At 39.4% G+C, this 144,179-nt stretch overlaps 1 long non-coding RNA gene across 1 annotated transcript; it reads left to right on the top strand.

Moving 5' to 3' along the window:
* The first annotated feature begins 9,637 nt into the window (after positions 1 to 9,637).
* LOC136048441 (uncharacterized) lies at positions 9,638 to 114,498 on the top strand. The gene is made up of 4 exons (XR_010622176.1): positions 9,638 to 9,693; positions 35,139 to 35,303; positions 80,556 to 80,618; positions 113,785 to 114,498. It is a non-coding gene; the product is annotated as an uncharacterized LOC136048441 (long non-coding RNA).
* The last annotated feature ends 29,681 nt before the right edge of the window (positions 114,499 to 144,179 follow it).

Consider the following 144,179-nt stretch of genomic DNA (forward strand, 5'->3'; position numbering starts at 1 on the left):
TTTTGAAAATCTCTGGAGTTTCGAATGATTATACTATATAAAACATTGTAGTAACTCCTATGAAGTGCAAGTGAAATGCTTTTCTATCACCTGAGTGTTTAGAAAGCCCAGCTGTATAGAATTGGCATGCAACTCTCTTTAGTGCAAACAGGAAAGCTCAGATGAGATCAGGCCCTAGGCAGCACAAAGTCCTGGTCTGCCTGAAGTTTGTAACTTTGAAACTGCCTTTCACTTCTGTTGACTGATAGTGTCTGTACCACAGGCTCGTATTAGGGAAAGTAGAAGCCAAAATTACAATAAAACTGGTGGAAAAAAAAGACCAAACAAATAGAAAACAATTTTTTCCATATTTTGGTAATTAGAACATTTTGCGAACAGCGTTTTCTGTTCTTTCTTTGGAATTTTTGCATGAGGAAAGATCTGTGGGATGAAAATTAGCTGAAGATTCCTGGTCATTGGAGGGAAGTAGTCTAGCAATAGGTAAATGAGGCTTTTAACTGTGAGGAACAGATGTTACAGTGTCTATTTGTCACCTGAGGTTTAATTATGTTAACAGTAAATACATCCATAATATAGCTCTGGAAACTGAGATTTCATCTGCAAGAATCCACCTCAGACAAAAGAGGTACAATATCGTCTATTCTATTGAAAAGTACACAGGTGCCCAGAATCAATCTTCTGTTCCCTTTCTTGGTCACACTGAAGCTGACAGAAAAATCCAGACTGAAAAACACGTGTGCAGATCACCTATGCAAGTAATAGGTCCCAAGGTCCTATTGCAGTATGCAAGTCCCAAAGTCAGGTGAACATGCAGACAGACGTGTTTTAGGGAACTTTTTTCTTTCTTCAACCTTTTCAGGCCTAAGGTAAAGTGAATAACTCATGAAACCCATAATCTGTGGGGACAAGTTATTGTTGCTGTCAATACAGCAGATGCATGTAGAAAAGATCTTTCAACACTTCACGTAACTGGATGCAGTAGTTCAGGGCATTAACATATAAATAGGGGAAAGCCAAGGACTTCAGAGGAGAAAATAAATTATTAACTTCCTATCCATCAACAGTGGTTTCAAAAAATCTGAGAGACTGTTTAAAATCTGGCAGTTTTTAAGATCTTATGGGACCTTATGGGATGAATCATTTAAAGAAGTTCCACTTGAGGAAGTAACTCTTAAAACTTTACTTACCGTGAAGTAGTTGCTTAAATGCATATCATCTCTTTCCTTTGCATGTAATTATTATAGCTAATTATCAAGGAGAGAATGGCTGACAATGTACCCGCTGTTCTTTTTTTCTTTTCTTTTTTTAAGAGTATCTGCACCAGGTAACACAATTATTTATCTTTTAAAAAATTATTTGGTAACAATGGAATATGTATCACCTACAGCCTTCCACCTACCTTTTGTCCCTTTCTTTTCCTTCAACCTTTTGTGCATGTTGTTACTGCATTTTTGAGGAAAAATGAAAGTGTTTTAACTCTTCCATGTCCGTCCGTTCTGTTAGACAAGTATCAGTGATTTCTTCTGTCTTTTAATCTATAATCTTTACTCTTTAATCTCAACTTGGAGTCTATTTTTAGTCAGGTATAGTCCTCTGGAGGACAGGGATAGAGAAGACATGCAAAATATGTATTAGGGTTAATCAATAAATCTCTTGCTTGTGGCAGAAGTATAGTCTCCTTTCTAACTCATGGAGAAACACACAAGCACATGCTTTTACAGTACAAATAGTAATAACAAAAATAAATAATGAGGTCCTGGAAGAAAAACACTCTTAACTATATGGTCTTAGTATTCAGAGCTTGTCCAAAGACTTGAAGTCAATTGACTGTAGCTGCAGTGTTGGTTTTTAATTAGTGGGGTTTTTTTTGTACACTCCAAAAGGGTGCTGGGTGAACTTAGAGCAACATCATGTCCCTTGTCTTTCCAAAAATCCACTTAGCATGAAGCTACATTTCTCATCTCTTGTCTTGTCAATGCAATCTGAAAAAGTTCTGAACATCTCTTTTAACTCGGGCTGCTCTCCTGACTGATCAACTCTACTTGCCCTCTGTAAAGGTAAATGTAGATTAACGGAATAGCTGGAATCCAATTTTTAACTTCTTCAATATTTCAAGTAGATTTACTATCTTCCAACCCATTCATTTGTCACTTTAATAAGTACCTGAAAAGTTAATTCATTAACAGGAATAGCCTGAAAAATTCAGCTTTTTCATTTATTAGCCAGAGAGCAATTGTAATTCAGGTAGCAATAAAGGACTGGTGAAGAAAGAGTAAATGCTTGAATGGCACAGTAAATGTTATTGAACTCATTTCATCTATGGGCTTTAAAATAATTAATCTTGCATTGTTAATAGCTGGAGAGGACTGATCAAGTTTTGTGTTCTTTGGACATTTCAACATAAGGCTATTTATGGCTTCTCAGTGTGGAAGGGCAACACAAGGTTAGAGTTAGAAAAGATTGTGAGTGAAACTAAAATTAATAGATCATTTTTGATGTATTGAAAAAATATTACTTTTCTCATTGCTATATGTTTCTTAGTTTTCTTTCTTTTTTTTTTTTTAAGGAAAAATGAAATTTGTGTGAGAGAATCTCTTCTCTGTTTTTGCTTAGAGAAAGCACACAAAAAACAGAAGAGTGATTGTTTACTTTTTCTATTTTTCAAGCTGCAAAAATTAAAGGCATGTTGAATTGTATCACAAGAGAATGCATGGGAAGGAGAGGGAGGAGAAAAAGACCCGCATGCTATGCTGCAGACTTGGGGCAGAATGACTGGAAAGCTGACTAGCAGAGAAGTTCTTGGTGTGTTGGTTGATAGCCAGCTGAACAAGAGCCAGCAGCATGCCCAGGTGGATAAGAAAGCCAATGGGTCTTGGCTTGTATCAGAAATAGTGTGGCTGGCATAACTAGTGAACTGATTATCACTCTATTCTCAGCTCTGGTGAGGCTGAACCTCGAGTGCTGTGTTTGGTTTTGGGCCCTTCCCTATGAGAAGGACATTGTTCTTTAGTTGCTCAAACATGACCAAAGCAAGCAAGCTGGTGAAGGGACCAGATTTCATAATCCAGGCAAGCATCTAACTTTCACCAAGGACTTCTTGGTGTCTGTTTTGATGTAGGTATTTCCTGCTCACAGCAATTTTATGCCTCTATCCTTGCTGCTACTGAAGTGGCAGCACATTCTGTGTTTGGAGGTAATTAACCTTTGTCTTCTTCAGTTTCCTCACCCACAAAACAATGGAGAGTGTATCCTGCCAAAAATAGTTTCAAACCTTGTTCAGCCTGTCATACCACCAATAAAATGTTGTGTAGATACTACCGAATACACCCCATGATGGTGTGATTTGCTGACAATGAAATGAGAAACGAGGCTGCTTCTGTAGTCCTCTGCATTTTTTTTTTACTGCAGTTGTGGACTAAAATTAGCACTTGGAAATGCTTCCTATTTATTTTATTCAAGGAGTCCATTATACTGAGCACTAGGAAATGCTAATGTTAGAGTTATGGGAGGATTTGCTCATTAAAAAACTGCTCTCCAATGAATGAAATATCTGTGCATTAGCAATTACTTTTTTTAGATGCCAAATGCAACCAAAAAAGCCACTATTGAGAAATATTGCTTGTGTGGAGAAAAAAAGAAAACTCCATCTGATTTATAAAGAGACCAGTAATGGTATCTGCCATCTGAGAACCAACAAGAAATTGTATTTTGTGTGCAGGTTAAATATGCGCATTTAGTTTGACTGAGCTTTAATTATTATTTTTGGAGATGAATATACTACTGCAAAAGGCATCAGACTCTCAACTGGAATTTGGCACTAAGAGCAGGAATTTTCAGTTAAAAAAATGGCTTTTTTTTCCTGTAGTCACAAAGTTATCTCGATTTTACCCTTCTAATTTATATCATGCCTCAAGAATTTCATTGATTCTTACTTTGGCATTACTTTTAATAGGAAGCCCTGGATTCATTGTGCCTAGGTGGAGTACAGAAATGAACATCCAAGAAACAGTAAATTTTCAGTGATGCCTTTGGCTAAACAGAAGCTCCAGGTGGAACACATTTTTGCCTCCCCCCTCCTCCTCCAGCATTTGTGATTATACATACATGCACACTCCACACAGACAAAAATCTTACTTTTTGAGCGTACACAAAGACCGGGCGTATGCAGAAGTTGACACATCTAGTAAAAAGAAATGTCACTAAAAATCACTAGAGTCACTTCTGAAGTTTAGCAAATATCAGAAGTGTCACCATAAGCTGAAAGCAATAGCCAGAAGATGTTGGGTGAATCTGTAAGCGATATGTACATGTGAGACAAATATTGCTGTTGTTCAAACACCTGAAAACATATCCTCATGCACATCTGCATATGCCCACATACGTGCTCATAAATGTTAGGCTTCCAAGACAACAGCGTGTATTAAAGTGAAGGGTGTTGTAGTGCTGTTGGGCTTCCTAATAGTAATGTCAGCCCTTACTGTCATATTCAGTTGAGTTCAGATATTTACCTGAGAATCTCAGATTTTATTAAAAAAAAAAAAAAAAGATTGCTTTTCTTTGTGGGTGCAAAAAAAGGCTGAAATTGTTTCTTCCAGATTTAACTAAGAGAAGCATATCAAATAAGCTTAATTTTGTGTGTGTGTGTGTGTATGTTTCTCAATTGGCTTGTTTTAAGCATGTCACATCTTGAGATCATAATGTCTTCTGTTTGGAAAAACAAAGGTAAACGGTGCTGAAATACTTTGTAATGGCATTTCTTCAGCTTGCTTTATCATGCTAGCATTTGTACAGAAACCTTGTTCGGCAGAGGACCACAAGTCTCTTGGTGGGCCCAAGCAAGCTGTTGAATTGTATGAGCACTTTGCAGAAACAATTTGTTTTCTGATAACTTCTTCAATGAGAAACATGAAAATTTCACTGTGGAGCACTATTGGAAGGGTGCTCTCATATAGAAGAAATACTACTTTGCCACTTTGTGCCACGCAGAAGTGATCCCTGATTCAGTCATTTCAGTGTTGAGTTAGTTTCCCTCCTTGAGCTGTCAGTTAAATGAGAGGATTAGTGATAGGACAAGGGGGGGGGGGGGAGGGGGGTGGCTTTAAACCGTAAGAGGGGAGATATAGGTTATATGTGAGAAAGAAATTTTTTTAGTAAGAGGGTGGTGAGGTGCTGGAACAGGTTGCATGGAGAGGCTGTGGATGCCCCATCTCTGGAGGCACTCAAAACCAGGTTAGTTGGCACTCTGGGTAGCTTGATCAAGAGGCTGGCAACCCTGCCCATTGGCACTGGGGTTGGAACTAGATGATCTTTAAGGTCCCTTCCAACCTATGCCATTCTATGATTCAAGACCCAGTGCTATGGGATTGCATGGGGCATATGGCTTTTGTTTTGCTACTTCTGTTTCCCGCTCTCCTAAGGTAGTATACGGGAGCAACAAGCAAGCATAGGTGAGAAGGCCACTGATCCGTCAGGGAATACACGAGTTTCAACGTCACATTAAATGAATAGCTTACACGATAATAGGGAAACAATGAGATGGGCAGTATGGATTTTGAATTGAACATTTGATTGATTTTCTAATGTTTAGTTAGAGAAACTAGAAGCAGTTTTAAGTAACATAAAGTTCTGTGAAGCAATTGCCATGTTATAGATACTTCAGGAAAAAAAAAGAAACTGAAATGTATTTTGGATAATACAGTTGATATAAAATGTTAAATGATCAATACTGTGTAAAAATTTACATTTCAATACAATTACCATACTGCATATTGAATCAATAGCTTCTTATATAAATAATGGGATAGCTCATTGCTAAAATATGCTATCTGTAATGCCTATTAGACTGTCAGAGTTGGGCTTAATAACATGTGAAGGCTAGTTAAACATTCTATGTACTGTAAAATTCTCAGAGATTTAGTTTATGTGAGTTATCAGCAGGAATACAGTCTCAGCAGTGATGTCTCCCAGGGAAATGACAAATAGGACAGGAGTGGGTTTACCTTTCTCAGCTGAGTAGCTGCTTCCAGCACAGAGATGGTGCTCACCCAGGTTGAAGTGAGACATGTCAGTCCTAGACAGATTCATTTTCCTCTGGAATTTGAGGGAAAGAATAAAGACCTGAGGATGTTGTAACTCTTGTGCAAAAACACATTCATTTTTTGGATGCCAAAGTGTCAGGTATGAAAGGGTAAATGATAGTTACATGCTGAAGTTTGAAAATCCATTAATTTTGAAACATTTCTGTTTTCCTACCTCCCTTACTTCTTTTCCTGCTTGATATTTTCTACTTTGCTTGCATTAAAAGGCTATGTATGTTCATAAGGGTTCATCTGCTTCAGCTATTTATGCCTGTAACTGAAGTCACAATATTGTATTTTTGACATCATAATTATTTCCACCACAACCAACTGCAGTTTTATAAATTGACTTCAAGTAGCGATATAAGCAGCAGCAGCAGATGAGTCCTTAAGAAACTATGATTCTGTCCTTGAAAATATGGAATGAGGATGAACTGCAGAACAAACAATTTGTAAGCAGAATTGTTGGGAAAAGAAGTTTTCCCTTTTGTTTTCTACACTGCTAAGCATCCAGACTACCTCACTATAAGTCAGAGATGGACTCTTAGTTCTTGTCTAGTAAGACTGATCTGGATATACAACCCATATTTGAAATTCACGCTTCCCTAAAACCTATAATAACCACTACGAATGAATTGTGAAAACCTTTCTTTCTGTCAGACTTGACAGTTTGAGAGGTGCCTGGGCTGCACCTGTCCTTAAGTCACCGAAAAGCTTCCAACAACCAGTCATTAATGATTCTGCAAGATGCCTGAGAGGGATGCTTCAACATTTTACTAGAGTATACATCTCAGCAATGAGATGTGGTAGGAAGGCAGGCTTTTCCATGATAGTCTTGGGTTGTGGTATGAAAAAGCAAGGTTGAGTGACTTTAATAGCCTTGGAAATGTAATATGCACTTAAAGATATTCTGTCTAGGTTGAGGAACTGCTATTATGGAATGCAACTTACAAATAAAATCAGAGAGAAGATTTACTTTGCATTCCAAAATTTAGACTGGTAAAAATGCACTCTCCTTCAGCTTATGCTACAATGGAACTGGGTTAATCAGTAGGAAAGCCAGTGATGATGGATTTTATCTTGGTGTAAATGTAAGATGAGAATGTCCTCAATTAAAATAGGGACAGGAACCAGCTAAATACGATTCCTTTGTGCATCATGAGCAGCTTAGCTTGCTTATTAATAACACAGTCAAAATACAGCTGGAAAAGTGAACATTTCAAGTTTTTCAAGATAGTTAGCAGTAGGCAGATGAACAATGGCTAGATATAAAATCCAGTGCATCAGTATGATACACTTGCAAAGAACAGATGCTCTCACCACCAGACCAGAGCATTTTCATATCATAACTTTTGAGACAGTTTAAGCAACAGTTGCATATCCTTCAGGTTCCTCCAGACCTGGAAGCTTGACAGAAATTACTTGTGAACCTACTTGGGAAAGCCAGAAGAATTAAACTCAGTCAGTCTGTCAGGCTGCAAAGATGAGCTCCAGTGTCTGAGCAGTGCTTTGTCAGCAACTAAACCAATGAACACTTGACCTAGGGAGCTGCACACAACCTGTGCCTGGATGCAGGCATATGTCTTGCACTTCCTGTGCTGGACTTTCCTACTAGATTCAGACCAGACTAAGATCATGAGCATAAAGATGTGTGAAAGAGCTATTTCTGGATCCCAGAGCCCACCAGAGAAGGTGAACATATAAAGTCCCTAAATATCAAGTGGAAGGGGTCCGCTACCTTGCAATACAGTCTGTTAGAAAATTCCCAGGCAGAAAAAAATTCTCTCTCACTTCCAGATGCGATGGTCGTATGTTTCCATGGAAACTTGTTCTCTCCTGATGTCTCCAGTGGCAGCTATGCACACACGGGAGGCATCACTGGCAAAAAAAAAAAAAAAAAAAAAGCCCACCAAAGACATGCTCACAGCCCAATCTGGGATTTCTGTGGAAGGAGAGTTGATTTTATTTTATTTTTAATTTATTTTAAAACTTTTTTTTTGTGGTGAATGGTGTTTGACAGGGGAAAAGAGCAGCTTTGCAGCCTGAAACATTTCCAGTTGCTAACTGCTTTCCAGACTATTTTCACAACGCATTAGAGTCCCAGTCTTGGTTCTTAGCCCAGACGAAACAAATGTAGTGGATGACAGTGATAAGGGAGCAGTGAATGGGTAAACAAAATGATCATCTGCCCAAGGTACAGTTTAAGAATTTTTTCTATCATCTGATATTTTTATTATCTTTGAAAAGACCTTTTCTTTTCCTTCTCGCTCTCTGAATTCATCAGTTGGGTTTGGGGTCTTCATTGACCTTCCAGAACAGAAAGTCAGAGGAGAGAAACGTGGCACACATAAAAAGTGAGAAGGGATTTTAGTATGTTTTGGCCCCCCAAAAAATCAGGCATAATCAACGGAACTGGGAAATGCAGATGAATCAACTAAAACTGAAAATAAACTGTCCTCTATTATTCGCAAAATTCAACAAGAGCAAAAAATATGTACCCTTTAGGTAAATACCAACAAATCTATCTGCACCTGAGTAAGTACAAAAGAGAAATAAGTTTCTGGGGTAAGATCTAGCACTAATGCAGTTCCCACTGCCTTTGCTGCATGCAGGATTCGGGTAGAATAGATTCCTTCCAAGGTCATTTACGATGAAAGACAATTGCTGATTTATTCCATTCTCGAGTTTCCAAATGAATAAACTAAATCGCATCTCAGATTTGTTTCGGATCACTTTTGGCTTAACAGTTCTTCACAGCTACAACTTCATTTTCTACATCTTACTTGCTAAAGGAGAGGTGCTATTGTCCAGGCTGTCAAACATAGATTTCTTTAGGTTTTCATTTAACATCACCAATTATCAGCATCATTTTCCTGGCTACAGTGAAAAGTTAATCTGACAGGAATTTTCTTGCTTTGTATTATTTTGCTCTGAGCTCCCTCTCTGAATATGTATCTGTGATGGTGGTGAAAACAGCTTCTGCATGAGATACAGGAATCATACTTTGAATATTGAGGATTAAAGCTTTTATATAGGCCTTCTGTATAAGAAAGAGATCCAAATTTCAGATATGGTTGTAGGAGTCTGTATTTTAAATTTGAGTTTGTGCTTTTGCTCAGAATACTAATTGTGCATATCGAAATAAGCACAAGTTGAGCCATAACATTTCAATTTGAATATACTGTTAAATATTCCAACCGAGCAGAGTACTAAGATGTGTGTACTTAAGGCAAAAGACTTGTAGTGTGAGAGTGGACTGCTTTGCCCTTCATGAAATGATGTGGCTGAATTACATAGTAACGAGCAACAGCAAGTGGTAAAATCTGGTATCTTGGCTGGGTGTCTTCCCTCCCTCCTTCCATGCAAGCTGTTACAAAAGATGGAAAATAGGAATAACTTGTGTGTCTAGAGAAGATGTCTACTAAGTTCAGTTTGTATCAGACAAAATTCCTGTACGTTTATCATATTCTGTTGATCACAGATGCTTTTATTTCTTCAGATATACAATTTCTGAAGACTTCTGTATAATTAAATCCACCCAAAAACTTCTTGAAATGAGTGGAGGGCTTTATGTTGGTGCCAGTGATCTGGGTGAGAAGATGTGAATTCAACTACTGTAAGTCACAGACTTTACCCATTTAATGAAGTTTTCAGTTTTAGTAATGAGTTCTGTCCTTTTCCTGCACGACATGTATTTTCCTCAAGAAAACCATTTGTTGTAAAGATGTACTAGAACTCATGGATCTGTGAGCCAGATACTGTACTGTCTTAATGGGTTCCAGAACAACTTGTTGACTGAGGAAAGGTTCCTATTTCCATCCAAGCTCTAGGATCTAGGCTGTCTGTGCTGTGCCAAGTTGACTGACAGTGTGAGAAGCTCTTTTGATAGCAGGGACAACCATTCTAGTTCAGACTTACTTGAATCATTATGGGACATGATTCAGCTCTACATATTCAAACTTTTTATACTTTGTGTTCAGAAATGGTAAAAGGCTGTGTTTCTTATCTACTCTGTGATGATTTTTTCATGTGAATTTCAGTTTAACATAATTGATGCACTGACCACTGAGGTATTTCTGGAATTAATTAATTGATTTATTTTTTTCTGATGACTGTGGTGTTCACGATCAAGGAACTAACAGGTCTCTTCCTCTCAAACTCTGTGCTTATTCTAAAATTAGAGAGGAAAACAAGCTGTCCTGTAGTTATGAAATCTAAACCAGTTTCTTTTCACAGAATGAATCAATCATCAGCCTAGCTCATTTGAATAAATAAGCTGTGGTACTTCAGCAAACTTTGGTTCCTGTGTTTAGCAAGGACCTTTTGATGATTTGACCTTAAAACTTATGTCAGCAAATATATGTATTACAGCTTTAAAAATTATTTTGGTGAAACAAGACTTTCTATTAAAAAAAATCTTTTTTTTTAACCTATGGCTACATAAAAACTTTTTTTTTGAGGCAACACGTATTTTCCTACTGCTTTCACATGGGGTGTTTCCACTGCCCAGCCTCTGGGGAAAGTTGTCTGATAAGCTGTATAAGCATTGTAGGACCTAACATAACAGAGGTCCCCTCCTGAAATAGTTATGGAAAATGTGAGTTCTCCTAGCCTGAATGCAACACAAAGACAACACAACATCCACTGTCTAGGAAGATCAGGACACAGACTGTGTAAACCCCAGAGAGAGTTCAGTAAGACATATGAGATGAGTGTGTTTACAAAAGGAACTCTGGTGCATTGTCACATCTGGCATCAGAAGCAAGTACATCCTGGTAGGAAGGACAGTTCTCCAGCCTACAAGGGTAAGGTTTACTTGCCCTTTCCAATACATTAAAAAATGTGAGCTGAAGGCGCTGTTCCTGGTCATATCAATATAGCATCCGTGAATGACAGCATACATGAAAGATAATGACAACATATCCCATTGAAATACTGTGTGACAGCCTACATGAAATGCAACAGGGAGACAATTTGTCCATTAATGTTACTGGTTACTCGTTTCTTCCCTCAGAGAAATGCAAGTCGTATCGCAAGGAAAACATAATCCATTTAATGAAGAAAGCCAGTGCTCATATCCCTAGGCAGCACAAGCGCTTCTGAGTGCAGAAATCCATAATGGTGGGCTCAGCAGTAGTGAGATGAAAGATCCATTGCCAACTCCCTGGTGCCCTTTCATATTTCTTATTTCTTGTACCACTCATCTACAACGCTGTTCTGGATGCAGTTTAATTGTGTTTACTTTATTGAATGGCTTTGAAAAGCTAAACAGATAATGTCACCTTTGCAGCTTAGTGAGGAGTTCTGCACAGAAAGTAAAACTTGAAATTTGCTTTTCATTTGTATTGCAGTGTTTATTCCAGCCCTGCTACTCCTGTTCTTCCTACCACAGACTTGCTTGATTTTGTTGTGTGTGGAAATACCTTCAAAAGCTCATGTAAAGCAAATGGTCTTTGCTTGATGACCTGATTGTAAAGAAAGTGCAGTGCTCTCCACAAAGCTTTTCCTTTCTGTGGGGGGTGCATTGGGCGGGGTTCAGCCTTCCAGTAGTTGGAAAGGGCCTGCAGAGAAGCTGGAGAGGGACTCTTATCAGGGAGCATAGTGCCTAGGACAAGGGGGAATGGCTTTAAACTAAAAGAGGAGAGATTTAGGTTAGATGTGAGGTGGAAATTCTTTACTCATTGGTTGGGGAGGCACTGGCACAGGCTGCCCAGAGCAGCTGTGGATGCCCCATCCCTGGAGGTGCCCAAGGGTAGGTTGCATGGGGCTCTGGGCGGCCTGTGCTGGTGGGGGGCAATCCTGCCCATGGCAGGGACTGGGGCTAGATGGGCTTAAAAGTCCCTTCCATCCTAAGCCATTCTCTGATTCTATATGTTAAATTTCACTACACATCCATGCAATCTTGGCATGTGCCTGTTTGTCCTAGATTTCAAACATTCCTACTATAGCCGGGCGGCTAGATATTTGAAAAGTCCAGGTCGGTGCACTACAAGGATCATAGGAGGATTAATATTAAAGCTGTGTAGTCTTCCATGGTAAATCTTTACTGTGCATTGTGCTTTGGTAGAGTCAGGAAGTGGCAACATTCATGCTTTGCACGCTTCTCTGTTGCACAAATAAATCCATCAGACACCTGGGGAGTCTGACTCTTTCTTTGTTTATTCACTCATGGGAAAATTGACAAGCAGATCAAACAAAGGGCTGTATGAACTTGTTCTGCTAATGCTGAGACAAGGTACTCAAATAACAATTGTGTTATGCCTTCCTTTTATTTTTCTGAAAGTATTTGGGAAAGAAGAGAAAAACAAGTTTGCAGAATTGGTGATAGATACAGGGACAGGCAAAATTGCAAGGGTAAGGTTTATTTTGGCAAAAATAGAAGAGCTAGACCAGGGGAAGAAGGTAGATTTTTTTCCCCCTTAATAATATAGAAATCTGTTGAAGCAAAATAAATGCTTGAGAATTTGAAAAAATAAAATAGAATTAAAAAATATATATACTGAACCCAAATAATTTTTAGTACATTCTTTCATGTTTTGCACTTATTTCTAAATTCTGTAATTAATGTAGCTTCTGTCATTTTGATTTTTTTCAAATTATCAAATGTTACACACCTTTGGACAACTGGACAATTGAAACCTTTGCAACTATATGCCAGGTAGATACTGAAATACATGAAGAGACCAACAGAGGCATATGGGCATAAAAAATCCTTCAAGTGGAAGTTTGAACTGAAAAAGGGAATTTTGAGAAAGGGGACATCAATGAAGGAAGATCAGAGAGGGTCTTTTAAAAAGAGTATAGAGAAAGGAGAGGAAAGTAGCTGCTGAGGCCCACATAGGAAAAGGCTGTTTGCAAAGACTCACAGGTGAGGTACTAGGTGGTAGCTGCTCTGTTGGTTAGAGTTAAGTGCTGGTGATCTGACACAAGACAGGGAAGGAAATGGACATGGCTGTATGCTTCTCCAGTGCTGACAGAATTATGTCTAAACGTATTGTTTGTCTGCTTCTGTTTGAGCATTCTAAACCATGCTTTTGTATACCCAGATTAGTCCAGTTCTCTAGGGTGAAAATTGTATAAGAAGAAGAGCCTGTTCACATTCAAGGAAATGTCTGTAGTTTCCTAGGGTCTTAAGGAACTGGAACTTAAGTCATCTACAGCCATCAAGCTTGATCTTTATCATCTCAGTAGATCTGCAACAGAGCATTTCAACATGTGTAAGTTTATCAAAGAGGACCCTTTCTGCAGAAGCTCTATATTAAACTCTCATTTTGCCTGGAATGGTATTGGTGCTCTGCCATTTTATCCAAGCTGCATAGGAGATGAATACTTACTAGTTCCATTTTAATGAAACAGAAGTAAGAACTAAACGTGATGGGCCATTATTCCTGTAAGAGTTTAGTTTTTTAAAGAGACATCATTGTGGTTAATATCATTATGTCAGGTTGAAACTAGGTCAAGTTTTGCCAGTGAATGTCTGGTGTTGGCCCACTGTGACTCAGTGAAACTCTACATTCTTTTTCTTGCACATTCTGAGGGGAAAGCTACATGAAATTGCTGGCTTCTCTGAATCCTAAGCTGTTGTTCTGTGAGGTTTGGTAAAGTGATTTGCCTGAAAAGATAGCCTGAGTAAACATGCAAGGCAGGTGAACAACCTATTTCTTTGAAAGACCTATTTTCAGTAGAAGCATCAATGCTGTGGAGGGATGAAGGTGCTGTGCTGCTGGACCAGGTGGCTCTTGGGTAAACAGCACTTTTGTAAGTCACTTTTATCATTGTATGGTGAAATAGTACACTCAGTTCTTGGTTTACAGCATGTTTTTCTCTTTCCTCTGCTTGCGGCTCCACTTCAGGGCTATTTGAGCCTGACAGCTGGTTTTGTTTTGTTTTGTTTTTTATTTCACTTTTTTTTTTTCCTCCCTGTGAAATTCTAACATACTGGTTTCAAAGAAAGGCATCTGTTACCTTCAGCATATATCTGGAGAGAAACGAAGTGACTGCTATTCTGTGCCTTTGGAATAGTTTTCCTTTAGTTTATCTGCCACTTTTATGAGTCTGGATAAAGGCTTTCTACATCACAGCTGCTCATGAGCTTTCTGTTTCTTCTGCTGGGAGATTAATTGAAATAAAATAAAATCAGCCTGACTGCAGAGTAACATATACCACAGAATTACGAGCTGCAGTGTCATGCAATGCCTGATGGCTTGCGATATCGCATCTCATTGTGAAAGTACTTAACTGGGAAGATGCGGAAATGATGGCAGGGCTGCACAAAGTAAGGTCATTAAAACATTTTTGTTTTATCAAAATAGGTTAACATGCTGGCAATGGCTAGATTTTCTTTAAGCTGCAAGGGGAAAAGAACATGGAGAAAGAAACAGGAAAAAAACAACTGTGGCGTTTCATGTTTTGATTGTTTTCTTAAGTGCCAATGTTTTCTCAGATAGAAACTTAAAAATTTACTGTACAGTTTTCCACATAGAAACGTTTTATTTGAAATATTTGTTACTTAGATACAGTGAATTGGTAGCTGTTCTCCTTGGTTTACCTATCTAATCACCTGTTGGGGCTTATGGCTCTGAACATACATTATTTTGTGGCAATTTGTACAGCACCTTGTGCAATAGTCTGTTCGCTATGCCTGAAATTCCTGAATGTGACTGCAAAATAAGAGTATAATTGTTAATGCTGTTCGTGGGAGATGTATGGAGTGTAAAACCTATATTCTTGGAGGCATTCAAGGGCCAGGTTGGATGGGATCATGGTAACCCTGCTCATGGCAGGAGGTTGGAACTGGGTGAACATTAGATCCCCTTCAATCTAAGCCATTCTGTGATTATTCCTTTCTGACTCTTCTCTATTCAGCCTTTTTGCTGTTTCCCTCCTCCAGTCTCCTACAGCCCCCCATCCTTACCCCAGTTCAGGATTTACCATTTCTCTTCATTCTCTTTCCCCATAATTTCAGGCACTGAATGAATTCCTGCCCCCTCCTCTGCTGCTTGGGGGAAGCCTGCAAGGAAAGTCTGCACTTAAATAGCATGGCTGTGGGTCTTGGTTTACAGTATGTTTCTGTCTTTGGGATCTTAGACACAACTCCCAAATCCTAGCTTGTGTACAGTGGAATGAGACATCTTTATGAGTTAGTCCAATCTCATGCATTTCACATCTGAGTGATTCAAGTGAAGTATCTTAATTTGATTTAGCACTGTGAGCAAACACCAGAGCAGAGAGGAGCAATCTATATTTTTCAACTGTTTTTTGTGGTAAATGGAAAAGGAAGTACTGCTCTGTCCTGCTACGAGTCTTCCCCTAGGTCTAAATTTCCTTCAGTCTTCTATTTACATCCAGGAAAGCTTTATGTTCTCCTCAGCTGATCCTCAGCCCTATTCACATTGATAATTCTGTCCTCCAGTAAAAAAATTTCTAGAAAAAATTACCTATCAAATTTCATTTTATCTTTTTGTAGCTTAATTCCTTCTTTTTGGAAGACCCTACTGTTTGAGGATAGAGGGAGCTCAGAAACAGTATGAAATCACAACCAGATTGGTGGGTAAAAATCTAAACAGGCAGCAAGCTTTTTGGACTCTAGGTGAGAGAGATGTTCCTTTCTGCTGTAAAGTTAAAAGTAGTTCTAGATTTCCAGGGAAGGAGTCCATTTTATTTAATTTTCATGATTTAATTTTTTACTACTGTTGGATAGAGAAGAAAAATAAGTCTAACCTTGCTAGAATTATTATTTCTTCTAGTGATTATTTTTTTTTTATATTGAAATGACTTACAACAAGCTTTTGTTATTTTCAGGTCAAATGTTCAGATCTAAGATAACTGTGAATAATTTCCAGATCAAGTACTAATCTGCTGTGACTAGTACAGGCAGCCTTGAACTTAGCATCATGGTATAAATAAGCAAACATTTTGTTAAAGATGAGACAGTTTATGATGATACCTGTTTTCCCAAAATGGAGCCACCTGAGCTTTTCTAATAGCTGGTGACATCCATTAGCAGTTCTCTCTGAAATTGAAAACATTTTCCATCTGTTCGTGCACACTCATTACAAAGAATTTAAGAGCCTATGAGATCACAAAGGCACATATTTGCAAATTACTAAATATCAAAATGAGTTATTGAAGAAGCAAGGATGACTTTGTAATAGATAGCTAAACCTTCAACTTCTTCCTTCCTCAGTCACTGAGGACATCCCATTAGTTGAAACTTATTTGGCCTGTGCCCCTCCAGATTGTGTCGTTTTGTAACTGGTTCCCTGCATCCTCAAGGAAGGTCAGAGCCTGCTCTTCAAGCCTGCTGGGTCATGCTTTTCTAACACTGAACAGAGATCAGCCTCACTCTTTGGCAGAAAACATCACTGAGGCTAAGTGATTCAGTAACTTCAGTGATGGTGGAGCATTTTTTAAGATAGTGAGATCAGCAAGTTATACATTAATAAGAATTTTAAAACTCCCTAAATTTTGTGAATGGTGGGCTTGCCCTCTTCTGTGCCTGAAGTGATCTCTAACCAGGGAGCCTGGATTGGCTCTTCCTACAGAAAATCACATTGGGTATGAACATTTCTCATAATTTCTTCTTGTCCCTTCCTGACAAATGATGGGAGGTTGATGAAAGCCTGACAAGGCTCCTAACTGCTTATGAATTCAGTTATTTCAATTTGAAAGATTCTCTTAGCATTAACCATAAAGCAAAGAGCCATATTAGTGTCATTTGCGTTGTCACTGGAGGTGTCCAAGGTCAGGTTGGATGAGGCCCAGAGCAATCTGATATGGTGCTTGATCTGGAGGCTGGCAGACCTGCTTGCAGGCAGAGGCTGGAACTAGGTGATCTTTGCTGTCCATTCCAGCCCAACCCATTCTGTGATTCTATGATTATGGTTTGCTTCTTGGGTGTTTCCATGAAGTCTTGTATCCCAATTTTTTATATAGTGTGCACCCACCTATCCTGCCATCGTCTGTTGCTCAGTGATCTCTGAGATGAAGAATGGCAGATATGTAGCAATCCTTAGAACAGAACAGGAAAACTTGGCCCCTTAAATCCAGCAGGTAGATGGGTTATCAAGTGCCCAGATTTGCTTTCATTACTTGCTCAAAATTCTCACTGAGGTCTTCTCTGTTGCAACAATGTTGAAAGTTATCCCATACCTGTTCTCTTTGGACTAAGCAATGGATCTACACCTTTACTAACTTCAGTTTCTCACCTCCTTTTTCCCCCTTTTTTAGTGGGGAAGAGAAAGAAAAATGTAGGAAGATAAGGGGAGTTTTTTGTCCTTTCTGCTTCCCAGCTGAAACAGCAGACGCTGCTGTCACTAAGTTATTAGGAGCCATACAGTCTTAGTTTGATAAGATTAATTTGCAAGTTGCTTATTCCTCCTGATTCACAGTTTGTTTCTCTGATGCATTAAAGCAAATTTTCGTGAGGTTTCCATTGCATAACTGTGTTCACAAACGACCTATCCAGGGAAAAGCAGTGACAACAGGAGTTGTGGCACAGAGCAGCACTGACTAATCAGAAAATCACTGCAGCTTTCTTTCATATCCTATTTTATACATCCTTTCAGCATCCTCTTTCGTACATTCTTTGGAATGTTTTCCCTTGTTCCGCTTGATGTTAAGAAGGTGTCCATGTTTTGGCTGGGATGGAGTTAATTTTCTTCCCAGTAGCTGATACAGTCATAGACTATATTTTGGATTTAGGATCAGAAGGTCGATAATGCACTGATGTTTTAATTGATTCAGAGCAGTGCTTATGCTAAGTCAGTGATCTTTGTGAGAATGAGATTCTCCAACATCTGGGCAAGACAAGGGAGATTTTATTTTGTGTTAGAAAATAGCTGGAGGTACTGTATTTGGTGGGGTTTGCTTTGGGAGAGAAGAAGTTTAACATGATGAGACTATAACAGATTCTCTATTTAGGGGCTCATTACAGCAGAGAGTTAAAGTAAGAGGAATGAAAAGAAAAGGAAATGGTTATTTGAATTTAGAAGAAAGACTGCCACTAAGGGACAGCAAGAGAAGGTATAATCCTTCTGTTTTACCTTATGACTCTTGTTTCAAGCCATTTCCCTCAAGCTTTTTTCCTTCAAAAGAGGCATTGGCAAAATGTAGATTGAACTGCTTACATTTATCCAGCTGCTAGAAGCTGGTTTTAAAGGGGCTTCTTGTCCTTGCTAATGAGTTTAGAGACTGATTTCCATTCTGAAAGAATGTGCTAACAACATGAAAACTGGGCTCTTCCTGAATGATCTGTGGGTGTTGATTAGTTATCAGGCATCCTTAAAATCAGAAATAGTGCTGCAAAGCAGCGGGATGTCTGGTGTAGCTATTTATCATCTTATAAACAGACACTTTGTTGCAGTTTGTGGAGGGGGAAGAGATAACTGTTCTGTAATGTCTGAGGCAGCCTTGAGAGAGAGGAAGACAAAGCTGTGCAATGTGCTGATTTTGCAAGGACTAGCATTATGGTGATGCTAACAAATGGGTGGCTCATGCTCAAAGTGCCTACTCAAGCACATTTCCTGTTGTTCCCATCAGGCATGTAGCAGCAGGAACGATGGAATAAGGCACCTCACCTTTCTCATCCTACACAGTCAGTGCTGTTGAACAGAGCACCTACATATTTCAAATGCTCCTGGAAGGGAACAGCAGCCTCTGCCTTGACCTACACTTGTACTAAGTAGCACGCGTCACTTGCAGAACTCACAAATAGACCTTGGATCATATTCCCATCTACTGATCCAACCTGAAAAATCCCATAATGATTGGCTACATTTACTGATGGAACTGAAGGTGCAGTTGTGCTGTTGATAAAACGTGTCATTATTTCTGTCCTGCCCAGAGGAAAATAGAGAGCTTGGATTCTTTCTCATATCTTCCTGCTCTGGGCCTCTAGGTGCTTTGCTTTTGTCTCCCTCTCTGATCCTCTCCTTGTCTTCCACAGTGGCCTATCTGAACATACATTTGGTTGATCAGAGATGGGGTAATAGCTGTACTTTTACAGAGGCTGGGGCCTTTCTTCCTTGGTGCAAATCCCAAATTTAAGAGATCCTCAACTCAGTTGACTTTTTGCCTAAAGCACCTCCTCTATTTCAAACAGTGTAGTTTAATCCTCTTCAAAAGTGGTGTGTTACATCAACATCAGATAAAGAGACAAAAGAATCTTTGATAGGTCCTAGCCTGTTTCCCTACATTTCTCAACATGTTTCAGTGGGGGCCTTCACCAGTGTGAGGCATAAGGAGCAGCAAAGCATGGCATGGAGCTTCTGCAAGTGTTGTCCTTGGCTTGAGCTTTATGGTCCACTGCTTGATCTGAAGTTAGTGGGGCAAAAAGGAGATATGGTAGAGACCTGATGTTCATGGCTAGGTGGGTGAAGAAGATGATGATGTCTGGGTATGCTGAAGAGTCCAAGAAAAGAACAATGGGAAGGAGGAGAAGGTAGAAGATAAATGGTTTTGTACAAATTCTGGGAACCCTTTCCTAGTCCATCTGACTAGGTAGGCCTCTCATATTTAAATAATGAGAATAATGATTATGTCACAAAATTATCTTTGGCAGAGGTGGGAGAAGCAATGCTTGTAATTCCTGCTTGCTTTCAGCAAATCACTCTTGGCAGCTCCACACCACAGGCACAATTGGCTATGAAATCAGTAACCATTTACTCGTGTACAACTGATATAACTGAAACAGAGCCATCAAGTACAGATCAATCATACCTACTGCCACAGCAGCCAGAAAACTTTCTCTTTGCCAGCGTCACTGATGAGGTATAAAACTGACGCTGACAAAGGAGAAAAAAAAATCAGCTTACTTGCCACATAATCACTACCTTCAACAACTTAATTCATTTCACAGTAGGAGAAGACTCCTTTCTGTAGATTCACTGCCTGGCTGAATGAGGCATCTTATTCAGTGCTGAAAATCTCTGTAACTCACATACTCATACAAGGTCATTGTTGTATCATGGGTGATGTTATAAAACCATTGAATCATTCAGTTCAGAAGGGACTTGCAGGAGTAATATCAGCTGTACTTCGACCTCTCAGGTCGTTATGGGCTGCATGCAGTTAAAAGTCTGGAATGAGTGTTATGGTAGTACTTAGGCTTGAAGATTCAGGCAAGTCAACCCAGACTTTGATTGGAAGCTTTAGATTTTGCTGTACTCTATTTCACTTTCTCATACAGTCTTACACAGCCCATGTCATCTTTTTTCTGGTCTGTTTGGTTCACAAACTGAGTGGGAAATGAGTTGCATAGCTGTATGCTGAGCTTCCTTTTAAAGTCTGTAACCTGGTGAGTTACCAATGTGCCAAAAGGGAAATTTTGTCCCATTTAGCAAACTTAGGCAAGGCAGACTGTTGACAGTAATGCTAATTACCATGGTCTAAGTACTTCTTAAAAGACAAGATGAGCAAGGCAAGGTCTGACTTTGGCAGCAGATGGTGTATTTGTAGTAAAGGAAGGGAACCGTGTCTCCCAAGGAGAGACAGGTGAGAACATAAGGAGAAAAGCGCATGTATTTTTTTGTACAGTAAGATATGCATGAAAGAAAATAGAGTTTGAAGTGTGAACTGCAGGCACGTGAGATTAAGGCGTGATCTTTTTTAAAGACCCATCATGTCCCAGTGATGTTAACAAAATCGCTACGTGCTGTTGTGCCAGGAAAATGGATAGGCATGTAGGTCCTGACAATGGTCAGAAGGAAGGGAGAGATTGAGAATATCCTGTATGAATATTTCTAACAGATCCTGTCTTTGCTGAGGCCGAAGCCTCAGTTTTACAGCTGTTTGCCACTGTTGACGTTTCTTCTTTAAAAGCATCCATGTTTTGCAGTTCAAACCTGGGCAGATCTGGTTTCCCCGTACCTTCAGGGAAACCGTTCATTTTGCAAGGTTTTTTATGTAAAGGAAAAAAAAAGAAAAACTTGTCAGCTATTTTTGGGCAAATCATGTTTTGAATTTGGTGTAGCCACCACCAAATCATGTTGATTTCAGGTTTATGCTCAACAGTTACCACATTTTAAGTAAATGTCTTCATTATCTGCATGTTTAATGAGGTCTTAGCCTTTAAGCAGGTTTGCTATTGAATTGTTTTCTTGCATAGAAATACTGGAACTGTGCATCACCTTTCCTTAGAAATACCTCTGCAGTTCCTGTGGCTCCTGCCAGCTGTAAAAATAGATAACAACTCCTGAGCTGTCTGTTACATTAGTGAAAACTATGCTTATCTGTGATGAGGCAAAATGTTGTTATGCTGCATGAACAGGCTTCCTTCTACATAAAATTAACTTGTCTTAAAGGCAATGTAAAAAGCCCTGACAGAATCAGAAAGATCTGGGTGGAAGAATTAATGGAGGGTTGTAGTCTGTAGAGCTCAATTGGGCTTTGCCTTGGCAAGTGCTGAGGATATCGGTGTCTTTGGATTTCATTGTCAAGTGGTATTCATTTTGGGATTACCATACTACAGCTGAATTACAAACAAGCAAATGCACAGCAGGGCAGCCATTAATTGGAAGAGAAAACAGAGTCTGAATGAACCCTATTTTGCTCCAAATTAAGTCAAAGCTTTGAAATTCTACTTGCAGTTCACCAAAGCTTTCACCACCTCCTTTGTGACCAGTATTGGAACTGTCCCTTCATTGTCATGAAAGTACAGGAAGGACAGACAGAGCAAGAGAAAGGACTCTTAGTCCATTACTAGAGTGAGAACCTTATGGATCCTGACAAGTTCATTAGCCACAAGACTAAATTCAGAGCTGAAAAACTGCATTGCAGTGAAGGATATAAGTTATTTATCTTAATATATATATTTAAAATGAGTTAGGATGCTTATTTAGGAGTTAATTAGTTATGTAATATTACAGTCCTAAGCAGGAACTACAGTCAAGCATCATGACAGCATGGTGTTAGGATATAAAACAGACAAGGAGGCATTTTCAGACTCATGGAGAACTTTTAAGTATTCCATTTGGGTTGACTTTACATCCTTGTTTTCTGTCCTGCCTTTGCAAGCCATGCTCCCCAAACCCTAGCACCCAGCAAAACCTGCTGCAGAAAGGGAATCGCATCTTGAATCTTGTCTGCATAACATGCAGAGGCCTTTGTGTGGAGACAAAACACTCGATCCAAGTAGTATAATTCATTTCTGCCACTGTGTTTCTGAAATCCTAAGATTAACTGATGAGTTTTGTTTACGTTATGTTAAAATAAGAGCAGAAAGTTGACTGAGCTTTATATAGTTATGTAATTATGTATTTGTTAGGAATTGTCTGTTAGAGATGTACTTTTTTCCTTTCCAAATGTTAATTTCTCTTGAGCAATCCATTCTGCTGTTGCAATGGCACATTAAAAAAACCAAAAACTGTTAAATGCTAAGCAAGTCCAATAACTTAGCTGCTTGCATGCATTTCTTTATCTAGCATTTGTATTTGCACAGTAAATTTGGCTTCTGCCTAGGAGACAAAATGAACAGTAAATGCATAATTGATTACATTGGGCCTAACATAACCTTAAAAATCAAGATATGAACTCTGAATTGTCAAGGAAAATGGACTTTACAAAGCCTAAAGTCAGCTGGAGTCCTAAAATTTGTCTTAGTTCAATCTATGCTGAATCTATGAGGCTTAAATACTTTCTGCATATGCTTAAAATTCATTGTGTTAGGTTGAATTTGATGAATTAATTTTGCATAGTTATTCTTAGTTGTCCAGTGAGTACAGCTTTTCCTCATTTCCTACTTAAGGCACCCAAATCTATTCCCCCTCTAACGCTTTTTCAATATGAAGCAAGGAATTGATGGTGATGGTGTTGCCATGCCATCTTTTTTATGTCATGTTAGTCTTCTGAAACATGGCAATTCATATCCTAAAGAAAAAAGAAAAGACCTTCTGCTGTTTTTTAGATTTGGCACCCATTTCTTAATTGTCCTTCCTATTACACAATCAGAGCTCATTTGCCACAACTGCAAATTAATTTCATTATTAACAGTGTCTGCCAATTCCTTTTTTCCGTAGTACTACCAATAACATAATTTCTTTTATCTGAGTTTCAGCAACGATTTTTATTGAATTATATATTAAATTATTACTGATTTTAAGTTGTTACTTGCACCTTACAATGAGAATTGTTGCCAAGATCATATTAAATCCATTGAGTTAATAAGAACAAGTAGTAGTTCCCTTTTGAGCTTACAGATTAGGAGCGCTGAAAATGAATGCTCATAGTCATAATCATTTCATAGTAATTTCTAATTCAACTGTTCAACTAACAGGGAAAGTGAAGAGTAAAATGAATTTGGTTTTGTAGCTGGAATCAGCCAATCGCAGAAGGAGATTCATTCATACATTACATACAGAAAATTGTTACAAAAGACCAGTATATGAAAAAATCTGTAGTGAGTCTGGCTTAGATGTTGAGGCTTAATGTCAGCGGGGTTGGGGGGAAACGAGGGAAATGACTGATGATGGGTAAGAGAAAGGAAACTGGTTGTAGAGGTTCTGTTTGGACTTTGTCTTTTCTGTCCCAACACTTTTCAGCCCATGGTTTCCTTTCCTTCTACTGCCAGTCCGTTTTCCCAGCTGTTCTCAATACCATTTCTCCTTACATTTCTCACCAGCCTCTTGTCCCAGAGTCATTCAGAGCACAGGAAAGATGGGATGCCAAGTTCAAATCCCAGGATACTGCCTTGTGTTCACTAAAACCTGATGGCACACACAGTTGGAGCCTTAGAAAGCACTGTAGGGAAACTGGACTTTTGCATTGCTCCTACTTTCCTCCTTGGACCTGCTTTTATCCACTAGTGGAATAAGTATAGTGTGGAAGATAGACTTTGAGGATGATACGTTCATGCTTCTGTTCTTAAGTCTTGTGCCTGCCCACTCTGCCAGATCAATAAGTAACAGCCATCCCAGTGGATGTCCTGCTTTGTCCCAGGGACTTTGTTGTATGTAACAAGTTTGCTCCCTATATGCTTGGAGGATTTTGTCTTCCTTTTCTCTTTTAAAACTGAGAAATCTCTGTTATATATATATATGTCCTGCCGCTAATCAGAGTCCACCCTCCAAAATTACACAGCATCAGACTGACCCAGAAATGGGGACTAAACTGCACTTGTACATCTGCTATCCAATCATACGCAGGATTCATCAAACTGCAGACTGCATTTGGCTTCTGTGGGCATTTCTTTCTTGCAAAACTAGTCAGTTTGAAAGAAAACATATAACGATTTTCATGAATAATTAGAAAATTTCATTTGAATTATAAAAAGTTTTAACCGTGTTGATGTTTTAATGAAACGCTGTTTTGAAGTGGAAGAATATCAGGCTGAAATGTTCTTGTTAGCCTGACAGTTTTGTTATGGTTTAATGTTTTGCTATATGGAGTTAATTTCATTCGCTTTAAATTAATTAATATGCAGTAGGGGTCTTATATGAAGACATGATATGCTAGAGTTTTTTTCCACTAAAAAAGCAGTGAATGTATGCAGAGAATCTCAGGTACAATTGTGGCATTCAGCAGATGTGTGAGATATTGATGACTGGTGGCTTTTGACAACAGAATGAAATGACAAGCAGCTGCAGTCCTACTGATCTCTGCAATGTTAGCACAAGAATAGCACGAGCACAAACAATGGGATTCATGAGATGTTACTAAAAACAATTAAGTATATGCATAGGTTAAACATAAGTATTATTTTTAAAAAAATTGCCAGGAGCAGAAGACACATTCAATTAACAACAGTGATTGTGATTAAAAATCTGTATTTTGAGGAGAGGGAGAAACATTCTGATTTATTTGGAGCATGCTATGGCCAGCTCTGTCTGAAAGTGATGGAAAATAAATTACAAATAATTTCTTTTAGATAGACAAGCACTATAAAACCATAGGTGCATATTATTGTTCTTGCAAAGCCGTTTGTTCAGAAGCCTGTGCAGTCATACAGACTGCATGGGGATGCACTTGAGCAAGACAAGCTCCAGCCTAGGTAAATAGGGGGTAGTTATGTTCTAAGAAATAGAATAGTTATCAGACAGGAGTTCCCACTGCTGAGTGCCACCAGCAAGCCAACAGACCTGTTGTACCAGGGAGGCAGTTAGCTGTTCCTCTGGGTCTCAATATGTGCTATGATATTGGCACACAACAGTATCATCTCCTATGGAACAGAGGTAGTGGGACTTTTTTTTGTTGGTGGTGTTTTTTTAATATCACTCTGAAGTATCTTATGGCATGTACCACCATTCTGCCTAGATGATTGGAGGCAGAGAATTGGCTTGTCCCTCTGCATCACTAGTGGTTTTGTGACTCTGGCCCTGGGTCAGCTGTTGCATTGTAGCCCAGCCTAGACAGGATTAGCACCATTTGGAGTGAGGTGTTTTAAGATTTTCCACAATTGTCTTTCAGAATTTCCTGCGTTGCCTTTGTATAACCAGTTATAATTAAAGTTTTCAATAGCAAAATTATGTTACATTCAGAAAAAATGCCTTTGATGATGAGTTGTGTTCATCACAGTACGTTAGGTGATAGTACTGAGGAGGAGAAAAAAGGAAACAAGATATTTATGCTTTGAACAAAGCTGTATTCCTTACAATTTATGGACTTCACTGACCTTCTGAAAACAGTTAAAAATCAGTTGTTTGTGTCACGCTGAGTATCTACAGCCAATATGTTTTTAACGGCATTACAAACAGCGAAGAACTGTTTAAATGATGTATTTGATTTAGGCTAGCTTGCAGTGGTAACTAGCTAGCTTGGGAATAATGAAATGAGGCATGTTTCAAGTAAATATTTCACTGAAACCAACAGAAGAGTGTAAAAGATATGCAGTATCTGACCGGCAGATAGTAAGAAATAAATGTTTCATCCTTTTACAAAGGAGAAATTATGAATTGAATAAGACATTTTAATGTTGAAACAAATGTATAATTTATGAAAAAAAAAAATTGATTTCAGTGATTCAGGGATTCTACCTGTGATTTCCATTTTATTGTCACTATCCTGCCTAGAACTTGCTGAAATCCTTGCCTGGTTTTCAAGTCTTGGTTAACATAGGCTAATTCAAGTGATATCTCACATTCAAATCACATTTTCCAAGCAAAGTAAAATTCCTGTGATTGCAGTCTCTATTCTTAACTCTGGAAATCTTCAGGAACTTGTAATTATAGAATAGACAACTTAATTTTTTCACACCAGCTTTGACTCCCCTAGGGTTGGAAATGCTACTGGCAGAAGCATTCTTGAACAAAATGCTATAGAACTCAGTGCTGGAGGATGCATGTACACAAACAGCAGACTGAACTCAGTATGCTGTGGATGCCAAATTTGCAAATGAAGTGAGGGAGGCAGTTGAACATATACTTCAAAGAAATCTGTTGTGGTTATTTAAGATACTGCTGCTCACTCAGGAATTCCCTGAGCTGCACATCACTAGCAGCTGGGAATGTATGACTAAGGAAGTACTACTATGTTATTTGCCATATTTTTCCACTGAGCATTCACACCAGTATGCTACTGGGGGCATAATCTGGCTCTAGGTGACTCAGTGTAGTCACATCAATGGAATCCAGACAGCTATGGGGTTGAGATACACATTCTATGAATATACAGAATGGGTAGCTGTGTTATTTATGATATTCTGGTGCTCGCATGTCAAAGCTAAGCAGACTTATTCTAATGGGTTCTAAAGGAACATTCACCCAGAATGGATCCGAAATTCAACAAGTCTGGAAAAGGTGGGATTGAAGTTAGGACAGTAATTCAACCTTTATGGTATTCTTTGTTCTACGTACCACCATACTAATTATATATAATACGTACAACACCCAAGCCTTAGACCTAGACCCTACACCCTCAGCCCTAGACCCAGTGGAAATGTAGGAACTCCAGCTGGGCCCACAAGGGTTGCTTGGATGAACAATTACGTATTAAAACGCATTGCTTCCAGCAGCTGCAACAGAGTAAGAAGCAAGGTTCTGTACTAAGCACTGATGTTATTCAAATCACAATTGTAATGGAAAATCTCCTTTGCCTTGGATGAGGAGAAGATTAAATAACATAGATGGGAGAACCAACATCAATCTGTTGTTTTACATGCTCTCTTCTAGTACCAGTAGCTCATTGTCATACTTGTGCTAGGGTATACTGCAGGGACAGCTGAAAACTGGTTAGAGCAGATAATGCCTGTTGCATTGTTTGGATATGAGTCCTAGCAGACTCCTTCCACTCTACATGCCACGTTTATCTGTTTGAAAACAGCTTTCATGGGAATGAGCTGATATTAGTGTTGAATCAATTTTTTTTTGATGTGGAGTAAAATTCTTTGACACGCTACTTATGACATAAAAATGAAGAAAAAAAACCACAAAACAAAACGGGAAAACAGTGGTTCAGAAAAATTCCAGCTGCTTGAATTGCTTGTGAGAAAAGCCAAGCTATGTTCACGTGATATCTTCTAATTCTCTCTGATGATTAGGAAACTTTTGGTGAATTGGGTATTTGCGTATTCAACCATAGCCTGGTTTGCATGTGCCTATCTCAGTAATACTCTTAACCTGGACTTAAGTGGAGGAAAGACAGGAGATTCTCCATGTATTTGTAACATAGCAGCATTCACACTGCTCTGAATTAAATGAAATTTTGAAGAGCATAAGCAACATTCCCTGAAGCCAGTGTGGGTAGGAATTGTTGAATGTTTTTCTGAGTTAGGTCAGTTAGCTAGATACTTTAACACAGCTTTAGGATTCCAGTTTAAATTGAATTTAAGGTTTAATTTTCTTGAAATTAAAAGCTCATGTGTGAATGTGGTTCTTTTGAGAATAATGACATTTTCAGGAGAAGGTGCACGTTAAATGATGTCAAAATCACATCTAAGAAGGGCATATTCTTTTGAATATGCATGGATATGTAGAAATTCAGTGCCTTTATGTAAAGTAGTTCCCTTCAGCTTGTTTTTCAGTCAGTGGAGTGCAAGTCAATACAACCAGTGGAGCTGAGGTCTGGATTTCTCCCATCTTACAGGGGAAGCCGTTCAGAGAAGTCACAATTTATTCCTTGCTCCCTTGGTAACTAGCTCAGGTACACAAGCCCACACTGGACTCCTGCAGTCAACAGACATTTCCTGCTACTGCTGTCTGTGTTTGCATGTTTCTGTGCTTTTTGTGTCAGTAGAGCATCTTGAGGCATAGCCTCAGATGTTGTTATTCATATTCAGGAAGCATGGCCACCAGAGATCACTGCAAAACCACGCTCCCCAATGAATTGATCTTCTTTTATGCAGTTCACCAAAGAGAATTGAAGAAGAGAAGGATTTGATGTGTTTTGTTTGCAATTGAGGCCATAGAGGGAGAGAAAATGTTACCTATTTGCTTATTTTAGATTGCTAAAAGCCATTACATCTGTATTGAATGTACAGTGTATTAATAATGCATTCTGTGAGCGTTACCTGCCCTTTTACATCCCCTCCTACAGCTTAGGAACAGAAGCACTTCTACTAACAGTTACAAATCAATCTATTGGGTTTGTTCAGCCCTTTAGTATTAGTGGCTTGACCTTACTACATCTCCTAACATCATTTCCATCTACTCTCTTCCTATCACTTTGATATGTCTATTTAGCCTATGGTGTATCTTGTCTTCCTTGAGTCATAAATGTTTCCCTTTGAGTCAGAAGTGGAAGGTATCTTGGTGTTCCATCTTATAAAGCGTAGCTGTGACACTGCTATTAAAGAATGGACTGTAGTAAATTTTCTGCCTGAGTTTTTTGGGTGGAATATATATCTATTTTTCCTATATCCATCCAAATATCCGTTGTTAGAAGGGCACAGCATATAAATATTTGACTTATAGTCAATCCATCTATAGCACTGAAGTTGAAATTCTGTTCCTGGAGTACTTTATGTCATAGAGGATCTAAATCATTTGAATTCTATACTGCAGTATACGAAAGCATGGTGAGATGAAAACAAGCTATTCAGAACTTAAAATTGAAATTTTATGTGAATGTACAAGGGAAGGCTGAAAATGTTTTAAAAGGGACATGAGACTGCTGGTGAATTCAGCCTGTGTGCTGTTTCACCATTCTAGGACTGACTTCCCTTCTACTCCATTGCCACCTCTTTGCTTATCTCATCCTTTCTTAAGAATATCAAGGACATTGAAATTAAAACTACATTATTCCTACCTTAAAGACAAGTTGAAGTGAAATACGCACTCTTTGTAACTAATTTTGAATGTATGAAGTTAGCATACATTTTAGCATAAGCTTAGCTGAGTGTTACTAGGATATCTTCAGTCTGATTGATACCTACTTAATGTTGTCAAAAAAAAAAAAAAAGCTTTCAGGGCTTCTGCGAGATTTTATAATTTCTTTGTGGTAAATTGTGTCATTTATTATTGGACAAAAAATATTTTCAGTACTTTGTGTTTATGGTTTTTTTTTCTTTTGTTTTCTCTTTTTCCAGTATAATGAAGATGTAACAAGGCCTTGTGTGATTGACACTTTTTCCTACATGATCACTGATTATAATGTCTATGATGAAAACACTGATGGAAATAACAATACAAATATCTGAATGGTATTGTCATCACAGAGAAATAAATGGGTACCCAGGGACAAAGTTAAAACTGCTGAGCTATCTCATTCTTATGTCTGTGTTTGGGCTTATCCAAAGCAGAATGAAGTCATGCAATAAACTCCCTTGGGTTTAAGTAGTTTTCAAACAAAACTGTTAATATCCATGTTAGGTAATGCCAAGGTTTAGAGCTATTAGAATAACAAGACAAAGTGTGCACTTACAGTTTCTATAATATTCTTACTCTGTGGATTGCTCTGCATGTTACAATACTAATTTTCAGCATCTTGCTGGGAAAATTACTGTTACCTCTATCTCCCTAGTGAGGAGTATGCTGAAACGTGTTCAGGGCTGACTTGGAATAGCCAAGGTCCCACCATGGAATGGGGGAAAACTGAAGCATGGAATGGGAGAGGCTGGGTGAATAGTAGTAGGCAGAAAAAAAAAAGCCATAAAAATTTTCAGCGAATGCAAAGCTGTCACAAAGTATTTTATTGTGCACTGAGCTTAAATGCTGTAGAGATGAACAATGGGAAAAAATACAACCTTCTCCTTTATTTTGACAAATAAGAACAGCATGAAGGGTGGTTCAGCAATAAGAAAATGTCCTCAAATATTTTTATAATCAATCTACGTACCTAATCCAGATTTAATTTGAAGGAAACAACTATTAAATGAAAAACAGCCATATATGACCTTTCTAATCAAGTTTTGTTCCGTTGTTTGGACAACAATTTGTCAGCTGGGCCAGTACAATCTTCTTAAAAAATCTTATTTTACAGTGATCAGAGAGTATAATTTGGACTGATATTGTATTGCTCAAATATCTACTTTCACAATTCTTTTTTATTTTCTGAAGTATTGATAAAGACAACCTAAAATCAGGCTCCTAAATTCACAGTCACTTGAGTGACCTGATTATCAAACTTCTTTCCCATGCTACTGATGATTTATCTTTGTGGGAAATTTGGGTATGCTGATTATGAGGGAGGGAGGAGCAGCAGGAGAGGGGACAGCAAGCAATTAGAATTACTAATGTGGCTATTTAATGGGTTTGTTTTATCATGGCAATGCGAGAGCCTTTTTAAATTTAAAGCTGCGTTTTAGTTTCTGTTGCAAATTCAACATTATTTTTTGTTTTTAGTAGATAAAGTGTTGATAACACTGGGAATTAGATTTTAATCAAGAAAAGCTCACTCGTAGGTACTAAATCTTGACTAATGCACCAATCCAAGTAAGCATCAAAGCATGTAATTTTATCCCTGCTTGACGGTGTACATAAAGTCATGCTTACTTTTAAGAATGTAAAGTCCCATTGGCTGTTTAATTAAGCATGTGTATAGGTACTCTGTATGTATAGATGGTGCAGAAGAATCCAGTATATGGATTCAGTGGTAAATAAAATGAAGCCAAGAATGAAAAACAGTAAAATTAACAGTTATTCCTTCCCATTTGCCTCTTAATTGGCACATAGTTCTGAGAGCATGGCATGATTTATCCAGGAGGATATGTATTGATTCCTTCTGTGTCCAAGATGCTGTACAGGCACCAAACAAGAATAATCTTACCCCAAGCAGTTTGCAGTCTATTTCTATTTGACACTGCAGTGTCTGCCACTGTGCTTGTCACAAAGTAGCTGAATATACGAATGAGATGCCCACGTGCTGGGAGCACAGTGAGTGTCCTGCCTCTCTAGTGAAGGTGGGAGTATGTTTGTGCAGTTCATTTTAAGTAGTCACACATCTTTCTTATGTAAGGAGAGGCCTGTGGTACAGACAGCCCTTGAAGGCTGGTGTTTGCAAAATGGAGACATGGTGCTAATACCACGAGGGCTTCATTTTAATCCTGGTGAAATCAGTGAGGGTCTTTCTTTGACTCCTTATTTTGCTTTTTAAGGCTTTTGTTGATCAGAAGTTGCAGGGGAGCCAAAATCATGGTGCAATCCTAAAGGCATTTCAGAGTATTGCTGCATGCACGTTTGCTGGTTGAAATAGATGGCTTTTTAATATAACAAGCAGAGAAGTATTCTCCCAAAAAGGAGAACTAGGAATAAAAAAGAGTATTATGTATGTTAATTGGCATGAGAGAAAGCGTCTTAGAGGCTTGTCTTTGTTGCACTTCAGTATTTTTGTTAATGATACATGGTTTTGCAACAGAAGCTGAATTTAAATGCCAGGCTGTATTCTTAGCATTGCTAAAAACTCAAACATGAAGCTGAACTCACAAACAGTGTCTTACAAAGCTGATTAAAAAAATTTACGTGAAATTGCTAAGTACTGCCCAAATTAACAGAAATCAGAGTTCATTACATGGCATTAGGAGCCAATTTATTGCAATCATTCTGCCTGCTGTTAGAGAGAACCATATGCCAACTTCAGGAATAACAAGCTTTCTAAATCAGGGTCATCTCTGTCATATTTGCATATGAAATACATTAATTGATCTCCTGTGCATATTGAAATTAAATCCACACGTTTTTACTGCTGAATATTCACTCAGAATTTTTTTGTGTGAAGGGCAGTATTGGCTAGAGAGGAATGTGATGCTTTAGAAAAATACTTACTCCAAACTATGCTAAATTCCTAAGCAATTTCACTTGTTCTGCTTGACTAACTGAGGCCTTAGTCATCTTTAGGCTCACAAAGGAGGTAGACATGTGGTTAAATGTGTCAGGGAGGTCATAGACTGTGTTATTAGCCGTGTCTTGTTCTGGTGGTCTTCCAAAAGACGAGCTATAAAAGGAGACTGCAGCTGTGTGAGCTAATGGGCAATCAGGACAGTGTTTAGAAAAGTTGGTCCTTCCATAAAAGTGTCCTCCTTCATGGAAAAAGGAAAAGAAATATTATTCAGTTACACAGAGAAAGAGTGACAGCACCATGCCTTTCAACTGCAGCTCCCAGGAGCTCCGGTGCAAATTTAAACAGTTTGTTAATCAGTAGTAATTATTTTGATATTTCATTTTTTTTTCCTAGAACTCCCATATTTTCTGTGGATGAATAAAAGGAAGAAAGTTCTTGTTCCATTTAAGGAAGAAATTATGAAAATATAGAAATTAATACCATTCCTGTCCTCCAAGTGATTTTAACTGATTCTGGACAAAGGCAGGGGGAGCCTGGTGTGAGAGCAGAAGCTCCTTCTCAGCCCTGGCAAGACCATGGGAGAGAATATAAGGATGTGAACAAATGTGGTTTAAAAGTCTTTACAATTCGATCATGGAGCTAGTGTTAGCTGACTTTCTGGCTCAGAACCTGCCAATATATGGGAGGAAGAGATGAAAGGTGTTGAGAAGAGCAGGGAAGTGATGAAAATAGCCAAATTCAACACTGGAATTGGGAGCTATGGGAAACCTGATATGGGCAGAGAGGGTGAAAAAGTGCCTGAAAGAACCAGGGAAAGGGATGCCTGAAGAGAGAGTGAAAGCAAGTGGAGAGGAGCTGAGAGGCATAAAGGAGGGCAGCTACCCCCATTGTTTCCCTTGTCTGGTAATGCTGGTCGTTTAAACACAAAGAATGTCTTCCCCTCTCTCCTTACCCCTTGAAATGGAAAAGGTTGCTCACTAGCTGGTTTATGGAATAGTCCTTATGGACTTCTCAGTTGGTTGAGGTTCCTCCTGTCATGTTGCAGGGGATGTTTCTCCATTTGCCACATAGACAAGCATGATTCCTACAAGCTAGCAAGAATGGTTTGAAAATGTAGAACTAATCTGTATTACTTTATTCTGTCCTGCTACTGTGAGGGCAAATCTTCTGAAGCACGTTCTCTGGGGTATATAATTCTGGAATAAGCCAGCCCCAGCCTGTGCCAACAAGTCGCATGGCTTTCTATGCATTCTTCACCAAGTGAAACATTTCTGTTTAGTGTCTGTGAATTTTCAGTAACTGTCACCCTTAACAAGAAGGCCACAAACAAAAGATGAACAAAAAGCGAAGACCTTGAACAAATGCCAGCATGACTGATGGTGGTTCAGAAAAGCCACAACATTTTCTCAATTAGTGTGCAAATGATTGCTGTCCTTAGGACGGACTAACAGCTGTTGTGCTTACCTAGACAGAGGGTAACTTCTCTGTAACAGTGTGAGTTATTAAAATCTTTGGAGATGATAATATCAGGAGTGGCACACAATGCCACAGCATTTATTATCCACCTACTCTGTTCTTGTCAGTGCAGAGAATGTGAACGCTCTCTGTGCAGGAAACTGCATAGGCTGAAGCAAGAATTTGAGAGCTGGGAGATATTAACTTCAGAAAATGCACTGATACCAGATCCACTTAAGCAAGTGGACAAGGAAAGAGAGTCAGTACTTGCAATGGTATTGTTCTGTACTTCTTTTCAGTGAATTTATGTAGAGGTACCAAACTCAGTACTTCATAGGCACCAGCCATCCCAAGCAGCAAGTGGTGTATTAGAGGTGACAGAGGCCAATGAATTGCTATTCCTGCTGGGGGGCTGAATCTAAGAGCAGGGCTGCAAATAATCTCCTCCATTCAGTCAGAATATAGGTCTGAGCTTGTCCTTTCTTTTTCTATCCTTTTTCATGTCTGTAAGGGTACAGCTATCAGTAAAGCAGTGATGTTGTTCCCTGCAATTTCCAGCTGTCCCCCAAAGGTGCTGGCCAGCAGGGCTCCTGTAGAACATTTTCTCTTCCAGACAAAGGAAAAGCTAATAAACTCAATGTGCTTTCAATTTGCCTTTATTCTTGCTTAGACCGTATTACTATCCATCCTTGATATATGCACGTTGTCCGCATAAATACCAAAAATCAAGGCACGTTTCAAATAAGTCAATATCAGTTCTCATGTTGGTTTGATAATCTGAGGCTACTATTGCCAGAGGACCAGATAATTTCAGAATGCTGCATCAGTCTCTGTTCTGTAGGGGAAAAAAGAAAAACAAAAGCCAAAAATACGGGAGGTGTGAGACAGTCTTAGAGCAAATGTCAGGGCACTTCCAAGGGCATGTTGCTCTCCTAGGAGCACCAAGCAGGCTGTTTGGGAAGGGGTGCTTCGGTATATCTAAAAGGAGCTGTATTACCTCTGGTAGCAAAACTATCAATGGACATTGTGGATTTACTATGCTGAGTTTTAAAAGACGAATGACAAAATCTTGGACAGAAGCTGATTTTAATATTTACTGGCATATTACATAACCTAGAGAGAGATTTGCTTTTCCTTGCTTTTACCTGCTAGATGGATGTGATGAGTAGTCATTTTCCACCCTTTTTCATGTCCTCTACTGGCTTGGTTTCACAGTTTTCTGTCCCTTGCTCAGTGTATAAAATGCAGAACTGAGTACTTACTATACAAGTACAAGCTCTGTGCTTCTTGTATCCAACCCTGGATTTATGCCAGGAAAAAGCCTCAAAGCTTGGGTTCCTCTTTCTGTAAGTTTTTTTCTTCTGTTCAGTTTCAGGCTATAGCAAGTGTAATCTGCCTGGAAAAGTTATTAAGATAAAGTGTGAAGTCTTCACTGTATTCCTTTTCTTGTTTCCCCAGCAGCTGTGTATGACCCTGCCTAATAATGTTGCTACATGCTTGATGCAGAGAGCACTAAATAAAGAGCTGACATGACATGACGCAACAGTGACCAGATGGGCTCAGACCAGAGGTCTAGCGTAGTATCTTACGTCCAACATCAGTCATAAGTAGATACCTGAGGGAAGAGTAAGTAATGGGAAATGTTTCTCTTCTCTTTCTCTCGGAGAACTTGGAAAATGAAATAATCCCCAAGCTTTTATACTGTCATTAATGCGTTGGAAAGCTGTTTGGTGTCCTGCTACTGATGTGATTTGGAAAAATCCCTCACAGTCCTTCAAAATTCTGAACCTATCATCTGAATAATTTGCAGTTTCTCTCCATTTAATATAATCTGAAAACATAAGTACTGTTGTCTCTGTCTCATTAACAATGAAAATGGTTAATAAATAAAACCCAGGGGTAGAGCCTTCTGATGTCTTATAAAGTCCAAAAGCAAAAGATTGAAAGATTTGTACCCTCAAAGTGATTTCAATCTCAAAGTGATTTTTCAGTGACTTCTATACCTGCCTTACAATATTTATATGTAGAGCATATTTCTTCAGCTTGCTTATGAGAATGTCATATGGGACAGAACTAAAAGCTCTACAGAAGTCTAAATAATTCATCTCTTCTACCTTCCTCCTTATTCATGAGGCTGGTTACCTTGTCAAAGAAGAAATTTACTTTACACCATTAAGAAGGCAAAGAAGCAACAGTACCTAGTAAAATCTCGTTACCCTCTTTATAAATTTAGTATATGCATACAGCTAGATAGGTGTGCATCCTATCAACCATATTCAGTTCCCTGATGTTTTTTAGTGTATATAAAGGAAAAGGTGTTCTTTATAAAATAGAAATTTCTGTCTCAAGTTTTGCTTGATGTTTTGATTTCTAAAACAATATCTGTAGTTATTTGAGCAAGTGCAGCAAGTTATTTTTTTTATGATTTCAGAGATTTATTCTGCTTGTGTGGTACCTGTCAAACATCTTCTGTGGCTACGCATAGTGTGTCTTATAAAATTGCATTATTTTAACAAATAATATTAATCTAGCATTGGAACTTGCCCTAAGGTGAGGAATAAAATGAAACCATTGCTGTTTGATGTAGCACACAGTGCAAAGCCCTTCACTAAGTTAAAACTAAATCTGTCTTTGATGTCTTCTTATGCTGTTTGGAGTACTAAACAGACATGTTTGCTTTTAACTGAGAAACAGTTCCTGCAGTTCAATATTTAATGCCCTGTGTGATTCTAGAAAGCACACAAAAATGATTTCTTTATTCTTTAAGCTGTAAATATATATAATATATATCTAGAAATCACTTTGGGGCACTAGTGGTTACATACCAACAAGGGAATGAAAGCAATTTTTTTGATTTGTGTAGCTCCTTGGTCTTCATAGAATAAGGCCAAAATTTGATCAATTTTTTAAATGCTTTGAAAAATAGTGTACTGAGCAAGACAACTATTATGTTTTATAGCTTATTCCACTGGCAGACATTTTAGGAGGGGGCTGAAATGAGTCAGGCACAGTTTACCAGCTCTGCATGGGTCCTTGGGGAGATAATGGAGATATGAACTTTCAGCAGTTCTGTTCACTACTGTACGGTTGACCATGATTGTCCATTTTATAGCAACTCCAACAAGGGGAGTGAGAAGAGCACTTCTTCAGTTCTTAGCAGTAGTGTCTGCCTTCAAAGCAGTTTTGTCAGTGTGTTTTTGCCATGCCCTCGGGCATAGATAGGGGCTGAAGCTGAATGAGATCAGGGTTCAAAGTCATGAAGACTTCCGTTTGGTATCTAGGTATCTCTTCTTCAATGACTAGTGCCTTTGTGTGTAAATAGCTCTTGACTCTTGATACAGTATGCGTAGATCATGAAGACAGTAAGGAAAACACTGTAGTAAAGGACAAGAGTAAATAATCAATTTCTTGCTATGTCAAACTTCCACAGAGAACCAGGGAAAAGCTACTTTGTATATGCTTGTAATGCCTTTATTATTTGGGATGAATAAGCAGTTCACTTTTCACTTGGACATGAGGAGACCGATGCCCTAGGGCTATCATTCTACCGGTGATAGAGACCTTGTACTGAGTAATAGCTGAAAGGATATTACATATTTGAAAGAACAGAGATGATGTCTTTCCCTCAGACTTTGAAGTGTTTGGTTTACACAGTTATAAGACGAAGGGACTGTATCTCTGTCAGCTATGCTTCAAAGCTGAAGTTTCACCTAACACCTGTATTCTCCTCTTTAAACATACGTTACAACAAGAAGCATGGTGATAGATTTGTTGTTGAGTGTATTTTGCTTAAAGTTATTCAAGATATTCCAAATACTATATAAAGTATTATGCTGCATGTTTGCAGCTTTCTGGTGACTGAGAAATAGTAATGCCTATTTGCCAAGCTCTGAAAAAAATTACAATAGATCTTAAAAAAAGACATGTAATAGCAAAGAGTTATGCTAGGATATGTTGAGAGCATAATACACATGCATAATATTACCTTCAGGTCTCTCTGTGGTGCTGCACATTCAGGGCAATCATAAAGTACCTTATGTATGGGATGAGTGTTAGCTGTGCTTGGAAGCATTGCAAATTACTAGGTTTATTCTCTTGAATCATTCTAGAAAATAGTTTTGATATTTGCAGTCAATGCTCTTCAGCCTATACACTGCCAACTTTACCTCCCAGAAGTGGTATATCACCTATTAAGCAATCAACTGGAAAATGCCAAGGCAGACTGTGATGAGGGTAGAATAGGCATTTTAATAGGGTAGAGCATGAACAAATGGAAAGCCTGCCTTGTGGAACTGTTCACTCTATTGTTGAGATGTTTGCAGAGTTGCACTCTGAACACGTTATTCTGATGATTTGGTTAGTAATAGCCCAAATTCCACATATATGTGGTGCCAGCATTTGTAGCCCATCAGCACTGGAAAATCTACTGCTTCTGGATGGATTTTCCTGTGCTTTGGGAGCAGGAAGAGATGTCAACAGAACTGAGCCAGCCTAAGGAGCTCTGAGCTAAGATTTGGTGCAGATTGTGTCTTCTTGTAGATGAGAGCACATCATGGCTCATAGGGAACGTTGATGTTCCTCTGGATGACAGCAAGGCCTGGTGGTGTCTGGAGTTCACTGTGCTATAAAACAACTCTTCATAGTTCTGTACATATACCCTGATTGTGCTTGCAAGCCCTTTGGACCTGAAGCAGAGAGGGAATATGTCCTTCCAGCAGAAAGTCAGTTTCCATCCATTACACAACTTGGACAACAAGGCACCTGAACCTTTGAGATTGAGATACAGCAAGTGACAGCTTTCAGATGTGAGTGATTAATTCGTTCTGATCTCCTGACTGTAAAATAGAAAGGAATGGATGAAATTTCTGGGAGGCACAAAGTTCAGTTTCGGATCATTATATCATAACATAGTGACTGCTACTCGTCTGAACTTCAACCTTGTTTTACCTTGCTTCCCTCCTGCATGACTGAAGTCTTGCAACAGAGCTCCCACTCTAAGGCATGCAGGAATTACTGGTGAGATATGGCTGTTCCTATAATATGGAACAAATGATGAAAAGCTACGAGGGAGGCTAATTTCAAGCATCTGTGCTTGGCAAGGAAAAAATATTTCAGAGTAAGTAAGCACTAGGTATCTGTAGAAATCACAATTACAATGGTTTGCCACCTGTTCTGCAGTAGTGGAGCACTTGATGCTTCATCTATGGACAAACAGGGCCAGGGACAGTCAGGGCAATGAATCCTGCAGCAGTGCACTGCAGTGGCTGTGCTGCCCTCATCCTGGAGACCAAAAGCTTACAGTTCTCTTGCTGTATTGATCTGTGTGAGAGAGAATGCTGAAGTTCTTCAAAATTCACTGATCTTATGTTTGAGTGTAGGAGAGTGGGCTCCTTCCCATAAAAGAGGAGAGAGAACTGGCTTCATCAGTCATGGATAAGACTCAACAGGTTATTCGCCTCTGTCTTCACTGGTGTTCAGGTTTCCTGTGCCTCTCATATCCCTGAAACTCCAGGTGGGGGTCAGGAGAGCAAAATCCCTCCCTGTGAGAGCCAAGCAAGTCTGAGAGTGCTTCATGTGGCTGAATGTGTACAAGTCTATGGGGCTGGACAACATGCATCCCAGAGTCCTAAGGGAGTTGGCAGGTGTAATTACTGAGCTGCTTTCCATCACATTTGTAGTCAGGGCTGTAAGGCAGAATCCCCTCTGACTGGAAAAATGGAAATATCACTCCCATTTTTTAGAAGGGGAAAAGGAAAACCTGTGAAACTATAGGCCAGTGAGTCTCACCTCTGTGCCTGGGGAAATCATGGAGCAGATCCTCCTGGAAGAGATGTTAAAGCACAGGGGAGACAAGGAGGTCATCCAAGACAGTTAGCATGGCTTTACCAAGGGTAGATCTTGCCTGGCCAATCTAGAGTCCTTCCAGGGTTGAGTGGCAGCATTGGTGAACAGCTGGAGCGCAACTGATACCATCTTTTTGGACTTATGCAAGGCCCCTACACGTGGTACTGCTCAGTTCACTGAAATACAGCGTGCATTGTCCTCCACAGACTCATGCAATCATGGTGAATGACTCTAATAGGAGGTTTTCTTATTCTAGCCTGTGTAAATTATAAGCATTTCAGGAACAGAGCTGCGTCTTTCTGCACACACCAATCAAAGATAGTTCCTGCTTCAACTGGAGTTATTTGAGGTTCGAGCAACCTCATCTTGCTGCTTTAGTGAACCTCTGAATCGTTCTAAGACTAGTTTTTTAATTGCTAATAGTGTTTTGAACTTTTTTTTAATCAATGTATGAAACAAAAACAAGTCATTTACCTTAATGAATGAAAGTTGAGTAGGGAAGGGAGAGATCTGCATGACTGGTGGAAAAAAATGGATTTCTTCTAGCTGCCCAGCAGTATAGTAATTGGTCTCTGAGATATAGCTGTAAGTGCCACATAATAGCTGTCAGTGTCATGTGTAGGCAGATGGTCTCAATGTTTTGGAGTGGAAATAACACTAAATTTTAACAAGTGACAAAAGGATTGGCACGGTGTGAACAGAGCACCACAACGCTTGGCTGGCAACCAGAGCAGCACTGTTGTGCTGTCCTAACTACAAGATGTCCATGGCTGTTTCCTGCATCTGGAAAGACGCTGATTCCTCTTGAAAAGAAAACTGAGAGATGAAATCAGTAGCAGAGAGATCTATGAAATGGATGTATCTTTCTACCGTAGTCTTTTAGCTGCCTGGGATTGTTAGATTTTCATTGCTGGCTTTTTGTTTGTTTGTTTGTTTGTTTACTTGTTAGTTTTTTCTTTTTTATTTCCATTATTTCTTTTATTTATTATTTAATGTTGTAGAACCAACTTGGAGGAAAAGATTTTGTTCTGAAGAGTGCTGGTGCTTTGTAGGGTTTTCTCAAGGTATCAAAAGTAGAAAAATAAATCTTATTAATTCATTAGCTCCTATAGGAACTTCGAGTTTGATATTAGGAAGTATTTCTTCTCAGAAAGAATAATGAGAAATAGGCTGCCCAGGGAGGTGGTGGAGTCACCGTTCCTGGAGGTGTTTAAGGAAAGGGTAAATGTAGTAATTAGGGATGATATTTAGTGGACAATATTGGTGGTAGGAGGATGGTTGAACATGATGATCTTTTCCAGCCTTAATGATTCCATCATTCTATATAGCTACCTCAGAAAGTGCTGCTCTTTGCCTTCAGCTGGAAAAGTAGTTTGGCCAGCAGTATGACTTGGGTTACTGCATCCACACCATTCCTTTTCATATCCTGCCATCCTGCCCACTCCTGTTACCTTCCTTCAAGAGAAATGTATTGGGAGAAGGGTGGAAGTTCTTCTGTACTTAGAAAGCTGTCATTAGCTAACACAAAGTCAGTGTGCTGCTGGAGCTGGGTTTCTGGAATGTCAGATGTGTTGGGTATCTTTAGGTTCCTGATACCACTGAGTTTTCATGCTGGTGCTTTGTCAGTGCTGTACTGCACTCTAGTGCTTACTGCTACCATAGCTACTGCATACCACGTTTTCTCTTGGTGCAAGAGGATAAGAGGCTTCAAGCCTTCAGTCCTCGTGGCTTGAGTTCTGAACTCATTATTCTTTACATCTGTATATGGCAGTCATTGGAAAAACCTGCTCGTGAAGCCTTCAAGTTCATGCATTATATGGAGAGGAATTCTTTTTAGCAATAACTGGGAAGTCCAGTGTATGAATAGAAAAGTGCCACTGAGACATTCTTGTTCTGTACTGTACAAACGTTTCAAGTCTGTGTCTTTACAGCAAGTAGTGTAAATCTACCACAGCTAGAGAGACTGCTTGTGCTTTCCCCCACTGTATATGAGAAAATAGCATAGCCACCAGCTTTTCAAGGACTAGTAGATATTGAAATAAATTACATAGCAGGAGGGGTAGGTATTTTTTAATAGGAAGAGCTCAAAAGTGAAAGTAAAAGGAGACAAATTTCCCTATAGATGCAGGTAGTAATGCGAATCATGGAATCACTTCTGATGCTCAGTAGGATTCTTTACCTCTAATTTAGAGCCCACCTAATTACATCAGCAGGGAAGTTCAGTCTTTTGTTGAGATAAAATTTCTTCCAAAGAAAATATTCCTTTTGGCCTGGGAGAAAAACTTTACTCCATCCCACATTCCCACATGCTCCCATGAGTGGAGAAGGAGAAGACAAAGAAAGTAGAAGAAATAAAATGTTGCTGCTTTTGTGTGAGTAGATAAAAACTCTGATTGTGTCCTTAAGTGAGTGATTCAGGAAAAGAATTAAATTCAGACTACCTCAGACTGCTTGCTTAGATAGATGTGCCTCTCAGTCACAAGTGATGGCTCCCTTCAGTGTTGCTCCCAAGGCTGTTTATTTAGCTATTTAGTTTTTATCTGATATTGATCTTGTCCTTAATCCAGGTTGTGATCTCCCCAGGAGGAGCAGTCTATCCTTGCTTCTCACACACCTATATGTGAGAAGACACACTAATCTTAAATGCTTAGATACTGCTTTTCCCTTGATGAGATCATGAAAACTGTCTTGCACACCCACAGAGTTTAGAGATGTATTTTATTGCAGCTTTTGACAACCTACCAAACAACTTGGTGATTCTTCAGTTGGGACGCCATTCCATGACACAGAGGTTAGATTGAATGAGAGCTTTCTGCCAATTTTATCTTAATTCCTTTTGCCCAATTCCTATTTTAAGCTTTGAGGGGCACCCTAGTTATAATAAGACCTGACCAAACATTGTTTACAAAACAAAATAGCATGTCTGGATGCCTTTATCCTTAGATAAATTTGTTCACTTGTAATACCAAACATTTAACACTTATTTGGGGTTAATAGATTTTTTAAAATAGACAATAATTTACAACACAAGCCAAGTAGAATTAATAAGGAGGCCTTAAATAATAAATTAGATCTGTGAAATTGTTTTGTTAACATTCCTACAACATGAATAAACAAAACTGGTATGAATAATTTGGAATCAGAATGGGTCTGCATTCATGGAATTCTAATTATAAGACTAACAGAAAGAAATATTCCCTTCCTATTTTTAAATATATAAATCTTTGGAAAGCAAATTGCTTAAGATGCTTATTTGTGTTAGTGTTTCCTATTGCCAAAACAGTTTTGAACAAACATATTCTGATTACCACCTGATTTCCAGGACTGAAGTAGGTAGTCATGAAAGAAAAGCTGTAACTTGTGTCCAGTTTCGCTGTGCTTTCTGTATGAGTTGTGTGTATATTTGAACGGAGTTAGCAGCGCTTGACTTTCTGGTCCCAAACCTCCAGCACATAATGCAAAGTTGCTCTAGGTCTCACCACAGTCCCAGGCTAAAATGAAGTATATGCTGTGCAGGTTTCTGTATGCTTTGCTGCAGTACAGTCTCTGTGGCTCATTCAGCACTTAGGTGCATTTCTAGTGCTTGCTCATGTCATTAAGCATTTAGATAACTATGGATTGGCAAAGAAACATGGAGAGTTAGCATGGTGGTGTTGTGATGACCATAAAGACCAAAGAATGTGAGCAAGATAAAGTTTGACACAAAGGCAGACGTCTTCAGAGAAGGAAACACAATCATAAATTTTGTGAGCCAAATAAAAGTTGAAAATTGTTAAACTCAGGTTACTATGCGAGACAAAAGAAGACCAAGGAAAAGGTGGTGGCAGTACCACAGTTAACTTTCTCCAACATATCCCTGAGACCTTACCAAAGGTTTCACCCAGCCTGGCTGCACCTTCTTAGAGAACAGATTTGGGTGAACTCAGTGTGCGCTGCCAGATAGCCAAATTGTGTCTATACTGCACAAAAGTAGGACATGACTAATGATGGCATAGAAGCTGAAAAAGGTTGGTTGTCAGAGCTCTCAGAGAAGAAAAATCTTCCATCCTTCCAATCATGAGTCTTGGTTATCTTTGTTTAACCTGAAGCAAATTTCATTGAGAGACAAAAGCTTTGCGAAGTACACATCAGCAGATAATTTAACATCTCATTTGTATGTTTTTCATACCTCACTTGTTAAAGTGACAGGGACTTGGCACATCCATGATCTAACATTTCAAAATGTGGAAACCGCTCAGTGGTTAGATTAGTGAGTGATATTAGAGGAACATTGTAAAACACATCAATTAAACTAAATTACATTTCACAGAATCTGTTTCAGTATTCCTGATTTGATTCTGAATTAGAATCTGTTCTTCCATTAGAAAAAAATTGGCAAATAGATTGTCCGCTAGGTAAATTTTGTATAAAATTTAATTAAAGATGACAGCACCCAAGTAATAGTAGCTCATGATTCACAATCTTAATGAATAATCAGTTTGTGTTCTGCCTTTGTTCTGTCTGCCTTCTGTAACAAAGATGCTGTATTTCCCTTCCACGTAAGAGAGCTGTGGCTGTAATCTGATAAAATATGATCTTCTGCACCCTTTTGAAAATGTCAGGAAGAGGAGCTCACAGCAGGACAAGGGAAGCCATTGATTTTGAAATTCAGTTCTTTTGTATCCAAATGTTGGCATATGAAATTTGAAGGACTGAAAGCAGCTTGATGGAATCAGAGCAAGCACTCTTCTAGCTTAGCATCCAGCCTAATCACTGTGGCCAAGAAAGTCCTTGTTTACCCCATGTTTTCTTCAAGGGAGCATATGAGCAATGCCAGACTGAGTGGATATTTAAAGAAACTTAGTAAATCTTTCCAGCTAAACAGTGATATACTTATGTATGTCTACTTGAGGCTGAGAACCAGTTGGTTGGAGAGAAGTTTCTTTATAGATCATCTAGAGGAGCTCATTGTTGAGTACTGGTTGGCTAGTTTTGTTCACATAAGTTCCAGAAGGGCCTTTAGTCATTAGAAGAGGAGTTTAGGATAACCAGGTATGGTTTCAGGGATTTGGATGGCACTGGGTTAATGCATAGATTTTAGTGTCTGGAGCTGTGTTGTCGTAATTTGCTTTCACTGTATTGGTGTGGTCTGGTTTAGACATACTTGTTCTGTGATAATGTTTCTTCTAGGAAAGAGTTTGGTGAGGTTAAGGATAATCGAAAGTTATCAGGAAAATTTTTCAAGAAATTTTTTCCAAGCTAGTATTTTCTGTCAACACATATGTGATTATTTAATGACTTTCTCTGAAATTTCCAGTACAGGCAAGTCATACCTATGCCGTACAGTGTTAACTGATTCTTTTTGCTTTGTAAAACCTGTATTCATGAGAATCTTTAATAATTCAGGCTTTTTCTCAGAAGCAGTGTTCTTGATGGGTCTGTGATTATGTTTAAGTTGGTGAGTTGAACGTCATGATGGAGTTCCTCAGAGCAAATACAATAATATCAAAGAGCCAGGCCAAGCAACCTCATCTCTAAGCCTTTCTTATATAGTGTGGTTTTCAAGAATGCAAGCCTTTCTTATATAGTATGGTTTTCAAGAATTCTAGTGTTATAGAAGAAATTTTGTTACCATGTGGATTTTCTGTATACAGTAATTTATAGATACTCTATTGTGTTAATTCAACCATAGAATGCTGAACGTAGAAACTAGTTTTATAGTATTCCATAGACAGCCTGAGGGAATTTTTGTTTTTATTAAATTTGTAGTACAAATTAGTGAAGCAGAAATTACATTCCCACCCAAGTACTATTTAGTGATGGTATATCCTAGTCGCGGTGCTCCTGACTCTGTAGCAGTTCTTGTCATGCTGTACTAATGCTGTGAGCCCTTCTGGTGATCTTAGTGTCCCCTTGATATTTTGGAGGTTACCATAGATGAGAAGGTGTCTAGAAGTACCTTCATCTTGTTAAAAGTATTTGAGGCAGTCAGTGAAATTTTACAGTCATTAGATTGTTGTAAAGCTTTTTCTGAGAACAAAGGTCAGGCTTTTGGAGAGGGCAGATTACTGCCAAACCAGAGCTGTAGCTGATTGTGGATGCTCTATCCATGGCCAGGTTGGATGAGGCCCTGGGAAGCCTGATCTTGCGGGTGGCAACTAGCCCCACAGGAGGGGATTGGAACTAGATGAATTTTAAGGTCCCTTCAAACCTAAGACACTATGTGATACCAGTATACATAACCTCAAAAGCTGAGTTGTGGAGTGGTATCCTTGTGGCATGCGTTACTGTCAAGGTAACATGAAACACGAAAATTTAGTATTTTTTGTGTTTGAAGAGTGACTGTCTCTGCTAGTCAGTTGCTGTTCTTGAGTATCTTCTATTTGAGTTTGGTATGGGTATTTTTTTGTATTGTGCTTCTTTTTTGTTGTAGTTGTTGGAATATGAGATCAGTTTTGTGCTGAGTCAGTCTCTTTTTCAGAAAGGTAAGTGAAGTAAATAAATCCACAGGTTTTCTACCATTTTCCTGCACAGCATAATTGAATGTAGATGATGATTGTAGGGCAAAGTGAAAGTTTTTATGAAAAACATAGGACACGTTTTGTACCTCCTGCACCATTTTACTTTCTGTCAGTCCATGTGCTAGTGTCTGAAGTGAATTAAAGACCATCACTTTGGAATTCTACTTTTCAGAGAACAGTGCCAATGCTCTAAAGTGTAGTTCTGCAGTAATTTTATGTGCTTGCATCTGAGTGTTACCCTCTGCAGCTTCCCATGACACTGTGATCATACTTAACCCCTTTTTTCCATGAAGTTCTCCAAAAATAGTCAGATCTCTCTCTGTCTCTTTTTCTCACTCTTTTCTGTACCTAGTCAACTCTTCCCAGACCTTCATTCAGATATGCCCTAATTTTGCATAATGCTAGCTTAACTTGTTTGAATGAAAACTTTGTCAAATATCACAGCCCTGATGACCTTCCCAAGTGTGCTCTCTTGGACAGGTCAGGGAGGACAAACCTTCCCATCCCTTCTCATTGCTGCCTTTTTGGCTTTGTGACAACTATGCTATGCTCAAGGATCTGGACAGATGCGTAGATTTTCTCGAGAGAAGTTCTTCTGGGAAAACCAAAATCAGTGAAAATTCTACCTTCTGGAGAATGGAATTATGCTGTTTGTTCTTTATTAGTTTAGGTTGCCGTGTTGTTCTTAAATAGAAAGCCACTGTCTGAATTCAGTAATCTAGCTCAAATGTACAATTAATACAACCTCCCTCTGGGTTTGTTTATTTTAATCAATATGAGCAGTAGTTCTCTCTTGGTGTCTGCTTAGAAAACCATCTTGCAGTTATTACTTTCTCTGCAGAGACCTGACCCTGTGGATTGCATAAATGGGACAGATGGAGCTTGTCTCAGGCTGTATTTCATCAGCCTTGTCCTTGGCAGGCCTCCCATAGACATCAGAGCAGATAGTCTGACACTCTGTGTTTTTGTAGAAGAAAAAATGAAGGAATATTGAATTTCATGAAAATGGCATTGAAATGTTTACACATGGAAAATAGGCTGTCAGATTTAGTAATAAGGAGGTGTCTCTGATGTAAGAAACCTTTTGCCTGCCAGGCTGTGAGAGGCATCAGAAGCTTACAGGATGGAAACACAATTCAAAGTAGTAAGGCTTGCACTGAAGGAAGGGGAAATGTGCAATAATCACTAGCTATGACAGAGAGAGTCAGACCCAGATCTTTATTTTTAGATTTACTGCGTCTCATGCAGAGTTGTGGTCTCCAATGCAGGTATTAGCATGGGGGTCTAGAAATGTATAGTGAGACCCCCACTGTGATTGATCTCCTATTTTCCAGATGAAAACAGCTTCCACAGTTGCGGAAGTAGTAGTAACATGTAGTTAGACAGCTATGCAAGAAACCTACAAAGGTGCAAATTGCCTATCTTCCTACGTCAGAAGAGGTAACATAAAACTCAGGTATGAGGCCCTCTGGTATCCAGTCTGTCAGTTTAGTTGCGCCCTTCAGAAGAAAGAATGCACATAGGTAACTCTGAAAGTAATGCCTCCTACTTATTTCTGTAGAATCTACAACTGATATAAAGAGCACGATAACACTGATAAGAGTAAATTCTCAGCTACAAAACACTTCTCTTTTCAACACCGTTGCCACCATTAGCTGTGCATTTTTGCCAGTGATGAACAAGAGCCTGCATAGTGCGCTTGTAACAATCTGATATAGTACAATAAATGAAATGATATGTCAGGTAGAGCTGATCTCAAACTTATTCCAATGTGATTAATCACAGGGACAATTTTTAAGGATTGTGACATGTCTTCTATCACCAGAACTGCTTGCCATTATTAGCTCAGATGATGCTTTGCCTTAGAAAAAAATTATTCAAAGCAAAGTGGAATTAGTGCAAACTTCCAGCTTTGGTAATGCAGGAGATCAGACTAGAGAATTGACCCTCCTGGCTGATTTCTGACTTCATGACTATTGGAAAACATCCTAGTTCAAGGGCTGCTGTACTAGGGGGAGGCTGTTAATAGCTACCTAATTTACCTGGAAACTTACTTCCCTTGTGTAGCATACATACATAGCAGTAGTGTTGGTAAAAGTTTCCCTATTTTGCTCCTCCTGTCGATATAATAAATACAGCTATTGCCGCGATCAAGATAGTGACCTTGTTATTGTAAGGACAATTAGATAAAAGAGAAAGAAAAGAGGAATTATATCAGTAAAAAAGACCTTCCCATGTGCCTTCCCTATTTTTTTTGTACCAAATTGAAGGCCAAAGGAAAGCTTAGTGGAGACAAAGAGCATGACATTTAGAAGCAAATTTTAGATAGCTGCTTATTTTCTGGTTACAGAGATACAGGGTGAAATACACATAAATGTTCTCCAGAAACAGAGGCTTCTTGAGAAGGATTATAAATTCACTGCATGCTTGTACAGCTGTAAAAAGCCCTCACTATTTGGCTAGAAAAGAACTCAGTTCTTTAGCTTGCTTCCTATGGCATCAGAAAGTCATATCCACCTCTAAAGCATTAAGAGCAAATTTTATAATTTATGTCTATAACTTAAAGAGTTCTGTCTTATACTTTCTACAGAAATCTGACTGGTATTTTGTCTTCCTTTGCCTAAAGAATGTCAAGGATCAATATTCCAAGTACTTCTGTTTCTCAGATTTGCTTTTTCATTCCTCTTTTCCTTTCTAGGACACAGCTTTCAAGACCTCACATACCAGGCTTTTCTTTGTCTTTTGATTCTTCCGTTTCTCATTTTCCCTTTATTTAAGATACTGTATTTTCTTTTGTATGTTTTTTCCCCAGCCTCCTTTTTGTGCCACTGCCTCTAACACAGAAAAGTTCACTCTTCCAGCTTCACCCATCAGTAGCTTTTTCTTTGCAAATAGAGAAGCAATCATGCATCCTACAATAGTAATATTTATGAGTGACCATACAGTAATCATACACATGCATTTAATGGGAGAGGATCCTTTCATAAGGCTCTCTTTTATTAGAGATAAGATCTTTACTGTATTTAAGTGTCTGTCTTGGGAATTATGAAGTGTTTTTCATTTGAATACATGTCTCTGTATCTCATTTTTAAACAGATACTGTAAGTTTTTCCATTGATTTTTTTTATTTTCATATTTTAGTATGACATCCAAAATTAGGTTTGTTTCTTTAGAATGGTGTAGAATTGACTTACTCATGACATCAGAGATAACATACACTATTTGTAATGTCTGTCCTTTTTTCAGGCATTCTGAAAGTGTGGACTATTACCATTAGACTTACAAAAGGCATCTGAAACCAGGAATGAAAATCATATAATGAATCATAAAATGGTTTGGGTTGCAGGGTTGCAACCACTGGAGTGTATAATTTCTTCTTTATGCCTAAAATATATCTACCCTCTTTCAGCTTAAAGCCATCACCCCTTGTCCTTGCTACCTGCCCTTGTAAAACTCTCTTTCTGTTTCTTACAAGCTCCCTCTAAGTACTGGAAGGCTGCAGTGAGATCTGCCCGGATCATTCACTTCTTCATGCTAAACAGTCCCAACTCTCAGACCCTCTTTGTAGAAGAGGTGCTCCAGCCCTCTGAGCATCTTTGTAGCCCTTTTCTGGACTCCCTCCAACAGGTCCATGTCTTTCTCGTGCTTGGGGACTCAAAGTTGAATGTAGTACTCATAATGGTGTCTCACAAGACCACAGCAGAGGAGGATAATCATTTGCCTTGTCCTGCTGGCCATGTTTCTTCTGATAGTTGGCTTTCAGAGATGCAAGCACACATTGCTGGCTCACGTTGAATATTTCATCCAGAAGTACCTCTAAGTTCTCCTCTGAAAGGCTGCTCTCAATCTACTCTTCACTCAGCTTGTGTTGTGCTTGGGATTACCCCAGCCCAAGTGGAGGACCATGCATTTGCCTTGTTTAATTTTATGAAGTCCACAGGGGGCCACTTCTCAAGTTTGTTCAGGATGCTCTGGATGGCATCTCTTCCCTCTAGCATGTCAATTGCACCACACAACTTTGTGTTACCTGCAAACTTGCTAAGGCTGCACTTAATTCTACTGCCCATGTCACAAACAAAGATGTTAAACAGCACTACCAACCCCTGAGGAATGCCTCTTGTCACTGATCTCCATCTTGACTGCAACGCTTTGATTGTGACTGTCCAACCAATTCCTCATGCACCAAAAAGTCCATCTCTGAAATCTATATATCTCTAGTTTATTTGTTTCTAAAGCCACTGATGGACTATTTGGACTTCTTTAAGGCTTTTGACATAGTTCCCCATAACATTCTTCTCTCTAGAACTGATAGACAAGGAACTGGTTTTAAGATCATACCCAGAGAGTGGTGGTAACTGGCTCAGTGTCTAGATGAAGATCTGTGACAAGTGGTTTCCCTCAGGACTCTGTACATGTTCAGTAATTACATTGACACTGGGATTGAATGCACCCTCAGCAAGTTTGTGGATGACACCAAGTAGTGGGGTACAGTTGACATGTCTGAGGAATGGGATGCCATTCAGAGAGACCTGGACAGGCTTGAGCAGTGGGTCTGAGTGTGCCTCATGAAGTGCAATAAATCCAAGAGCAAGATCTTGCACCTGCAACTCCTGCTATCATCTCAGGCTGGAGAATGTAAAGACAGAGCACAGCTCTGCCAAAAAGGACTTGGGAGTCCTGGTAGATGGCAAGTTGGGTATGAGCCAGTAGTGTTCCCTCGCACCCTAGAAAGCCAATTGTATTTGCATCAAGAGAAATGTGGCCAGCAAGTCGAGGGAGGTGATCCTACCTCACTACTCTGCGCTGGTGAGGCCTCATCTGGACTTTAGATATGGAGTCCTCAGTACAGGAGAGAAATGGACCTGTTCAAGAACATCCAGAAGAGGGCCACAAAAATTATTCAGAGGGTGGAACACCACTCTTACAATGACAGGCTGAGAGAGCTGGGGCTGTTTAACCTGGAGAAGATAAGGCTATGGAAGACCTGATAGTAGTCTTTCAGTATCTTGAAGCCTTTCGGACCCGCCGTCGGCTTCATTCAGGTGTTCGTGTTCGTTAGGGACTCATCGGTCTGTCCATTTACCTCGGTGCACACCAATGTGGTGGGTGGTAAAATGGCGTTTATTTGTTCGTAACAACAACTTTTATAGTTTACCATAGTTTCGTTTACGCCCCTCAGGCGCTTGCATAATTACCTCCTTATCTAGGTACCACAGGCATTATTACCTTATTTGGTCACAATTAGCACTACTCCCTTATCTGGTTACTATTGGCAACCCCTTGAGGGTGGAATTCTTCTGTGATCACCCCCTACATTCCTTGTGAGCAGAATCTTTCCGTGATCACTGGCTACATTTCCCCCTCCCGATGCATTAATTTCCCTACTGTAATCAGAGAGGACTCTACTCGCGTACATCCCGAAATCCCCGCTTTACGCCTATACATGCTATTGTCCTCTCTGGCAAGCCTTAACCCGTTACATCCCGATACGCTAAATAGCCTAGTCTCTACAACCCTATTACGCGTTCCTTTACAAGCTATTCTGCATCTTTCTATACTCTATGTGATAATTGATTGTACGATCAATCATCCGTTGCACGCAACCTAACAGAATTTGCAAGAAGCAAGGCAAACATACTAGCAGAAGCAACATAATTATAAGTCCCAAAAGCAGACCCTTCAGTAAATGCACAGTCCATCCCCCACTGTCTCCGAACAGTCCACGCAGCCAATCTCCAATTGGGTCCTCTTCCACGCCGATTTTGTTGACGTGTTCCTTCATAACGCTCGCCTTCTTTGGGTATCCAATCAAAAATGCCTGCAAAAAGAGAACTCGCCTCATCTTTCCTCGTCATACTATCCCCACGACTTATGTCCGGTTTGACCTTTCTAGAAGGAATCCAGATAATTTTATCTGTCTCCACATTCTTAACCGCTACATAACCTCGACCCCATACTAAGACGTTCCATCCCTTCTCCCAACTACCCGCTTCCGTACGTACTTTGACAGGTGGCCCTTCAGTGAGAACAGTTGGTTTCCAATGTTTCTGCACTGGGGTCTTAACATTCTCACCTCGCTCAAAATGATTCAATGCATACAGTGCTTTTGCTAATATTTCTCCTTGCCTATTCGTTGAGATCCTTTTCATAAAGCCATCTCCTTCCGCGAGCACACGGATCTTGTCTTTCAAAAGTCGATTGGCTCGCTCTACCATAGCCTGACCTTGGGAATTCCCAGGAATTCCCGTTGTATGTGCTATTCCCCACCGTGCCAACCATTCTCGGGTGGATTTTGAGGTGAAGCATGACCCATTGTCTGTTTTTACTGCCTTAGGTTTTCCTAGCGCGGCAATAGCTGTGGCCCAGTGATGCTGAGCCGCCGTTGATGTTACACGACAATGTTGGGTTGCTACCACCACCGACGAAGCAGTATCTACAGTGACAGCTAACCAAGAGCGCGGTGCCATTCTCGGTTCAAGCGTAAAGTCTGTCTGCCATATCTGTAAGGGTCCCAGGCCCCTGGGGTTTACTCCAGCCTCTAGCGCAGGGGCCGAATTGCAGTAAGGACAGGCCTGGATCACTTCCCTCGCCTGCTGCATAGATATATTACATGCTCTGGACAAAGCACGAGGCCCGATGTGGAAGGCCGTATGGAGGTCTTTGGCTTCCCTCAGTGGGTATGCCTGGAGGGTGGCCCGTGCGTCAGCCTCGATATTCCCCTCTGTAAAAAATCCTGGCACATCAGAGTGACTGCGCACATGAAGGACCGCGACCACGGCTGTTCTCTGGTCTGTGAGTGGGGTAATTTTCCGTCTGTCTAAAACATATTTGATTATCTCTCCAGGTGTCGTTAGTGTGGAGGGCGCTGCTCTTTTAAGCTGTTGAATGTCTGAGTGTGTTTTCTGCCTAAAGCAATCAATAATCACAGGGGCCCGTGCGTCTGATGGGAGATCCGACCCTTCAACCGCTTTTATGAGGCGATTGGCAAAATCCACAAAGGATTCGGATGGGCCCTGTGTAATACTTGCCCAAGGGTCAGCAGGCTCCGCTAACCGGGCAACTTCTCTGAGTGCTTGGAGAGCGGACGCTGTGATGGCAACCAGCTCTCCCGGTCTCAAAAGTGCGGCCTGGCCCTCTGGGTTCCCAGTCATTCCATCCGCCAGACCCCGTAAGCGGTCTAAGTTGGTTCGCTCCCCCCGCCCCTGACCGTTAGCGGGATGTCGAGGGTCCCGGGTAGCTGCCGCCACTACCGTCTGCAGCTGGATACTCCACGCATCCATCCACAAAGCATATTGGGCGGGAGCTAGTAGAACCCTCATAAGATTCGTAACATCATGCGGCAGCAGCGGGGAAGACATAAGAGCTTCCACCTCTGCCATAGTGACTGGAGATCGTAAACCCTTGGTCCTGACCGTGTCAGCCAATCGCGTAATCAGTTTTGGCTCCAGAGGGGTCCAAGCCGGTCCCTCTGTTTTAATCACCACAGGCATTGCCACTACGGATGTGCTCTCTGTTGTAAGTTCCTCCCTAATCCTTGCCCAATCAGTTAACGCTGGCCCAGGGGCTGAGCCAGAGCCCCCCGACTCCGCCCTCTGTCCAACCCAATCAGTTAAAGCCGGCCCAGGGGCTGAGTCAGAGCACCCGGACTCCGCCCTCCGTCCAACCCCTCGGGGCACACCATCCCGCCCCGCTGATAACATAGCCACACCCTCCTTCTCCGCCCCTCCCAACCCCTCCAAAGAAGGATACAAGCCGCTCCCCACATAAGGAGGAGGGGCGGCGGGGGCAGAAGGAGGAGCAGAAATTGAGCAAGAGCAGCTGTTATCTGTCTTGCAACAATTGCAGGATGTTTCAGCAGCCTGTGGCGCAATCCGCTCCGCGGTCTTGGGCGCGGTCGCCTCTCCGCGCGCCACCTTAGCGTCTTGCCACGTGGGCATCTTGTCCTTCTTCTCTCCATCTGGGGGCTCCACAAGCGGTCTCATTGTGGAATCTGTGGGAGACACCTTTCCTCCCCCCAAACCCTGCCAAAACTTCGCCTGCTCAGATGTAATCCGTTCATCCCGCGCTGTTTTCAGCGCCCCCAAGACCAACCCCCAGGTTTTCAACTCTCCTGACTTCCCAAGCACCATCGCCCGCTGAGAAAGCGTTGCGGTGATGAGATCCCAGGACCCCGGGGTATACAAATCTGAGGGAGATGTAAGCAGTCCCTCCTTTTGTAAAAGGGACAACATTGCCCCTATTTCCTTCTTAGAAGGAGACGTTTTCCCACAAGGAGAAGTTTTCCCGCAATAGGTCTTACACGCGGACGAAATCACCTTTATGACGGCCTCCATGTCGCGTCCTCACGAATCAGTCACCGGGGATCGCCACCGAATGACTTCCAAGTCCACGACGCAGCTACCGGGGATCGCCACCAAATAGCCGCCTGGGTCCTCGGCAGGTTCACGGGCTCTAGCCGGCTTAGAGCCCCCTCCGACGCTACCCAGCTTCCACTCTCGTAAGCCGCAGCCCCCTCTACCCGAGGGTCATCATCTCCTTCCCCAAGGGAGACGGAAGAGAGCAGGAACGCCACGCCGCCTGTGGCCCGACCACTATTCCCTAATTATCACGTCGGGGTCACCAGATGAAGCCTTTCGGACCCGCCGTCGGCTTCATTCAGGTGTTCGTGTTCGTTAGGGACTCATCGGTCTGTCCATTTACCTCGGTGCACACCAATGTGGTGGGTGGTAAAATGGCGTTTATTTGTTCGTAACAACAACTTTTATAGTTTACCATAGTTTCGTTTACGCCCCTCAGGCGCTTGCATAATTACCTCCTTATCTAGGTACCACAGGCATTATTACCTTATTTGGTCACAATTAGCACTACTCCCTTATCTGGTTACTATTGGCAACCCCTTGAGGGTGGAATTCTTCTGTGATCACCCCCTACATTCCTTGTGAGCAGAATCTTTCCGTGATCACTGGCTACAGTATCTAAAGGAGGGGCTATAAAAAGGAAGGGCAGACTCTTTAGCAGAGTCTGATGTGGTAGGACAAAGGAAAATGGTTTCAAAGTGAAAGAGGGGAGATTTAGATTGGGTATAAGGAGAATGTTTTTTACAGTTAGAGTGATGAGGCACTAGCACAGGTTGCCCAGAGAGGTGGTGGAAGTTCCATCCCTGAAGAATCTTGAGGTCAGATTGGATGGGGCTCTGATGTAGCTGTAGGTGTCCCTGTTCATTGCAGGGGAGCTGGACTAGATGACCTTTAAAGGTCCCTTCCAGTTCAACAGATTCTACCATTCTATATTGAATTTAGAGAAACCACTATCATGTTAGACAGAATCAAATGCTTTGTATGAATTCTAGACCTTTTAGAAACATACTCAAGTGACAGACAGTTATGCTAACTTTATGTCTTATACGTTTTTGAAATGCTTTTCGAGTTAGTAACTTCGTTCTTCCAGGATGAAGAGCTTTGTTGTGCTTTAGCCTTAGCAAAGAACTGGGAACCTTAAAAATTCCTATTAAGTACCTAAATGGCACCTAAAGCATATCCCTGCTTATCCTTTCACACATTTTTCTGAATTTCTGAAATGTCTATGATATGTTAGAGTATGATGTGAGTTGTTTTCTGAATTTCTGTAAGTTATATGATGAGTATGATGCGATAAACAATGATGCGAGTGATAAAATCTGAGTATCTTATTTTCAAATGTCTCTGTGAGACAATGGCTTTTATCTTTGCATTATTAAAAGAATGCTGGGAAATAATCAGAAAAGATTAAATTATTAATAATGGTTTTATTAGGAAATGCCTAGTTGAATTGTGAGATCTGGATCTCTTGCTAGAGTGGCGCAGACTGTGGGAAATGTTGCCAATTGAGTCCTGAGAATGATGTGTGTGAATATAGATATCAAGTCAGTACAAACTGGTATGTGCATTTACCTTACAGCAAGGAAGTATAAAAATTTACCTGAGGAGTGGACAGTTTAGTAACCTTTTTCTGCTTTCCAAAATCCCAAAAGTTATCCTTGCTTATTTTCTCTGCAGAGAAATTCGTTGACTTAATTGGACCCAAGGAAGTAGGAGGTAAAGGAGACTCTACTCCTGTAATACTTGTCTATGATTCAGTGAATTTGGTAGTTGTGCACTATATAAATATTTATTTAATTAAAAAAAAAAGTGTTCTTTTTTTTTCCCTAGTACACCTTACCTTTTCCAGTTACCAGTTCAATCACCTTCTGAAACAAAAGGTGCATTGGGATCAATCAGCATAATGGGTGGACCAGTCCTTCATCAGTTTATATCCTCCTACTTGCAAATGCATTTATATTTCTCTCTTTCCCTGCATTTTATGCCAATTAATCCAGCAGATTGATGGTGGGTGGAGTGAGAAATTGACTTCCTTAGTCTTTATTTTATTACACTTTGTTTGTGTTGGGTGCTTTCTAGATTTTAAGCTTTGCTTCTAAACAAAATGTAACAATGCTGGCACATGCATCCTGAAAGTGTTAGGAAACTTGCCTTTCATACCTAACCCTCCTTGTTCCATAGAGATCTATTGCCTGGTTTCTCTAAAAAGTAGCCTCAATTGCCAGCATAAGTTGGCTGTTCCTTCTACATTCCCTTACCTTTTTTCTTTTTTTCCCCTTCCATCTCCAAACAATAGAATATCTTTATGGGCCTGAAGAAAAGGCTAGATATGTTCACATTCTATTTCTGCATAAGGAGATGAAAATTAATGTTCTTTCTGGAACAATACTGTCAAGAGCACTCTTACTATTAGTGACTTCTTCCTGCTAGCTAGCATTGTTCCTCCAGACTTCATCTTTTTTTTTTTTTTTTCCTAAAAACTGTTCTCATAACACACCTCCAATGACTTAGTCACAAATAATCTTAAAAGGACAGAGATTATAAATTCTGTATTACTATATGTATATGTACTTTACTATTTCCTTTAACCAATTTTCTGCCAGTGAAAGTCAGAAAAGATACACAAAGACACTTTCTATATGATTTTAAAAGCATAAAAGCAAAGCACGAACCTGAAGGTCAAAATAATTTTATTACTATTTAAAAGAAAACTAAAATAAAGAGACAGGGCTGTTACTTTATTTTCAGAAATAAAATTAAGAAGAAAACAAGAATTCCTGCAATACATCACTGCTGTGAATACACGTTTTTTTTTTAGCTTTATGATAAAATAAAAGCAAAAATGTCACTGTTTTTGCAGGGACTTTAAACCATGGCCATCAGAAATTAAAAATATAAAAAATCTGACAATCCTCTATTGTGCTAAGAAGTGATGATTCATATGAAAACCACATTGTTCTTTGTTATCCAAGACCAATTCATTTTCTGAAGCTTGCACGCAGCATGTCTGTGAAGGAGATTCAGTCAGTGCCATTATAAAGTTATCCAAGTTCATGACTCATTCTATAATTCTCTCAATACACAAAGGATATTTTATATCTTTAAAAAAATAATAGCAGAGAGGCAAACATGAGAAGACTTACCGTATTTCCCCATGATCTGTTAATGTATGCCCTTTCCTCACCTCAGAGTCCATTGCAAACTCTACTGCTATCCGTTAAACAAGATCTTAAATAGAGCTGTGGAAAATTCTTGTTAGAAAGCCTCTACACCTCATCAGAGGTCAGGGTTTCTACGCAACTGTAAGATAACAGCCTTTTGTATGGATTACTGATCTAGGAACTTTCAACTCTGAGACAGCAGATAACATGAATAGGCAGTCTCAGAACTTCTGGATGCACTCAGCAGCTGTCTGCATCCCCAGTCTAAAACTAACACTTCTATTTGTGACGTTACAGACTATCAGTAGTGGAGATATCAAACTGCAATATCAATTTTGATGTGGGCAAAAATCCATGTAGCATTGACTTGACTTCTGAAAAGATAGCTTGTATAATTTGGCTATCTAAGTCACAGCCTCCTACTTTAGCTGTACTCCAGCCACATGTATATCTGGAAGAACGTAATCAATATTATTAATTATATACTCATGGCTAATATTAATTCAATTTCAGATCAAAATGTACAGTCTTTCCATTTGTCAAATTAATATTTCCTGATTGTTCATTAACCATCTGGAAAGGGCAAGTTCTTAGTTGAGTCTGTTTTCTAGCGAAATACCTCATATAACCTTCCTTCCTCCAACCCCTTCTGAGCCAAAACAGAACAAGGCAAGCAGAACAGTCCAACAAAAATAATGTACACTGGGAAACGAAATTGAGAGCCTCTTCAGTTCTGAGTTTGCCGTAGCATCCGTCATAATACAAACAATCCACGTGGGACTAGGACTATCTAATTTAAATTCCTGAGGCTCCACCATCTTAAGGCTAGGGTAACAAGTTTCCTTTTAACAATAATGGAGCAGTGTCTGATAACAGCAATTGGCAACAATTTGCTGTTCTACTTTTCGTACTTACACCTAATGCACTTGTGGTCCATTGACACAGACTTATTGACTGCACTGAGGCTCGTGGTGGGGATTCTTTTAAGTTTTGCTTAGATTCAGAGAGGGGAAATATAAGTAAACTGAGTTTAGGACGTAACAGTGTATGAACTACACTACCAGCTAGAAAAATGATTATGACCTCATTCGTTAGAAAAGGGAGAAAATATATGGTGCCTTTGCTAAGGTGGAGGATCTAAGCTGCCTGCTACAATAGGCTTGTTTTTTGTATGCTGTTAAGTGAAATAAGTCATGTGAATGCTGTGAGTTTAAGGCAAAATGTGTAGATCTCATAAAGCAGTAAGTCACTAACATTTTAAAAATTCTTCAGAAATTACAGCGTAAAACATTAAAGTAGAAAAAAATTGTTCTTTTTACTGTAGTGGGTACTTGGACACATATCTTTCAACACAGTGTGGCCTCATCTACCACTCTATCAACACAGTTCATAAAAAGAAATGCTTTGGTTTTAGAAATAACAAGATACAGATTTAGTCTTTTGAGTGCTGATGGAAGTAGCTGGGAACTTTGTGTCAAAATTTTGAACTTGCTGGTCATAAATGAATGTGGCAAATATAACAAGACTTAACTCTCTGTAATCCCACAGTGATCACCAGACTACAAACTTTGATACTAAGTCTTTCCCCAAGGGTATTTATGCACTATTCAGCACTGCTGTGGAATGTGATCAACTCACATCTGTCCCCTTTTGAAGGCACCAAAACTTTGTAAATACCTTCAGGATTAGTTGTGAAATTCCACGCATATTTAAATGATATCCACTTCTTAATGCTATTAAGACTTCAGCCTTGCTGCAGTTTTGCTAACTCTGCCCTTCCCAGTACTCTTGGGAGTACAACAAAAAGAAAATATCCATTTTCATAGTTGGTGTTGTGATATAAAATGTCAGAATAAATGATTAGTCCAGGCACATGACATGCATCATTAAAGAATAATATGCGCCCTATTAGAGGTGAAAGCACTTTTTTGACAAAGCCTCCAAAATGATGATGGAAATTGCTTTAGGTCTTGGAAAGATTAGTTTTTTTCAGGCATCCAGAGTCTCTCCTCTGCAAACCTGCTGAGAGGAGATTAAGCAGTGGCTGTACAACATCTAGTTCATGTAGAAGTGCAACATCAGATAAAACCTTCTACCTTTCTCCCATAGAAACTGCAAGAGTGGTATAAATTTGCTGATATACCACCCTTATTATCAAAACCCCACATTTCTCCATAGAGACCTTCCTGTGATCTTGCTGGCACCATTCATCTTTGAAGTAATCCTCAGAGCATTTTGATGCTCTCTGGGCACCGTGAGTGATGGATTGAGCCTCACACAAAGGGCAGAGATTATTAGTCTGGTTCTGTAAATGAAATTTTGGCAGGGAAAACTGTGTTGGTATAGTTACAGTGTAAAAGAGGGACCTTATCTGAGATCAGGGAGTGCAAGAGGTTCTTTCAAGACTAATTATTGAGGACAAAAAAGAAGTTGTGGGTAAAAAGAATCTTATGCTTACCTTTTCCGTCTTTCATAATCTGACTGAGTCAGGCACTTTATTCCATAAATATGGCAATCTGAGTGAACTTCTTTTGAGCACTCCTTGATAAAAAATTCTTTCACAGTGGTGGTCTCCCCTTCAGTTGGGATGTCTCTCAAGGATACTCCAGACATTGAGGTACTCTTTACCAACTACAGAGCTTTGTTAAGTGACTGATATCACATGTAAGTTGCCCACGGCATCTTGGAAAACACTAAACTGCTCATGAATTTCAGACCACAGGGACATAATCTCTGTGGGAAGTGGATCTCAGTCCCCTGTACCTCCTGTGTTTGCAGGGTGCTATAACAAAGCTATCTTCTATATCACACCCATGCATGCATCATTATCATCATTGTCAGTATCAACAGAGGTAGTTGAAGTAAAGCCTCCGTGAAAGAAACTGCCATGATGAAATCGTGGAGTGACTCCCTTGGCACAGGTTGTTAACTGGCTATGGTTGCCCACAAAAGGTCATTTCCTTTACAGTTGAGGCTGTGGTTGTGTAAAGTAAGCTGGCCCTGTAGATCTTCAGTAAGCTTTTCCATAGTGTCTTGATCTGGACTTTTCAGGTTAGAACATTAGATGAATACGGGCTTGCACTTACTGCTTTATTGTTATTTGCTTTGTAGAGGGCATCCTATAGAGCACATTTAAGATCAGCAGTATGAGATGGAAAAAGGAAACTTGACATTTATAGATGTGAGCACCATGGCACCAATTAGGATTCATTTCACTTTGATAAAACAAAGAGTTTATGAGTAAAGAGTCACCTGCTGCCTCCCAAGTCATGTTGAGAGGCTGGAGAAATGAAAACGTACTCTAAATGTATTTCCTATGATGTCTTTTATCTCAGAAATGGAGGTGAAAAATAACCTCACTCCTTGTGCTATTGAAGCTGTTTTTTTCATCTACTGGAGTTCTCTTGGCAGGGTTGGAAAGCTGTCCTGCAGTGGCTGATGAAAGCAATCCCATGAGGTGAAAATATCCAGATGCCACTTAGATCTGCAACACAGTTTTCAGTGTGCTTCCCAACAACAAATAAGCATTCAATTAAAGGCTGAAGCAAAGTGCACCACCTCTGCAGTCTTTTCACAGCTGTACAGTGTGTATCTAAGCAATGAACAACTCCAGCCTAACAGCAGAACTGCTCTGCAAAGCAGTGGTGTCAGTTGCACTCAGCAAGCACAAACGGTATTTCTACTTAGTGCTGCAGAGCCATAATCTGGCTATGGGAGACAAATACATGTTAGAGGTTTTTTTATTTTCCTGACTTTTCCAAAGTAAGTCATTCTTACTCTTTCATTGACAGTCTTCTTACCTGGAAGTTGGGTTTGTTGCAGCCACATCTGTCCTTCAAGTTTCAAACCACCAGAGTAGCACAAGGGTGAGACAGAAGTGGACTGCTTGAGGAGAAGAATTTGCATTGGGTGAAAACAAGCCCGCAAAATAAATGAAGTGTTTTAGCCATGCTGCACTTTTCTTTGCAGACAGTTCATTTGAAGCTACATCAATTCTTGCAGTTTATCAGGAATCTCAGTTGGACAGAGTGACAGTGCAAACTATGAACAAGCTGTGTGTTAAAGTGCTTATGTAAGAGCCCTGTTTTTTCTTGGGAGCAAAGCTTGTACTTGGAGCAAGAGATTGCCACTTCCACTGGAACATAATGAAAATTAGTGTATTTGTTAGGATGCCCATGTCTTACAATAAAATCAGAGAATCATTAAGGTTGGAAAAGACCTCTAAGATCATCTAATCAAACCATCCACCTATCACCAGTACTGCCCACTAACCATGACCCACAGTGCCATATCTGCACAATTCTTGAACGCTTCCAGAGATAGTTACTCCACCACCTTCCTGGGCAGCCTGTTCCTGAGAAGAGCTTTTTCCTAATATCCAACCTAAATCTTCCTTGGTGCAACTTGAGGCTATTACCTCTCATCCTAATATAATAGGATCATCAGACTGAGAACTTACCTGCTTTCAGCGGAAACTCTAACAGCTTTATGGACATCTGGCACTTTCTAAGTTCAGTCTTTTGTTCATCTCCTCCCCCAAGAGAACTACTTGGGAAATATTCTTTATTCTTGCAAAAATTCTAAGGAAATGATCTATTAAAGATTTATGCCAATGTAAAATAACAGAGGAAGCATCAGATTTTATTTGCTGAAGTTTATACCTTGAAAGGCTACAATTAGATGAACTTCTAACAAGGAAATTATCCTTTCTTGGAAAATGGAAGTTCTCTGTCAAAGAATACTTTATATTCTGCTAAGACTAGGGATTCTCTTTCAGGTACCACTTTTGTGCTCTGACACTGAAGTGCAGCTTTCAATAAGTAGGCCTTTATGTTGTAGTGGTGGCAAGGAAAAAAGCTATCCTCTAGTTCATGCCTGATGCTGGGATTTGAATATGGTGCCGTCTGTCCTTGCTTAGGGGAGATCTCTTATGTGCCTGTTTGTTACCTGTAAGAGAAAAGAAGGTAGTCAGTGCCAATGAAATATCGGTCCACAGTCTCTTGGTTGTATGAATATATGTTGGGTATTCCAATGTACAAAAGTATGCAGTGTTAAACAGCAATATTGGAGCATTGGCTCTTCTGCAAAATATGCACGAAGAGGCCTTATTAATATCTTCACCTCTCAGCTAGTTTTTGTCCCAGTTGGACTAAACTGGTATGGGAGTTATCACTTAACTAAACTAGTAGAGTACCTTACTGATGGATGTAGAGTTATGTCAGTGCCAAGCCGCATTAAATGTTCTTCTGTTATATCAGTTTGTATCTTCAAAATATGGGAAGTGAAAAGTGCTCAGTGATGTTTAATTAATTAGCTTTAAAAAAATAATAATAAAATTGCTTCAGAGGGGGAGGCATTTGAGAACAGTAACCTACCAAGCATTTCTCAGAGAGCCTGGTGAGACCTGCCCATAGATTGTGATGTTTTTGGCATGGTGCCTAATGCTTGGGTTTAGTCCAAATGTTCATTTCCTCGCTGCTGAAATCAAGACCCAAGTACTTTTTTTTTTTTTTTTAAGGAGTACACATTCCTTCTGAACCTATCCTAGAGGTAAATCCATTCTAAGTGTTGATGGTTTGGAGAACTCTTTGTGGGGCCTCCCTTCTGTAGTCTGTACAGCAATCTGCCAGTGGAGAGGAATGTGGATAGAAGATCTCCAGATAAAGTATAGAAGCTCATGCAAGAATTTGCAGCTTAAGTAGGGTTAGTGAACTTTTGAAATGTCTGGCTCTCCGTATTGGATATCCATACCAGCAGTTACGATAGCTGGATACAAATCAGGCTATATAAGGTGGCTGTAAAGAGCTATTGGCAGATTTCAACTCTCTCTATCCATTTCTGCAGGGATTTATTCAGTTTGGAGGTATTTGAGGGTGATCTTCTACTTCTGTGTGGTCAGCAAACTGCAATTCAGGAAAACCATAAAGCCTCCTTCCGGTGAATTGAAAGAGAGAGGAATGCAGAGCTGGATCCTCTCCAGAAGCAGATATTTCTCAGACTGCTTGGTACATCTGTAAATTGTATAATATGCGTATAACTGTTCTATGTAGTTTTGCAGGCAGGGAAGAACTAATTCTACCCTGTGAAGAAGCTAAAACAATATTTTCCAGCTACAATAAACAACCTTTCCCAACAGCTGATTTTAATAGTAAAATGATGTAAAAGAGCAGAAATGCTTGAAGCTCGCCTTTCTTTAAGAAGTTAAATTTCAGAAAAAACAGCCCAGTCAAATTTGAAAATCCACTTCAAACAGCATACTGCAGTGTATTTTTAAGCTTATGCTTAACAAGAAATAAAGCCTCAGATTTCTGTGAGGCAAATGAGTAGTTTTTACTGAAATTAGGCCTTAATTTTTCATACTTAATGATTCTTCTTGTAGTTCAGCCACAACAGTTAATGGGCAGTAGGTTAGATGCTTACTATTTTACTTACTAGGCTAAGTAAATGCAGTCTAATGAAAAGGTGACATATCAGGTTTTTCATGAAGAAGACTGGAAGGCACTCTGAGCACAATATATAAGTGGAAAGCTTGACCGTATTACAGTCTTCTCCCTTGTTTTGTGTTCATCAAGTTTGCTGAGATTTAGCCCATAGGCACTTGTACACATAGATAACGTCTGGTATCTGTGGGCTGAGGAGTCACATAGAAATCAGAAGTGCTTTCTTCTCACTGCTGTGTAGGTACACTGGAGAGTCAACTCCTGTTCCAAAACCTCTAAGTCCAGATAGGTGGAAAAGAAGACTGATGAGAGGTAACACCAGGGAGATATTGATTTAAAAAGCTTAGAGACAGTCCTGCTTTACTCACTGCTCCTGCAGTGTGATGCTTGAACCTTGTACGTGAACACTGCATTTGAAGCCAATGGATCTGTTTTCTTACAAGAAAGAGAGTGGTTCTGGATCCAGGCTGTAAGCAGCCAGCTTGTAAGTGGAATGGTACTTCCAGTTAGTTCCTTTTCTGTAGGAGATAAAGATAGGGAGCAGCTTTGCAGGGGAGAAGGTTTACTGCTAAATGACATAGGCAGGCCTCTTGTCCTAGGGAATTGTAAGGGTATAGGTGTCACTTGGCTTTGTGTATCTTTTGTAAAATAGCTTTATTCAGATTAGAGAGGGAACATTACTTGACTCCTTGTTAATAAGTAGCACAAATGCTGGTGAGGTTCTTTGGAGTCAGTGGACATTCTGTTGTGATGGAAACAGTCTGTAGAGTTTTCTGGGTCTAATTTCTCTAGAAGAATAGAGCCATGACTTGCAGGAGTGGGGCCTGCTGAGGCTTTAATATTCTCTTGTTTTTGTATTCTTGGAGTAAAGATTTAGATACAAGATTGTACTTGCTTGAATGGATTCTGCAGTTAAGCCATAGCTTTTGTATATTCTGTCATTAAGTCTGTATTTGCTTTTCCCGTGCTTCTGTAGGTATGCTTTATTACATTTTAGATTAAAAAATAATAACTAAAGTTAATTGTGATAGCCTTAGTTACATATTTGCAGTCTTAGCCATGGACATATTTAAAAGAAAACTGTGCTTCTTTAATGTTTTAAAATGCTAGAAGAAAAAAATAATTAAAAAAAAATCTGTAGGAATATGGCTGATGTTAACTGTTCTTTTTTAGTTCTTAGTAATTGTCCAGGTCAATGGAGATGTTTGCTGGCACAGCAGTTTTTTTAAGGGGGAAGGAAAATCAGTAGAACTCACCAAGCATGGAGGACCTGGATGTTTCTCAGGCTACACATAAATGTTGACAGAAAGAAGCGTATTTTTAAAGTGGAAATGATGAACAGTAGTCCTAAATGGTCTCTTGAACATTACCAAAGACAACAACCAAGCTGCTTCTCACTATCCCTCAAGTCTTAGGCCTTCTGCATTGCTTTTAAGTCATAAGTAATCAGTCATCTGTACAAATCTCATGTCTATACTATCTGTAAAGGTGCTTTAAAAAAAATAAATACTTTAGGCATAGGTTTTGGAAGGGAAACCGAACTTTCTTTTCACCCCAGGATGGAAAAACTACTCTCAGTCTGAGCTGTGCATGGGAATTGAAGCTGTAATCAGCTTTGTGAAAATGTGCTTGTCAGCATCCATATTGATGACTTCCCTCATCTCTCATTCTTTCTTTCCCCTTTTTATTGCACTTTCTCCTGCCCTTCATTAAAAAAATTGTAGCCATGCTGTTTAATTTTCCATTAGAGGAGAAATAAGACCTGGTGTCTGGTTGAGTCTTTATCATGAATTATTTATTTGTACCACATATACAGGTTGTTTTACTGAGCATCTGAACAAACCCAGCCTAAGGTATCAATGTTCACTTCTCCATGAAGCACTCTGTCTCTTTAGTGGATGCAGGCTAGAGGTATTAAGGGATGAGTTTCTGTAGACAGTGAAATTTCCATCACATTTCATTTGAAGACTAGTTTTTTACTGACAGGCAGCTTACTGTCACCTCCTGCAGAGACCTCCTTTTCTTATTTTTTCAAAGACCACTTCCTTCCTTTCTTCATTTACGTGCAAAGCAATTTCTCCTTCCCTGCATGTTGCCTCGCTTCCCTTCTATTAAGGAGATATCACGAGTTGATTTATGGATTGTTTCTCCTATCTTGGATAGCAGAATGGAGTAACCACAAGTTGATAAGTAGTCCTGCTTAAAATTCTGTGTTTTCCCAGGAGCTCACCTGACTTCACTGTGGGATGCAACTGTATGTTGTACACACACGATTTTACTAATAATACATCCAAGCCTGTAATTACTGATGGCAGCACTAACATATTTTTGGCCAGGTCATGGTCATTTTGAAGTATTAATTAAAAATCATCCGAAGAGTTTGATGTAGCCTGTTTTACATGCAATCTGTTTATAGTCATATAAGATTGTAGAAGTATATTATTATTTTTTAATCAAAATAATGAACAGGCATTCGCGTGTTTGTGGAGTTGAACAGCAAACGTGATGAGTGCAGATTCTCTCTCAGGCAAGAAATCAAGCAATAACTTTTCATGGAACTGTTCTGCAAGCCTTCAAAGCTGATATATGATGTATCTGAGCACCAGGGACTGGCAACACTACTCACTTTACCAAAGGTTTTAATCTTAAGAGAATCATTCTTAGATACATAATGTGTCTCTTCATCAAGATGACCTATTTTCAGTACAATTAAAGTCATGTAGTCCTGGCATAGTGTATCCATTTAACAGAAACTCTGTGATATTTGGTGTTTTCCTAAAATTTCTAGATTCTGGAATCTAATGATAAAATGAGGATATTTGTTTCTCATCAAAGGAAAGATACAAATTCTGGAGAAAAAGATGTTGCAAAGTGCCACCTCCCATTCTGGAATGAACTTGAAGTAATATGGAAAGAACCATAGCATTAAAGATTATTTTTATTGTTTCTGTGCCAATTAACCAGGGCAACAGCATCTCATCTTTCAGGTGGTGTTCAGTAAAGGGCTGTATGTAGGGACAGACAAAAGCAAGCTGGCAGACTTAATGCAAACAACTTTGTCACGTAAAAGGTCAAATAAGGAACCAAGTAGAGAAGCTGCAAGAAGAATCAGTGATGCTTTTGGCTAGGTGTACTGTAGCAGTACATCTGCTACTAGTAGTATCTGTGAGCTGGTACTACTGTGGCACCGAGGCACGTAGTGGGATGATGCTGATGATTTGATGATTGGAACAGATTATCTTAGTAGTCTTTTACAGCCTTAATGATTCTATTATTCCCTCATTCCATGGTTCTACAGTTCTCACTCTGGCTGCTTAAGATTGAGTCATCCTGAAACTAGTTTGCTGGAGTGATTTCTCTGCTGATGCCCAGGGCACATACAGCCTCTGTGCTGAGCCCAGATTTGAAGATGGCAGTGAAGACCCCCTCCTAGACCTCTGAATGGCTGTTTATGTTGGCATTAACTTTTCCACAGATATTTTTTCCTGTAAAAAGCATAATTTCTTTTTTTTTTTTCTTTCAAATATTGCTGATGAATTTATTGCCTGCCAGAGAGGTCTGTGTCAGCCTACAGAAAAGCTCAAGAGACTAGAGAAAATACAAATGTATGTAAAACTGTTATGCTGTCATGCTTTTACGGGCCATCCTGACAGTTAGCACTGGGAAGTGAGAAATGTGAAGGGGGAGTGGTGAAATTTAACACTAGTAAAAATAAAGTCATCCTGAGGAACTGTGTCCAGAAGGTGCCACATGCAAAGCTCTTATTATTATTTATATCTGTTTTTTTAAAAGCCAAACAGACAAACAAACCACTCCTCACACCCACTGATACACATCCGCACACACTCCAAAACTGTAATAATTCAAGTGTGGTTCAAAGAAACAGACTGTTTGTTCTGTTCAAAGGGACTTCATTGGCCTTTGTGGCAGCAGCTTGCAGGCTAAATTGACACACTGCGGTCAGTGTTGCTGAGAAATGAAGTCTGGAGGTCAAAGAAACTGTGTGCACCTGTGCAGGTAAAATGGGGCAAAGTGTGGCCAGGGAAGTCGGCTGGCACAGCTTCGACATAAATGATGCTAATTCTGGTAGGCTGTAGGTAACGGTTTCTTTCTGAAATTGAAATAGCCCTGGAATTCTTGATTTTTGAATTTCATCTGAAGTCTCTTAGGAGCACTGTGAGGGTAAGTGCTTTAAGCACCAGCTCTAGTCCTTGGGCTACGTGCTCTGCCAGGACTCATTTCCCATATTGCAGACCATCAACCCTGGTAGAATGATGCATTTGATGAATCAAATCCCCAAATACTGGATTTACTAATGAGTTTTCATTTAGCTATGTATGCATGTAATTCATCCAGCTATTTATCTGTGTAGTAAATCTGCTACCGATGATGCATCTGTGAGAAGAAGGGCATCACCTCTGTGTTACAAATAACTGTTTTCCTTGGCCTGTGGTTTAGGTTATGGTTTTGGACAGTGTTGTTGCATATTCAGATCTGCAAAGCACATGTGACTTTGATTACCTGAAAAGCTGATCAATATTTTTCCAGAATTCATGATATAATGTGGTGATGTCGCTTTGGAATCTGCAGTAAAAACATAGGTCTATATAATAGTCCCTACATAGTCTCAAATGCGGAGTAGGAATTATGGCGTTTTTATGTAGGTTTCAAGCATGCAAAGTGATGAGAACAGTGTGCTTTTTTCCCACAGAATGGTTTCTTTTAGCTACTGTCTGTTGCTTACATGGAGAACTAGAGTTTTGATCCTGGTTGCGCCAAAATTAAGTTTAATAGGGGAACTCTCTGAAAAGCAATAAAAAATGTACCTTTGTTTTATGAGAGTTCAAGTCATATACATTGAGGAAGAGGTGAAAGGAATTTAAAAGTAATTTTATCCCCTTAGAATTTGCAGTATATGATCTAAATCTTTTCCTATTCTAAATACATTAAATAATCTTGTCTTCACTGGAAAATGAAGAATCTGTTATATGCCCTTGCTGTACTGTCTAAGTAACTGAGCTTCCTAAATCATCCAGTATAATCTGCTTTATGCTGCGTTGACATGCAGTTGCACTGACATATTAGACCTATGCTGCCCAGGCTTTCTTGTCTGGGAGAAGATTGATGTAAGGCAGGGCTTCAGAAAAGTTACAGGTCTTTCAGCACAAGGTCCCAAATAAACCCTAGGATATGGACTAAATACTACTCCAGCACATAGCCCACGTTGGTAGGCAAAGAAACATAGCTTTCTACCTGCTGTGCAGCTGAGTTCTCTGCTGACTTCCATCGGGATAGAAAGAAAAATTGCATTAAGCTTCTTCTAGTTCCTGTTTTGCATGTTTAAAATCATCAGGATTATTTTTCGATAAATTTGAACAAATTCGTTTCACAAATATATTCTTGCTTTCTGTAGAAATTGCAGTGTACTCTGTTTTTTAAGAAGAAATCAAGTGACCAGAAGTATCATCAGCAATTTTATAGTGAAAATGCAGGTGATATAAGCTTGGAAGTGGCACTGGCAGCCACCATACAAGTGCCTTATGCATAACTATCCTTGTATACCAGGCTCCCGTAATGCCATAATTCCTCTTAAGACTTTGTTATGGCATATCATGGGAGACAAAATGTCCTTCAGGACAGAAGTTCCTCTGAAGCTCATTGCAGTACCTTAGAAAAGATCTGTAAGGACATTAGCTGAAACCGTCAGTGTTCTCAGCATTGTGGTTGTTTGGGGGGTGCACAGCAGTGAGAGAGATGGGGAACAAGGTTTGATGTGAGTTTCAACCATCCTGCTGTCACAGAGAGGACTTTCGAAGTACCCAAACTGTGGACAACAGCCAGAACTGATGGAGCCAGAGAAAGGAGCACATCACTTCCTAAAAATGATATCCTCCTGTCACTGTCATAATTGCCTGTGTCATTGAAATTGACATTGCTCTATTTAATCTCAATAGGTATTCCCACTTTTCATTTCTAAACTGCTATTTCTGCCTTTTACATTAAAGCTAAAGGCGTTTTGAACCTTGCACTTTGCACAGGAGTTATGAGACATTTTAAATTAGGGTGTATTGAGGGATACTTTACCTCTGGCTCTCACATATGTGATCTGAGATTTGTTCTGTAAGCAGCAACAGAGTGAGAAATTTGCAACTTAAAAGGATTGAGTTATATTTATGTTCTGATGTATCCTCAACTGTAATAGACTGAGAAACATTTTATCTCTAGCATTTGCACTTTGCTCTAAGACTTGCACTCTTTAAGGAGGACTGAAGTTGCTCTTTTTTTTCTGTGATAAATGGCTTGAGTTTCTGAGATCCTAATTGAGTGCCACTGTGAGGAAACCTTAAAAATAAATAGTATGGGACTCTCTGAGGAGTGAATAAGATGCTGACCTCTTTTCATTCAAAATGCACAAGCAGAAAGAATCATTTGGAAAGGGAAATGCAAAACAACCATTATTGTCAGCAGTCTCCATCTTTTCAAAATCTATAGCTTGTTCGTGCTGCCATAGTTGTTTTTGATAGGACAAAAATAGTATTAAATCAAAATTAACTGAATGTCGTGATAATACTACTATAATAAATCAAGATGTGCTGGTCAATATTTTAGGAGCTGTATGTCTCAGATTAGGCTGTAAATATGCACAGAGGAAATGAAAACATGGACCACAGGATGTGATAAATGACCCCCATAAAATGTTGATGTAATTCTACTGCAGCTGTGAAAGGCTATAGAAAATGGTGAGGATTTTCTTCATGCTGAGGCGGTGTTTGGTGTTGAATGTTTCTTATTCTTCAAAACAGTCAACACCTAGTGAAGACAACACAGTGTTTAATGGATGATGTAATTGAAGATATATCATGTAATTCAGTTGCCTGCATGCGTCTTGAAGCTCTGAAGTGAATGCACAGATAATGTGACTTGCTTTTCCCCGTGGTGTTTCAGGAGTCTAAAATAGCTTCGATGAGCATTTCAGGGCTTGAATGTTGCTACAGAGATGCACATAAGTGTCTTACAATTGACACTTTCCATTGCCTTTTTTTTTTTTTTTTAAATCAACTTGCAATTAAAACAAAAAAAAAATGGTAACTGTTAACAGCAAGCAGTGGATCTTTTGCTTAAATTAAAGCTGTAGGCTTAAATCTGAACCCCTGCTCTAGCAGGTATATATGGGTATCACCATAAGTCCCACTTGAGTTTCTGCCACTTGTGCTTTTTAGTTTGTTTTAGTTTTCTATGTACAAATAAATACCAGAAGCTGGTGATAATTAGCTGGTTTCTCCCTAATAATGCTGCAACTGTGGTGATAACCAGATAACCTGGAACAGGCTGTCCAGGGATGTGGTGGTTGCCCCGTCCCTGGTGACTTTCAAGGCAAGGCTGGATAGGGCCCTGGACAACCTGATCTAGCTATGGTGTCCTTGTTCATTGCAGGGGAGTTGGGGTAGATGGTCTTCAGAGGTCCCTTCCAACTGTAGGGACCTTATGTGCAATAATAGACTAAATAAACTAGTAAATAGACTGAAGAAATGGTGACAGGGCCTTCATTGTCACCTTTTTAAGAACTGTATCCAGAAGACAAGGATCCTCACAAATGAGGATGAAACAGAAGTGAAAAGGCCAAAGCAGAAGCTTTGTGGAGACAGCTCCAAATAGCAAGAACAGTTCTCTAGGAAATGATCAGTCAATATAAGAAGCAGTTACTGGAGTTAAAGCAGCAAAGCTGATCTGCTCCTTCATTATGTTCAAACACTGTTGAGCCTTGTCTGGCATTTCCAGACTGCTGAAGGGTTTTGAGAACTCAGTTCCCATTGGGAACCAGTGGGATCTGATTGATAGATCATAGTGTGGGTCTAGGTCACAAGAAACTCAGTGAAGTAGAACAAAACACATAACAAAATAGCTCGAGACCGAGAAAAATAAAGTAAGGAAGACAAATGGGCAACTTGCAGGAAATTGGAGATCTCTATACACAGATGCCTGTAATAAAGGAGCAGGAGAATCTTAACTGCAGGGGATTCTGTGGAGATGAAGTGACATAGAAACACCATGAAGACAACAGAGATTCTTCTGTGCTGGAGAGGAAAATTCAGTGTGGGTCTTTTAAACCAAAGAGTTGCTTGGAGTTTGAAGACTTTCTGAGGATATGATATCAACACAGACAATTCTGAGATATTGGTGGGTGCTGGAGGGGGCTTCTGGTTTGGAGGACAGAAATTACCAAGTGTTATGGCTGCTCTGATACGATTTAACAGGGAGGCATTTAACGTGGAATTAAAAAGGATGGAGAACTAGGATGAAGATAATTATGGGGGACTGAAATCACCACTTTAAGGAGAAGAAAATGTGAGATAATTAAAGTCAAGATCAAGGAACTGGTAAGGGCTTATAAAAAAACAGTTCATTCTGAAGAAGAGAACAGCAAACTTCAAAATGGAGAAGTGGGTTTAGACATGAGTCTGGCTGCAAAGAGGTCTTTTGTGGTCTGTAAATGAGCAGGAAATCAGGCAGGGAGCAAATGGAAGAACGCATACTGTCTGACTGTAAGAATGTAAGTATGAGGGGAGCAGTGGCAAAAAACACTGTTGAAGAAAATAGTTTCTATTAGCAAGAAAAGAGGAAAAAACATGAGAGAAAGCTCACACAGGGAATAGGAAAATGTTTTCAAGAGCTGCTCATCATCAGTGAGAAGCTTTCATTTTGCCTCAAAGAAAGGTTGGACTTGGAAGGTCCTTATAAGTCCCTTTGTGGCTCACCTTTCTCTGATTTATGTGGCAAGGCAAATCAGAATTTTTGCTACTGAATGACAAAGCAGCAGTAATTATACCACCATTCTTTTTACAAACGAATATAATTTCACCTTTGTCTTTAAAGACATTTTAAAAGGTCACAGATATTATATTTGATTCTGAAGATAGCAACTTCTTGACTAAATAGCACATTTCTGAAAGCATAAATCACTGTGCTCAGTAAAAGCCTGAAATTATTGAGGGAGGGCAGGACTCGCAGTTTAGAACAAAAAACACCGATCAAGTTAGACATGAATGTGAATTAATGCCTGTTGCTGCTTGCCAGGAGTTGTGTGACAACCGAGTGCCATTCCCTCGCCTTCCAGATGTGCTTCAAAAGGGATGAATGGTGCCCTGCTTGAATTCACAGTGAGGGAAATAGTCTACCCCAAATCTTGAGTTTCACCTACTGAGGTTACTGGGTTATTTTACCCTGATTCTGCACATTACTCTGCTTCTGCATGCATTGCTGCAACACTTGATCCTTTCCTATGGAAAGAATCTCTCCTTTAAAAAATAAGTTTTCTCAGTTAGGAAACAAATAGCCTCTGGCTTTCCTTTTATATGTTTTCAGTCAGCTATATCATGGTTAACTGTATCTGTATCAGCCCTCCTCTGTATTTCTTTTCTCTTTCTTTGTGGAAATATCCATGTCTTGAATGCTTTTGGGTCTAAATGCCAAAATGTCTGTTTTATCTCATTATATAACGACTAAGATTTATTCACTATTTAGTCATTAATACAGAATTAATTAAGGGACTATAGGCTTGATTTGGATCTTTTTTCCCCGTTTTCCTTAATGTCCTGATGTAGCCTCCAGTTCATGATTTCACTTTGCAGACTCAAGTTTAATAAGTAATTCTCTAGTATTAATTCTGGTCTACATGATGTTCCTTTTACAAACACTGGACAATCCATGGTATTCCACTAATGGTGCCTGGAAGTGCATGGAAACCCTGATTCTGCTGCAGATCCACCCCCCATCATTGCCTTGATTTCTACTCGCCCTTCCATCTTCCCTTCCAACAGTGAACTCTGAGGCAGCAAGCTTGCTCCCTTACAGCTTTGTTGTCAAGTTAGGATGATTTTCTTAGCTGTTTTTTTTTTTTTAATCCTGCAAGGGTAATGTACTCTTTCCTCACATATTTCCCTGACAGGGAAGTTTATTCTTCTTAATCCAGTAGGAGGATAATATTTTCTTTATCTATCATAGGAGGAAACAAAATTGTTATTCTTGCTTCAGTAATTTGATCTCCTTCCTTGATAAGGTCACTCTTTTGGTGGATGAAGGGAATGCAAGAAGATGTAATCTTTCTGGATTTTAGTCATGCCATTGATACTATCATTCACAGCATCCTTCTGGACAAACTGTCCAACTGTGAGATGAACGGGTTCCTGCTATGCTGGGACATGAACTGTCTTGATGGTAGAACTCAAAGGGTTCTGGCTGATGGGTGGTCAATAAAGGTGTTCCCCAGAGCTCAGTTCTAGTGGCTCTCCTATCCTAATAGTTTAGGAAGGAGTCTAACCCAAGATGAGAGAAAAAAGGGTCACATTTTGTCTTTTTCCTAAGAGGATCAATTTTTGTGTCCTTTGCTCGGAATCTTTTATCCTTAGTATATTTCTTGGTCTCTCCAAAAATATTCAGTGAACAGGTTGGGTCAGTAAATCAGGAAGAACTGATTTTGGGCCTCCAGCATCGAGGACAAGCAAGTAAATATCTTACAGCATCTGTACTTGCACAAATTGAAGATTGAATGTGAATTTGAGGGAGGCAGCCATACAGGTTGCTGAAGTGACTTTCAGACAATAAAATCTTGCAGAGACAGATGATCTTGGAGGTTCCTTTTATATACGGACTCCAAGTTGCCTACTTACCAGGGCACTGAAAATTGAATTTTGAATTAGGTAGTCAAGAACTTAATATAAATCACATTTAAAACTAGACTCAGTTCCTCAAGGGCTGCTCTGGAAATATGGCCCATCAGCATGAAGTCTTCCAAGTATTTCAGTCTGGGAGCCAAAGTGCTTTGAATCTGTGAAGTCATTCTGCAGCAATAAAAAAAATGCAACTGTGAAAGCAACCCAGCCAAATGTGCTGGGACTGTGGGCTGATCTGTATAAAAAGAGAAGCTTAAAATAGCTTTGATTATTGTATCAGCTTAATTATCTGAGAGATGTAGTTTTTTAAAATGTTCATGTGCATGTTCACATATGCAGATGTCATACACAAATACATTCATATTTTACTCAGCCTTTTAGAAGATATTTACAGGTACTGGAAATTAAATGGGATGGCATATAAATGCGGTACACATCAAAGGTGGTGATTAGTTGCATAATCTTTGATACTACAGTGGGGCAATCTAAGAATGTCCTGAGCTCTTGAGCTGATTTCTCCTCACTAGATCATAATTTTTATTTTCATTACAGTGGACTTTTCTGCCAAATATATTCTCTCTATTGAGTTTCATTGAATTTTTAAAGTATGAGAAGTTTAAAATGTGTTTTACTGTTAAGGTAATTCAAATCAAAATAAAAGCAGAGTGCCTTAAATGGAAAGTATTTTAACTTAGAGACTAATTAGCAGAGTTACAAAAGAATTTTCAGAAAACTGAGTCTGTTCTTAGGGCGCAAGTTCTTTAAAGCTGAAGGAGTAGCAAAGTACCAACATTTTTTGTTATATATCCAAGTGCTATTTGATCTAGAATTGTTGCTACAATAGCTTCACCAAAATAGTATTCTGGAACTGTATGCTAAGATTTGTCAAAAATAAGCACCAAATGTCACCCTTTTAAAAGGCATCATTTCAGTTTGGTCTTTGAAGTAAACTGTCTACAAAACTGTATCCATATTGTTTTTCTCTGTAGAAGCTTTGCAAATAGATATACTATAACTAACTACCAAATGCTTTTGGCCAGGCAGCTATAAGAGACAAGGTGTTTGTCTGCTGCCTTTTCAGTGTGGCTTACTCCTAGGAGATACATTTGAAATCTGATCAAACTTCACCAGTCATGCATCATATTTTTAACCATTTTCACTGATGCTGGAGGCTTCATTTAACCCATGGCAGCACTGTTTTATCTCAGCTTCTGCTGAGCTTCTTTAGCTGTGTTTGTTGGTCTCTGATGGATGGCTAATGGAACCTCTAGTTGTATTCTCAAAAACAGAATTAATTCAAAAGAGGCTTGTCCAAAGGAATGTGGTGCTTGTTCTTCATTGCTAATTGAGTGGAATTCATTTTACTATAGCTGAGCTTTTACTCAAAGGTTAATAATGCTGGGGAGGACCTACTGATTAAAGGTTTCTGTGAGCTTTTGATCAGGAGTTCTAAATTACTGTCACATGTTTACAACTTGTATCATAACTAACACGACTTCTTCTCAATTGGTTCAAGAATGGCATAGGCAGCAAATGAGAGTCAGAGGACATAAGGCAAAAAGAATGTGACTTTTCTTTTGAGTCACAGAGGTTGCAAACAGTAGTTGTCAATCATGGTGACAGGCAGCTGCAATCATAAAACATGTTATGGTAGTTACACGTGTCAGTCTCTTCCAGCACATTATGGATTTTAATGTTTAATTAGTTTAGCAATTAATTATTCATTAGAGATGAATGAAATTCTGAATTTCTATCCTGTGAGAAATTCCAGTAATTCAACACGGGTTTCTTTGCCAAATTGAGCTGAATCGTATCACTAAATTTCAGGTGTCTCAAGTTGGAGAGCTGTACTGGTATGTCTAAATCTATGTCTAATGCTTGAATGCAGAGTAGAATCAATCTGGATATTGTACTAATCTGTCTTGAAAGCTCGGGATTTGATAATATTAATGTGACTAATGGATGCCACCACCCACCTTGGTGATCCAGCACCTGGTTCTCTGTAATGCTAATGGCCTTGTCACTTTGGCAGTGGGTATTCCCAGTCTTTGGTTCTAGTGACAGGGGAGAAAGAGAAGGGGACAGATGGACACACTAACAGCCTGCTTACTTATTGTGGATTTCACCTTCTTTCTGGTTGTGCCAACCATCTTACCAAGGGCCAGGAGCAGAGGGGTACCAATCACAGCTGCTAAATCCCATTACAACAGGAATCCAATTACCTGCCCAAGTGTAACCACATAGGTGAAACTACCACTATGCTCAACTGATAAAGAGCTGCAAATATTTCCAGGAGTTGTGGACCCAATAACATCTGCCTTGCTGCATATTGGTGTCTTAACTAAGGCCTGTCTGAGTTTTCTGCGGCTGGTAAATGGTTAAGTTCATACTGCTTTTCTTCCTGAGGAATGTGTTTTCCTCTGTCTCATCACCTGTCTGCAGAAGTCATAGAAACTTTATATTCTGCTTCTCTATTAAATCTGGCCAAAGTTGGCTTACTGATTCCAAGGTTACAAGGGAGGGGAAACTGTCAGAAACTGTATCCTAGTGCGAAAAAAAAGATGCATGGAAAACCAGTTAGAAGAAGCCATCCTGGTAGCTATTGACTCTTGCTATGCTGTCTTCGATAAATAACATGATGCACTGGGGAAATGTAGTAAAAGCTACCTCTGCTGTTAGGCTGTCGTGTAACAATCAGGCTCACATGCAGTACCACATGAGCTTGATATCACTAGTCATTAGAAACTGCAGTACTGAGATTAATCAACCAATAAATACTTGTATTTCAACTGGCTACACAGGTCCAGGCTCTTACCTATGTACAAAAATGTAACTTAAGAGTGAATTGAGGGATTAATTTCTCTTTGAGAATCTTTTCTGTTTGCATTGGGGTAGTAATGAGGAGTGTTTGTTTTACACTGACTGAGTAGAAATAGCATATTAATAGGTATATATTTGGGATTCTGTGATTAGCTTAATTAAGTGATGTACCGTATCAGGACATTGTATAAGGACCTACTTGGAAACTATAACATCTTGTTTGTGACTATCTGTGGTTTTGAATGTTACTGGCTTTTGTGCATTGCCCCTTCATCTAGAGAAGAGTGGTCCCATGGCTGAGAAATGCAGTATTTGCAGCTCCAAATGAAATCATTTCATCATAGCTGGCATTGCTCTGGAAAGTCAGCTATTTCCAGAAAAAGGACAGCACCACTCATCCTTTCCTACCCCATTCCTAGTGCCAGATGTTGGCAGCCCTTTTCACATTCATTAAAGTTCATTTGAGTGAATAAACCTCAAAAGCATGAAAAATTTCAGCTACCATTGACAGTCTGCCAAGACCCTCAGGCTTTAAAACTCCTGAAGGTAATAGTGCTCAGAAGTGCAAGTTCTAAGATACTGAGGAAAGGAAAAACAAGTGGACCAGAGAGCAAGCTTGCCTGAATTATCTGTTCCTTTGCAGCTGTTAGCAGCCTCCTGCTAACGCCAGCAAATATTCTGCGTCTGGCTGAGGTATCGAGCTGCAGGTACACAGAAGTCCTCTGAGCAAAAAGTCAGCATTGCCTTTGAATTTCCACTGAAATTCAGTTTCTTCCTCTTCAGGTGCTCCTTTTTGCCGCTGAGAAGATTTAGTACTCTTTGAGAGAGGGGGAAATTAAATTACCTTAAGAAACAAGACTGATGAACTGGAGGGGTGAAAAAAAAAAAAGATTGGAATTCTCAGCTGTTCTTCAGGGTTATTAAATTCTACTTGCAGGAAGTGCCTCACATTGAACCTGCAAGCTGTACTAGAGTGGGTCTGTAATCTACAAAAGGACCACATGTAGTCGTAGCACATGTATTTATTGCTTTAGGCAATCCTGTGTTGAGTGGGTACAATTGAATAATGGGAAGGGCCAACAGTGTGAGGATTCCTGCTTTCTCTCCTTATTCCAAAGCAAAAGGAGACACCTCTGAGGTATATGATGAATTGTTTCATTACAGGACTGAGCAAAGAGTTAGCTGCTTTTTATCTAGTACTACTCATTTCAGATATGGAAATGATGTCCTTAATTATCTGTACTTCATAGGACATCTGCCCATGGAGCCGGTTTGGGGCTGTCTTCTCTGGGCTAAAACCTTCTGGAGCCAGATCTTAGTATGAGCTTGCCTGCAGTGAAACTTCCTCAGCCTTCCAGCAAAGCCAGTGTGCCAGTCTTTCAAATTAAGGCTGCTTGTAGCAGTGGCAAGTGTTTTTTTAGTGCCTCAAACCCTTGGATTGGTAGAATCATAGAACAGCTTGAGTTGGAAGAGACTTGAAGGATCATCAAGTTCCAACCCCCCTGCCATAGGCAGGGTTGCCAACCACTAGATCAGATACTAGATTAGATTGCTCTGGGCCCCATCTGACTCTGCCTGAAACACCTCCAGGGATGGGGAAAAACAATGGCAGGCTGCAGAGTTAAGCAGAGTTAAGCTTTAACCTTTCTCAGAGAAAAATAGGGCGAGGTTCACCAATTGCATGAGGAGTGGTGTCAGAACAACGTTCTGATGTGAAAATCTCAACCTGTTTTAATGTTCTCATTTCTGCATAAGTGAACATGGGATTGATCAGATCACAGTATGTCCAATATGGTCATGGTTTTTTCAAGAATGGTAAGGATAGACATAGGAACAAACAAGGAGACAAATATTTCTACTTCCATTTTCTTGTAGATACACGTCCTTTTTAGCAGGCACATGCTTAATTTTGCAGAAGGACCAAACTTTTTCTAATTCTGTCCACAGCATAGCCAAACCAACGGTCACTGCCATGCTAGTTTGCATACAAAGAAGCTGGGAAGTCTCATTCCAAATAGTACCCACTTCTCAAGGTCCATACATGTTTTTCCTCTGGTTGACATGTGCACAAACCTGAATGCTTCCTGCAGTTCATGAAAAGATCAACTCTAACCAATTTAAACTGTTATGAACTAGACTATTCTTTTTTTGTTGTTGTTGCAAAATCCTGCCACATTTACTTTGGCAGGTTATGTGGTATCAAGGGGCAATACATGCTAATAATGCTTTTCAAGCAGATAATAAATTTTAATTGGAAACAACTTTTAAATATGTAACAGTAATTGGGCTTTTTTCCTTTGTACCATCTTGAGAATTAAAGGGTCTGCAGTGAAGAAGTATGGGAGCTGTTCGGTTCTTTTTAACAGTGACATTCACATCATTATTTAAATGACAGGAGTGACTGAGTTTCTTACATCTGTATGGGTAACGCTGCAGTGCAGTGGGTAAAAATAAAGCAAAGGCTTAAAGATGTTAACTTGTGAAGTCAGTTGTTCATACTGTGAAATTAAACTAGATTCTGTTTTTCCTAATCCCCCTATTAGAGACACTTGAAAAAGCTTAACTGTCTACTGAGACTGAGAAAAACAGGAGAATGGAGAGAAAGAAGGTGGAAGTAGCTGTTGGTCAAGTCTCATTTATTTGAAATAGCAAGAGTTTTCTTAGTTAAACATAATTCTTCTATAATTCTATGCACAGTGAAGGATGGGATGGCAAGGATGGTTAATGAGGTCAGCTTCCTTGTCCCTTTGGTTGTGCTGTGCATAAAAGATGCCACCTGTGCAGAATTAAATCAGCAGATCTGCAGATCACATTGAATAAGAAGAGTAACTGAACCAGTTAGGCTCCAGTGCTCTGGAAGACCAAAATCTGCTGATCACCTTTTCCTGCTGGAGGAGCATTTAGATAACTGTTCAGTCTACAAGGTGTTTAAGTAAACAGACTTGATGGATTGGGGGGCAGATTTAATTTAAGGGCAGGCATAGAGAGGTGTGCAATAATTAGTCAATTATGCATCCATTAATAGGCTACTGCACTGAACTGTAATCATTTGTGAACTTCATTCTTTCCCCTCTTTTTCTTTAAAGGGCAGTTACAGCTTTTAAAGAGAGAAGTGCTTCAGGATAGCTGCAGACCTGTGGTCATCAGGGGTAAGTTTTGAACTTTCATGTATAGATGCATTTATCATGTTTATCCTCTAACATTTTAGTCTTGTTGGAACTATCGGGTGGCTGTTGGCAGTACTGTTTTCTGTTATAGTTTACATACTTTTGATAATTACTGTTAGATGGCTCACAGTTTGCTTGGGATTGTAAGTTCTTTATGATCTTCATGTCCTGATGTTCCTGGATAATGGAATAATAATGTAACTACAAAGCAAGAAGTTACTAACCTTATCTTGTTGTTCCTTTATTTCAAGTTGTTTTCCCTTACCCACTTCCCCCACCCCAGAAATATTAAAACAATTCAGAAGGTTAAATAAATAAACAAAAGAAGCTATGAGAAAAATAAACATTTGAAGACTTCTGTAAGTTATACGTACATATGGCTCAATTATTTGTCTTATTTTCTTACCATCAGTAAGTCTTAATAGGTAAGAAGATGCAGTGATGGGAAGGGAACGATTTAGATCACTGCCAGCAATTCCTCAACATCTTGGTGCTGATGAAATCTTTCTCAAGAGCCTTTCAGGCTTTCCTTGCCCCTTTACATATTGTACACAGTGACTGATCTCAGCATGGAGAGTAAATATTAGCAGTGTCAAGAGGAGATGGAGACCTGTCATGCATGTTTTTCTGTGGGCTGAATTACAAGATTTTAGGGTTTCATATCTGAGAGAGACTTCCCTATTGTCTCAGATGAAGTGAAACAAACATAGCCAAGCTGAATAAACTGTATTTGTCAATCTGTGGTGAACAATATTCAGAGGAGCAGAGGGCATGTTTTGGCTCTGCTCTCCAATTGCAAGCTGCTTCTTCACAGGAACAGATCTGGAAGAAGTCACCTTTCTGAGTCCAGTCACCTATTCACATCTGATAGCCAAGCTGACAGATCTTAACTTTAATCCGAGTAATTCCTCATGCTAGCTTCGCATTCCCTGAGCTGCAGACCCCAACTAAAAAATGCATAGCGGTAAGTACATAAACATTATATTTCAAAAACACAAGGAGAATATTGCTAAGAGCTGTATACTGGTAATTATTTTTAAAGCACAAGTTGAAGTAGATGTTCATAGGAAAAAATAAAGGTGTATCTTATTAAATGGTAAGCTGTATGACACCCTTAAGAGGTTAAGGCCTTTATATTAAGCAACATGTCCTATCCTTAAACTGGGCACCTGAGTACTGGTTCTGCTTGGGCAAATGTGAACTTCTGATGCTGACAACTGCTAACAGAAATTAAGGTCAGAGCTTTGAAACATGTCTGTGAAAAATCAGTGACCCCAATCCACACTGACTGTGGTATCACTACCAGATCCAATTAATGAGGTAAAGAAGTCAGAACTGGAAATTAACTTAATTAATGCTGATTTGCATTCAGCTTGCTGTCAGCCAGAGCCCCCAGATTCCTTTCTACAAAGCTGCTCTCCAGCCTCTTATTTCTCAGTCTTACATATAGCCAGGGTTTTCCTCTCCCAGGTGCAGAATCCGGCACTCGCTCTTGTTAAACTAAATTCAGTTGGTGATTGCACAGCCCTCTAATTTGTCAAGATCTCTCTGAAAGGCTTCTCTACCCTCAAGGGAGTCAACAGCTCCTCTTAATTTAGTATCATTTGCAAATTTACTCAGTATGTATTTGAATCCTGCATCCGAAAAACATTCATAAAAGCACTGAAAGGAACTGGCCCTAAAAGTATCTTGTCACAGTCTGTTAGGCACATCCCCTGAGCGTATGATCCTTCACTCCAAGATATCACAGGTTGTCTGTGATACAAAAGTAATTGTCTCCTTGTGAGGGAAGGTGAGAGGGCATGAGATACAATTAATTATGATATATATTCAGTACTTGAAGAGTCTTTGAGTGCAATTGCCAAAGAAGGGCAGAGCATTTTTATTAGTTATGGTTGTGGTGCCCTTTGGCTCACTGACTAATTGTTTCCAGATGTCCTATTCTCATCAAATTGTCAGCCAGGACTTCCAGAAATGGCCTTTTAGGACAGTGAATTACAGGAACGTTGACAGGCGATGAAAGCTGGTACTTCCTGCACACATGGCTATTCAAAGGATCAATCCATAGACCATGCATAGAAAAAGCAGCAGCACTATTTTTGTGGGTTAAAATACTGCTCTGAGTAACCTATTAGATGATATATAAGGGAGATCATTTGGACTAGGGAACTCTTGACATCAGATTTTGATATTATTCTGTTCTTGTGCTTGGTGTAATTAATGGAAGCATTCAGCTACAATAAAACGTGCTAGAAAAGAGAATCAAATAAAAACAAACAATTGAGAAAGTGACAGAGTATTTGCAGATGATTAGGAGAGGAGGGATTCTGTGTGTTCAAGCTATCTGCCATTGCCTTGCCACTGCAAAAAGTGTTGAAAGCAGTGGGAGATCTATCCAGTCTCTTCCCTTTCCATTCATGGTCCCATTTGTACTGGAGTGCTAGGCTGCCTTCACATATCACAGGTACTCCTGAGAGGGCAGGTTAAGAAAGTTGAACTGGAACATATTAGAACTCTTTAATTCAAAACTATCAAAATCTGGGAAATATCTGTATTTTAGTTTTAAAAACTATTATTTTCAAGGAAGTCCAGAATTCACACAGATAGGAGTCTCCTTTTGATATATGATCTCACCATTAACCAAACACCAAATGAGGTGTGGCATTAATTTTGCCCCATGCCAGACTGGCAGGAGATATTGTGATAAGCGTTTGTTAAATAGTGTGTTTTTTTTCCCCACGCCTTCCTCTATAATTTGGTGTTTAATGCATTTTGCCGTGGAGATGTGGCCTATTAAACCTTATCCATTGTTCCCTTTGGGTCTCTCTAGCTCTCTCCTAATAATGCCTCACAGTTTATAAGGGTTTGAATAGAGTATGTGGAAGGATGCATGAAGAATAGTTTATAGCAATGGAGGAAAGAAGGAGAGTTGTAGTGGATGGCCAGATCCATTCCATACCCCCTGTTCAATTGCTGTTACCTTCTTCAATGTTCTTGAAAAGTTTTTGCAGAAAAACTGGGAGAAAAAACATTGGTTCTTGAAAGTGGCTAATCTGTCTGCAGAGGAAAAGTCTATGTCAAGAGGAATTTCACATTTATTTTCAGTTGTTGGCTCATTGTACTAGGTCTGACTGCATGAGGAGCACAGTCTCACAGTGTAGTTGTTCATGAGGTGGGACTGTACCAATTCTGCTCTTCAGAATATCTCCTCCATCCCAATGATACTTAGCTGGTGATTAAACTTGAAATGGTATTTGATTCCAGTGTGATTCATTATCATGTCATGCTGTTATCTCAACTTCCAGTGGTTACACACTGCACTCAGGAAGGCTACAAGCTAGGATTCAAGATGGTTGTTAAATGCAGGGTGACCAACAACTTCTTGCTTGCTTGTACTGAAACTTTTATGTGTCTTGATCAGCCAAGCATCCAGTTATACAGGCTCTTTATTCCTCTGGTGAAAGCAGCTGGTAAGCTTAGATCAATCTTTTTGGTATACATGCTGTGTCAGAACAGAACTGGCCTCTGCTCTAGCCTTTAAGATATGCTGATAAGTTATAATTTTCTAGCTATGCTAGAAATGCACAAACAGCTCATTTCACTGTAGCAAGGTAGTGATAATTTGGATTGTCCTTTCATGCTAAGTACATAACTACATGTCCCCAGAGTAGGAGCAGTGCCTTGCTTCGTAGTTATTCAGGTAAGAAATACCTTGCAATCTTACCCACTGGGTGTTGCAGTCAATTTTATCAGCCACACAAGTTGCTCTACAGGTGCTTTGATTGCACCTTAAACAGAACACGGTCCCCTCACCCTTCCTTCCATCCCTTTATTTCTGTCATTCATTTCTGTATGCAGTTTCACGGTTTCACTGGAACAAGGAAAATGGAGGCCAGGACAGATTTCTATTTTGACACATAAGTGAATACTTTCCTATCTTGTCCCACACAGTAGGTTTTGAGGGAGGTGAGTGTGGGGTAAATAACTCCGAAGGATGGTACTTCACAACAAAATAGTATAGATGATAGTATATTTTGAGTAGTTCTATATAGATGGGATACAAATAATACAAAAGAGAAGATGGCTCACCTTCAGGATGTCAAGGCTTGCAGAGGACTCCATGGGGGAGGGATCTCCAAGAAGAGATCCTTTCCTGGTGGTGGTCAGCCCTTAAATGGGGTTTGGGAGAGGTGGAGCCAGGCTCCACCCCTTCCAATTACACAGGTATATCACCTTCACCTGTGGCCCCATGGCTGACTTGGTGCTCACCTCAGGTGACCGATCAGTGGTTTAGACTGTGATTCAGCAGTTCCCGTACAGTGAGTCTTGCCTCTGCCAGTCATCAGGGGTAGCTGCCATAATGGAGTCATCCAAGACTCAGAGCAATAATACACAATTAACTGAGAGCTTTCTTAACAGCTAATACTCTACTTGGAGGTAAAATTGGCTAATGTGCTAATTATGATTAATAAGCATTACAGGTAAGACAGTAGTAGTGTAATAGTGCACTTTATAGTGGCTACTACAAAGTGTAAAAGAATAAAAGAAGATAGAAAACAGGGAAAGAGACAGATAGATATAAACACGGCAAGGCAAAGCAGTTCACTGCTCCTCAGTCCATCAATGTCTTAGTGTCAGGTGCTGATCTTCAGTAGTAGTGGGTAGTTCAAGGTTGTACTGATCTGCTGATGACAACTAACAATGACAGTACAAATTCTTACTTATAGTCCAAAGTGGTGGAGCCTGGTCTTTTGAATTGACAGCTTCTGGCTTTAAGATGTCCTTTTCCTGTCTTTCAGGCCATGCAAATTTCAATCAGTAGATAAAAGGAAGCAGGGAGATGCCAGCTTGTATCTTGCCTCCACAGGATTTATTGGTACAATGTTGCTATACAACTTCCTGTATCAAACTAGAATCATTTGCTCACAGGCCAAGTCTTCAGCCAATAAACACTCCTGTGCCCTCCCATTCAAACATGAACAAATCCAAAGAAATGCTTTCAAATGTAAATATGTCCACAAAGCAATGCTGATTGCCTCATGTTGATTTGAGACACTCCTTACCAGTCTCAGACAGCTCCTCTAGCTGTGTAGTTGTGCCCACCTTTTAGTCTACTCTGTTGCTTCCCAGTAACATGAGCCTACTGAAGAGGCATTAGACCAGCTAGACTACCCTGGCCACTGTTACAAAGTGCCTTGCGGGAACTGCAAATGGTATAAAAAGTGCAGTGTTTTTATATATGACTCTGTCACAGTTATCAGTGTTCTAAAATTGGTAATATAAGAGAAGAAGAACCATCATGAATGATTGTCCTTGAGATGAGTCTAACATAGTGTAGTATCTCTACTGATATTGGGCCTGCCTTCTCATCTCTACATATTCTTCCTTTGTTTCTCAGCTTTAGGACCATGATTTTTAGCTGCTTCTATGGTCTCTGTTTAACATTTCTCATACCAAGAGACAGCTTCATCCTGGAGATGAGGCAGCAGGTGGTCAGGTTACCTGTGGTAGCAGTGAAACATTAATTAATCTTCAGTTTTCTCAAGACCTTCAAAAGTACTCTGAGCTAGGAGAACTTTTTACTACTATCAGTTTGACAGGTAAAGAAACTCAAATATATGAGTTTTTGAGCTATTCTACAGGCAATTACTGAATTACTTGCCCTTGTCCTTAAGGGAGATTTCAAATTCCATGACATAAATGCTGCCGCAAGTCTGGAACACGTTGAAGACGACTTGATGTCACAAGAATTCAGTGAGCCTCCTGGATCTGTTTCTTGAGAGTAGGGAAGGCTTTGTTGGAGAGGTGATGCTAGATCATAGCCACAGTGGTCAAGACGTTGTTAGGTTCAAAATGTTTGGTGTAATGAGAAAAAAGGCCATCAGAACTGCTACCTTGCATTTTAAGAGAGTAAACTTAGAGCTACTTAGGGAGATGGATAGCAGTGTCCCCTGAGAATCTGCTCTAGAGAATTTAAAGGGGCTGTGAAATCTGGTCACTTTAGGAACCCCCCCCCCCCCCCCCTTTTAAAAGACAAGGAGCAGGCAATCTCATTGTATCACAAGTCAAGTAAGTGGGGCAGAAGATCAACTTGCCTGAGCAAGGAACTCCTAGAATGTGGGCAGAAGAAATATGGTCTCTGGAAACATGGTCAGGCTTCACGGATTACAGAGCTGCAGTTTAAAGGTTTAGGGAGAACACAAGGAAAACTAAAGATCAACTTGAACTGACACTGCCCAGTGTGGGGCCAGACAACAAAAAAAAGGCTTTAAAATAGCTTATTCTTAAAATGAATGTCAACAGCAAGAGCAAGTTAGTGGATTTTACAGCAGGACCCCCACTCCTGATTATATGCCAAAGGTCTTGGGAGCCTGGGGAGGTCCCCACTGGCTAGAAAACAGACAATGTTTTTCCCATTTACAAGAAGAGCACAAGAGAAGACACTGGAATTACAGACCCATTATCTTGGGAATAATTTTTAAAGCTGAGTTTCATCCTTGCTTGTGTTCAGAGTGTTCAAACACAGATTACCCCATTAAGAGTGAGAGATACTTATGTTTCTTTCAGTGCAAAGACTTCTGGAGTGGTTGCTTTCTCCAGAGAGAAACTATCTACACTGGAAAATGAGTCTGCTCTTTTATTCTGTCACAGGATGCATAATCAGTGCTGAAATTCATTTAACCACTGCAGAATCCATAGATACAGACCTGAACAATATGATCATACTGAGACAGTAGTTAGGGTTTTTATCTTCCATCAGTGCTTAATTTCCTTTGATTATGACCTGTCAATTTTCCTCAAGTGATGAAATTACTCGCTCTTCTTTTTATAGATTTTTTTATACTTGTGAAACTAAAAGAGTTCTCTGAACTGTAAAGCAGATATCTGCTCTGCATGAGCCCTGGCAGGGAGATATTTTGCTGACAATTTGCACTCTGCTTGGTTAGAACTTTGTATCTCTCCTTTAGCAGGCTGGGAGGTAAGCATTTTGGTTTTTAAAGAGTAAACAAAAAGATGAATTTGCTTTAACTGCAGAAAAAAACCACATCTCTTTCAGCAGAAGGGCCCCCTGGGAACTGAAACAAAAAAATTAATGTGTGCTTTGCATCGTGTGACAGAAGGAGCCCAGTATTTGACTGCAAAAAGAGGAGCATATGGCAGAAGAAGTGAGGGTAGTTGCTGAATGTCCCATTCTCAGGTCACTGTTCATGGGCATTTACAGAAGAAGAGCAGTGATTAAGAGGTGGATGAATACCTATTCAATAGCACTTTTTAAAAGTCAGTGGCAACAGTTCACTGTTTATAATGGAGAAGAGAGCCAGAACTGTGCCACAGTCCTAACTGGAGTGCAGTATCTCACATTAATACAGAAAGCAGAAAGGTAATGGAAAAGAGCGAATGGAAGAAAGTGGAAGAACGAAAAAGATGGATGTTTTTAATGTCCCTTTTTTGTTGTTGTTTTGGTTTGTATTTTTTTATTCCCTGTGGGATATGTGATAGATTTAATCTCTTTCCAGGGGGGCACTCCAAATGCTGAACAGAGAGGTAGAAACTGCAGCTCCAGGAAAGTAAGCTCTGCTAACCCATTTCCCAGAGCAGAGGTGCTAGAAGGGCATGACTCAAATCCAGCAACTAAGAATTAGCCAGTGTTAATTAATACAAAATCTGAAAGGGGTCTTTGAACGAGTGAATCTGTCAGTATGAGGCAAGGCCAAATCTCAGCTGCAAGTCACATACTGAATTGAAAGCAAGCAAATAGCATTGCTGAAATATGAGCCTGTGGGAGGGAGCAGAGGAGGTGTTTGGTGAGCTGCTGAGCAACAGTTGCCTGAATTATTTTTATTTATTTTACTTGTTTACTTCTGTCATCTTTATTTTTATTCCCCAGCTTGAAATAATTCACAGTCTGGTAAAATACCCTAGGGCCCATTTAACAACTGTAGTGCCATTTGTAGGATGGGTTGGCTTTTTTATTTTTTCTTTTTTATTACTTTAAACAACTTCTTATCATTCTTGGCTCTAGAAATAAGTCATGCTGAATTTAGGCTGAGTCAGGGAATTACTTAATCACCTCTCTTCAACAGAATAGTGCCTAGGGAACCTTACATCCCTTACTGTTGCTACTTTTCCAGAAGGAATGCCTTCAGTGCTTTATCTGTCTGCTCTGCATGGAAATAAGGCGAGATGATTTGCAGAGTCAAGGCTGTTATAAAAATAAGATTGGATTTGTCTGCATAGCATTTCGTTGGAAATTGCACATAAGCCAATGCAAATTTTAATGAGGGGGCTCTCTCCATCTCATTTCCCAAATGGGGGAGGGTTCTCATGGCAATGGCTAATCTCTAGTTTAACACTGCATGTCTCCTCTGGTCCTCTTTTTTACCTCCAAGTAACTTTTGTGACACTACCTAACCAGCCATGGCCATGAAAAACATACTCGGACAATTAAGACATTTTAAAATGCAGAATGTAACATTTAACTAAGTATTAATATCTTTTTCTTATTTTTTTTCCCACTTGTTTTCCTCTTCTCTCCCTGTTCTATTTCTTGCTTGTGTAAAGCAGAATCACTAGCAGGTCTAACATATTTACAGGCTTCATGTTCAATGAAAAATAAAACTTTTGCATGGATTTTTTTTATTCTTAGACTAACACATTTGAAGTATTAATGTTCACAATTACAGTTTTAGACTGGTTGCTCACTTTTGTAAATTAAGATCTGCCAATTTACCATACCTTGTGTTTTGGAATATGTTGGAAATTCTGTGACTTGTACCAGCTCATGCCACTTCACTAAAAAAAAATATCTGAGTAATCCCTGAGTTTCTTTGAAGTACATTTAGAGCTCATGGGGGGTGAACCCACATCTTGAAATGCAAGTGCTATAACACAGATTCCTAAGATTCCTTGTAAATCAGTATTAATGCTTTCTGTTTGGAAACTCTGTACTAATGGTATATTGTATATATAATGAGATTTTAATTGCTGTGATGTCTGAATGAGATTTTAAGCCTGAAAATTTCAGTCTTTAAGGGTAGAGGTGAAGCTGTCACTCCAGTCAATCCAGCCAGTTATCTCCCTGCACAGCCCTGGTGCTCAGAGTTGGGGGTCTCAGCCCAGGCTGATGAACGCAGTTGCTACTTTCCCCTGTGCACCAGGAGTGAAGTTGAACATGTGTCCCAAACACATATACACAGAGGCACTGATGTGGCTGGTCACACAGCCACAGTACTGTTATCAGCATCACTTGTCATGTCCCACTGTGAGATTCTGCATAGGGTTGCTGGAAAAGATTCTTGCAGAGTCGCCATACGTGTTCCAGAATGCAGTTCTGCTTCCAGGTTTGTGAATCCTGAATTATTTATCTGTTGCTCTGCATCGGAGGGAGTGGGCTGCCACATAGAAAAAGGGCTACTTATCATCAAAGGCAGACTTGATGTGATGATGAGTCTTAAAGGGGAGATTTAATTTTCTTTACCTCTGTGGCTTTTTGGTCTTTCTTGTAATATCATTATCTTATAGAAATTTGTTTCTAATTGAAGACAGTGGAGCTTTTTTGGTACTTTTCATATAACTTTTGCCTTGGGAAATGTAAGCTGAAGAAAGCTTTATCCTTTATTGTAGCAAACTTCAAAATAAAGAAAATCACAATTGCTATCTTAATTACTAGTACAACTTACATTTGAATAGTCATTTCAGGCAGATGCAAGACATGATTATTTCCTCACATTGTCTCATCTCTGTGTAGTAATGCACAGCAGGCTGTTTTGCATCTCAGTGTAGCATTTGGGAGCTTTTATTTTTCTCCTTTCTTCTTTTAAAATAGCCGAGCTTTTTCTTTCCATTTCAAGGAGTGTGGACAAGGAAGAAGTCCATATGCAATGAGGAACTGGATGTGGGAGAGGAATTGCTGTGCAAACTCGCTAGTCTTCGAGTAATTCAAATTACTGCACAAAAGGCATGTTCACTTTTGGAGAGAGAAGGTGGATAACCAATTCTGAGAACACATTACACATTAATGATCCACAACAGCAGGGGAGAAGGTCTGGGGCGGGGGCAGGAAGAGGGGAGAAGGTTTTGAAACAGATCCAAAGCTTCCTGTGGGCACTTCAGGGACTAGAATCACATCGCCCATTCTCTTCATCTTACCATTATTATGTGTGGGTTGATTAGAGCTTGTTTTACAGAGCAAAGCCCATCCTAGCCACAGCATCAGTCAGTGGAAAGGAAACTTTTCTGTGAAAATCAGAAGGGACGCATGGAAGGGCTGGAGGTGCATAGGCAGTTTTGTCTCTTCTGTGGCACTGTGGTCATTGGCAACTGGAGATGCTCCCAAAGGCTGGGCAGTGAGTTAGGCACATCCTTTGGGATATGTGGCACTGTGTTATGCAACACATTGTTCTGAGGAATTATGGAACAAAGGTAGAATTTAGAAGCTCACATCTCATTGAGAACTGACAGTACTGTCTAGTCACGAATCTTTGAGAAAACTGTCTCCTTGGTTTTATTAAAGAATTAATTAAAAAGAATAAATATTAAAGAAAATTTATTAAATTTATTTTATTATATAATTCTATCGGCACACCTTGTCTACATTTGGGGTGCTAAGGAGGAGTTGTTCAATATTCACTGAATCATGAGGCAATCTACAGTATCTCTCTGCATTCTTTCCAATCTAATGTGTGCTAATAGATGATGTCGTAACAAGTACATTGTTGCATTATGAGCTCCCAAACCAGTACATGCAGCTTTGCTCTGTGAGGGTGCAGTCTCATTTGGGTTATAAGTACCACAAGAAACTCAATATTCTTATAAAGGAATTATGATCCTAGGAATTTGATGCCTTGTTATTTTTATTCTACTTGTAAAGCAAATCAGTTTTAGAACATACATATGATGCTATAGGCATACTCATTATTTCTGATTTTCTCTATTTTTTTTCCACTAAAAAAAAAAGTATGTAAGAATTGGAAAAAGTTCAGAGGAGGGCAACAAATTGGTATAGTGTAGCTTGTGTATGACAGATGATCACATGAGCACAGTTGTTCAGTCTGGAAAGGAGACAACTGATGGGATAAAACAAACGTGGTCTCTAAAATTACAGGTGGCCTGGAAAGGGACCTACTGATCACAGTCTCCTTCCAGAATGCTGCACAAAGCAAGTAGGAAAAAGGCATCAAATTGGTGGAAATATGTCTCCCAGGTATTAGGCAGCTAAGCTGTGGAATTCTTCTGGAAGATGGCCGAAGTGCTAAAAGTTGATGTGGGCTCAAGATGTTGGAAATTCAGTTCTTGAAAAAGCAATTCATTGATGATTGCTTACTAATACATGGAAATCCACTTCTGAGTTAAGTATCAGTAAGTCATTTCCCTACTAATGTAAGGTAGCATGCTCTTTTCTGTCGGCAAAAACAGTGTAATTTTTATTTGCTCTTTACACACAAGAGAGCGTACATTCAAGAGAAGATGTATATAAAGACATTATATGGTTTTAATATGCAGAGACATGTTATCCAGTGAAATTATACAGTTTATTCTACAGATATAATATTATGTAGAAAGAGTTATGTAGTTTTATTAAAAAGAGACTTTATACTGTTGTACCCTGGAAAATAGGGTGGTTGAACTTGTCACCAGCAAATGCTGGCTTGTTTCTGCTACCAGAGCTTTATAATCCCTGCTATCATCTGCACTGGAAGAGAGTATTATATCCTACTATCTCTTTTTTTCTTTCTGTTCTTTCTTTCTTTCATTGCCAAAGCTACAAACCTGGGAATCTGCAGCTAGCAAAACTACTCAATTGCCATCTACCAACAGTAAGTACTGCTTAAGAAGACTTAGCTTCTTTTAAGCAGCATGCAGTCTGTGAAATGGCTAAAGGCTTTTCAATGTTGAAAGTGATATTTCAGTCTTTTTTACCCTCTAAGTTAGACAGAAAATTCTATGTATTCAATGATTGCATGGAAGGAAAGTTGCAAATAATCAGAATCACAAATGACAAAAGAAAAGAAAAATCAATATCATTTGTTTTTTTTGTAGTATTTTTGTATCGTAGATGTTGAAAAATCCAATCCAGATCAATATTTTTTCACACTCAAAAGTGAGGCCTTCTCCTAGAATACATTTAAATGAAACCATATTTCCAAAGTTAGAAAAATCTATCCATTTGGAAAACCTTCACTGACACTGAATCAACTTTTTTTTTTATAAATCTACCTTTTTATTATTCACCTCAGAAGGGTATGTATGATATTTAGCAGGTACATCTCCACTGAGTGTGTTTGCATTATTAGACTCTTTCACAGGTTTTTGCACACTTTGATAGAGACCTTGGAAATATCCCTGTACATTGAAGATATTTGGAAGTGTTTTCATCTCCCAGTACTAAGCATCGGTGGAAGTACAAGTTAATTGGTTTGGGTTTTAGTTTGATGCCCTTTCTGCATATTCTTCAGAAAAGAAATGGACAGTGTCAGATCTTTAGCCTTAATGAGTTTCAAGAGTGTTCTTCACTTCCTTTTCTTCGCTGTTGTGTTCCTTTTCTCTTGATTTTTAAAGATATTTGTGGGCTGAATTTCTAGGTCAGACTATCGGTTTGTCTTTCTCAATCCCCTATTTTTTGTTTGTTTGTTTTTGTTTTTATTTTGTTTGTGTTTTTTTTTTTTATTGTTCGTTTAGCTGCTGTTTGTTTCTGGCATGCTTTGTTCTGTTTTGGGCTTAAGTGCAGCTCTTTTCTAGTTTTTAGATTTTTGTGAGCACTAAAGTATATTTTCTTCTATTTTTTAATTGTAAGATTTTATCTACATTTTTTAACTGTCACTGAAGAGCAGCTATTTGTTTTATTTCCTTCATTTCAAAAATTATTTTATGAGTATTGATTTTACATTGTCTTCAGAAATGACCGTCCTACAGGCTGCTTTCCATACAGAATTAGATTCAGTTGTTCTCTTGAAAAAGCACAGCTCAAAAGTCTTGGGTAGCCTTTGTAGTTGAACTTAATAGATTTATGATAATATGTACTGATTCAAAGCTGCTTGTGATACCAGTCATGTTTTGACCATGGTCCAGTATCTAGCAACATTCAGTTTGCAGTCTAGTGCCAGTGCTGCAATCATTCTCTCTTCCTTGTATGCATATGTTGATTTTATACATTTTTGCTGCAGCCTGTGGTGTCACTTTTAACTGCAAGTCAGCCACACCTATGTGGTCAAGTATTATGATTCCTATACATTCGAAAAGCAGATGTCTGGTAACAGCAGCTCTGTTAGGTTCTGCAGGGTTCTGTTAGGTAGCTTACTTCTGCCTGTTGTCTCCACCCTAGAAAGAAACAGTGCTCAGCATTTAATTAATGGAAGTTATAATTATGGAGCACTTAGCTTTATGCACATATATGTTGTTTTAGAGTTGGCTTCATATAATGTAAAATATTTCTGTCTCGAAGAGGTTGAATTCAACAAATTCTGCTGTGACTGAAGTGTCTGTATTCAGCTCTGAGTGATGAGTGAAGACTTATAGGAAATTCTGAATTCATTCGTTATTCTAAAATGCCATGCAAAAATGATTTCCAGCTCCTCTAGGAATAAGACAAGGAAAGTAGAGGTCATGCAAATGAGTTGTGATTCCTGACATAATCATAACAGTGATAAGATGAGAGGTAATGGCCTCAAGTTGCGCCAGGGGATGTTTTGGTTGGATATTAGGAAAAATTTCTTTCCAGAAGTAGTGGTGAGGCACTGGCACAGTTGCTTTTATTCCAGCCTTTATGCATCTATTATCTATGGAACCTTGTGAGACAGTATTGGATTCTTATATAAGATGACAAGAGACAAAAATTGAAGATGGGCAGTGTGTGAGGGGGACCATGCCCAGATGGGCTCAGAGACATATATGGAAAAAAAAAAAAAATCTATGTGCTTGCAAAATGTACTGAAGTCCATAAAAATGGCAAAATGCCAATCCCTTGGTATGCCTGTAAATCATCACCATCAACTCATGCCATCTCCATGTCATATAAGGCTGTCCTAAAGGCAGTTTGCACCTGACAAGATTGTGAAAGCAGTGCTTTTAAAAGGCTGTTGATGAGAACCTAAATGCTATTCAGATTTTGTGTTGTGATGATCCCTAAGCCTTTTTGACCCAGGCAAGAACCTACTAAGCTAATAGTGAGATTGTTGCTGTTCTGAATAGGATTTGGTGTAACCTGCATGGTAGATGTGCCTCCAAAATCCAAGCACAGACTCAGCAGATTCCTGAAACCAGTTACTACTAGTCTTTCCTCAGCTGCAATGCTTCTCTTGACATCAGCCCTGTTTCCTGGATGTAGCCCCATTTCTTATTTCTTGTCTTTGCTGATAGTTTTGAGATAAAAGTTTCTGTGGCAACAAGTTATCATCTCTGATGAAAGAAAAAGTGTCATCTGGGTCTTGATACAAAGGCACTGATTCTTCACTTGGTCTCTGTAATATAACAGGAGTGGAATATAGTCTATTTCTTGTTTTATATATGCAGACTTTTCTCTCTTAGCTTGAATCAATTAAGTTTTTGTAAAACCTTATGAGGAGACTGTTTAATATATCTTCGTAACTCTATTAAGTCACTGACGATCATTTTATTTAGTTCATATAGCCTTTTTTGGTTGTAATACTTAGAAGGTAAAATAACATGGAAAATGGGAACAGGGCTGCATACTTCATTACTTTCCATTGTATTGTTTCATTGCCTAGTTATAGAGTCATTTGAAAAGAGAAAGGCAGAGGATTCTTGATTAAATTTGTCTGAATTTCTTAGAGAGAAAGGCTGATGGATAAAACAGATGAAGATCAGTTTTAAGTGCTTGTCTTTCAGATGTGCGACCCCTTGAGTTTAACACATACCTGGTTGTTTTGGTACAGAGCAGTAAATCTGAAGACTGATTTAGAGGGAATTTTTGAGCGAAAAACCATGCCTGGGAAGGGTATCTCTGTGGAGGGGATCAACATAATATCCAGACATTAATCAGAGAGGCTTTCATTTATTCATGGATGTTAACACCTCATTGTCTTTCAGTTTATTTAACACTTGTATTCATTTGTTCTCATTAACTCTACTTGTTATCAGTCCACAATAATTAGAAGACCAGCTTAATTTGCAGATTTCTTCTAAAAAGAAAAATATACAGGGATAAACACTTGAAGGCAAAAACTCTTTTCCATTTCCTGTACCTTTTGCGTGAAAATTCAGCTTTTAGAGAACTATATTTATAAGTATTTAAATTGCACTTACTAGACCTCCAGTAATCCAAGCTGGCAAATAAACATGAAAGCAGGCTGAGCAGAAAATTTAGGTATAAGGACTTTGTGAAATTGTTAACGTTTTCTGAAGACAATTGTGTGATTTCAGTGATTGTGGCTTCTGTATGGTTTTTCTTCCAAAATGACCTGTTTGAATAGAAAAACTACAGACATGAGTGAATCAAATGGGATTTCAGGATGGAATTTTATCCTAGGCAACCTTTACTTCTCTTGAGAGAGTAGGTGTGTTTCTGTGGCATGTTCTCAGATGTGTTAGCTGTAAGGGAGAGAATGAGTTAACACCTAGCAAAAACCATCACTGTAATAGGCGCGTTCCTTGGCAATCCTAGGAATAAGTGCATCTTATTAGTCTCCATGGAACATGGTGAACAAACTGGTACAGTTCCAGGGGAGGTTCAGTATTTCAGTGAGGTTTTTGCAGCTCAAATTTTTGACTTTGAATCACCTTAGTGCAGACCCTGGTGTATCTGCTGCAAAATCAGCATTTATTGAACTGTTCCATCTCTAAGCAAAGGATTTCCAAATCCTATGCTGTATCTGTGGCATTTTTATTTAGGATTACAGTTCAGCTTTAAAGTAGCTTCAGTGTTTGTTTAAAGATCCCCTGCATGGACCCCCTGTTTCTACACTGGCTTGAGCTTCATGATGAAATGTGAATCATGGTGTGGGATATGGATTGCAAAGGGTTAAGCTACTGTCAGTCCATGCAAAAACAAATATAAGTAGCTGACAGGGTAATTCATTTCGTTAACCGTGAAGATATGAGTCTTGATGAAGCTATCTAGCCTAGCATGGTGTAAAAGTGAAACAAGACATTTATATTAACAAGTGTCACTTGTCGGGAAAGATTCTAATAATGGAACATCTGTAAAAAGAATCATTTCTTTAAATTGATCTGATGGGCAACACTAAATTTCAAAAACTCAATAATTGTAAAGTTCATAGATCAATACTAAATGAAACATAGTAATATTCTCATTTGAGTTATTGACATATGAGAATTTTCAAATCTAATTTGGCTTTTGAATAAAGGAAAAACAGGGAAATATCCCACACAACTCCGTAAGACCACAGCTGAAGCTGAAAATAGGCATCTGTGTAGTTGCAAGTAAGTTTGCAGCAGGTTATCATTCTTGTTTAATGTTTCTTTGGTATGGGAAAGAGCACGTTTTCCTGGGTTAAATTTCCATTGGCTTTGAAAATATTCTTTTCACTTTCAAGAATGCAAGTTGTCAGACTACAGATTGAGGAGGAGACTTACAAGTGAAACTGATTCCATCCTTCCCCATGGTAGGAGAAATATGAACAAATAAGAGCTCAATAGCCTGATTCCAAACCCTCAATATGAAATACTATGACTTTTGTACATAGAAAAATGGACTGGAGGGTCCTTTTAGTTCTTAAAAACCAGTGTATCCCTAATTAAATTCCCACGTAGCCTAGTAGTTCTGGAGTCTCCATAGAACAATGTATACTAGCTTATGTTTGTGGCTATGCTCCATTTGATATTAGAGGAATGTTCCAATAATGATCATGTGAGGAATCCTTGAGTATGGACACCAGCTGTGATACTTCATGCTCTGTCCCTTGTCCCCTCTGTCTTGACCCAACCCTGAGTGAGGATTAGTGTTAATGGTGTAGCATCTTACACCTGAAACATTTTTGATGTTCGTCTTTCCTGCTAATGACTTCAGCAAAGGACTGACTTCAAAGCTGGGAAAAAGCTTTGAAATCTTGGAAAACAAAACCATGCAGCCCATCAGGTTTCTGCCTCTTCAAAGTGATCGCTAAGTGACCACTAAGCAGAGGACATTGAGGAGTACAATCTACAGCTTCAGCTGTGAAATTTAAAAATAGACAGGAGCCTTCCAGTCAAAACTCCATTATTAAGTAGGAAAACTTGCCAGAAGCCTGAGATGTAGGCAAAGTAAAAGGCAATAGTCATAGTGTTCTTTCTATAAGGACATGTTATGAAAGAATGTATTTCTTCCCATTGCAAGCATAGTAGGAATCTATTCTGGGATTACCATCTTCAATTACCAGTCTTGGGCATAAAGTGAAGCCTGAATTTTTTTCCCAGGTGGGCTTTGCTGGTTCAGCAGGTATATCTAACATGTCTGAGTCACACTGCCAGTGGATCATGTTCTCAAATACTACACAGTCTAGATCCGCAGGATGCAGATGTGTTGTGGTGCCTCTGGTTTAGGAGTCAGGTAACCTACTGGATTTACTGTCTGCTTGAGGTGCTTGATTTCATTCCACAAGTCATGGGGAGATCCCCATGGAGGTCCCTGTAAGCTAGACATACAGGAAGGGTATGACAGAGAAGATGGCAGAACCTGTGGTAGCTCAGTGAAACCACCAAGACAAAAGATTATATGAATCACTATTAATCTCCAGCTGTGGTTTCTTGAAACCTTTTGACAGAGCCCTCTTTCTATGCAAACTTGGTTTCAGTGGATCTAAGTTCCTACTCATTAAAAATGAAGTCAAATTAACTTCATTATATACTTCAACTATTCCCAGCTTTGCAGGAAGATGAGTTCTGCAGTTAAAATAACAGTTGTTAAGAGACTCTAATAAAAAAAGATTTTTAAGAATTAGGCAAGTAGAAAGCAAGAAAGAAGAGAACATATCGGAATTAACAAATTCTCAAGTGTTTTCTTCATAACTAATAGATATTGGGGGGCAGTCCCTGTTCACTCAGGGACTTGCTAGCCGTGTTGCAGCTTCTGTCCCTTAGCAGTTGGTATTTTTAGGATGAGAGGTAATGGCGTCAAGTTGCGCCAAGGGAGATTCAGGTTGGATGTTAGTAAAAATTTCTTGTCAGAAAGAGTGGTGAGGCATTGCATTGGGCTGCCCAGGGAGGTGGTGGAGTCACCATTCATGGTGATGTTCAGGAAATCTGTAGATGTGGCACTGAGGGATGTGGTTAGTGGGTACAGTGGGGATAGGCTGAAGGTTGAGCTTGGTGATCCTACTGGTCTTCTCCAACCTTTGTGATTCTATTCTGTGATTCAAGAGAACAAATCTGACAGAACACACACATTTTCATGATAGCTCAGTGCTAGCAGCATCACCCAGAACTGGAAAGGCTCTGAAGTCTTCTCCTGTAGCTACCCCAAGTACAAGTGGAGGCCACAATCCATATTGCTGGATTTATTCAGCTTTGTTTGAAGGATGGGTAGTATAAACAATAACTAAGAGGTTATGGTTAGTGTTGGCCTTAAAAGCAGCATGACAGCACAGGACAGGACAGTGACTGGAGAGTGTTTCACCACCACTGATGGAGTAGCTGGAGATGTCTGTCCAGCATACTCAGACAGCAACATACACATGAATGTGGGAGAAAGCAGCAGATGTCTTGACTTTGCCCAAAGGCTAGTGGGAAGACACGCATGGTCTCGAGGGATTTTGAAACTGAGGCCAGGCCTGTTTCACTTCTGTTATTTTTTTATTTTTATATATTTATTTATTTATTTTGCTGTGATTTGCTATTTAGGCTAACTGTTCTGTTACATCTTCCTACTTGGTCACATAAACTTAAAATCTTCCACTTCATACTTAAAAGTCTGGGTACCTAGATCTTGTCCATTTTCAGGAGCATCTGCTAGCTCTCATTCTGTTCCATAGTGTCATTTTATAATCTGGTTTCTTCATCTCATGCTGAATTTTAGACCCTTAAGATGGTGGCTAAGCAGTGGGTTAATTAATTCTGTGTGCTGAAATAACAGAAACATTTTTTCCACTATTTTTTTATCCTAGAAAGAAAATACACCAGGATAAAGACTCTTTAATCACATTCTACCTGAATCCAAGAATGTGTTAGAAACAAGAGTGACTGTGTCAAATAACCATCAAACAGACCAGCGTAATACATTTTCCTTCTTGCAAAAAGACTGCAAAGCTACAATGTAATGTACCTCCTGTTTAGGCAGCACTTCATGGGCTATTGATTTTAGTTCTAAGAAGAGTCTGACTGAGCGCTGTTTCCATTTGTCACCTTTGGATATCACCAGTGCCAAAAAGGTAAATTACTCCAACCATTTTGATCCGTAAGGCTATTGAAAGAGCAAAGATGGCTTCTGCAAAATAAATTAAGCTTTGCAAATGCTTTTTCTTCCCACCATGGAAGACCTTTTTTTTATGATAGAAGACATTATTAAAGCATCATCTGTTCTCCTTTTCAAAGACTGACTGTCTATATGGCCTGGAACAAGGGAATATGTTAAAACTATGAGCAACTGCAAATAAAACTACCACTCAGTCACTAATTGAGTGAACAACCATTACCTGCTATGGCAAATATGGACACATACGTGGCATAAAAGATCTGACTTTCATTTGATCCCTCCAGGTCAAAATACCATTTCATATGAGATTTCATTTTTTTCTTTTTCTTTGAATACAATGCAAGAGGGTCAGAGAAAGAACAGCAGCCTACAATCCATTCTTTCGTGTTAGAGCATTTCAAAGGCAGAATTAGATGAGCTGTACCTGGTGGGAGTATTGTAACAAACCACATGCACAACCATGACAGTTGAGCATCAGATAAATGGTTTCCTGATTTATAATTTTGGTTTTCTTCTTAGTCAAACATTATTAGTCTGAAAAAGGTACAACAAAAGATAGATTGATTGCTCTCCAACTAATTAATGCACATCCTTCAGTAAACGTTTAGTTTATCTGCCTGCTTGAAAGGCAGAAGGAGGAAGAGAGAATGTTTCTATTAACGCTTGCTGGTCTGTGCCTGCTACCCCGCAAAGAATAAAACCTTGAGATGGAACATTTTTCAGCTACTGAGTTCATATCTAAGGGCCAGATTACAACACCACTTCTCTGTTTGAATGAACAGCTAGAATGCTTTAATTTTTTTTTTTCCAGAGTCAGACCAATTTTCAGCATATCCCATTTCTTTAATCAATTCACTAGACTATATCAAAGGACATAACCAGGCAGGTCAGGATGTAGCTTGAAGCTTAACCTATGCTCTCCTCTATTTAACTCACTTCTACCGCCTCCCCAAGTTTCAGACCCTACTTTCCTGCAGCTTCCTTGAATGCAAAAAAGCAGAAGGAGAAAACAGAGGACAAGACTGTTCTTCAGCCTACATGAGGTATTGCTCCACTTCTCTTCTAGTGCTTTGTTCTGTTCTTTCTGATGTAACAGATTTTGAAGCCTTGATATTTATATCCTTATTACAGCAAAAGACAAGATCACAGCAAAAGATAAGGATGCTTGGGTCAAAGCACAGGGTGCAAGGCAAAGCTGTAGGCAAACCAGAGAAGCGAGTTAAGTGCTTGTAAATTACCTGTAGTGTGCAGTGCTTCATTAATTTTTGCTCTTTACATGCCTCTTCTCATGTCTGGCTTTGAAGTACTGGTGGAAAGTCACAGAGTTGTAGTGAATAGGACACAGTGTTCTACTTCTTACACTGTGCACATCTCTTTCACAGAAGGGGGAGTTTTGCAATCCCATCACTGAAGAGACATTACTATGCTGGGATCCCTTGTGAAATGAGTAACAACACTGCCAAAAAAAAAAAAAAGAAAAACCTGTTTTTTTTTTTCTAGTGCTCAAAATGTTTGGCACATTTCTGGACTCAGACTAAAAATCTCCTTTTGATTTCTAAAGCAAAGCTGCTGTTCTTCTGTCTTTCCTCTTTGTTCAGCTAAAATTGCATAGCTACTTACGAGCTACTGGTGAGGACCACCGACTTGTGGGATTTTGCCTGGAAGTCCAAAGTACACAGACCCCACTATTTTATGTGCATATGTAATGACCACTGCTGAAGTACTGGTAATAGTAAATCCTATGGTATTGATACCTGGCAATTAATTCAGAGTCGTCAACAATTAATTTAGAGCCTTCAACACATTGACTTTCTGCCTAGGGAAGGTTGTTTTTCTTAGGTAAACAGGACATCTGGAGACAAAAAGCAGTCTCAACATTCTACAAGCTGCATATCCTACTAGAGTTGTAAAAATAGACACTGTAACAAAGTTGTGATAATTAGAAGCTTAGTGAGGAGCTGATCATTTATAAACAATTTCTTCACCAAATAGAGGACCTGACGAACTTTGCATATGACCTTTTGGCCAGATTGCACCTTCAGTGGAAATGCACAGCCACCAAAGACCCTCAGCAAGAGCCTCATATTAACACAGTACATATGTACTGTGAGATTTAATATGTATAGCAATTCTCAGACTGGTGGGCACTAAAAGGTTATTGACGCATCAGTTCTTGTATATGTCCAAATGCTCTGTCTGCTTTTAGGTAGAGATATACTGGACAAATTATAAGAATTAATTACATCTGTAGATGGAAAAATTCAAGTACATATCCCTGAATGTGAAGCCATAGATGCCCAAGTCTTTATATTCCAGGAATATATAATGACAATTAATGCATTTATTGAAAATGAATGCGAGGGAATGAATGAGAAAGTGAAAATTTGGTTTTAATATTAATACAAGGTTTGACAGGATGTGCATTCTCACTAGCATCTGTGTAGAGGTAATTATAAGAGGTATAGAACTCTGTATAAGATGTATTGAAAGCTGCTTTGAAAGAAATAATAAGAAGAACTAACTATTTCCCAAGGAGTATTGATACATGGCAATTAATTAACCACAGGCCCCTTGTAGAGCCCCGTACTAACACAGATAGTGTTAGATTTTAACATGTATATCAATTCTTCAAATAGGCAGACGCTCTGTGGAAAATGTATGAATATTCTCATGTGTTGAATGTATATAGTCTGTGTGCTTTTAGCTCTGCCTATGCACATCAGGTGGAGTGATACCCTGTGCATCCAGTCATAACAACGAATGCCTGCTTCTTAATGCTACGTTGGTGTTAATGAGTTTTATTCCTGATTTCAGCGACAGAATTGATTATACTAATTTCCTGGATTTTTTTTCCCTCACCAAGTATGAGGGCAAGATGTTATGTGGGTGGATGAGGTATCTTTAGATATGCAGTGAGCAACTCAGGCACTAGGGGAATCTTATCTCTGGATATTGTCTCTGTCTTCCATTTTATTTTCAGTCTTTCAGCTGCTGCCATGAACCCAGGATCTATCTTTTCAGCTGGCAGGAGCTGACATAGCAGGAAAAACTGTCAAATATGGTATAGTTTCTCCCTTTGGATGCTCCTTCTTGCACCATTCTTGGTACAATTTTGGGTACCAGTACAAGAAATGAAGATAAACAGACAACAAAGATAATACACAAGGTCAGTCAGCATAAAGAAGAGCCATCAGGTATCTGATGCAAAATGCCACATCTTAGCTTTGTTGTTTTTCAAAAACTCTACTGGAATTTGAAGGGGTTTTAAAACACCAGTACCTGATTTGAACAATTGTGCTTATATCCGGGGTATGGCCCAAAACATGCATGCCACCCAAAACAACTGATCTGATCCAGAGAAATAGTACAACATTTCTGAAACAGGGAGGAGAAGTTTGGCTTCCATTGACTTCAGTCTTCTTTTGCACATGGGACTTCCCACTGTCAATCTAAATATGCATCAGATGTCTAAAAACAGTAAATCATTTAAGGGTTTTGACTGGGAAAATAGTTCAGAAACGCTTATGAATTATTACTTTTTCCACATTATTGCCATTAAAAATCCTCATCTTCTCAGTGTTTGCATAAGCCAAAGTGTTTTGCCTTGGGTGAATGCAGCTCCACTGAAGGATGTGATACTCTGAGTTGGTGCTCTCTGTTCCAAGGGGTGCAACTCTGCCACTACTGCTGAAATTTGAGGATGCTTTTCTCTGAGACAGTAGTGTTTAAAATTTCGTCCTGTCCATTAGATTGCTCCAGAATTAGCCATGTAAGTACATCTGAGTTCTGTGGCATCATGTTGCAATAAAAGTCGGTCTCTGAGATGAGGGTCTCTGGCAGTCTATTTATAGTTCAGAAGGTCAAACAGTTGGCTTAATTGGAAAACACTGCTCACCAGTCCCTGAGCATATTGATGTACTTTGCATTCGATGCCATTAGTTACTTGTGTGAGTTTCTAATATCACCTTTGTTAATAAGATATGTTCTCCATAATGGGCTGCTTGCAGTTTCCAAGAGCCATTTATATGCTAAGTTTGACAAGTTAGATGATGCTAAACTTATGCTGAAAGCAGTAGCTGTCAGAACTGTACTTGGGTGCAAGGCAGAAGTCTGTGACCTTCAAACTGTTTTGGGATGGGATGTATTAAAACCAACTGTGTGGTATATGACCAGGCAGCGAAGGTACTTCTTCAAATGTGTGTTGAATTCCTGCCAGAAAAGTTGCAGAAGTATATAAACCTCACAGCAAAGTTTGATGGACTTGGCTTGTAGTAGAAAGAAGGTGAAATAAAGTCACTGAATCACGGGGGTTGGAAGGGACCTCAAGAGATCACTGAGTCCCACCCCCTGCCAAAGCAGGTGCCCTACAACAGGTCACACAGGTAGGCATCCAGACAGGTCTTTAATATCTCTGTAGAAGAACTCAGAGTGCTCCCAACATGTCTGAATTAAAGTATACAATGGCAAACACACAGAGTGATTTGACCTAAAGATCTATCATCGATAAAGCTGCAGATTAGAAAAAAATCCTCTTCTCAAAGCAAAGGAAACTAAAAGAAGTCTAAAAATTCCTTCTTGTTTTTATGTCTTCTCTTCCCACACTCTTGCTTGCCTACTGATGTTGCTGAAGAAGGCCTCCATGTTTGTCTGAAATTGAGCTCAGGATGGCATATGCAAATAGGAATCATCTCTGATTTGATGTGAGGGGTGTGAGTAGTGAGGCTGCTGGTGTGAATTTTTTGGGTCCCCTAAGAGGTTAGAGGAGAATAAGGCTAATGTTAGGAAGGGGATAAAGGTGTGGGTTGAGATGTGAAGGAAAGCTAGTTGTGAGGTTATGTCCAATGGTGACTATTATTCAGCCTAGCTGGATGGAGGTGGAAAAAGCAATGATTTTTTTGATGTTGTTTTGAGTGAGGGCACATGTGGTGGCAGAGGGCTAAGAGTACATCTAAACACAAGCATATGGTTTGGGCTGTTTTGCTAGTGGTTAGAAGGGAATGAGTATGAATAAGCAAGAGAATTCTGGATACTACTATTGCAGTAGGGTGGAAACTGGGGTTGACACTCCTGTTGCTGCAAGGAGTAGAAGGTGAGGGCCAAGTTGAGCTGACTTTCCTGTAGAGGCTAGAATTAAGTCCAAGATGGGGGAAAGTATGTGTTTGGTGGGGATAGATGGTTTGTTGAATTTCTCAAGCATTTAGTGCGGAGGCTAGTGATGCAAACTAACTATTGCAATTGTCCTATTTAACTGATCCGCCCTGACAATTGTTTTAACTAGAATTTCAGCCCTGCAGACTGCCACTTCACTTTGTATATATTACTAATAATCCATTGAGGCACCCTGCCAGCCTACATCACATCCATTCAAAACTATCATTTATCATAACCTTCATAATCCGTCTAACCTTAAAAATAGACCTACACTCAATTATCCAATTGCATAATTTGTAATTTGATCTATCCTGGAATTGTAACACCATGCTTAGTCTCAGAACCATGTTTCACAAAATTCTTCACCTACCTTCTTTACTTCCCAGTTGCCATACTAATACTACCCGTTGCAAACTGTATATTCCTTCTCTCAAAGGCTGAGAGGAATCGTGTCACTCCTACTCGTTGGCTGATGATAAGGATGAGCTGAAGCTAACACAGCAGCATTACGAGCTGTAATCTACCACCGAATGAGAGTTATGTTATGCAATATAACAAAATAAAGATAAGCATGTGAATTTTTAACACTTGAATTTAGTACTGTGCAGTACGAAGAATAAAGGATCTTAGTAGAGTAAATCAGTTTAAGAAGGTAAGCAGTTTTAGTTTAAAATGGCAGGCTGGAGTATTTATCTGATAAAAAGTCATTTGAAGTATTTGACAGAAAGTTATAGGAACGGAAGAGCTAGACATAACTGTTTCTAAAACATTGTAACAACATAAAATGGGAAGAAGGGAGACTGAGATTGTACTGTTAACATTTTCATGAAAAAGACAAAACACTGAAATTAAGCAAGCAAACTCTAGTGGAGGAAATAGAAACTCTATTTTCTGAAGGCCGTGCAGGGAGACATAATGGTTGTATACCTTCTAAAAGTTTATAGTTTAGTGGTGCAGGCTCAGAATAAAAGAATTCAATAGCAAAATGAGTCAACACTTAAACCTAAATTGTAATTTATAAGGGACTCTCTTCTCACGCAAATCAAATTTGGAAGCAGAATAATGTCTTCTGATAGCTAGGCAGTATTTGCTGAATGTGCTGCATGGCAGTTTGCAATACACAGCCATTTGAAATTACATTTATAAAATAAATGTTCAATTCAAAACAATTTTTAGCCTATTTATGGACACCTAATACAAAATTGTTGCTACACTATATATTTCTTCATATACGGCATTGCAGCATGCAGACAGTAATGAAAAATGGAGGCAACAGAAAGTTCTTGCAAATGAAAACAAGAATGTAACTGTGTTCTTCCTGCTTCATACCAGGGAATGGTGGCTTCCAAAACACTGGAAAACAAGGCAGTTGGTGAGAAAGTCTCAGAACTGACCCCATGCACGAAAAAAAAGGACCAAACAATGCCAAGAGCAGCCACTCCCTGGCATGTGCACCCTGCCTGATATGTCAGGGAGAACAGGGTCACATGGGCCTACACATCATGCTTTCTCTCCTTCACTTTGCATTTGCTGGGACAGATGCAATAAGGGTGCTAGTACATATGGAAGCTCTGCTCTTCCAGTGGACCTCAGCAGAATGCATGCAGAAATTTCTCTTTGTTATCATACTCTCCTCACTGCTTAAAAGCACTGTTCATTGAATCACGTAATGTTTGGACTGGAAGGGACCTTAAAGCCCACTCAGCCCCAAACCCCTGCTGTGAGCTGGTTGCGTTCACCAGCCTAGGGCCCAATCCAACCTGGCCGTGAGCTCCCACAAGGATGGGGCACCCAAAGCCTTTCAGGGCAGCCTGTGCCAGGGCCTCACCACCCTCTGAGTAGGGAATTTCTAACTAACATCCAACACAGATCTTCAGTTTTTCAGTTCAAAACTATCACTGCAAACTGTCTGAGAGAGCACTCAGTCCCACTGTCCATGTCAACAAGAAAGACGTTCGGTTATCTGAAGCTACCACATAATTTCCAGTAATATGCACCACATTGTTGCAGAAACTATGAACCTTTTAGCTAAATTTTTGAATAGCATAGCATAAGCATAGCATAGCATAGAATAGTTAACTTGGAAGGGACTTTCAGACATCTAGTCCAATTGCCTGACCTTATCAGGGCTAAACAAAAGTTAAATTAATAAAACCATCATCCAGATGCCTCTCAAACAGTGATATACATGGGACATCAACCACCTCTCTAAGAGTCTGACCCAGTGTCTGACGGCACTCACAGCAAAGACATTTTCCCTGATGAAATGTCTTTCATCAGGGAAATTCCAGTCTGACCCTCTCATGGCACAACTTTGTGCTGTTCACATCCAGTTCCTAGGAGCAGAGCCAGGATGGTAAACCTTACCATCTTTTCTTTTTGTATTGTGGAGCCCAGAACTGCACACAGTACTCAAGGTGAGGCCACACCAATGCCAGAGATACAGTTGGATGATCAGATTTTTGGCCAGCTGGCCATGCTGTGTTTACTGCACCTCCAAAGGCAGTTTGCCATTTGGCTGCCAGGACACTGACTGCTGGCTCACACTGAGCCTGCTGTCACCAGCAGCCCCAGGAACCTTCCTGCTGAGCTGCTCTCCAGCCACTCCTTTCCCAGCTGTGCCTGTGTCTGGTGTTGCTCTGTCCCAGGAGAAAAACTGCAATTTCCTTTGTTGAACTTCATGCCACTGATAAATGCACCATTCTTCAGTCTATCTATGTCTCTCTTCAAGGCCTCTTGCCCCTCAACAGCACCTCCCAGTTTAACGTCATCAGTAAATTTACTAAGGATGCACTTGACTCCTGCTTCCAGATCAGTGATAAAGATATCGAGCAGAACTGGCCCTCATCTTGCACCCTGGGGAATATCACTAGTGACCATCTGTCAGATAAATGTAGACCCATTTGCTACAGAGGCTTATTCTCTGTGCCCTACCATTTTGCCAGTTAACCATCCAGTGTAGCATGAGCTTGTCTCACCATGGACAGTTTGTCGAGAAGCATGCCAGGAAGTATAGTGTCAAAAGCTTTACTAAAATCCAGAAAGATTATGTCTGCTGCCTTTCCTTCATCCACAAAGCAGGTGACCTTATCATAGAAGGAAATAAAATTACTAAGGCAGGACTTTGTCTTAATGAACCCATGTTGACAATGCCTCCTAATAGCTTTGTTCTTTAAATACCTTTCAATATCTCCAGCACAATCTTCTCTTGTCTTTTTCTATAGACTGAGGTTAGACTAACAGGTCTGTGGTTTCCTGGGTCTTCTCTCGTGCCCCTTTTGTAGCTGTTTATAACACTGGCTAGCTTGGACCTCGTGGACCTAAGAACATTAAGCTGGTCCCTTACAATTTGGTGACCACCATAGTTACTGCTCTCCTTGGATGGATTCTAGCAAAATGATTCACCAGACCTCTCTCAAACTAAAAAGCTTCACGTTACCTTGTCCTCCAGTGGGCAATGCCTTCACTGTGATTGCTCAGTGAACTCCTGGTGCCTTCTCTACTAAATTCTTCTTACTTTTGGGATGCCACTATGGAAGAAAAGATAAGACAGGCACCTGAGCATTGTTCTGGGTTCTCCTGGACTCTGAAATTTGTTTCTACCTGTATCAAACAGAGTAAAATAAGTGGAAGCTTCACAGAATAGATCCTGAAGTCAAGAGCTACTTCCTCATTCTTTACATGAAGATTAAAAGAGTCAGTCAGTGGCAAATTGCTGGGACTAGAGCTCAGGTTTCTTAACTCTGTCAAGCGCTCCTTCCATCTGTCTTTACTGCCTGCCACAGTTAATTTTTAACATCTGCAAAGCTGTAATGAAATTATTTACATGCTTACAACAAAACATACTGTTTGCTGGATTCCACTAGTGTTGCTTAAATTTTACTTCTACAGCTAAACTGCAGAAAAAAATGTCTCAGGCAATATAAAAAACAGGTGACACTTGATAGCCACAGTTACCATATTTGGATTCTTTTTTTTATTGAGAACAACACTTCAAGGACAGATGGATTATTACCTTTCCACAAAAGTACTCACATTTCTGCTGAGTAACCTTCTTATCATCTCCTTTTATTACTAAATCTTAATGAGATAGTAATATAAAACATAATTAATTTTATCATCATTTTAAAATTAATGTGATAATCAAAGTAGAATTCCATCTGCAGGACCCAATTTGGATCTTTGGTCTTCTAAAAATTCCCCAAAATACCCACCAATTACAACCAAGGCTGATGATAAATTTGGGGATTACATTTCTAGACAACAGAGTGAGAATGATACTCTTGTCAATAGGATGCCAAGCAGTTATCAGGCAGTAAAAACTAACCAAGCTCTTATAATCAACAGCAGAGAATGATGGCTTTGCATTTAATGGACTGGATAGGAAATCTAAGATCACAACTCAGTTGCCTCATTAGTGTACTTAACATCTACACAACACAAACATCCCTTGGAGTACAGGCCCAAGAACACTCAGTCAAGAAGCAATGGCTTATGAAAGTGATTATAGCTAATGAATTTCACTTCACGGCTCAGGGGCACACACGTGGGCTGCTACTCACTCCTAGTATTGAGTAGCACTTTATTAAAAACCCAAGACTTTTAATCACATGCAGCCCACATGCTCATGTCCCATTCCTGAGTTCAGTAACCTTGGGGACCTGGGTCCATAGCCCCAAAATCAGAATGGTTACTGGGTCCGCAGCTCCAAAATCAGAAATTATTTGATAATTCCTCAGAACTTTGCAGTCAAACAGGCTGCACTTGCACACATAAAGAAAGTGACTTTGTAAACCCCTGTCAATGAGGGCCTGAATTGATCTCTGCCTTTGCTTCCCAGCTACAAAATACAATCAGGAACACAGATCCCTGTGGGCTGTGAAGCCCTTTACCTGTTTTATCTTCTGAGGCTCCACTTCTGCAGCATATACATACGCAACTTTATCACCGTGACTACGCTGATGTGGGTGGAGCTGCAGTAGGATTGGGTTTGGCAAGTTCATGCTTACGAGGTCATGGACTAATAGATACTTAGGATGAGATTTATTCCCCAGTTAAGAGCCCATACAGCACCTAGGCATCAGATCCTTCAACTTTTTTTCTGGCTTCTCCAGTAAGAAAGTATGTAATAATAATAGTGAAGCGAAAAAGTTCTATCTAGTCTTTGTCATTTCACAGCACTGACATATTTCACATCTGGTACTGTGTTTGTCTTTTCTGTTCACCCCTATTAATTTATGATATATCACCCCTATTAATTTATGATATATCCGTAGGAATGCAGACTTGGAAGACCAATTGGTCATTTCTAATAAATACACAATTATACAATATTATACAATTGCTAATCAAGAGAAAAGAAAAGAAACCTGCTTTGCACAGCTCTGAATTTCTAATGTGCAATTGGCCAAACAGAACACAGAGGTTTCAATCAATAGCACACCTGTTTACATGGGCTGATGTAATTCAGACAGGCAAAAAGAAGCATGAAGGACTAAGTAGCTAAGGACTGCTGCCCTGTTTTTATTTCAGCTCCTTTCCACAAGGCTGCACAGCACTATTATCAGGTGAGAGGCGCTGAGCGGCATTTCATGTATTATTTAAGAGAAACCACAGCTGTTTTAGATGGTAAAAGGGTGCAATGTCAAGTGAGCATTATCCGTTATTTTCACTCGAGCTGAGAAATGTTTTAGCACTGTTTCCTCTCTACAGGGAAACCTGGCTAGTGGGTCACTTCTCACTCCTATCACTGAGGCCTTGAGAGCTGCTTTAATGAGTGCTAGCTCCCTGCTGATTATTGATTCCATCTGGTTCAATGAACAGGAATAAGTAGTTTCTAATTTGTTGTGACATTGCATAGATGTGTTTATTTATTAAAGGAGAGAGCTGTGGGAGCATGCATCCCATTCAGCACCAGTACCACGAGCTTGGTATTGGCAGGAGAGAAGCAGATCCCTGCCGCTGAGCGGCAGGCCACGGCAGGTAGCTGGGATGGTGAGATGCTCGCCGTTATTGCCTCTCTGCAGAGTCAGCCTCTCACACATCTGATCACATCAGTCACCGAAGACATTTCCCGTGTCAAACCCTTTCATCCCACTCACTGAGATCCTAGTTCCTGACTCTAGAGCTGCATTTGCGTGACTCAGTGCCTGTGAACACTCTGATGCGGCTATGAGCACATTATCTGAGATCTGAGGTATAGCTGTACAGCTTTGCAATGTACTGGGAGACTGTGTGGTCACTTTTAGGGCCTAAAAGTCACTACTATGTCACTACTTTGACATCTTGACACTGAGGATTTGAAATCAATTCACAGAAAAACAAGAATGGTCTGAAACCAGTTCAAGGTTGCAGGGGCTACCTTCCCCCCAGATTATTGGATTTGTGTTCAGGAAACCTGTGTTCCAGCTTCATATGTATTACCTGTGGAAGGAAATTCAACATTATAGCTAACCTACCAATAAAATGAGATCTAAATAGATCCTTTTCCCTTGTTACTCCCTGCTTCATCCATGGATATTCAACTGTCCAGGCCAGAAAAAGTGTCTCACTCCTTGTTCAAGGCAAAACTTTTTATAATGGAGTCATCATCTGCGCTGGGGCTTTAGGCATGTCTTTTACAGAAATAACAACAACAAATTTTATCCAGAGGAAAAAGGCAAGGAATTATGTATGGTTTTCCTGAAAGCACTATGATGTGATTTTTTGCCCTCCTGTAATGAGACAAAAAATGGTACAACACTGAATCCCAAATGTGCTCTTTTTTCAGTAATGTAATATTACAGAATTCTAGCGAGGCAACTGATGTTTCTTTCCTTTCATTTTCTCTAAAGATAGTTTCTCAGCTCTGTGAGTTGGAACTGGATGTTCTATACTGATGATTAAATAACCCAATTATTCCTAGGTTTTAATCACTAAATATTCTTGTTGGAGTATATTTGGAACACATTTTTGTAATTCTATTGGCAATTTTGCAGACAATGAAATAAGTTGGAGGAGAGGGTCTGCCTTCTGCCTATACCCAACAGTACTGTGTTTTCTGACAGCTGTAGGCCCTTCAATCCCAGAAAAATTACTCTACTTTGTCATTCTTACTTCAGGGAGGAAGAAGCTGTGTCAGAAATGGAAGCATGAAATAGAGCACTTCAGTGGATAGAGCAATTCCAGGAGGGAATTCTGCACTGAATGAGTCATCACCAGGCCTATACAGTTCACTGCTTGTATACGTGTACAAACAAGTGCAAACTCCAGGAAAAGAGATGCCTTTTGTACCTCACTAAGAGCATGCACATTAAGGTCCTTTTCAGACCCTCTGCTTTCACACACTGGAGTAATCTACTCTCAGCTGCCTCGTTCAGAAGATCTGGTGAACAGAGGTTTGTTAGTGAGATTCTTGACACCATCTACAACAGCATCTGACGGTACCAACAACTCTATTAGCCTAACTTTGGCATATAAACAAGAAGGCACCCGGAAGTGCTGGATGTCATACACACTTGTCTTCCTTGCCCATTACCAGTCAATGTCCTTGCCACACTATTTGGGTCAGGAAGAACAAGCTTGCTCCTCTTCTTTCCCTCATCCCCACCTATGGGATCTAAGAGAGGGAAGAAGGAGAGGAGCAAAACTTCACAGCAGTGTTCTATGCTTACCCCAGGCCTCTTGGAGGCCTTGAAAGGCAAGGTTTTCTCCCAGTCATCTAGGTTTGATGCTGAGATCCGTCACACACTGAGGTGTTACTCAACTGCATGGAAATTAGCACATGAATGCAACTCCTGAGCTGTGGATGAACTTATGCAAGTACTCAATGAAACAATGAGATCTTACTCGCACAACTGGTACAGGCTGAAGAAAAATAATTCAGTCAAAGCAAAGTCAGCAGGGGGTTACAGTAATTCCTTGATTAAAATCTGTGATTTTTAAACACATACCCAATTCAATGAGAACAGAAAGAAACACGCATTCATTAACTCACATAGAAAAGAATCTCAAAGTAATGTCTTTCAGCTCAGTAATAAATCAGAACTGACGTTTAATAAAGTCACTCTCACAGTGTTTCTCATTTGATTATGATCACAGTGCTTCAGGAAAGCTACTGGTTGTTTCTCAGTCATTTATGTGTCTGATTACCAGTGACTTTAATTTCTCTTTTTTTTAACTGCAGTCTCTACTGTTGTGTTCTTTTACTCTAATGGTTACATTTGTCTGAAAGAAAGGAATTGCCATCCAAGAGAATAAGATTTCAAAATTCTTTAAGTTGGGCAGAGAATAAGATGTCCTAGAATCACTTGCAAACAAAACACTTAGAAATATTTTCTTTATACATTTTCTTCTTTCATTTCAGTGAAGTTGGAGCTGGTGATCTGTAGTCACATTATTCTATGTAGTCAAAATAGAAAATAAATGCCTGAACCTTTCTGAAATATAACATTCTAACTTTCTGATAGAAAGACTTAATAATTATCCACTGAGAATTTGACCAAAAATGACATTTACCTGCATGATATTTTCATTCTATAGCATCAGCATTTTCCAATTTCAACAAGTGACCTTTGGAAATTTTAAACTAGCCTTATCTGATGCAAGTTAAGCTATACTGTCATTACTCTGTGGGCCTCTGTCATTTGTTCACAGGAAGCACTATGTGCAGAACTTATCTTTGAATTTAGGAGACAAGATTGTGCATCACAGTATGAAGTATTCATGAAAGCAGAAGAGAAATAGAGGGAAAGAAAAAAGAACACACATATTCAGGCACTGCATAACGGAAGCAGAGAGCAATGAAATGTGGAATAAACTATTTCTATATGTGAAAATGTGTTGTATCTATAAAAAAGCTAACAACTCCTGGGGCTATCAATAGATAACAAAACAAGTGCATAAGCTTATTGTCCAAAAACTTGCTTGCCCCTGACCTGGTGCGTAATACACAATGCCGTGGGCAGACAAGATTTGCTTGTAGAGTGTTCTGAATTAACTGAGATCTTTGTTGAAGACACAAATATATGGTAATTGTGGTTTCTCAGCTGTTGTAAAATTGTCTTATGTTTGGGAGAGCACTTCTCAGATGTCTCTGGTACATGCACAGAAGCCATTTGATTTCATGTTTAAGACTATATGTGGCTCCTGGTGACTTTCTTATTGAAACTGAACCACAACAGACTATCTTTCTCTGTAACAACAGCACTTGTAGCCTCATTTGAAACCTTACATCAGTATAGAAAGATAATAAGACAGATTCCATTTACCTGATTACACTAAATCACCATCCCAGGAACAGGAAGACTGTCAGCTGCCTGGGCTCTGCTCCAGTGCTGAGGATGGACATGGAATGGACCTGTTTTCCTCTCCCTCTCACAACAGAGAGGGGTACAAAAGCTGCATGGGGCCACAGGGTCCCCACAGAGGTTCTCAAAAGTCTCATGAACTTCCTTCTTCCCTGCACCCTTGGCAGAATTTCCCTGATTGCTACTACACTTAATGGCATTAGGATCTTTGAGCCATTTAGCTATTAGCTATTTATATCCTTGTTACGAAAGGTTCAAATAATGTTGCCAGTGTCACTTTTACAGATCTACCTCCAAGGTCCTTCAGTGCCCTGTCACAGGAGTACTGAAGCAGAGAGTCACAAAATAGTTGGACCCAAATTCTGAGGTTATCTCCAGTAACTTCAGGGAACAACCCTACACTTACAGGCTAAGTAAGTCCCCCCACATATCCTGTGCTGTAAATTGCGAAGTCTCAACTTTGTTATTATTTATTTTAACAGTGTAAAATGAATGGCAATTGTTAATATTTTTTTCTGGAACATGAAGCACTGCAAAGAGATATATGTATAAATCTAAATACAGGTAATAATGTATTAAAATGTCAGTATGACTTTTCCTAACATTAAATGTGCATCAGGAAGCTATTCAAGGATATTCATTTCAAAGGGCTTTATGAGTTGGACTCGCACTTCTGTCTAGTTTTATGCCATTCATATCAAAATACACTAAAATCCAATAAAGCTTTGCAGCTAAAGAAGTATAAACACATCCAAGGAGCATATGTATATATTTATATTAATGACTTGCTTATGTAATCCCACATTTATCATATTTAGGACCAAAATATTCTCCTGCTCTTTTTTTTTTTTTTTTTTCCAAAAATGCCCTTTCACTCAGCCCTTGCTGAAGAGAGACATCCCACAGCCAAGCACTCCTGCCCACAGTTTCAACATCTGCAGCTTTTGCACAGATAGGTAAGGGACCGTTCTTTTTTGGAGTACCCACTCATTTGTCACAGTGCTTATCTCACAACTGTCAGTACAAGTGCGATACCCATGCTCCACACAGAAGATAAACAAGCACTAAGATACCTGCAGTTTGCTAGACAACAACGGGAGAGGAAAAACTGGAAATGCATGCTTATCAGATGGTTAGAATTGCTGATGTTTAAAATGGGGACGCTTCCCTACCAGAACTGCAGACCATCATGGAGGAGGTGTTGTAATACAAGCCCCAGTCCCTCCCACTAATATGTAAGTTGGTGGGAGACTGGAGTTCACAAGTTGGTGAGTAAAGCAGCCAGTGGGCAGCTAAACATGGTCACCTGCCCTCCTTCACACTACATTCCATAAAAGCTTCCCTCGACTTGTGTTAAAATCCCTGGGCTGCAAGACTCTTAATTAAGGATATAAAAATCTGAATTAAGGATATAAAAATCTGACCTCCAGTCGTTTCTCTATCACAGAGTAAAAGTTTTCATATCATGTCTGTTTGAATAGATTCCACTGTATTCCATGCTGGCAAGAGAATACATGAACACTGTTCATATTCTTCTTCTCTTGCCATTTTTACCCCTCTTTCATCCCTGTTTTTTGACCGTATTTCTGTACTATCTCTGTACAATTCTGAACGCAATGACTCCTGCTTGTGTGATAATGCAAGTACTAAACAATAGGAACAATGATGATAATGTTGTCAGCATTGCTAGTTATTTAACATTACTGCAGCTTTCCAGATTTCAAACCTTTTAAAGGTCTTGCCTTGCATACGTGGAAGTACTGCTTGTATCCCTTTGATCAAACCTTAATTGTGCTTGTGCCATGCATCAGTTTATCTTAACTAGCAGTTTTCAAGGACAAGGTTGCAATTACCTGGATCTTTAAAGAAGTCTTCTTAAAAATAATGCTGACTGAAAAAGTGAGTGCTAAGGTCAATTAGTTTCGCAGTTTCTACTGTATCTCCACAAGCATGCTTGGTGAAAGTGCACTTAAGAGCTATAACTCCAGCCTTATGTCTCCTAGGGGCTTCCTCTGCAAACCCCAGCATCATCTAAAGTTCAGGAAAATGCAGTTCTGTTTTTTAAGAATCTTCACTGACAAGATCAAAAATACTTGCAACCTAAAGATAAAGAGGTCAGAAAAGTGAACATGGGACAAACTTGAGAAAACCATTCAGAGAAAAAGCAACACTGAAAGCCACACAAGACCCTAAATGCCTGAGCTGATAGCATCTTCTTCTATTAAGCTTTCTCATGGTCCAATGTTGGAAGAGTCAAAAATCAGGGAGGTCATTCCCTTGACATAGTGGGTGAGGCTGTTATAATGATCCTACTTTCTCCCATGAGAAGGTAAATTCTGCTTTTGCCTTACTCTTTTGAAAGTCATTTATCCGATGATAGTACCCTGCTGAAACATGTTTCTCTCTTTGTCTTTGCCTGGAGATGTTACACACACCCTTAGGCTACTGTAGTTAGGTTAGGGCAGCTCTTCATACTCAGCACACTGGCCAATACAGCATACCTGACACCTAATTTTTCAGTGGGCATTACAGACATACAACATTCCTCCATCTGGAACAGAAATTCATTTTAACTATAATGTTATCAAGTGACTTACTTAAAAAACTTCTCAGTTGAAGTCTAGCCTCCAGAAGCAGCTTTCTCCTCACTGAAGATGAACAGGAGACTCTCAGCTGTCCCATGAGGGTATATAATTAGTAGTAGTCCCTTTTCAGGTGAAAGAGATGTACTCTGCAGAATTATCTTCAAATTGAAACACTTTTGCTGTTTTTGAGGTGCAGATCCGAACATGAAGATGTGAAGAAACCGATCAGGAAGGAAGCCAGAAAAACTGATCTGAAAGGAGGCTAGAGTAAGACAAATACAGTCTGCATGACCGTTGCTTCTCTTTGTACAGCCTGCTCTTAAAATTGCTAAGAAGAAAAAGAAGATAAAAGATGCTTCCTCCACTCAGCAGATGCCAAAGAAACGACTGTAGGATGTCTGTGGGAAGTTAGCTATCACCCTTTCATCTGGGCTGCAGGAGTCTTTGTAATTGCTGATGGAAACAGAAGTATATTGATGCAAAACCATGTTCTAACAGTGATTTATGTTTCGGCTTCCTTTCATACATACGTAACATCACGTTTGTGCTTAGGGTCAATGGAACATTGATAACTGGTGTTTTGCATAGTTATGTCTAAGCAATCCCATGAATATCACGCAGACCAAAACCTAAAGGTCACCAAGTACATGCCTGGAAAAGATGCTGCCTAAAATGTATAAATGATACTGGAAACAAGCTCTCATTCAGGATAAAGTTACTTTCCAGAAGAAAAAAAAGTACCTCTGAAATTGTAACTTTTCCTGCCTTCTTTGCCCACAAACATCCCTTCTTCAGTTGCTGAATACTTTAATTTTTATGATGTAATTTAATAATACCTGAGCATGCAGAAAAGTAGGAAGTTCAATTTTTACCATGGGTCTGAACTTTGGGATTACCAGTGCTCTCAGTGATTTCTCAATTCTCAAAACAAGGGAAGATAAGAAAATATCGGCAGGGGAAGTAGTTGCAAGTAAAGGTTAGAAAACTTCTTTGAAGCTGATCCATATTTCATCCATGGGTCAACATCCCTTTGAACGCAGAATCTATCAGGACTGCCAGATTTGCAAGGGTTTTATGTGGGCACTGGTTTTCCCAAAAGAACAAAAAGCACCATTCAGATCAGTACAGGCACTGTGGCACATACACAAATATCATTATCTGTATAAGTACAGGCAGCTCATAACCATTTGCAGAAACACTTTGCTAACAAGGGGAGCTTGAATCACAGAATCGTTAAGGTTGGAAAAGACTTTTAAGATTGTCTAGTCCAACTACGAACCCATCTCCACTGTGCTCACTGTTCGTGTCCCTCAGTGCCACATCCTCGCAGTTCTTGAATACCTCCAGGGACAGTGACTGCACCACCTCCCTGGGCAGCCTGTGCCACTGTATCACCACTCTTTCTGAAAATAAATTTTTCCTAATACCCAGCCCTGGGTGCAACTCAAGGTCATTCCCTCTTGTCCTGTCGCTGTTACTCAGGAGAAGTGGCTGACATCCACTTCACTGTAGTCTCCTTTCAGGTAGCTCTAGAGAGCCATAAGGTCTCCTCTGAGCTTCCTGTTCTCGATAGTATGTGACCCACATCATAATCTGTTACATATATGGCAAAAAAAAAATGATGCCACACTGGCATCATATCATCACATATGAGGTTTTTATGTTTTCTCTTTCATGTGGACACAATGGAAGCATCCTTACAACCTCTAAGGAATTTCATTTTCCCTTTTCCTATGTTTGGTCAAGCAAGGAATGTACATATTATGGAGAACATTGTCCTGCCTCTGAACTCAGAAGGCATACAGAAATTTGCTTACAGGTATCATCTCTGATCTTTCCTCACAATCATGAAATACAAGACAGTATGCTCCATGCCTTCTATTCAGTCACAATAATGACATCATCCTGAACAGATGAAAGGTGATTAAAAAAGAGAGAAAGAGTTGTGCCTGTCAAAAATTTGCTTTTTTTCTTGCTACAAATACAAGTGGAGTTGCAAAGTCAGAGCAACAGTGTTCCTGTCTCTGAGGGCCAAAGGACTGCTCCAAAATCTGATGCAGAATGAGCCTTGCCACAGAGGACTTCCTTCACCTCTTCATTCAGTCAATCTAATCTTGATATCCAGTTCTGGCACAACCTGGTTTTACTCCAGAGAAACCAAAGTAAGCAATTCAAACCTCAAAGAACTAGCTTCTCTTCCACTCCCAAGACATCTTGTAAGTTAGAGCAAGTACTTGCAAGCGTACTTGCAAGTATGCTTAAGTTTATGGTCACATCACATGCCTTTAGTTTGTTGACCAATGATTAACTCACCAATAGGCTCTGAACATAGCTGGACTATGTTAAAAGCACACACCTCCTTTTGTCTTCTCAAAATTAAATCCATCACTTGCCAGTATTTGGAACGAGGATTCAGCCAGCTCGTGTTACAGATTGCAGCTCTTGGGACTACTGTATCAGCAGTGTGGAGCCAGTGTCTTCTGCAGAACTGAGTATGTACAGCAAAGGCTTTCCAGCACTGAAGAAATAATCTCTCATTTGCTGGACCTTTTGCTGGCCTTCATTCCCAGCTCTCATCACTCACAGTGTCTGAACACTGGGTTCGTAAGTGCAGACTAGATCTATACCTGTCATACCAAAAGTCAACAACTCTAGGTAACCTGACAAGATGTTCAAGCAATAGTAACATCCAACATAAAGATAAGAAGTCATGAGAAAGGAAAAAGTCACTTCCATTTTTTCCTACCCCTGCCAGTACAGGATAGAACATTTTCAGACACTCTGTCCGGCTGCTGGTCTAGATTCCCAGAATACAAAACATGACAACTTTCAGGAGCCAATACTTAGTTCTCTAGTCCAGAGATTTTGGACTACTTCCCACTGGATTGTATTCAGACCCCATAACTGCATTAGGTCTGCAGTTCATACTATGGAAACAGGTTTTCAGAGCCCTGACATCTTTGGTTCTCTCCTTTTGGCAGTCTTCTATGAAGGGGCAGAAATCCAGCTGCTCAGCTCTGTTCTCACACCCACAAGCCTCAAGCAGTGTACAACAGGTCTACTCATATCAGTCAGTCACCCTATGCTCTGCCTGTGCCCCTTGCAAAACAAACCAAAATTTAAAAAGCCATTAATGACTATGAAATTTCAAATATATACATGCAATTAAAAGGCTAACAATTTTTTATTGTAGTCCTATACAAACTATAACAGTAGTTACCTATTTTAATTTGGAGCCTCGTGAGGGGTAAAGAAAGCAGAAAGCCCATAAGGGCAAAAGGTCACCTTAATTCCACATGGTCTTCTATTGCCCTGTAAATTTTGTCTTCATTTTTTCATGAATTACATGTTTGGTCCTGATGAAATAAACCTTATGAAATGTGCCTGGTCCCAGTAGTTTCTGTGTGACTATTGATGGCCGAAGCTACACATTGGTACAGGACTCTGTATGTGCTGCCTTTACTTTTAGCATTATTTATCAAGTTATCCCAGAAGATACTAAACTTCAGGCAACAGTCATTATATAAACATCTACTTAGATATTTCACTGAACAAATATGAGTCTCTAGGTCCATGAAACATTGTAGATCACAGAACTGAAATCAGCAGACTTCACACTTTCTAAATAACAAGAAAAGTGAAGAAAATGCAGCTGGAATAAAACAACAGAAGCCAAACCCTATATTCAAACAGTACTGAGCAGCCACTGAAATCAGTTGGTGTATTTTTATGAGTCTAACAAGGCCAAATTCACCTTGGAGAGCAGACAAAGTGTTTACTATGCTGTCTAGACACAGCAGAAAACATCGTATCATAACCAGAAACCAGAAAATGACTGTTTCCTGCAATGAATATGCTGCAAAATAAATAAATAAATAAATAAATCCTTTCTTGTATATTGCAGTGCACATCAAGGGTTGAAATGTCCTTTAATCATCCTGTGCATCTTCAGGAGCTGCTTGCAGCTTGTTTGCTTGTTTTAACTTTGTTTTAACGTTCCATCAGATGTGTGGTTTCTTTTGTTTGATTGGTTTAAATCCAAAAGATTTTGAAAAGAAGGAAAGATTGATGTCACTGTGGTAGGATGAAAGTAGGCCAATAAATAGAGACAGCAGATGAACACCAGTTGATTTTCTGAGCTTCAGAGATCTTTCCTGATGAGTTTTCAACTGACACAAACTCAGAAGTCTATTATATAATGTATTTCCTTTTAGAAATATTTCTCTTGACAAGAGTGTTCCCAGCACAGCCACTGGGCTTACAGCTCTAACCTGTGAAACTCCTGTTGCATCTGCATGTTTGAGACCTCCTGTATTTTTTGCCCCAGAAGTAATGAATTTAGGCAGAGCTCTCTGAGCTGTTCCAGCACGTAAAAAACAGCAGTAAAAGTGTCAGCAATTGAAACAAACAAACATCAAAAGACATTATTTGGACACATAAACTCTGAAAACATGAACTTTGGAAATGCCAAAACATTCTTCACATCATGTTTGCTGAAGGAACAGTTTGTATGGTCATTTTTTCAGCGCTTTAAAATTTAACAAATTCAGATGGAGAAAAGGCTAAACAAAAGGGATTTGGGAACTCCAAAGGATCGCTTCAAAGGACCCTGAGCTGAATGGAAAATGCTGGATGCTTCCAGCTGAGAGATCAAGGATTTGGGGGGCATAAAGAAAGAATGTGAGACAGAGGGGGTGTTCAGATGTAGTTAAAAGCGCAGCACCACCACTATAAGCTTTTAGAAATCTTGTATGGTAGAACAGTTTGTTTCCTCTTCTGCACCAGGGATTTTCTGTAACCGGTAGGAAAGCCACAAACCACACATGTATCTCTGTGAGCTTCCACTGTGTTCCTTCAGGAGGAGTGCCCTCTCCTCTTTCAGGGTCCCTTGAAGAATGAAAGCATCAACTTCATCACATCTGTTTCTTATAAATTTTAAGACTCTGCTTGGCCTCAGTTCTGCATTGGGGCAGCCTTGAACACTTGCCTTTCTGCACACAAGATGTTTCATTGCACAGAGCCAGGGTAGTGAATGTAAAAAAGCAGTGCCAGTCCTTTGACCTCAAGCTGAGTTTTCTGTGGTCAAAATCAGCTCCCTCCCACCCTTGTGAAATAGCCTTGTGAATAAACTGTTATATAAACAAATACATGTGCATTTGTTTTTCATATATATGGTCATACGTTTGTTTGTCCTGGTGCAAAAGGTAATGGAGAAACAGCATTGCTAGATACAGGCAAGCAAAAATGGACTAATGGTGTTTGTTTTAATCATGACAGTAAGTGAGCAATTATTCAAAAATGGGAATGGGGTGCAGGACTGTGTTTGCCCAAAGGAAGAAACTAGAAGGTACTGGACAGCACCACTGTGGGGTATGTCTCAGCTGCATATTGCTCCACTACCCTTGGGCAATGACACACAGTGGTTGGTGGTATCTTCCTGGGATTCTCCAAGCAGAGGCAGAGGTCACTGTCTGTAACTACTGCAAACTCTCCTGATTTCAGTGAATCCCTGAGAAAGGCAGATATATGGATTTGTTTTTTTCCCTTGGTGGTGTGTCTTGGCTTCCATGAAGCCTCAGACAGCAATGTTGGAAGAAAGCCATACAGATGAGTAGCCTAAGTCTACTTCTCTGTCAGGAAGTCAAGTAACAAAAGATCTCTTTATGACAGTGTTGATCTCCTTGGTGACCTTTTACTGAGCACCTGTCCTTTTCTGAGACAGAGAATTAGTTTCCCTTCTATTCTTGGTTTGAAGTGATAAGCTTGTTCCCTTGCCCTGGGACTGGACAATGGACAGAATCAATTCTCATTTAAGAAGCTACAGCAGTTTGCCTTTTCCTTTTCCTGCTGCTTTTATTGATCCCCTGAGCTCTCTGAAACACTATCAATTCTGCTGAACCTCAGCTTTATTTGAAAAAGAACTTTGATGATGGCTACAGTTCCTAAGAAAAGTGTCCTTTGTAGATTCCTTGCTCTTCTGAGAGCCAAACGAAGGCCATTTTTCCCATCTATGATGGCCTGCAGAGAGACTCTTGAGTTCGGAGCCTTGTGCCATGATTCTAGCGAGTTCTTGTCACTGTGACTCTCATCTCTCAGAATCAACAAAAGAAAAGGGAAATGTACTCTGGAGGAGAAAGAGGAACATGACAGCTTTTTTTTTTTTTTTCCAGATGGCATTTTCAGCCTTTGATTTCATGACAAAGCAAGGCTGGATATGGCTCTGGGCAGCCTGATGTAGTGGTTGGCGACTCTGTTCATGGCAGGGGGATTGAAACTAGATGATCTTTGAGCTCCTTTCCTACCCAGGCCATTCTGTGATTCTGTGATTCTATGATTCTGTGACTGTCAATTGCTTTGAGATAGTCAGCATGTCAGTAGCAACCTGTCCAGATGCTGGCTGTGCATCTGCCCTGTCTCATAACCCATTTTTGATTAACATAAGGGATTGGAGCATTAGTTATCTCATACTAAAATGCTCCATTGCAAATGACATCTTAAACATTTTTCAGTATGGTCTTTACATTAAAGTAAAGGACTATACAGGGTAGGAGAGAGTGTTTGCAAATGTTTCTGCTCTTATATATCACTATATACTGATTTCCCATCCTGTTATCTCAGGCCACTTAGACTCTAGCATATATAGAAGGTTTTTTGTTGTTATTATTCTTTACTTGGTAACCTATTGCTCCTGTAGAAGCAGTTTTACTCCATTAATAGACTTGTAGATTAGATGTTCTGTCTAAATTAAACTGAAGCTGAAATCAGGATGATATGGTTGAGCTCCTTCCAGCACAGATTAAGCCAGCGTGGGTAGACTGGAAGAAAAAAGTGCCTACCTAGATTATATAAACCATGCTGGAAGAAGTGCCTGGCTGCTCAGCAGGACATTATGTCTGTGGTCAGTACTTCTGTCTGCAGCTGCTCACTGCCCAGGCACTGCCTGTGACTATGCAAAGGAGTAGAAGAAAAGCTGCATCATTTAGGGTTGTAATGCAGACATCGTCAGGACAGATTTATTGTGTCAGATGCTATATAGATTTATGCATGCAATGCTAATGTACCTAAAAAGAAAGCACCACGTGAAAGCACCATACAGCCTCTATCCTGCCACAGCCATGTCTGCATGTTTCCCCTACAGAAAGGAAAAAGATGATGGATCAACTGAGCTGCGGGTGTGCTAGCTCTGCTTTTGTATCTACCTGAAAAACTTAGGACCAAAGAATCATTAAGATTGAAAAAGACTTCTCAGATCATCCAGTCCAGCCATCAATCCATTCCCACTAACCATGTCCCTTAGTGCTCCATCCATATGTATCCTGAACACCTCCATGGGCGGTGATTTCACCACCTCCATGAGCAGCCTGTTTCAGTGCCTCACCTCTCTGAATAAAAATTGTTCCTAATATCCAACCAGAACCTCCTCTGGTGCAATTTGCAGCCATTTCCTCTTGTGCTGTTGCTGTTACTTGAGAGAAGAAGTCAACCTCCACCTTGCTACAGCATACTTCTAGGGAGTTGCAGAAAGCAATAACATCTCCCCTGAGCCTCCTCTTCTCCAGATTAAACAATCCCATTTCCCTCAGCCGTTCCACATAAGACCTGTGCTCCAAAAAAAAAAAAAAAACCCACACTTGAGTATTTCCTCCTTGTATTCACTGTTATCTGTACTCCTGAGTCTTCCATTCTACTTGCCCTTTATTGCATGCCATTGGGTATATTTCAGGAGGAAGCATTAGAACTTCCAGCATCAGCTGATGAAATATATGAGTCATCTATCGAGATATAGCTGTGGATACACTGTTCATCCAGATAGGTCCAGATTCTCAATACTGAACTCTTGTCCTGTTTTTAGACTGACAATTTTCTTCCATCTGATCTGCATTAATCAGAAATGTCATCTCAAAACCAGTTTCTTTACACACACAAAATAAGCTACGTCCTTCATTTTCCCAGACTTTTCTGCAGGCAATGATTGACAAAAATTAAAAAAAAAAAAAGTAAAAAAAACCCAGGAAATTACATCACGAGCTTGAAGCACATGCCACGATTCTGAATTTACCTATAAATAAATCTGTAAAATATCATCATTGCATACATCTCCAGACATGCTTCTAGCTTTAAAAACAGGGCCATGGCTCTTTGCAGGGAGAATTCCTTGCAGATTTTCTCCAGGCTTCGTGGATAAAAACTCTGAAGCTGGCAATGAACACGAAACTAGTACCAAAGGCTCAACAAATTCTTGCTAAATATTGATGCAGTAAGAGATACAGTGTGTAGATTATCCCCTGGGAGGATTTCTCTGCCCTCCTTGTAGTTTTTGTTCAGACATTCTAGTCTGGCTTTATTAGACCTTACTTGCAAAAGCCCATGTTCTGCATTTGCTAGGTTGTGATGGCTGTTTTCAGTTGTTGCTGTGTCTGTGTGAGCTTAGTGAAGTTGTTTTGGATCAAGAAAAAACAGAAGAGCTGGTAGCAGTCCAGAGCTGCTATAAAATCCAGACTTCTGGTGCTAAATGGAAGACAGTCCTAAAATTGTAGAAGCTGTCACTGGCTGAACATAAGGTTAATCTTCCCAACTGTTCACAACAGCATGATAGCTTCTTATTTGAAAGTGGGCACTAAGGTTTTGTAAAATAATCATTATTACTTTTAGAATAAGAAAATACAAATGGTGACCTTGATTCCCTCCCCAAGTGTACAAGGTTCACTAAGCGGATATTGGTAATTAGCTCTGATTTTTACTACAGCTGAAGCACATTCATTATTTAATAAATTTTGAAGTGCCTGAATATGTTTCCTTCTCAATGAAAAATTTATGCTGTGGGGCCATCAACAGTTTTCTCTGTCCAGTCAATAAGAAGCAATTTATGTATATATGAAAATAATGTCAAGCCATGGGGAAGCATGAGGGACAGTAGTGTACATGAGAGGAGGTCTCTCATTTTCTTGTATGTGCAATGTACAAAGCAACTGCTGAGTTGAAAAAGTTAGCAATGGGATCTAAGGACTGTGGTAAGTAGCTTGGAGAACATATTGGGAAAGATGCTTTGAAGATTTCAATTTTGTATATAGATCCAGTGCATACATAGAGCCACACAGAAAGAAGCTTAAAGGTGCTAGAAGCCAACAGTGTTAAAGAAAGTATTTAGCTCAGCAATTAGCAAACAGAGAGAGGTTTTCTGCTAATTAGAAATAAAACATCCTTGCACTTCCTTCACCCTAACATAATTCAAACAAACTTGCAGCTAAAGGTAAATGTTTTTTTGGCAGCAGGAAGCTTAAGCTTCTCATTTGCCTATCAAGGTCTGTGTAGTTTTATGCTCCCGCTGTAACATTTTCAAAAGTGATTAGCTATTCAAATTCTTTACACTAAGGAGAATACCCTGGCACAGGCTTAGGGCAGCTGAAAGAACCAGAGGGAAATGCTGTGTTCTCCTTGGGAGTGTACTACAGCTCACTCAGGCCTGCAAGGATCACAGAGCTTAGGTGCCCACAGCAATGGCAGATGTCCCTTCTGGAAGGGCACTGATACCTCCTTTTGCAAGAGCAGGTGAGGTGTGCTGGCAGCCCGAGCTGAGTCAGGTAGCTCATGTTCTTGCCAAAATGCAGTGTGGGTAGGCTGGATGCCTACTCGGGTTTAAGAGTAAACGGACAAATAAAAGGTAGTGGAATCCTTTGATGCTATGAAATGCAAAACCACTTGGCTTAGAAGTTCCTTGGCAGGAAGAGCATACCCAGGAAATACCACTATATAATCAATTTTTTCCTTACACACTTGCTCAGGTATCTGCTGTTAGCAACAGTTGCAGACAGCAAGCTGAGGCCAACAGAGCAAACCCAGTATGGCCATTACCATGTCCCAGCATTTTGCTGGAAAGAGTCTACACATTCAGAAATAAATTCAAATCAAAGCACTACCATAACTTTATATTCTGGTTACAAAATGCTGAAGACTTAGAGCAGTGAATGGATGGATCAGACTCCCAAAACCACATTACGTGAACCTCAACTTTAGTAACTACCCTGAAGTATCTCGCTGGAAGGAGTATCTTTTCTGAAAATCCCCATCTCTACAGACAAGGTAGTGAAGACACATTTTGTCTAATTCTGACACATCCACACACAATTTTTGTTATATGCTCTGGTTGTATATAGGATTTCAGTTTGTTTCCATTCATATTGTAAGCAGTGAACAAGTTCTGAGTTAATTTTACACAGAGTTTTAGTAACATGGAACTATTATCAGCAAAACCCAATTAGTAAAAATGAAGACACAGAGGGCTCACTTGCTTGAAGCTACGATTGTTTCTCTTGAAATTTTCAACATTATTTCTTCAGTAAGTGGAACAAACAGCTGCCTTAACTAGACAAGCTATTTTAAAAAGAACTTTATGAAAAGATTTCCAATTTTAAAAGACACAAAATCAGTGCTAAACGTTAACAGGTGAAGAAGGGATTCCAACTTCACATATGGCAAAGAGAGAAGCGATCTGTGGAAAGTCTGTGCTTAAAGCTGCCATGCTGATCTGTGGGTGAGCAAGATGAAGAAACAGGTATTTGTATCCATCACTCCAGATGCACAAATAAAAGAATAAATGTTGTTTACAACGAAACAGAATGTGTGCTCTCCCCATGAGGAGAAAACAAATCCGTCACTTGGGCTTCAGATCAACGCTACAGATCCTGGCTATGGGAATGGCAAATTTTCCCTGCTTTCTACCACTGCGATCCAGCTTTCTAGCAGTATTGTCAATGTGAGGTGAACTAGGACTCCACTTCTGAAAAACGTATGTAATTTACCCAAGAAAAGTAGAGCTGTAAAAATTTCTTAGTTTGCAAAGCACATAGTCTAACAATTTAATTTAATTAGGTCAGGAGAGAATAGGCAGTGGCGGCAAAGCAGATCTAACTAGATCTTTCCTAGCCAAACAACAGCCCCTAGGAGAATTGAAATATCATCACCAAATGTTGCATTCCTAATTATAATATAAGCTTATTGTAAAAATCAACGATGTTATAATTATGCTTTCAGTAGAGCAGTAACTATATTCTGGTGGAAAAATGTACTGCTTTGTTATGTCATAAATTCATTTTTGGGCAGTGACAGGTTTGCTTACTATAAAATACAACTTAGTTCTGAAAATGTTAATTTCATTTAATTCTAGTGAACCAAAGAAAGTCTCCATGAAGGAACTATTGCAAACTTCCTGTTAATTGTTTGATTGATGACCATACAGGAAGCAGAAGTGAAGTTTCCATGAAAGAATAGACAGAAGCTCTAAAATAAGCCAGTATAAGCACTGGCCTTTGTAGTTTATTCCACTTTGCAAGAATTGCTTTATGGATGTATAGTAATTACTACTGACTTCAGTGTCATTGAAAAATATTATTTAATGCATTTTGAAGAGCTTAACTGCCTTTTCGTAACAATATAATATAATCCCAAACCTGCATTGCTTGCCAAGTAGCTGTCTTTTTTCATAAAAGCATTTTTAAAAGTTTTTTAAGAAGTTCCTATTTTTTTTTTTTCAGTTCCATGTCCACCATCAGGAAAACTATTAATAGACTACATACATCTGGGGGCAATCACTGCTTTCTCTCAAACAGAAAAATGAAAGAAAAGTACTACATGAAAAGTTGTGATCTGCTAGAAGGGATAAGCACCAAATTGGATGTTTTGAGAACCCAACCTCTCTTATCTTCACACACATACACAAACACAAAATATACCAGCACTGAGCAGCTGCAATAGATGATCTTGAAAAGGTAGACTAGGCAAGAACTTATTTTGCTGGAACTTGATCACTGTGCTGAAGAAATTAGTATGGGAACTTTAAATTGTTCCTATTGAAAAGGCAAGAATGTGTAAATTAGGAAACACTTATAAAGAGACTGTTTTTAATAAAGTATGACAGAAGTTTGCAAGGCTATCTCCCAAAGAGAAAACCAACCATATCCAAAATCCACTTAGGGCTCCTGCAGGAGACCAGCCCTAGCTAGGTCTCTAGCACTGATTCAGGTCACAGGTGAAGATTGTTAGAACCTTTCTTATTTAGTATGTTTTTTAAAAACACTTATTTTCGGGATAAAACTTTGGAAAGTCATGGATAGAATAAAAGTCAGAAGACTTACGTGTTCATGAAAGTACATGTAGACAGAACTTAAATATCTGAGTCCAGTGTTTCCTGTTCAAAGAATTCTGGATATACCTCCCTCTGCAAAACAAAATATGGAGCAACCTTTAAGTCAGTGGCAACACATACGGATGAATCTATCCCAAGCCACACTGGGCACTCCCCAGTCCAGTTAGCTGCATCACAGCAGAACTGGCATGACTGTTACCATTTTATTTTTCTTCATTCAGTAGAGTCAGTGCCTAAACCTCAGTTCTCTGAGGTCACATACACCTTGTCAATAAAGCTTTTTCTGGCTGCTGTCCTGTGTAGGGTTATCATACTAGGCCACTGATCTAGTTAACTACTGATAGAAGAATCAATTACTGATAGAAGATACCACTGCTATCCATACTCCCTTGTCTTCAGAAGCACTTTTTTTTTTCCCTTCAAAATAGGCAATGTGACTATTCCACAGAATCTTTCAATGAGAATGATCACCAGACAGCTTAGTGCTGGATGTGCTTTAGTTTTGCAAGTCTTCTTCCATGCTGCTCTGGAATTTCCATCACATTCACCTCAACAGAAGGTGAGAACATGATTTCCCGCCTGCTTTGCAGTAACACCTAGTGCTGATGACATGTATGCTTCCTGACTGCTGGATGAAAAGAGGCAGAATATCCTATATAACACTATCTCACCAGAAATAGGTTGGACAAGCCTTCCTGACTTGCTTTTGTTCACAACTGTTACTGCAGTATTTTTAAAGACTTGGACAAACTGCATTTTTAGAAATGTTTTTAATAAATTATCCTTCCAGAATTGCTTCTAAAGAAGGATGGTGAACAATTTGAAAGAGTGCAGGATCTTTACGGGCTCTTGCATGGCTGTCTGGCAGCAGGACTGCCTGTCCACTAGGAATTTGATTCAAGTAAGATTCATCAGTTTAAGCAGTCAAATTCTCCAGCTGCTCATGCTAAAGACAAAAGGGTATCCAATTTAATTAATCACAGAGTGAAGGAGCATAATTAATTATAAGTTTTACCAATATCAACTTCCTGACTGTAAGAAAGCTTGGAACACAGATGCCTAACAAAGAAAACAGCTTTGTGACTCTGATTGTTCTTTAACTGATGGCAAGAGGAAGGAGGAAAGGAAAAAAAAAAAAAAAAGAGGTAAACCAGTGTATTTGATTAGTGTAGTGGACAAATCTGACAAAAAAAAAAAAAAAAAAAGAAACCCACAAAAACCAACACAAACAACAGAAGAGAATGTTCTTTGAAACTGCTCCTGGCTTCACATATAAATGCACCTTTCCTTTTAACCTGATCTTCTCATGCAATTTATGGCAGTGATACCAGTTAGTCATAGAAATGAAAAGGTGCAATGGACTTCAAGAGGTCACCTAGACTGTCCTCTTCAATCTAGGGCAAAATTTTATTTATTGTATTTATTAAACTGGTATTGAAAGAATATTGTCCTAATACCTAACCTAATTTTCTGTGCTGTAAATTAAGCCAATTATTACTTATCCTTACTTATCCTCTCTTAGAGGAAGAAGAACTGATTAGGAAGTCATATTTTTACTCAGCAGCAAATTCCAACCTCCAAAATCAGTTGATATTCCAAGCCAGAGCAAAAAGCCAAAATGCCATCATTTTTCTCAAAGTAAAACTCTCTTATCTCAAATTAGGGTGACCAAATAGCTTTGAAGAACATCTAATCACTTGTCTAATTATCCTTTCATGTCGTCACCTAAACAAAGAATCTGCATGTAATCAAATAAAATATTCTAACACTATCAAAATGGAACAAGAAGACTGAAATGTTGTGTTTCCTCTTTCCTTCAAGTGAGACTTTTACATGCCTATGACTTGTTTGCCATTAACCAATTATTTTGTAGGTTCTAGTCAATAGCTTGCCTAATATTTTGTTTTTCCACAAGGACAGTCACTGTTGTTGATAGTTTCTATTAGAAGATAAGTTCTCCTGTTATTTGCAGCAGAAATGTGTCAAAATATTACATAGAAATCATTACAGAATAAAATTTTCATTAAATTATACCAAAGTTCTTTTCCAACATCACCAATCACTGGAATACCTTCCAGATAAATTTAAACACGTGAAACTGGTAGAGCGGAGATTGTTGGGGCACCAGAGATCTATCTGTAACCCTCTCAGAATCATAGGTTGCACATTCTTTGCTGAGCTACTTGGATTAAACATTGGTGTGGACCAGAGGTGGAGTGGATGGAAAAGCAGATCTGCTTTCTTCCTTTGAACAGTGAGCTGAACCCTTAGCTTGTTATGGGTATGCCTATCACTGCACATAGTGGAGCATTACTTGTGAGAGAAGGGCACAGCCTTTCTCGAGGAATGCATGTAGACACTGTGAGAAGCATCTGCAAATTAGGAAAACCAAAACATCTTTTTATTCGGTGTACCCAACAGATGAAAACAGTTTGCAGTATATGAACACAAAAGAGTACCTACATTTAGGATGTGTTTTCCTTGATAAAGCTAAAAATCATGCAGCAGGATGCAACAGACCTCAGAGCTTAGAAACCTAACCCTTGGGTAGGACTTCCACAACACATGACTGTGTCATGCTTGTTGCTTTCTTCTGCCAAATAAGACATTTGATATAGAGGCAGACAGAAATAATGCCCTGATGGCTTGCTTTGCTGCTGCTTGGTGAGGCTGCATCTCTGAATCCTGATCCAAAGCTGACTTACTGTCCCTAGAATTGCAGCATCTCACTGAAGCAACAGTGGTGGATGGAGTAACCATAGTATATCCAACAACTGAGGAATCTAGACAGCTTCTTCTGTTCAAAGTGGAGTTTTCACAAATCCATTAAATGAAATACAGATTCCAGCCTGACGGCTTCTTGGTTCAAAAACAACACATCACTAACTGTTTCATACAAATTCAGCACCCCGATTTCCACTGACTTCTAGTGAAGTCTCCGTCTGCAAAGCCCTGTGCTGCTACAACACACCACTGTTGGCTGAGACACCGCACCCTCATTTTACAATCTAACCAGAAAAACAATATTTTCCCTTCTGCTAAAATTCAGAGCTATTTCTGTCTACATCGCACACATTGTGAGCTGTCATACATTAGCTGGTGGTAATACAAGTGAACGCATGACGAGAAATGTTAATGTATAGGAAGTATCAATAGTTTTCCCAACTAACAAAAACTGTTATCTCCAGTGAAGGACATTGTTATAGTAAAAAACAAAAACAAACAAACAAACAAAAAAATGAACCGCCAGCAGCCAGGGCTTTTAAAACTCCTTGACCAAATCTCAGCATCCTCTTGAGATTTCTAGTACTCAAGTGCCTTTAATTACACTCAGTTTTCAATGCCAGTTTTTAGTCTTCCTGTGCTCATGGTTACGTGTATGCTTATGGGCACTTACCATTCAGTATTAGGAAAAAAAAAGGAAAAAAAAAAAAAGAAAAAAGCAAAACAGCCCAACTTACTGGCAGTCAAAATATATACTTGAAGCAAGCTTCTAAACTAGCCAAAAAACAACTAAGCACCTAACTTCACTCATTTCCAGTGACAGAACTCATCAAATTCTCAGAAGTGCCTTAAAAAACCTGTGGCTGGTTTTAATCTGTGTTCTTAGTATCTTAACCTAAGCGATTACTCAAAACAGACAGAAAAAAAGTTGCTTAACCTGAGTTCTGCCTTTTCTCTAGACAAATTTCCTTTCCTTTATTGAAGTTCAAACCATGTGTGACGATTTAGGCTATACTAAGTCCATCTGTACACTCGTTTTTCACTTGTGTTACGAGGTTCATTTCTCCTTCTGGGGAAATACTAAATTATGTGTGAAATGAAATACCAACTATTGTATGTATGAAGAAAACGAGTCCCTTCTGGTCTTGTGTTCCCTTCTTGCACTATATCCACTGTAATGTTTACTGAACACGTACATAACTTCCAGAGCTAGACAATTTCACGCCCTATTTAGAATTTTCCCTATTAAATAAAATGATTGGGAATTTACCTTCCTCACACAGAAATCTTTTACCAAGCTGATATACTCCTTATATTGAATCTATGAAAAAAAAGAGGTCAGGAAAATGAAAAAAAATTCCTTTTCACTTTTTCTATTTTAAGGATAATAATAAATTATTTGTGGACTTTACAACTCAAAGCAACTTTACAAGTAAGAAATGGATTTTGATAATGATATAATGATGTCTAAGTTCTGAAATGCCACTGACTGAAAGTATTAAGAGTGGAATCCATACAGGTGCTTAGGAATGCTAATGGAGAAAGTGCCAGTGTCACCCATTCAGGCAAGACACCGTGTCAACAGTTAAACTGAAAGGCAAAAAACATCACACTGGTTGCTTTGAGGGATAAATATCCATTGATAATAGTAGTGTGCTTATCTAAATTATTTTCTCCACCCACAAAACAATAGAAGTCCATTTATTTATATCTAAGCTACTAATGCTGCTCTAAGAATTTTAATGGTTGGACTTTAAGGATTTTAAACTGCTTAACTTTTTGATCCTCTAGCTTAACAGCTGAATTGTCTTTAGTAGATTTACATTAAAAAAGTAACTCTAATGTTCTGTGACCTCACTGGCAATGTTGATTTACTAAACATTGTAAATGTTGCTCATTGCTCTTCTCTGAATAAATTTCCAGAAAAACTGGCCCTATGAAGGACAGGGAAATAACCAGAAGTTAGCTTAGAAAAATGATAGCATCACAGAATATTCCAAGTTGGAAGAGACCTAGAAGGATCATCGAGTCCAACCCCTGGCTCCACACACAAGAGTTTCCAATTTCTTATTCAAACACTGTCAATCAGTAAATGGAAGAATATTCTGTAACCCACAGTTCTCTCCCTCCACCTTTTTAATTTGCTGTATTCTTTCCCTGCATATTTTTATAAGCCTATAATATTAATTACAACAGACACACTGTTCCAAGCATTTGTCCTTAAGCCATTTCACACATAATGTAGTGAATATGAGACACTTTACTTAATCTAAATGTGTCTGTATGCTACCAAAGATGTCTGAGTACTATAAGACAGAAGTATTTATACTACAGTGCGAAAATAAACAGTCTAATGACTTCTGATATCCTGTAGCAAATAAGATATGCCAAGCTGATGTAACCCATTATGCCAAACTTCCACCAATCACGTGTTTCCTGAATAGTAAGACTAGTGACTCGTTTGCCTCTTCTAGCACACTCTGATAAGGTGGCTTTGGGCAATCATCCATATTCCTCCCCTACTTCCCATTTCTCAAACTTCAACACCCAGCTGCAGGAGCTGTCAACAGGCTGTCTTCTAGCATTTATTTTTTTTATATCATTAGCAAAAGCTGAACTCTTTACCTTTCCTCTCTTCATAGAGTTACGACACTCTGCATTCTTCACTATCCTTATCTTTCTCTTACAAGTCTTTCTGATTCAGTACCCACCTCCTAACACAATATCCACAGGCAGTTTTGCACAGGAACATGCAAGGAGTCTTACACTGCTTATGTGTCACTTGGATATATTTGCTCTCTGCTTGTAATTATATCCACTCATTATCATACTGACAATTCACAGAACCTTGGAGAGTTTCTAAGGCAAAGGCCCATGTGCCTAAATCGCATAGTTATGCTGCAGTGATGGACCTAGTCAAATTCTCTTTAAATCGGCAGCTGATGGAAAGTGTGATAAAGATTGGGATTTTCCAAATCAACAGTCACACTGAGAAGGACTGCACCACTGTTTTTTCTTTCACTGTAATGAATTCGGTGCAAACAGAAGATATGCTGTCAGAATAGTGTATTCAATAGACCTGACACAGATGCAACAGGGAAGAATTAGACATTCAATATTCTACTCTGAAACACTTCTCCAAAACCCCTTTCCCTCATTGTTTTTTCCTCTTTTGGCAAAGCTCTAAGTCCCGAAGTCATGAGCTGTGACATGTCGAAAACAGAACTGGGTGGGGAGAAAGGGGAAAGTTATGTAATAAAGTAAATATCCTACACTGTACATTCACTTCAAGCTTCTGCACTCTTCTTCTCCAGGAGTTAAATGAGTTTATAGTATTAACTCCAGCCTGCTGCACAAGTAAAGTTACAGAACATTTATTACTTTGTACATTTAGTTTATGACTTACATCATCAAATTTTAGGTTTGTCAAAGCTACAGATTAAGACCTCCATAATTAATACAAAGACAGGATCTCCAGGGGTGATGAACCTTATATATTTTCATGCTTACTCTCTACTCAAAATATAGTGAGTCTAGACAATTGTTTCAGACAATGTGTATAACTTATGCAAGGCAAAGTTTGGCTTTGATGGATGACACCATTATTTTGTAGTCCAACTCTTGGACACAATTAGAGCACTAAAGTAATTGAATAAAAAGCATCAATTAATGTTGCATTTGCCATCTTCTGCCTCTAGCAGGTGATGAACAAAACAGACTTTTCTTTTCCTTGAGGGAACCCTCAACATAGACAAGTGGACAAAAAATTCCAAACTGCATGGAACTTCACATTTGAGGCCTACTACCATAAAAAGACTGAATATTTTGGATTTTCCCCATCAGGATTATCCTTGTTGCAATAACATTAATTCTGACAGCTAGTGTTCATGGAAGAATGGCTAGGTTTGCTAAGAGTGATAATAAATCACCCCATATCTGATTCCACAATTGCAGCTTCTGATAAAATACTGTTTTGTCTATCAGGCACTGAGCCATGATACATTCCTGTCTTCAGTCCCAAAGGTTCCCTGAAAATATAAGAAACTATCTCCTATTGATAAAGCACTGCTGCATTATGAGTGCTGCACTGACAGTGACCACACAGGGAACCAGCACGATTACCTCAGGGTTAGACCACTAAAAGTGAGATGTATGAAGCTCAGTGAAGTGAATCTTACCTTATGTTTCAAAATCAATATCTGACCAATTTTCTACCAGGGCAGTACTGTCCATGTAGTTACTGAACATGTGGGGGTCATTTTTAGTTTCAACCTTAAGTTTGAATTACATTCACTGGTGTGACTTGTATCACTTTAAGAGAGGGAAGAAGTCAGAACATCAAATCATCAACATTATTTTCAAAATAGAAGAAATAATTCAGTCTTTAAAAATGGGGCTGGAAGGGACCATAAAAGGTCTGTGATCCATTCTATTGACCAAACTCTAGAACAGTCTGATGTAATTCAGTGCTAGGAGATATTCATTTCTCTTACTCATTACAGTCCACTGCTTCCACAGGCAAGTTTGTTTCATGAGCTCTGAAGTCCTTGTGTTTGCTGTTCTTTTACAGCAGGGGAGATTTTTTGAATGGTACAAACCAAAGCTTTCCCATGGCTACTTTTGTTGGAATTCAAATGCACTGTGTGAAATGAGTGTACCTTACGTTAATGGAGAAAAATGGAGAGTGGCTGACATAGTTAAGTTGGGCAAAAAGATTTGAATCAATCATGCAGCTAAATTCTGCAACACCATTAAAGCTGAGGAGTACCTTACAAGCACTACTGATAGAAAACTGCAAAGCACTGTGCAAGTAGGAAGTAAAATAAAAAAAAAAGACTGAAAATAACATCCACCTTATCTAAGCTAAAAGAGAAGTGATTCATCCTATGTTAATTCAGGAGCTTAATACACTTCAGGTGAATCATTTTCAGAAGATCATTGTCTGAACAGGGTGTATAAACTAACTGAAGTCTTCTGAACCAATATAAAATGAGAATCTAAACCCTTCCCCAGTTAAAAAAAGTGAAGAACCTCTTCCCCTGTAACTTCCCAAAAGATCACACATGAAGTCTGGGATACAGAGCAAGATTAAACACAACTTTCCTGGGCCCTACCTGAGCTCTATAAACACCAGGTCATCCTATCTTCCTAGATCAGGTGAGAAACCGAAGTCCTGACTTCTAACTCCCATACTCCAGTAACCTTGAAGATAGAAATAGAATTGTCCGGCAGCAGTGTGAGCACTCCAGAGGTCCCTCTAGGGCAGCACTGAAAAGTGAACCAGTATCTGAATTTTACAACTTGCAAGCAGCAGGAATAGATCTTCCTGAGAGTGGAGAAGATGATGACAATGTGTCAGCAAGATTCTCTGTAGCCTCCAGTAGATAAACTGCAGAAATAACAACTGAAAGGAAGGGAAAATGCAGTTTTTTAACTTTAAATGTACTTTAGCTCCAAACCTTTCCCATTCCTCTTTGGTAAGGAAAAGGAGATACCACTTAGTGGTACTCTAGGTCTCTATCACATCACATCTACTTTGTCCAAAGATTTTTGCAGCAGATTACTATTTATAAAGTCGCTTCACCCATCTCATCTATTGGCTCATGGTGTGGATTTTTTGGAGATTTGGGAATAAAATCATTTTACTACTCAGCATTAGGCAGGTAAACACCTCTACCTAAAAGAAAGATGGTCATTATGAATGCATAGATCATCATGCATGCACAGATCATCTTTATATCGTCTACGTAATGAGAACAGTGTATCTGCATGAGACTGCATAAATGCTCTGAGACTGCATGGTGACAGAGACTCAGATGCATTAAGCTCCTGACTTGTTTTGTGTTTGATCTAAGGTCCAGGGCAGCTTCCTTGAGACTAACACAATGCAAAAGCTGGGGCTGATGAATGTGTTTCAGGGAAACTTTTTTCCCACCAAACAACATTTGTCTTTTGATCTTCCTACATTAGAAGTCTACATCTGAAGCTGCTACACCTGGGAAATCTCTGCCAAAGTTGCACAGACTGAATAGGTAGCTCACCTGAGTTCTGGTTAACCAGCTGCCCTGTACACAAGAGGTGGCTGTTGTGTGAATGCAAATAACTTTTGATTCATTGAATAGCCCAGACTGACAGACATACTGCTGGAAAGCAGAAAAGGGAGGCCTTGCACTGTGCCTGGTTCTCTTTTCCAGGCCTGCTGCTGGCCGACTGCAGTTGAAAGCAGGGTCTCAGTATTGCTCTGTAACTGCAGTCTGCAGCAATTTGCTTTCAATACTGTGTTCCACTAGTGGAATAATGATCATGGTAATTTGGATACTCTTAGCACTTCAGAAGTGTTGTAGTGAAACTAGACACCACAGTAAATATTTCCAACTTGTTTGATTATGCTTTTGTTGAGGGAAAGGTGCAACAGAAACAAAGGGATTGAAAAACAAAGTGGAAGCAAACAGAGATTAGTCCAAACCTGACGTGTTAACTGCCCATGCTGTCTTTAGAGACTGAGCTCAGTTGCACAGATGAGAAGTTATGATGAAATGACAGATGAGCATCCCTAGCTACTGCCAGAACGTGAGGATGAAGGCTCCTTGTAGCACTCTACAGGCTTCTAGTAAGTAATCCACAACAAAAGAATCACCTCAGGTAGCTTTATCAACTGTTCTTTGTTAAGTTATTTCAAGTCTCTCATTTTTTTAATTATTTAAATGACCACAAGGTGTGCTGGGTGTGTTTGATCTGAACTGCACACTTAAGCACAAGCAGTAATTCGTGACTCTATTTGCCCTGCTAATAGTGGGCAATGAGTAAGCAACAAAGTGCTTATAACCTTTCAACTCATCACTTCACTGAGGAAACCTTTACCATGTGCAGAATTCTGCAAACAGGCGAAATAAAAGTGAAGAGCATTTGCTGGCTGATACACGGCAGCTCTCTGGGACTAATGAACAACTTGGCTAAAATTAACATGCTCACCAGCCTAATGAGATGCTGCATTTTTGCTAGTCAGCCAGATGGAGAGAGAACAACCTTTGGCTTCACAGAATGGGCTGACATTGCTCAGTTACTGTTTTCCAATTCTCTGCTGGAAAGAGAGAAAGCTAACAAATACTTAGCATCTCCACCCATTGTTCCCTGCACCAGCAACAGAGAAGCAGCCATCTGATGGACCTTCCTCACTCAGAGTGCAAATTCTGTCAAATTTCCATTAGGTTCAGAGGGATGAAACAAAATTGTGTGACTAATACCTAACTATTGAATGCAGAGAAGGGATATCTATTAACTCAGTGTGAGCATGCAAATATCAAATACTCTTCATTTCATTGTACAGAAATGTTTTACCCTCCTGGATTTGGTGACTGAGTCATGTTGTTTTTGAAGAAAAGATGAAGCTATCCAGTCATTATTTGAGTAAAAAATCCATTCAATATATGCTTAAATCTTACTTAAACCATGTTCTTGAGTACTGTGCTGTCTATGAAGACTTCAGGGCGTATTTCTTTGCACTAAGAACTTTTTGCCTCTTTTATAAATTCTTCATTGAGACAAAACCCATGCTTTTACTTAAGAATAAATAATTGTGTAGGTGAAGCAGAAGACTTGGGGGATACTTTACTTTTAAAAACTATCTTTCTTTTACCTAAGTGACCTTGAACCTATCTACTAAAAACATTAATGTGGAAAGACCATAATTACAGAAGAGATAGAAGAAAAAGAAAGAGATGATTCTTACAGAGAAAAGTGAGTTCTCCAAGATTTTTCAAAACGATTTGCTAAGACTCATGGCACTACTGACCCATACAGAATCTCCCATCTCTCTGAAATACTTCAGGTGAATTCTTGGTTATTTGTGATGCATTGAGCAAACAGACATGAGTAGACAGCTACTGTGGAGGGAAAATGAAAGAGGTAGAAAGCATGCAAAGACCTTGTTAGAATAGTATCAACCATCCTCATACAGCTCACAAAAGACTTGCTATCTAGTTGTGATATTGTCTTCCTTATGAACAAGCTTATGAAGTCATTTCAGTATGCTAACCATTGAGGCGTCTATACTATAATTAAAAAATGAGCAGTCACTTTTCTGAGCCTTTGTGAAATAAACTATTTTTCTCTCAATTATTTGAGTAGGTAAGGAAAACTAGGTTGAGGGGAAGTGGGGTTGTTTGTTTGGCTTGTAGGGCAAAGGATTCTAAAAGGTGAAAGAAAAAAGGAAATAATATCGTATGTTGAGCTCTTCTAAAGTCAGCCAAAGCATTTTTACAAATATATAGAAACAAGGAGACTGCTGAATCAGTCCTTCATTGGAAGACAATAGATTAATCTGAAAATGACCACACTCAGTAGAGCTGTCTTTTATTATCTAACTGGTTATCTAACTGGTTTTGGCTATTTTTCTTTTCTAAAAAAGAGAAAAACATATCAAGAGTGACTATAAAAGCTGAGGGCTCAGCCCAGATACAACAAAGTCAACTTTTGATCTTGGACATATCAGTGACATTTGAGTTGCCTTGAGCAGGTTTCAAAGCTGAGGAACTTGAAAGAGATAGAGTTGGAGATAACCCCTGAACATTCTGCATTCATTTAAGAGCACTGCATAATGATCATAGGCTGTCCACTAGTGGCTAACTCCCAGCATAACTTGAGACAATAATCATAACCTGAATTTAAATTTCTATGCATAAATAATAACTTTTCTCATAAGAGAAAGATGACTCTTGTTCATATTTGTTATAGGAACAAACATTACTGGAAAAATACTGGGACAAGTAGGTTCTTCCAGAATTTGAGACTGTTATAAATAAATTGCTCTCAAGTGCACTCTGTGTTTCTTGACTGCATGCCCTCTTTAACATTTCATCACATTTTGATTTCACACATTTGTTACATTTCTGTTGCTCTATCTCAAATGACCATGTATTAACATACTCCTTTATGGATTTTTAGAAATCAAAATGACAAGAAATTAAAAAATACAAATGCTGTTTTAAAAAGATTAAGTCATTAGGCGTGTCTGTGAAACCACAACACCATCTCATCCTACACTTTACTATATCAATCTGCCATTTTTGAGAGCAAATATACTCTAGAAGATCGTGTGATTTATTGTACTTCAAAGGAAGGAAAAATAACTTGCTGATTCATCTCAAGACACAATTGAATAGTCATACTGATTGTTCGTAATTCTGTGGTGGTAAAGGACATGTACCATGTGGATCTTCATCCTAACTACTTGACTTCGAAAAAGTGATACAGTCTGATGGAAAAAAAACAACTTGTGTAATAGTTTTCACAGCAGATGTTGGAGCAGGATATGCCCTGAATGCCTATCAAGAAGTTGCTGTACATGTAACAGAAGTGAAAAATAACAATTCACATATCTACTTAGCACTCAAAGCTCTTTATTAGTGCTAACACTGAGTATATCTTGTTCTTAATCTAGCATATTTTACTCAGTCTGCTCTCATTAGCTGAAAACCTGGACCAAAGGGGAATTTGGGTGCAGCTGCCTAGTGATTCTAACTATCTTCGTGATAGCTAGTGTTCCTTTAGTGATAGTGTGTCATCATTGCTTTATTCTGAACTAAAAAGTTATGTACAACTGCTTTGACATTCAATGTAATCAGCCACCAAATATGGACTCAGCCCAAATCATACAGGTAATTAGTGGTTTGGACTAGCACTCTCCACAGAACAAAAGAGTAAATTGGACAAGGCCACACGGCTTATTTTCACATACTCATTTCATTTATTACTCTGCGCTGAGTTAAGGTGAGGTCACACCACCCAGTAACACCATCTTCTGAATTCAGCCAGCATAAAAGTTCTACTTTTTCCAAGTTGTTGTCCTATCATCACCTTCCTTTCTGTCATCAAACCTTAGGTAGGTGACAAGTCCTCTAGCTCCTCTCCTGGTTGCAGATATAGAGGGCTCATGGCCCTAGACTCACTCCAGCAGGTTCATATCCTTCTTATGCTGCGTGTCCCAAAGCTGGACACAGGTGGGGGTCTCATGAGAGCAGAGCAGAGACGGACAGTTGTCTCCCTTGCCCTGCTGGCCACCCTTCTTTTGATACAGGCCTGCATACAGTTGGCTTTCTGGGCTGCTGACTCATGTTGAATTTTCAGTCAGCCAACACTCCCAAGTCCTTCTGAAGACTGCTCTCAATCCAATTTCCACTCAGCTTGTATGCCTGCTTGGGATTGCCCTGACCCCAGTGTAGGACCCTGCACTTGTCCTTATTGAACTTCATGAGGTTGGACCCTCAAGCCTGTCAAGGTCCCTGTGGGTGGCATCCCTTGCCTCCAGTGTGTTGACCACACTACTCAGCTTGTTGTCATGCACAAACTTGCCAAGGATGCGCTCAGTCTGATTGCCCTTGTCAACAATAAACCAAGAAGAAATCAGTCTGAATAACTGTAAACCCCCACACCCCAATTTACATATATATATATATACACAGAAGATCATTTTCAACATTCTGCTGGAGCTCTGCACTTCTCTTTGTGGTTGCTTATCAAGAGATGATTATGAACTCATAAACAAATAAATAACAGTGCCAGGCTCAAATATGGGCTCAGCACCTAACAGGATCCTAACATTTTTTTCTGGGAACAAGATTTTTTGAACATTGCAATTCTTTCAAAATCAGTCTGATTATATCTACTTGGAATCCAGGCTGTGGGCATATTCAGGGGCTTTGCATCATTACAGGTTTGGGTTTTCTGGTTTCCCAGTTAAATTTTTGATTCTCTAAATCCAAACCAAACAAAAATCCAAAACTGAAGGCTTTCAGACTCTGTCTCATGATTTCTGCATCTATAGTTGCATAAAGAACAGCATTTAAGACTGCTAATAATGAACTTCTAAAGGTTCATTTTTGACTTGGACAGATGCCTTCTGGCAAAATTAGGCTGATTTGTGCATAATTTAGCATACTAAGTTACTTTATAAAGTATGCATGTTGTAATTTGTGAAAGGAGATTTTCAAAACACTGTAAAAAGAAAGAAAAAAAATAATGCTGGATCAGAAAGAAAACAAGCTGCAATAGGAACTTATCAAGGCATCTGCCGCTAAAAAAAATATCACATTCACATACAGAGGGCGTGCAAACATCAAGGAGGGAAGACTGGCGTTGTAAAAATCTGTTTATTCTAGCAGTCTCTGCAGAAGCTGTGGCATGAATGTTACACTGTCTCTAGGGTTTTGACAAAGGCTCAGAAGAAGAAAGGAAAATATCTTTTTGTCCTGAGAACTAAAAATTGCTTCAAATCTTCAAATTGCAAACTCATGCCAGGGAAGAAGTACTGACTCAGCCCATAGCAGGACAGTCTAATTACTATTAAGAAAAGCCTCTGAACAACTACATCTCTCATGGATAGTTTCTTGTGCAATTCTTGCATAGCTTCCTCTGATATTAGTGATAGCGTGTGCAGTACCTAGATTTCAACTCCATGAGTGAATGGCCTCATCTTGTGTCTATCAGCAAAGCTCTTCTGCAATTGCTACAGATGTGCTGACTTACACTAACCTTCTCTACTGTAACTCAAGGCTTGCTTGTACTCACTGAAATGCTTTTGCCTACTTTTCTGCAATGATTTGTACTATGCAACAGGAAACAACTCTGGCATACACCTGTATACAAAGGCTTACACAATCTGAGTAATTGTAGCATTTTTGCAATTCTCGTAATACAGTTTAAAATAATTTCATTTCCCATTTGCTCAAAATTTGCTTAAGCCTAGATTTATAGGGCATTTTAAGCAATGTCTGTATCAGATTCTGTTTCATTTAACCTCCCAGATCTTCTCTCTGTCAATTAGATCAACACTTTCCACTTAGTGTTTCAGAATGAGAGTCTCTTACTCCAACTCATTGTCACTTGCTCTTAGGAGGTAGATAGTCCATATGGCTCCAATTGAGCCAAATAACCAGAAGGCTTCTTTATTTTAGAGTCATAAACAGCTTGTTGTCTGACTTTAGCAAGGACATGGTTTTGATCATTTGTGCTGTGAACAACAGGTAACTGCAGAAAAGAGGAGGTCATGAAAGACAGAAAGCAGCATGCACAGCCAGAGAGAAGACCAGATTCTGCCCTCTGCTACAGTAAAATAAAAAAAATATTTAGCAGCAGTGTATGAAGAATAAAATTTAATCAAATATAGTGAACAGAATGCAACCAGCAATTAAAACCACAAAGCCCAAATCCCCTCTACTCCCTAAGCATGATTTTTTTTTCTGTTTTTGCCTTCTAGATTACAAATTCCTTAGAATAATGACCGTTTTCAATACA

Source organism: Cyrtonyx montezumae, unplaced genomic scaffold (assembly GCF_038088225.1).
Source record: "Cyrtonyx montezumae isolate F1298 unplaced genomic scaffold, pur_monq_1.0 scaffold_2, whole genome shotgun sequence".
Taxonomy (NCBI): domain Eukaryota; kingdom Metazoa; phylum Chordata; class Aves; order Galliformes; family Odontophoridae; genus Cyrtonyx; species Cyrtonyx montezumae.